Raw genomic sequence first — 117,176 nt, 5'->3', positions numbered from 1 at the left:
TTTGACTCTCTGATAATATCCCAGTAAGGCCGCAAAGCTCAAAATTTAAAAGAAATTAAAGAAATCTGAAGAGTTTACCGCTGACCACAGGGTCCCAGGACTCAGAGTATATTGAGGACATATTAGCGGAGCTCCACAGCGGCCCGAAGGGCCGCAGAGCGGAGCCCCATACCCATAGAAAATTCACAGAAATAAGAAAACCATGAACTTGAGTTTTCATGGTCACAATGGCTAGCGGCATGGCTCGCGGGCGCGTACGTACGGCGTACGGTGTTGCGCACTTCAGAAATAGATAAACACTCATCTATTTGTTACTGGGCATCCAAGTTATGGTCAATTGACAGCTGTCAATACAAGGTATCCGCTGACCAGTATCACGTGATCATATCGCGGGCTCAGGTGCATAACTCATCGAGGTAACGCGTTTTTATAAAGTTGACCGCTGACCGAAAATGATTTTTCTATTGGATTGCGGGCTCATTAACTATTTTTTATGCCTACGGTCAGTGAATTCAGATATTTTAATAAAGGGCAAAGTAAATTACCGGGGAGCTCCGCTTTTAGGCTTGGCTAAATCTATTTAAGAGGAAATCCGCCAGGACTTCGAGTAGTTATTGGACAAAATTATGTACCAAAACTATTTACACTTGATTGCAAGCTTTTGTGTTACTGCTTCAAATATCTTATCGAAAGAAATCTTTTCTAACAACACCACACATCGAAAACACATTTTGAAGTTCCGCTGAATTCCACTGAATCGCTTAAAAGATGTAAGCTTTTGCCCATAGCTTGTGAACTTTAAATATCATTTTCTCAGACTCTGATGAGAAATTGTTGTACCAGAATTATTTCCACCTTATTGCAAACGTTTTTGTTACTGCTTCAAATATCTTATCAAAAGAAATCTTTTCTAACAACACCACACATCGAAAACACATTTTGAAGTTCCGCTGAATTCCACTGAATCGCTTAAGAAGAATTTAAAAAATGGCTACACGTGAGATTTTGCCTATACCTTGTGAACTTTGAAATTCATTTTCTCAGACTCTGATAAGAAATTGTTGTTGGTGTTATCACGGATAAAAACTTACATCTTTACCTTTTATTAAGGGTAGGAAATAACGCAATAGGATTTAAATTATTATTTTAATTATTATTATTTTTGTCCAACTTTAATAAATATTACTCGACTTCATAGTGGATTCCGTCTTAATAGTTCCTATACATAACGTACTTACCGGACTCATAGATTTTACCGCTGACAATATTATGTAGTCGGCCATGTTGTATTTCTACGAACACTGAAGCTCCCTTACATCGTCGCTCGTTATTTTATGTAAGTTTATTCGTCTATTATTTGTGTGTATAGGAATTAGGAGCTTATTGTTTTGTTTATTATCTTATTGTAATAGGACTCGTTCATCGTTAAGGTTAAACAAACTGATCATCATCGAGGAGTCCTGTTTCTTCAAAATCAGTTATAATATTACAAATAATACTTCTGCTGGATTTTTTTTCATTTGAATGGCCATACACTGGGGCTTCATCCTCCAAATTGAAAGTTAGAATAACCCTGCACGACATAATAAACAGTACTACATGAAAGTACTACTCAATAGCTTTCAATTGAATGGTCACACACTATAACGGTCTTCATTGTATCCTCCAAATTAAATATTAGAACCACCGTGTACAGCACAATAAACAGTACAACATGAAAGTACTGCTCAATACGTTTCTCTTGAATGGGCGAACTAGGGCTCCATTCACCAACTGAAAGTTATGATTAACAGAAATTTGGCCTGAACACCGGTAGTTCTAATACGATTTCACTTTTATCTAAATAAATTAAATAGCCAGAGCTCAAGTCAAGTTTCGTTCTTTTAATACACCGTACAGCTTGTGCCAATATTCAAATATTGATAAATGTGTGCAAAGAACATCTCGAGGCTTTTAATTAGGCATTAAAATTCACAACTTTTTAATTAAAACTAAAAATATAAAAGAAACAAAAAACGTTTATTCATCACATTTCACATTACAATGTGGTGAAAATAATTACTTTTTTCGAAGTACAGAAGAGAAGTAGGGAATTCAATGGAAAATATTACTGTGCTTAACTCTTGGCGGGGTTTCACGCATGCAAAAAAAAACTCGCTTCACCGCGCCCGCGAATTGCATGCGAAAAATCGTACCGTGTAAATCGGCCTTTAGAATCGTGATGATTCACGTGCGTATCTAACTAATTCGCCAACAATATAATAAAGGGTTAAGAGAAGAACTGAGAATTCTAGTCTAAGGCCCCATCCACATTTATCCGGATATAAATTTGATAACGGAGAAATTTGAAAACGCATCTGTTTTGGTCAAGAACGGATAAAATGCTTTTTCAAATACCCTCCTTTGAAAGCGTTTCGAATAGTTCCGTTTTTTAAGTATTTTCCTTCCACACAAAAACGCAAAGCCGGCGTTTTTAAAATTAATACAGTTTGAAGAGCGCTTTTGAAAAGTTCCGTTAAGGTTGACATTTTATTCAGATTACTGTGGACGGTTGGCCAAACCGGAGAAAAATAGATGCGTTTTCAAATTCATCCGGATAAGTGTGGACGGGACCTAACACTTAAGATATAAACATCTGCAGATAACAACGAGATGTCCCCACCTTCAAATGAGATATAAAATACCTTTATATAATAGCTTGGTCGAAGGACTAAGCCAAGGTGGAAAGGGGGCTCGGAATGCATATATACGGTTTTTATGTACAGTAGGGCTAGCTATAGGTAAATGGCAATCGGTATTTCTATAATGTTCATGCATGCTTAAATAATAAGCGAAAAAACTAAGGAAAAAGATATCATTCATAAACCTTCAAGTATAACGTTAGAAAACAGCACTGTCTGATCAACAATTAAAAAGTTGTTTCATGGCAGTTCTAATCTCACGAATTCGCCAACAATACAATAAAGGATTTAGAGAAGAATTAAGTAAAGCCATTAAAACACTTGCAAAATAAGCACTTTCCGATAAGCTAGCACCTCGCATTTGAGCTGTGCCCACAAAACAGTAAGGCATATAACAGCAAACAAGTAGAATGTACACTAGGAAAGTGTTCACAGCTGATTTCTTAAATCTTTCCACGCTAAAAATTGTTCCATTATTTGTTTCTTGTTGTTTGTTAACCTGTGCTTGATGACGTCGAACAATAAGGTAGATCTTCGAATAAACAACAAAGTTGCCAACAAGCAAGGTGTAAAATATTGCAGTCAGAGAAAGGTAGAATTCGTTATGAATCCAAAGTGGGAAGCTCAAGTTGCGGCAAATATACTTGGAAATACCCAAAGAGCAGTTATTACACAGGTCACACGAAACGATGTCACAACAGCTTTATATCTCAAATGTAACTGAAGGGCGAGCAAGCGGTCCACTCCAATTGCTGTTGTCGTGAGGAAAGAAGTCATGCACAGGACCGTTGTCAGAATTGAAAACATTACATTCACAGCCGCTATTTGCGTCAAAATGTTTCCTACAAATAAAGGATGAACAACTAAGCCAACAGCAAGATCCGAAACGGCAAGGCTTGCAAGTAGTATGTACGAAGCAGAATAATGTAAAGAAGGTGTCTTCCAAATTGTTATTAGTATTGCAGCGTTTCCAAAAACCGCCGTCAAGGACAAAATAACATTAATTACACACAAAGTAATCTTGTAATAAACATCTACATCTAACTCAGAACTGTTGTTACGGTGAAGAAAGTCTTTACTAGCGTTGTTCTTGTCAACTGAACTTGCAAGAGGATCCAGTAAAATTCATCTTCGTGACTGCTTCAGGTTTTGTGCCAGTTGGGGTGCTATACAGAAGATAAAAACCTACAGCTTTTGTTATTTGACTTCTTGGTCTGTTGAAGAAACAAATTACTTTGAGATAAAATATTAATTAATGTTGAACGTTATTAAATATTAATGTAATTTCCTCCAGCATAGGTTAAGTCAATAAAAGGGAAAGTCCTCAAACTTCAGTAGTAAAAGCTCTTTTGTGAAGATTTGGTGTTTGAAAATATAAAAATACCAGCACCTGTTTTTTATTATTATTATAATTTTTTTCTTTTTTTGGGCAAGTAAGCCAGGACTTTTTTCCCTCCAAAATCTCTTTTCTGCTTAGTTCTTAAAAAAGGGGTATATCATAACTTTTATTTTACGATATTAAATTGATTGATTCCGTTATGGGGGAGATATTTGTTCGCGATATTTTTTGTTATTAAAAATTTGCCGACCGGTCAATATATATAGGTATTGTACTGCTCCGTGATAGCGTTCATTTATTGACCTATATGTTATGAAGGAACCCATTCTGCTCGATGGCTTTCATTTGACTTAATTAAAAGTCAGGACAGCCTTGTACCGGCATTATACAGTCAACTCTCGACTTGTGGACACCCCGCTATTGCGGACACGCTCTATTACGGACAACATCAAGATCCCCGGTGAAATTTAAATAAACGCTATCACGGAGCAGTACGTTCATGAGATTCTGTTTAAAGTCAACTCTCGAGAAATGGTAACTGAATATGGGTGCAAAGGCATCGGCGGGGGGGGGGGGGGGAGTCACTTCATGGAATAACGTTTAAAGGGGATATCACCTAAATTTCACCATGTTTATCCCAAAATCCTCCGCTGCCCCGCCCAGGCGGTAAATAATGACCGGTCCCTAACGCACATCAAATTAATTTTTTAATTCACCTCTAACCCATGCCAAGACGACATATTGACAACCTGAGCAAAACTGAGCATCTCAATGCTAAATTCACATTCGTTTTATTAAATTTAAAAATATAATAATTCCTTTAGAACGGAGGAATTTGTTCAAGATTTTACTGACCTTAATTTATAAATCCGTTGTTCTGTTAGCTTGTATTTGAATCGCCACATATTGGGGTTTCATCCACTCAATTAAACGTTAGAACAATCTTGTGCAACATAATAGACAATGCCACAACGGTTATTAGAATCATAATAATCCTTGACTCCAGCCAGACTTGTTGACTCGCTGTAGGATAAAAGTAAAGTTGCTCTTGCTACCCAGGAAGTTGTATACGATTCCAAATTTGCGTTCTTTTGTCTACGGCACATCTAATTATGTTTTTAATTCACCTCTAACCCATGCCAGGACGAAATATTGACAACGGTGTGCAAAACTGAGTAACTCAAGCTAAATTCACATATTTTTAATTAAATTAAATAAACAATAAAAAAAAAGGAACAAAACGCACTTGACAGCACGGTTTACTTTTTGTCTTATCAAATATCATACCATGGCAAGGAACATAAAAATTACTTTATGTAGATGAGAAATATAGAGAGATCCCGTGGTGGGAAAGAGGGCTGGGATACCGTATTGTTTATAGCTCATCATAGGCTCTATCATTATGTAGCGTTTGGTCTTATATTAAATGAGTATTCTTGCATTTCATTTCGTGATTGCACTTTAAAGTTAGATTAATATTGCGGCCATTCACACTTGATATCAGTGGCTAATAAAAATTAACAGCAAAAATATTGCTTCATAGCTGTGCGTATTTCCCGAATTCGCCAGCAATATAACAAGGGGTTTATAGAAGAATTCAAATAAACTATTGTAAAAATTATGATTTGGGCATATGCAACTGACAACGAAAAGCTGCCGTATTTAAATAAGAAAATAATCGCTAATGCGTGAGGCGTGTAACAGACAAGAAGTACAATATATACAAGAAACGTGTTTACAGCAGATTTCTTCAATCTCAAGAAAATGTTTCCATTGTTACCATGGTGTTGTTGTTGTTGATGTGCAATCTGTGCTTGATGCCGCCGAACGATGAAGTAGATTTTTAAATATACACCAAAATTTACAACTAGAAAGGCGAAACTTAAAGGGGACGTGACATTATAAAATAAGTTTGAAATCCAAAACTGCGCGCTTGAAAATAAACCAGAAAATACCCAGATTAAAGTTACAATTCCGGTAACCCGAGGCGGTGTCACTACAGCTTGATACCTCAAATGTAGCTGAAGGGCGAGCAAGCGGTCCACTCCAATTGCTGTTGTGGTGTAAAATGAAACGCTGCACAAAAACACACTCAAAGATGTCAAAATAACAAGAAATGTATCATCCCCTTTTAAAATAGATGTTATAAAGAGGGGCTGAACAACTAAGCCAACAGCAAGGTCCGACACTGCAAGACTTGCCAGTAAAATGTTCGCCGGCGAATGCAAAGAAGGTGTCTTCCAAAGTGTTATTAAAATCGCAGCATTTCCGAACAGTGCAGTAAAACAGAGCAAAACATTCACTGCTACACACACTATGATGGTGTAATACAGCCTTTGGTCATAGTATTCCCTGTTTTCATTAACGTTTTCCACAAAACTGTTGTTGTCAGCATCGTTGAAAAGTCGAGAAATGTTTATGAGTTCCATTGCTGGTCGAAGGTTTTTCCTTTTTTTTCGAGTGCTGTATCTGAATCACTGTCAATCTGAATCTGTTATTTGCAGTTAAAAATGGATTCGACTTAATTCTGATTTGTATTGAGGTTGATTTATTATTAATGTTTTTACCCCCAGCGAAGTTAATATTAATAGCAAAAGTTCTTTTATGGGGGATTGGGTAGATAGCGCAATCTTCAATTCAGTTATGACGTGTAATGATTGATGCTCTAAGTAATGTTGAAATTCAAGCTGTGATTCGTCATACAACAATACTATATCTCAAATTATGTTATTCTCCGGATTTTTGTTGCAGCCTTTCATCGTACAGTTGGTATGTTTAACAAGTTTCTGTTTATTTGCAATGTTTGTTTGCTTGTTTGTTGATTGAAGGGCACAATGTAAACTACGTACTGTGACACTTGTACTGATTGTGTTTACCCCATCATTCCCCTTTTGTTATATTTGAAACTTCAAATTCTCTCATTAGCTATAATATTAAGCCTACAGGCTTTCATTATAATATACTTTTATTAAATTCGACTACTTTGTAGAAATCATAGTAGTACCCGTGCATATCAGTGCCATCCGATCTACCAGAGAAGAAGTAAGGGCCACTTTTTTTAATCCAGAAATATTATGTTTATAAATGATTGGCCATTAACCTTCGATGGACCGCGATGGACTAGCATCCATCCAGGGTGGATTAGGAATTTCTTAGCCGCTTAATGCTACAGGAACTAGACATTTTAAGTGCCAGCACTGAAAAGCCAGACGGATCCCTTGCATTAAAACATATAACTCCAGGACCACTCAAAAGAATCACGTTTGACTATGTTGGTTGTAATTGTTACAAAAACGTTCTTCTCACATAACTTTCTCTTTCCCACCCTCGTTCTACGTTGACAAAACTCTTTCCAACCAAACCGTATTTGCAGGTACCCACTTCGATAGGTGGAAAGGGGGCATTAATGATCGCACATGTATAACTTAAAGGTATTACAATTTTCCACCGTAGGAGGGGGTCAATGTCAATCTGTATGTCTTTGCCATATTCGTCACACTAAGTACGTAGTTATAACACTAATGAAAGAATTCAAATGTCATTTCATACACTCTTTCATATATCGTCATAAAACAGCACTCTGTACAGCAGATCAATAATTAAAAAGTTGTTTCATGGCTGTTCTTATCTCACGAACTCGCCAACAATACAATAAAGGATTTAGAGAAGAATTAAGTAAAGCCATTAAAACACTTGCAATATAAGCACTTTTCGATAAGCTAGCACCTCGCATTTGAGCTGTGCCCACAAAACAGTAAGGCATATAACAGCAAACAAGTAAAATGTACACTAGGAAAGTGTTTACAGCAGATTTCTTAAATCTTTCCACGCTAAAAATTGTTCCATTATTTGTTTCTTGATGTTGTTGTTGAATTTGTGCTTGGTGACGTCGAACAATAAGGTAGATCTTCGAATAAACAGCAAAGTTGCCAACAAGCAAGGTGTAAAATATTGCAGTCAGAGAAAGGTAGAATTCGTTATGAATCCAAAGCGAGAAGCTTGCGGCAAAGATACTTGAGAATACCCAAAGAGCAGTTATTACACAGGTCACACGAAACGATGTCACAACAGCTTTATATCTCAAATGTAACTGAAGGGCGAGCAAGCGGTCTACTCCAATTGCTGTTGTCGTTAGGAAAGAAGTAACGCACAGGAACGTTGTCATTATTGAAGAGATAACACTCACAAGAACTATTTGCGTCAAAAGGGTTGCTACAAATAAAGGAATAGCAACCAAGCCAACAGCAAGGTCTGATATAGCAAGACTTGCTAGTAGCATGTAACCAGCAGAATGCAAAGAAGGCGTCTTCCAAATTGTTATTAGTATCGCAGCGTTTCCAAAAACCGCCGTCAAGGACAAAATAACATCAATTACACACAAAGTAATCTTGTAATAAACATCTACATCTAACTCAGAACTGTTGTTACGGTGAAGAAAGTCTTTACTAGCGTTGTTCTTGTCAAACCTGCAAGAGGATCCAGTAAAATTCATCTCCATGACTGCTTCAGGTTTTGTGCCAGTTGGGGTACCATACAGAAGATAAAAACCTACAGCTTTTGTTATTTGACTTCTTGGTCTGTTGAAGAAACAAATCACTTTGAGATAAAATATTAATTAATGTTGAACGTTATTAAATATTAATGTAATTTCCTCCAGCATAGGTTAAGTCAATAAAAGGGAAAGTCCTAAAACTTCAGTAGAAAAAGCTCTTTTGTGAAGATTTGGTGTTTGAAAATATAAAAATATCAGCACCCATTTTTTTTTTGGGCAAGTAAGCCAGGACTTTTTTCCCTCCAAAATCTCTTTTCTGCTTAGTTCTTTTAAAAAGGGGTATATCATAACTTTTATTTTACGATATTAAATTGATTGATTCCGTTATGGGGGAGATATTTGTTCGCGATATTTTTTGTTATTGAAATTTGCCGACCAATCAATATATATAGGTATTGTACTGCTCCGTGATAGCGTTCATTTATTGACCTATATGTTATGAAGGAACCCATTCTGCTCGATGGCTTTCATTTGACTTAATTAAAAGTCAGGACAGCCTTGTACCGGCATTATACAGTCAACTCTCGACTTGTGGACACCCCGCTATTGCGGACACTCTCTATTACGGACAACATCAAGATCCCCGGTGAAATTTAAATAAACGCTATCACGGAGCAGTACGTTCATGAGATTCTGTTTACAGTCAACTCTCGAGAAATGGTAACTGAATATGGGTGCAAAGGCATCGGCGGGGGGGGGGGGGGGGGGGAGTCACTTCATGGAATAACGTTTAAAGGGGATATCACCTAAATTTCACCATGTTTATCCCAAAATCCTCTGCTGCCCCGCCCAGGCGGTAAATAATGACCGGTCCCTAACGCACATCAAATTAATTTTTTAATTCACCTCTAACCCATGCCAAGACGACATATTGACAACCTGAGCAAAACTGAGCATCTCAATGCTAAATTCACATTCTTTTTATTAAATTTAAAAATATTATAATTCCTTTAGAACGGAGGAATTTGTTCAAGATTTTACTGACCTTAATTTATAAATCCGTTGTTCTGTTAGCTTGTATTTGAATCGCCACATATTGGGGTTTCATCCACTCAATTAAACGTTAGAACAATCTTGTGCAACATAATAGACAATGCCACAACGGTTATTAGAATCATAATAATCCTTGACTCCAGCCAGACTTGTTGACTCGCTGTAGGATAAAAGTAAAGTTGCTCTTGCTACCCAGGAAGTTGTATACGATTCCAAATTTGCGTTCTTTTGTCTACGGCACATCTAATTATGTTTTTAATTCACCTCTAACCCATGCCAGGACGAAATACTGACAACGGTGTGCAAAACTGAGTAACTCAAGCTAAATTCACATATTTTTAATTAAATTAAATAAACAATAAAAAAAAAGGAACAAAACGCACTTGACAGCACGGTTTACTTTTTGTCTTATCAAATATCATACCATGGCAAGGAACATAAAAATTACTTTATGTAGATGAGAAATATAGAGAGATCCCGTGGTGGGAATGAGGGCTGGGATACCGTATTGTTTATAGCTCATCATAGGCTCTATCATTATGTAGCGTTTGGTCTTATATTAAATGAGTATTCTTGCATTTCATTTCGTGATTTCACTTTAAAGTTAGATTAATATTGCGGCCATTCACACTTGATATCAGTGGCTAATAAAAATTAACAGCAAAAATATTGCTTCATAGCTGTGCGTATTTCCCGAATTCGCCAGCAATATAACAAGGGGTTTAGAGAAGAATTCAAATAAACTATTGTAAAAATTATGATTTGGGCATATGCAACTGACAACGAAAAGCTGCCGTATTTAAATAAGAAAATAATCGCTAATGCGTGAGGCGTGTAACAGACAAGAAGTACAATATATACAAGAAACGTGTTTACAGCAGATTTCTTCAATCTCCAGAAAATGTTTCCATTGTTACCATGGTGTTGTTGTTGTTGATGTGCAATCTGTGCTTGATGCCGCCGAACGATGAAGTAGATTTTTAAATATACACCAAAATTTACAACTAGAAAGGCGAAACTTAAAGGGGACGTGACATTATAAAATAAGTTTGAAATCCAAAACTGCGCGCTTGAAAATAAACCAGAAAATACCCAGATTAAAGTTACAATTCCGGTAACCCGAGGCGGTGTCACTACAGCTTGATACCTCAAATGTAGCTGAAGGGCGAGCAAGCGGTCCACTCTAATTGCTGTTGTGGTGTAAAATGAAACGCTGCACAAAAACACACTCAAAGATGTCAAAATAACAAGAAATGTATCATCCCCTTTTAAAATAGATGTTATAAAGAGGGGCTGAACAACTAAGCCAACAGCAAGGTCCGACACTGCAAGACTTGCCAGTAAAATGTTCGCCGGCGAATGCAAAGAAGGTGTCTTCCAAAGTGTTATTAAAATCGCAGCATTTCCGAACAGTGCAGTAAAACAGAGCAAAACATTCACTGCTACACACACTATGATGGTGTAATACAGCCTTTGGTCATAGTATTCCCTGTTTTCATTAACGTTTTCCACAAAACTGTTGTTGTCAGCATCGTTGAAAAGTCGAGAAATGTTTATGAGTTCCATTGCTGGTCGAAGGTTTTTCCTTTTTTTTTCGAGTGCTGTATCTGAATCCCTGTCAATCTGAATCTGTTATTTGCAGTTAAAAATGGATTCGACTTAATTCTGATTTGTATTGAGGTTGATTTATTATTAATGTTTTTACCCCCCTGCGAAGTTAATATTAATAGCAAAAGTTGTTTTATGGGGGGATTGGGTAGATGCCCGCAATCTTCAATTCATTTATGACGTGCAATGATTGATGCTCTAAGTAATGTTGAAATTCAAGCTGTGATTCGTCATACAACAATACTATATCTCAAATTATGTCATTCTGCGGATTTCTGTTCAGCCTTTCATCATACAGTTGGTATGTTTAACAAGTTTCTGTTTATTTGCAATGTTTGTTTGCTTGTTTGTTGATTGAAGGGCACAATGTAAACTACTGTGACACTTGTAATTGTGTTTACCCCATCATTCATCTTTGTATTTGAAACTTCAAATTCTCTCATTAGCTATAATATTAAGCCTACAGGCTTTCATTATAATATACTTTTATTAAATTTGACTACTTTGTAGAAATCATAGTAGTACCCGTGCATATCAGTGCCATCCGATCTACCAGAGAAGAAGTAAGGGCAACTTTTTCAAACCAAAAGTATTATGTTTATAAATGATTGGCCATTTAACCTTCGATGGACCGCGATAGACTAGCATCCACCCAGGGTGGATTAGGAATTTCTTAGCCGCTTTATGCTACAGAAACTAGAAATTTTAAGTGCCAGCACTGAAAAGCCATCTGAATCCAGACAGATCCCTTGGATTAAAACATATAACAATTATAGGACCACTCAAAATAATCACGTTTGACTATGTTGGTTGTAATTGTTACAAGAACGTTCTTTTCACACAACGTTTCCTTTCCCACCCTTGTTCCACGTTGACAAAACACTTTCCAACCAAACCGTGCTTGCAGGTACCCGCTTCGATAGATGGACAGGGGGCATTAATGATCACACATGTATAACTTAAAGTTATTACAATTTTTACCGTAGTTTTGGGTCAATGTCAATCTGTATGTCTTTGCCATATTCGTCACACACTAAGTACGAAGTTGCTCATATAAACACTAATGAAAGAATTCAAGTGTCATTTTATACACTCTTTCATATATCGTCAATATTCGTCATCAAACAGCACTCTGTACATGTACATGAAAGTTGTACATGTACATCAGATAGAAAGATAAATTGTTTTAATAATTAATAATTTAGGTATATCAGTTCAAGGGTCAATACACTTATTAAGTAATTTATTTTCAATCCCGTTTAAACGGTCCGATCAAAATAGCAAATTAGGACTTCGGGACGGACAAAAAGTGTAATTCCTTAGGTATTCAGTAATTGTTATACACATGCGCAATGGAGCTAAAGAATTATCAAGGGACACCCTGTACTACCTGGTATCTAAGCAACTAAATGCGGAACTTGCCAAGCAAGCATCCAGTTTTAAACTTGTTTTAAATAACTTTGTGCCGCTCTGCCTCACGTTTCATAAACGTTGCAAAACGTTTCGATAACTTTATGACTAACACTACAATATTGCACGGGTCCTGACGAAAGATTAATATCTCTATACTCTCGTAATATCCTGTTTTGATTTCACTTCTTACATCTTATAGAAGCAGAGGTACTACTCTTGCCGTGAGACAAAAACCGGTGAAAGAAACATTTTTAATTACGCTCGTGACTGCGCTTATTTATTCAGTAGAATTGCCTTCGCTTGCCTAACAAACATTCTATCACACATTGAACATTCCAACGAGTATTTGCCCATCGTAACTACGTACAGGGCCTTTCACCACTTATACTAACTCTTTGTATCGTGGAAGCAGAGGTATTATTCTTGTCGTGACGCTAGCGCTTTTCATACATCGAAATATGAAATCACGTATTTCGGAGCGTGTTTTAATTAAAATTATCAACAGACAATCACTTTTGCTCGCGTGATTATCTTTCGGCTCACATTAAAATTTGCAGGAATTCTCGGCGCGTCATTTTGTTAGATATCATGATTGTTTCTTTGACTACAGAGTTTTTTGCTGTTGTAAACACCTTCGACAGCCTTGTAGGAGCGGTGATTTATTTCCTGTCATGACAAAAACATTCGCTTGCACAAAAAGAAGCAAGCGTACTCGGCGCATCATTTAAAATCATTTTCTTTCCTTGACTACAGAGTTTTTCGCTGTTACAAAAGGCTTTGTAAAACTTTGTAGAAGCGGAGATTTAATTCTTGCTGCGAAGTTAATGAATCATCGAATGATAAAATCTGGTCGGCGCGTGTTGACACTCGCTAGATCAAAAAATAGGTCACCAAGGGTGACATGAGTCTAATGCCGTATGGCATAGTGATACAGATTGCGTGGTTTTCGTAAGCCGGTTAAAATTGGTTAGAGGTTTGTGTTCGGGAGTTTAATTTAAAATGCTTATAGCAAGCTAGGGGCATCGTGGATGATTATGGATGAAAACGAAACAGTCATAAATGTTATATGCTTCACAAAATTTAAAGTATGAACAGGAGTTGATGTTACTTCTTCCGTATTGTCCGTAAAAGCAGAAACGATTAAACATTTGGACAAGATTGCGTGACGATTTACAAAAAGCATGTTCATTACAACAAGGGTTGAAGAACTTCACATCGTTTTCTTTCAGATTTTTCACCATTTTGATGATGACTCTTGAATCAGATTTTGCAATAAAAGCACTTGAAATAGTGACTGTTACTCCATTGTACTGTAAGCACTTAGTGACAGATTTTCCTAAAAACGGGTGTAAATGCTCACGTCAATATAATGATGACCTTTTGAACGCTGGAAACTAGGCAATTATTATCGAGCTACCATACACAGGAGCGAAGACTGTTTATCATGATGTTACATGTAACTTTTCAAGATTTTAACGCATGATACTCATCGTACACCGTATGATGTACAAATTTCGCGAATCATCACTTCCATATCAATGTAACCATTTTATGATTTTTCTAGCTGTAAGAAGAACTTAAGTGTCATGGTCAGAAAAAATCAAAGAAATCAAAGAAATTTTGGCCACAGCCAAAAACTCATACTTTGTCAGTTTGAGGGCCTAGGTATGTAACTGAAAGATATGAAGTTAGTTTTTCGAAATATTCAAATTTACGGCAGAAAACCACAAATAACGGTAATCGTATCGGAAGCTCAAATTTCACTTCTCGACAATCCGAAATTTCACGCTTTTCAGCTTCTTGCTACCCAGACGTTTCAACCGCTGTAAACCTTTCCTTACCTTAGTTGCATAGATTGACTCTTCCTTTATTGAAATATAGTTAGTATTTTTATCTCTGATTATTTCTGAGCCAGCTGAGCCTCGATTAAGTAGACACATTTTTCTCATTTAGGAAAAAGGCTAAAATAATCCAAATTCAGTGAGGAAAAAAGCTGACCGGTAGTGCTTCAAATCTTCTGATATTTTAGCCAAAGAGAGTCCAGTCGTTGAATTTTAGGTTTATGGTTTCAAAAGTGTAGGATCTAGTAGCAGTTTTTAACAAAGGTCGATCAAAGGTCGACAAAATTACAATTCCGCGGCTTTGAAAAGAACAACTGAAACACGTGACACGAAACACGCAATAGAGTAATTTGTATATTTTTTGGGCAAAGACAACACGGTAAAATTAGCCTTGAAGTTTTATACGTTTGAGACTTTAGAAAAATAGTATTTATCCTAAAGATTGCCTACAATAGAAGAAATACCAAAAATAACAGCACTTGAACTCTCCCTGATGTTCGTCACGCACGAGCGACTTGGAGCGGCGAATGACAAAAATATTTTCCATTGATTCAAAGTAAGCCATATTCTGAAAAAAGAAAAATCTATTTTCTTTAAACTTTGCCCACAAATCTGTCTTAACTAAAAAACGAAACAGCTTTCATATTTGCAAGTATCGTAAGATATATGTTTTAATATTTTATTCATTTAGACCACAACCGGCCTATTTTTAGCAATGGCGACAACTGAAAATCGAGTCACCGCTTCAAAAATTTATGCTCCAATTTTAGGAATTGTCTTAACTCTCCTGGAATAAATTGGACCTTTATCTGTATAAAGCACGCAATTTTGGTTCGTTAAAAAGAAACAAACAATACGGAATATTTTTGATTTGAAGTGTACTTGGCCATCTGACGCCAACGGCTCGAAAAAATTGCACATTTTCAACGGGTCATTGCGCAAAAGTCCAACTACTTCCGCATTACATTTGTTTCCATACCAACTAAGAAGAAGTCAAAGAGTATGGAAATGGAAAAATATGTTGTGGTTTAAGCGAGCTTTTAGTGCAACCAGGCGGCAACTTGGCTTATGTTGCGAACATGTTTTGTTTACATTGCAACAGCGGGCAGTTGCTCAAGCGAAAAGAATTTAGCATAAACAACACAATATTTCGTAAACATTGTAACTTTACAAAACTTTATATCCGCTCACACAATAAAACATCATTTAAAACTCGAAAACCTTAGCAGCTAGCGAGTCAGCAAAAAAAAAATACTGTCGCCTACCTGCAAGCCGGTGAGACAACAAAATTCATTGTCAGGTCCGCCATGGCCATGTTATTGGATTCCACATTTCTTTCTGGTTTTCGTCAACCATAGTATCCGCAGAAAGATTCAAACGGTAAACATAACACACATAACATAACATTGAACATACCACATGATTGTGATAACTGAAACAAATGAAAGAAAGTTGCGGGCAACACATCCCAAGAAATCAATCGATCACAACAGATCGGCTTGAACAGTTGATTGAAAGTTGCGTCACGCAATCTAACCTGAATCCAACTGCCTTATGGGCGAACTGAATAATTATTGTCCAAGAATCGGACTGTCCAAAATATCGGCTCTAAATATTTTTAACAGATGTATAAGTCCTCGTGTGCACCATTTTGGTATGTTTATTAGAAATGAAGCTTACGTATTAAGCTGAAAACGTATTTAGCTAAAAGAAAACTCAAACAGTCCTATTCGCGGACGGGTTTTTTCATTCCCTGGTTGGGCGGGTTCGTTAAGGGGGGGGGGGGGTGTAATAGAGCTCAATTGACCTCATCATCTATTCCTTCTTACGGAGAAAGAAGTAGGGTGGAAATTATCAGAAGGATAGAAAAACCTTGCACATTTTCTGGCCACACTAAAAATATAGCCAACGAAAAAGTGAACAAGACATTTTTGCCTAGAAAAATTTTCCACTCAGCCATTAAAGGAAATCTATAAGCTTATACTACCGTAATGTGAGATACGTTTACAAACCTGATCTTGTCGGCCATGTGCACATTTAGCACATCTCTGCTTCTAATGTTTTTTTTATCACCACGGTGAGTGGGATATTAGAAAGGCCCGTGCTGTTTTGAATATTTCCTATGAAAAACTAGAATGGCGATGCTTGGGACTTATATAATTTCGCCTTTCTTTGATGAAGACAATCCAAATACACCTGCTCTTGCAAAAACTAGTTCGTGCTCTAACAGAAATGCCACGAAATTAAATGGTTTGCTATAAGATCATTGCAGTCTCCAAGACGAACGAGCTCCGCCGGTTATCCCCCTCGATTGCCGCAACTTCCTCTATACTTTGAAGTGTGAAACAAAAAGCGCAACTCCTCCATTTGTTTTGTAAGTTGATAATGCTTCGCGAGAACAACAACAAAGTATGAATGACAAGTGCGTGGCGGCGTGGTTTGTAAAGACTTATTTTTGTTCCACTTTTTATTTATTTCTTACTTACCTTTATCGTTTACTAGAACAATTTATTATTTTGAAAAAGCGGGTTTTTTTGTATTTGAAAAGCGAGCCTAAAATTTCAAATTTGGAAGCATCCAGATGTAGATGTACAGGAAGTGGTCGAAAACAAGAAATCAAACAAATACGTCGGTCAAAAATATTTACAGCCCATATTTTGGACAGTCCGATTCTTGGACAATAATTATTCAGTTCGCCCATAAGGCAGTTGGATTCAGGTTAGATTGCGTGACGCAACTTTCAATCAACTGTTCAAGCCGATCTGTTGTGATCGATTGATTTCTTGGGATGTGTTGCCCGCAACTTTCTTTCATTTGTTTCAGTTATCACAATCATGTGGTATGTTCAATGTTATGTTATGTGTGTTATGTTTACCGTTTGAATCTTTCTGCGGATACTATGGTTGACGAAAACCAGAAAGAAATGTGGAATCCAATAACATGGCCATGGCGGACCTGACAATGAATTTTGTTGTCTCACCGGCTTGCAGGTAGGCGACAGTATGTTTTTTGCTGACTCGCTAGCTGCTAAGGTTTTCGAGTTTTAAATGATGTTTTATTGTGTGAGCGGATATAAAGTTTTGTAAGGTTACAATGTTTACGAAATATTGTGTTGTTTATGCTAAATTGGTTTCGCGTGAGCAACTGCCCGCTGTTGCAATGTAAACAAAACATGTTCGCAACATAAGCCAAGTTGCCGCCTGGTTGCACTAAAAGCTCGCTTAAACCACAACATATTTTTCCATTTCCATACTCTTTGACTTCTTCTTAGTTGGTATGGAAACAAATGTAATGCGGAAGTAGTTGGACTTTTGCGCAATGACCCGTTGAAAATGTGCAATTTTTTTGAGCCGTTGGCGTCAGATGGCCAAGTACACTTCAAATCAAAAATATTCCGTATTGTTTGTTTCTTTTTGACGAACCAAAATTGCGTGCTTTATACAGATAAAGGTCCAATTTATTCCAGGAGAGTTAAGACAATTCCTAAAATTGGAGCATAAATTTTCGAAGCGGTGACTCGACGTTTTTTCCTATTTTCAGTTGTCGCCATTGCTAAAAATAGGCCGCCGGTCGTGGTCCAATTGAATGTAATTCTTAAAAAAATATTTCTTGCGATATTTGCAAATATGAAAGCTGTTTCGTTTTTTAGTTAAGACAGATTGGTGGGCAAAGTTTAAAGAAAATAGATTTTTCTTATTTCAGAATATGACTTACTTTGAATCAATGGAAAATATTTTTGTCATTCGCCGCTCCAAGTCGCTCGTGCGTGACGAACATCAGGGAGAGTTCAAGTGCTGTTATTTTTTGTATTTCTTCTATTGTAGGCAATCTTTAGGATAAATACTATTTTTCTAAAGTCTCAAACGTATAAAACTTCAAAGCTAATTTTACCGTGTTGTCTTTGCCCAAAAAATATACAAATTACTCTATTGCGTGTTTCGTGTCACGTGTTTCAGTTGTTCTTTTCAAAGCCGCGGAATTGTAATTTTGTCGACCTTTGATCGACCTTTGTTAAAAACTGCTACTAGATCCTACACGTTTGAAACCATAAACCTAAAATTCAACGACTGGACTCTCTTTAGCTAAAATATCAGAAGATTTGAAGCACTACCGGTCAGCTTTTTTCCTCACTAAATTTGGATTATTTTAGCCTTTTTCCTAAATGAGAAAAATGTGTCTACTTAATCGAGGCTCAGCTGGCTCAGAAATAATCAGAGATAAAAATACTAACTATATTTCAATAAAGGAAGAGTCAATCTATGCAACTAAGGTAAGGAAAGGTTTACAGCGGTTGAAACGTCTGGGTAGTAAGAAGCTGAAAAGCGTGAAATTTCGGATTGTCGAGAAGTGAAATTTGAGCTTCCGGTACGATTACTGTTATTCGTGGTTTTCTGCCGTAAATTTGAATATTTCGAAAAACTAACTTCATATCTTTCAGTTACATACCTAGGCCCTCAAACTGACAAAGTATGAGTTTTTGGCTGTGGCCAAAATTTCTTTGATTTTTTCTGACCATGACACTTAAGATCTCTGAGAGTCGTAAAAGCATGAAATTCGATTTCAGTGTATGGCAAAGGCCGGGACAGTGTAATACTGCAAAGCGGCCAAACAAACGCATTTTGATTTAGTCGCGTAACTTGATTTACATTTATCCATGTACATCTTTTATTTTTGAAGGTTTTTGTTTGCACTGTAAAGAAAAAATTGGTCAAAATTCGAATGACTTAAATACAAAAACCGAGGTAAAGTTTTCTATTTTTTAAAACAAAATAAATATTTGGTCGCATTGTGTAAATAAACGCGAGTCGCCGTCGAAATATTTTTTCTCAAAGACGTCTTGCTTTTTAAGCAAGACGAAAACACAAGTGCTTAACTGAACTGAAAACGAAGATTTATTTTCACAAAAAGCTTACAAATGTCTTAACTGGAAAATTATTTCGTCCTGTTCAAGTGTTGAATAATCGTGACTTGAGAAAGAACTTTTAATTATGCGTGGGAACACGTGTCGCTGATTGGCTGTTTTTAATTGAAACTAATCGTGCGTGTCCGTACGGAGTCCGTTCTTGCAGCTGATCATTGTTTTCTACATTACAGCGAACGATTATCGATCCCGAACCATTCCCTTGGGATTGCTAACAGCTTTTTTCATATAACAAAGAGTCTAATGCGCATGCGCAAAGCGCACGCAAGCATTAGACTCAACAAAAACAATCGCTCGCAAAAATGTAGCAAGCATACTCGGTGCATCATTTTAAAATCATTTTCTTTTTTTTGACTACAGAGTTTTTCACTGTTATAAACGGCTTTGTAAACTTTGTTTAAGTGAGATTTAATTCTTGCTGCGACTTTTTAGTGAGAGATCGGAAGATAAAATCTGGTCGGCGCGTGTTGATTCGACCAGCTGAATTGGACCGGCTGGATTAAACAAAAAATTCCGCTCACAAAAATATTGCAAGCATATTATTATAAACTGGCGCATCGATTCAATCTAAATCGTGAATTGTTTTATTAACTATAGAGGTTTTACTGTTTTTAACGTCTTCGTAAACTAAGGAGGGGAGAGATGTAGTGTTGTGACATCTGTCAATCATACGAGCACGCGGTCGAAAGGAACTCCCGCTTCCCTTGTAGTCGTCGCGAGCATGAGGCAATAAATCAGACTTGTGTTCAACTTGCGGTGGTTTTATTTAAACGGTACAACACCACAGTACCCTCGTATTAATAAGCATAGATCGCTATGTTTCTATCAAGCATCCCTTGAGGTACCGGACTATTGTCACCAAACAACGGATGAAAACTGGTCTTCTTTTAGCCTGGACCATCGGACTTCTTGTGACCATTCACGAACTTGTCTTGGCTGTTATCGACATTGGAACAGAACTTTACTTACAATTTTTGAAAGTAAAGGACGTTGTACTGATCATTCTCGGCTTATTTGACATTGCTGTTATCACCTACACTTATTGCTATGTTTTCTCAGAATCTCGACGTCAGAAAAAACGTCTCCAAACCGAACAGCTGTCCTGAGAAGAAGAAGCTAAAAGGTTGAAGAAAGACAACAAAGCGGCCAACACTCTAACTATTATTCTGGCTGCTTTAGTATTAACTAATATTCCAGCAATAATTTTAGGTGTAGTCATAACTTCTACGGATAATATCATACAACCACATACTATAAGCGTTTTGTGGAGCTGGATTTCTACTTTTGGTCAATTAGGAAATCTGTTTGATCCTATTATTTTCTTTTGGCGCGTGAAGAAGCTGCGCCGCGCTATGCTCGAGATTGTACATTATAGACAGCCAGAAAACAGCCCGCCACCAATAGAGATGATAGAAATTAAACGCTATCGACCTGAAATTAAGGCTACCAGTTGTGAAGCTTTCTCGACGGCCATACAAAGACAAGAACCAGTTTTAGTTTCATTCCGTGATATGCAACCCGAAGAAATTGTTCATATCGAGGAAACCGAAGTATAAATCGTCTACGTAGTATAATATTTGTGCACAGCCTGTATGTAAAAAAAAATATATATATTATTTTTAAATAAAGCTTGAAGTCGTCATTTTGTAACAACATATACAACCAGCTCGTTAAAACCGTCGAGTTTTTTTTTTTACCCAAGCTTTCTTTGAACTAGGAGGCACGAAGGCCAAGCCAATTTGGTGTGCAATCTCAAATGTTTTTTTTTCCACACGTGTTATGATCAGGCTTAAATTGAAAAGTGTTTCAGAAATTTTTCTTCTCTTTTCCGGGGATCTGGATTTTGTCCGTAATAGCGAGTGTCCGCAATTGCGGGGTGTCTGCAAGGCGAGAGTTGACTGTACAGTCAACTGTCGTTATAGCGGACACGCTCGGGGCGTCGTTTAGTGTCCGTTATAGCGAAAGTCCGTAATAGCGGGAGTCATTTCCAGTCAAACCTCTTTCACCGGGGATCTGGATTTTGTTCGTAATAGCGAGTGTCCGCAATAGCGGGGTGTCCGCAAGGCAAGAATTGACTGTATTGAGTTCTTTTGTCTAAGGGACCGGTCATTATTTATCGCCTAGGGGGGGGAGCGGAGGATTTTTTTGGGGGGGTGGGGGTGGTCACTTGAATTATTGATGAACAGAAGGGGGGATCAGTCGTAACTGAGAGCCCAAAAAGGGGGATCACTGAAGATTTTGGAAGGATTCAGATGCAGGACCACTCAAATCTGTTTGGATGATGCACGTTTAAGAGCATACAAAATTAACGCGCCTTTTCTACTGGGAGATGATTGCATTTGCAGTATCAATTTGTTCTAACACAACTTTTTTTATAAAGCAGAAACTTTCATACTGGGGAATGTGCACATTTTAATTTATATCCAGAACGTTTTGTGCTAACACGTGTATATATCCTTTAAAACGTTCTTAGCTTATTTTCATCTTTGAACCATAACTCCTGAAGACTGAAACATTGTGAAATAGCATGTTTGTTTAACGTGAAGCATTGGTCGCCTCTCCTGGGGGTCGATCAGCACATTTGTAAACCTGTAGGAGCGGACTTAGGTTCCGTCTGCAGCGCAGTGATTCGTCTTTGTGTTTTTTCGAAATAGGCGAACTCGTCGCCTTCGAATGCAACTCTTTATTATATCTGAAATGAACTTATTAACGTTCTCACTCTTTAGAAAAGTATTCTCTTTGTTTGTTTTTCTATCTTATCACGTTTAGCGCCAATCGCATTTTTTATTGTTCAAGCAGCTAATTCCTGAACCCAGATTACTTGCGACGCAACATAGACTCGTAAATCTGTTGGCAATGCTGTTAAAAAACTTCAATTCCGTGAAGTGTTGGTTTGGCAGAAGATATTTTTTCCAGGGCTCCAGAAATGGTAACCGAATTTGGGTGCAAAGGCATCGGCGGTGGGGGTGGGGGGTTGGAATCACGAAAGTTATCAATAGTAATGAGGGGGGATCACTTCGTGGAATAACGTTTAAAGGGGATATCAGCTAAATTTCACCATAATAATCCTTGACTCCAGCCAGACTTGTTGACTCGCTGTTGGATAAAAGTAAAGTTGCTCTTGCTACCCAGGAAGTTGTATACGTTCTTTTGTCTACGGCACATCTAATTAATTTTTTAATTCACCTCTAACCCATGCCAGGACGAAATATTGACAACGGTGTGCAAAACTGAGCAACTCAAGCTAAATTCACATATTTTTAATTAAATTAAATAAACAATAAAAAAGGGAACAAAACGCACTTGACAGCACGGTTTACTTTTTGTCTTATCAAATATCATACCATGGCAAGGAACATAAAAATTACTTTATGTAGATGAGAAATATAGAGAGATCCCGTGGTGGGAAATAGGGCTGGGCAAGAAAGAGGGCAAGAAAGAGGGTACTTATTTTCCTGTAAGATTTCTTGTATGCTTACTTCTTGGTCAAAATATATTTTATAACTTTCATTACATGTTTTTAAATTGATTGATTCCGTTATAGCGAAGATATTTGCTTGCGATATCCATTTTTGTTATTGAAACTTGCCGACCAGCCAACAGATCTATTGACTTATATGTTATGAATGTACCCATTCTGCTCAATAGCTTTCATTTGAATGGTCAAACATTGGGGTTTCATCGACAAAATTAAAAGTTAGGACAACCTTGTGTGGCATAATAAACAGAACCTGACATGAAAGTACTGCTCGACAGCGTTCATTTAAATGGTCATACAATAGGGTTTCTTGGACTAAATTAAAACTTAGAACAACTTTTTCAGTACAACAAAATAGACAAAAGCTCCCTTAATTAAATTAATATATTTTACTTCAGCAAGACTTGTTGACTCACTGGGACATAAGCAAAGTTATACTCTTGCTATCTACAACCATCGTCAGAAGTGTTGGCACGATTACCAAATAATTCCTTCTCTCCCCCCTCCCCTTCTCAATGTTGAGCTCCCGAACATATTGCACAGACAATCCTTAGCCACAATGGGTTTTACATTGAAAGGGGGAAGGGGGGCTCTTAAAATGTTTGTGTGCACCATTGAGAAAGTTTAAGCGTCAAGTATACGCATATTTTATCTTCTTAGCGTACGCGTTCCAACTACTTCTGACTAGGGTTGTAGGTGGTTATAATACAGTACGCTACCGACATTGCTGATCCTTGCAGTATACAGGATGCGTATTACATATGAACCTGGTAAATGGACCTGTTGGTCACCAAAATTCTCTCTGTAGCCCAGTGGTTAGAGCGCCCGCCCGGTGTTAGGAAAGTCGTGAGTTAGATTCCCATCGCAGACTCAGATATTTTCTTTGTCCCAGACTTGTTCACGATTTTATTGACTTATTCTTATGAATCCGTCTTTCTGTTCAATAGGTTTTATTTGCTTGGCGACATATTGGGGCTTCATCCACTAAATTAAACGTTAGAACTATCTTTACACATAATGAGCAATACCACAACGGTAATTAGAATCATAATAATATTTGACTCCAGCAAGATTTGTTGACTTACTGTATGGATAAAAGTAAAGTTGCCCTTGCTACCCAGGCAGTCCTATACAATCCCAATATTGCGTTCTTTTGTCTACAGCACATCTAATTAATTTTTAAACTCGCCTCTAACGCATGCCAGGACGAAATATTGACCGGTGTGCAAAACTGAGCAACTCAAGCTAAATTCACATATTTTTAATTAAATTAAAAAAAATACAATAAAAAAAAGGAACAAAACGCATTTGACAGCACAGTTTATTTTTTGTCTTATCAAATATCATACCATGGCAAGGAACATAAAAATTACTTTATGTAGATGAGAAATATAGAGAGATCCCGTGGTGGGAATGAGGGCTGGGATAACGTATTGTTTATAGCTCATAGGCTCTATCATTATGTATCGCATGGTCTTATATTAAATGAGTATTCTTCTTTTCATTTCCTGATTGCACTTTAAAGTTAGATTAATATTGCGGCCATTCACACTTGATATCAGTGGCTAATAAAAATTAACAGCAAAAATATTGCTTCAAAGCTGTGCGTATCTCCCGAATTCGCCAGCAATATAACAAGGGGTTAAGGGAAGAATTTAAATAAACTATTGTAGAAATTATGATATAAACATATGCAACTGACAACGAAAAGCTGCCGTATTTAAATAAGAAAATGATAATCGCTAATGCGTGAGGCGTGTAACAAACAAGAAGTACAATATATACAAGAAACGTGTTTACAGCAGATTTCTTCAATCTCCAGAAAATGTTTCCATCGTTTCTAGGTTGATGGTGGTGTTGATGTGTAATCTGTGTTTGATGCCGCCGAACAATGAGGTAGATTTTCAAATAAACACCAAAATTTACAACTAGAAAGGCGAAACTTAACGGGGACGTGACATTATAAAATACGTTTGAAATCCAAAACTGCGCGCTTGAAAATAAACCAGAAAACACCCAGATAAAAGTTACAATTCCGGTAACCCGAGGCGGTGTCACTACAGCTTCATACCTCAAATGTAGCTGAAGGGCGAGCAAGCGGTCCACTCCAATTGCTGTTGTGGTGAGGAAGGAAACGCTGCACAAAAACACGCTCAAAGGTGTCAAAATAACAAGAAATGTAGCATCCTGTATTAAAATAGTTGTTATAAAGATAGGCTGAACAACTAAGCCAACAGCAAGATCCGACACTGCAAGACTTGCCAGTAAAATGTTTGGCGGCGAATGCAAAGAAGGTGTCTTCCAAAGTGTTATTAAAATCGCACCGTTTCCGAACAGCGCAGTAAAACAGAGCAAGGCATTCACTGCTACACACACTACGATCGTGTAATAAAGCCTTTGATCATAGTATTCGCTGTTTTTAGTAACGTTTTTCACAGAACTGTTGTTGACAGCATCGTTGAAATATCGAGAAATGTTTATGAGTTCCATTGTTGTTAGAAGGTTTTTTTTCCTTTTTTCTGAGTGCTGTATCTGAGTCACATTTACACTCAGTTTTGCTACTTTCAGTTAAAAATGGATTCAACTCAATTCTAATTTGTTTTGAGGATGAATTGATTTATTATTCATGTTTTTGCCCCCAGCGAAGTAAATGTCAATAGCAGGGAAAATAATTAAACTTTTACAAAAGAGTTCTTTAATGGAGGATTGGGTAGATGCACGTAATCTCCAATTTAGTTATGAGATGTAATGATGGTTTCTTTAAGTAATGTTGAAATTCAAGCTGTGATTCGTTATACAACAATTCTATATGTAGTAGATAAAATATGAGCGGGAGATCTGTATGGGCAGTTACAATGGCGAGCCGATGGGCGAGCCAGTGTAAACGTCCATACAGATCGGACGCGAATATTTTATTCTACTTTTGAAATGAAAACAATAAATTGAATGCAAAGTATTGTTATGCGAATCAGTAGAGATCTGTATCAAGAGTTAATACATGACGATCTTAGCCCTAAAAAAAATTCTGTCCAGGAGGTCTTTTAATCTTGTACATAACTTGTCACCGCATGCCAGGAAATGTGAAATGAAACCGGTCCTAGTTGTGTGTACGTGATCTGTTTCTTGTGTCACGCAGTTTCTGCTTTCGCGGTTTCGAAACGTGCCGGTGAATCTTCTTTAAGGATATTATTTGCTAAATTGTCGATATCGGCATCATTTGCGACCTTAAATCGATGATAAATGTTTCATAAGTTTTTCGGGCAACGCGGTCAAGTTTGAGTCGGCGTTTTGGTGTTTTTGTATCAGCTATACGACATTGGATATCCGACGGACAGCCGAAAGTATAAGTGGACTGTGGTAAGTTACAAATGTAAAAGCGAGTCAACGAAAATAATATCGGTAAAAGCGAGATCAACAGTAATTTCCGCCGCGGAAACAAGTTGAATGTATGAAGATTGGGGCTTTCACGGAGTCGATTGTTGTAGTCTTCACGACATGAATTGAGTAGCATTGTTACCAATTTTAAAAGTGTTTTTATCGCATTTTTGTGACATGTTCCTCGCTACACTGCAAAACTCGTATGGGTGAATGCGAAACAGGAAAGTCATGCAAGATTGTGCAAGGGTTTTGTCTAATAAACGAAAAGAGATTCGGCATTTTCGTCTAATGGTTACTGTTGCCGGGTTAATTTATTCTGGCGGGAAATACGAGGTAACGCAATTCGCAAGCAGCGCGGCTCGCCGCCGATCATCCAAGATAGAAGCAAGACAAACACCGCAGCACAATGGTAAGTTGTATTTTTTTTATTTGTGGAATACAAACTTGAGCTTGGGTTTTCAGTTTCACTATAGCCTGTTCCAGGCGTTCGGTTAGTTAGGAAGCGCGATAAACGGCGTGCGAAAAAAAATTAGGGGTGGGTGGCGCCCGGGGGGGGGACTCCCATATTAAAGGGACGGGGATGCTCGTCGGAAATTTTGAAAAGAACCCCTAAAAGAGACCAATCTGGGCGTGGCTCGCTATTTTAGACCCCTAAAAGATACCAAAATTCTGAGAAAAAAAACTTATATTGGTATATTTCTTCGTGTGTAACCCTAAACGAGACCCTGACGGCTAAAAATATTGTCATTTTCTTGCATTTTCCCCAGAACACCCTAAGCGAGACCCAAATCCGAAATTTATACCCCTAAGCGAGACGACGAGCATCCCCGTCACTCTCATATGGGAGTCCCCCCCGGGGGGTGGCGGGGAGAAGAACGAGCGAGGGAACGCCTGTGAGCATTCATAACAAAAGGTCTTTCCGCCCACTTTTAGATCTCCGACAGGGCCCGCGTAACATGAGCGCAGACATTTGCAGCTTGTGGTTTTCAGTTGTCAGTTTTAATTAGATTTCTGACAGATTTCCCGGGAAATATGATCTCTAAAGTTCTTCCACGTTGGGAAATCCGCGCTATGTCTGCGTTTCGATGTCTGTGTACTCGGAGTTTTCTGCAAGTGATTTGTCAGTTCACCCTTCAACGTTTTGTAGGTTTTGTCAAAAAAATGTGAAGTGCCAAGGGAACAAGCTACCGAGAGTTTCTTTATTTAGTTCTGTTTCAAACAAGGATTTAGTTGGGTTTTCTGGAGCCGATAGTTTGGTGTTGGCCGACCTCGCAATTTCTTTTGGACATGAACTGAAGCCCGACCCAAGTTTTTCTGAAATTTGCTGTTTAACCTGTGCAAGAACACTTGCACGAACGCATGCAAGCGTTCAAAAATTATTCTCGGGGATTGTTGAACGAGAAACGTCTAAAAAGCGCCGACGGGAGAAACTCCCTCCGCGAAGCGCACACACACGTCAGGAAATGGATTTGTAAATAAAGGTGACGGGCCTACACGACTCCTACTCCTATGTTCGTGACATTTGTACCTTTGCCGTTCAATGTTAAATTTGGTCTTTCGACCTTATTTGCTTCTGACTTCTTTCTGAGGGCACTGTTTTTATTTGTAGGCGGTATGTATTGAATAGAGCCGTAAGATTGTGGCCAAGGAAGGGTCTAGAGGTCATAGGCCGCGCTGCGTGGTTTGCCGTTTGTAGAGTTCCATGACACCTCTGAATCTGTATTCTGCCACATGTTGTGCTAGTTCAGTTTGTTTTGGCTCAATTCTATTTGCAAGATATGCTTTAAAGCTCTCAAAATGTTCGACCTGGAAGGACAAGATCTGAAATGTACCGGTATGCAACTACTTGCATTTTAAACTACTTGCATTTTATTGACGCCGGGCCCGGCATTTTTGAAAAAGCTGAAAGTTGGTTATTGTATAGGTTATGTTTCTTGGTTTCTTGCATTATTTTAATCGAGCGCTCTGTCTTTTAAGCTCGATGTTTAGGATTTTTTTATCTCCCTTGTTTGTTGCGTTACGTTGGCACAGCATGATTCAAATATAAATTTGAAATCTTTCACACGCAAGTCTGTTGACTATTTTGCGTTTTGTATATAGTGTCATCGTCGATTCCTATAGCCGTTGCAACAAACTCCGACATTTATTTCAACTGTTCCACTTGATCTTTCATGATGGCTACTGGTGGAGTAACGACAATTATTGTAGAAACTGTGTCATTTTGATTTAGCGTCGACATAACACGTGGAAACAGTTTAAATATTAGACTCTTTCCAAATCCGGTTGAAAGTATACCGAAAACATCTTTTCCATCTTTGAGAAAGCTTTCGAATTTCCACCGGAAAATTCTTCAGCGCTTTGTTTACTGCTGAGTTGAACTCTGCGTGACCGTGACTCGCCGCAGCCATATCTCATTTCACGTCAAGATGAAGGATGCTTGAGTGTTGACAAAAGGTGTCAAAACTGACCAATCAGAGGGTATACCAGAATCTGGTATACCGGAGCTAACTATTGTTAAAAATGCTCACAGGCGTTCTCTCGCCCCCCTCGCCCTTTTTTCGCTCGCCGTTCCTCGCACCGCTTCCCAACTAACCGAACGCCTGGAACAGGCTAGTTTCACTACGGTCGCTTATGTCAAGCGCTGTAATAATAATCAGCTTGCGGTGCTTAAACCTGGCTAATCGCGCGCTGACTTATTTCGCTCTACTAACCTCGCGCTAATTTTTTCTGTCTTACTTGGGTGGTGAGTTCTTTACTGAGCTAAAATCCCACCGGTAGTGAGCTGAGTTCTTTACTGAGCCTTGTTATCTGTGGGCAGAATATAACCTCGCGCTAAATTATTCTGTCTTACTGGGGTAGTGAGCTGAGTTCTTTACTGAGCTCATGTTATCTGTGGGCAGAATATAACCTCGCGCTAAATTATTCTGTCTTACTGGGGCAGTGAGCTGAGTTCTTTACTGAGCTCTTGTTATCTGTGGGCAGAATATAACCTCGCGCTAAATTATTCTGTCTTACTGGGGTAGTGAGCTGAGTTCTTTACTGAGCTCATGTTATCTGTGGGCAGAATATAACCTCGCGCTAAATTATTCTGTCTTACTGGGGCAGTGAGCTGAGTTCTTTACTGAGCTCTTGTTATCTGTGGGCAGAATATTAACCTTGCGCTAAATTATTTTTGTCTTACTGGGGTAGTGAGTTCTTTACTGAGCTCTTGTTATCTGTGGGCAGAATATAACCTCGCGCTAAATTATTCTGTCTTACTGGGGTAGTGAGCTGAGTTCTTTACTGAGCTCTTGTTATCTGTGGGCAGAATATTAACCTCACGCTAATTTTTTCTTTCTTGCTTCGTTGGTTAGTTCAATATTTATCTGGCGATTGAAATTTTATTGAGCTGTTTTAAGACATGAACATCAAAACCTAAATCCGGCTAATCCGGCTAATATCTGCTTTTTCTTTCTCCACAGAGAAGCCGCGGCTATTATGACTGACACCTCACTGTATATTGCGGCAGTTCAACGTGCGAACTACGATCTTATGTTACCGATCTTAATCCCCTTATTGGAGAAATATTCTCCACTAAGGGGATTAAGATCTAATCTAAATTTTTTTTTTGAGGACTAAGCTCGTCATGACGAATTAGCTGAGCAGGAGTCTGTATCAAAAGTTAATTCTATTGGTTGATTTGTATTGGGGTTTACAGTTGTGTACATGTGATCTGAATAGTGTGCTGGGATTGGTTTGCACCCTCATGAATAATTAATGAATTTTACAACTCAAAATGTCATTCAGCGGATTATACTCTGATATCACGATCCGCCATCTTGGATCGCGTGCAGTACGAAAACGAGGCTGGACGGGCATCTCGTTTCTCACTGTCACTCTGTTTAGGCTTATTTCATTGAGGACCTGATCTACTTTTGCATCCTGTCCTCCTAATCGCCTGGTACAACATTCATTTTTTCACTGTTGCCTTCGACACGAATATCAGATCAAACTCCTGCAATTGTTCGATGGTCCCGAATTCAACTCCTCCACGCTGTGTATATGGCCAGTATTGCCTCACATCATCTGGTATCTATAGCAAGTTTCTGTTTTTTAGCAATGCATGTTTGTTTATTTATTCAAGGGCACAATGTGAACTACTGTCACACAGGTAATTGTGTATACCCTATCATTCATCTCGCAATCGCTATAATATAACCAGTTAAAGTATTCTTTCCAATGCAGCCTGATCGCTTTGTCATACTAACTGGTGTCCTCGACTGAAATATCAAACTTTAATTACTGCAGTTTTTAAATGATGTTTGCCACATTTAGAATTACATTACGTCACTTCAATAGCTAAACAACTATGGTATCTTTTTCTTTTCATTCGGCCATATTGACTATGATTAAACCCCGTTTAGACCGGGCTTTATTAGATGTTTTTAACCCCCCCCCCCCCACCCCCTCCGTTACAATGAAACTTGGAGGATATATATTATGTCCGAAAAGCTCCATTTTGATACACGTACATGCCATTACGACGTCACATCACGGGGCAATTACACCATAATGCGAAAACAGCTGCCATCTCAGATCTGCTATAGGCATTGTTCCTGTTGTTTTTTCTATTGTTTTCTCGAAGGGTAGCGAGCCATTCGTGTGAGATCTTGCGGCAGTGCCACATAACTTAAAATAAATGGCCAAACTCGCGAAAAGTCTTTCTGTAGATCAGTGGTTAGAACATCCGACTTATGTGGAAGGTCATCGATTCGATTTCTGTCGGGTACTCGAACTACATCTTTCTCATTTTTGTGCTTTGTTACTAATTTTTACCGTTGCCGTTTCAAGTTACATACATAATTCGTTTCACCAGCCAATAGATAGATCTCTCCTTTTTGGATTTATGACAATAGGTGGCACCTGATAATCTGGTAATTAAAGATCTACATTTTGAGGTTACAATAGTTTTAATTAGTCTAATTTGTCTTGGCAAAAAAAAAATTCTTTGACAATTAATTATTTATTCAATGTGACAAATGGTGGTGTGAAGTGAAATGAAGAACTTTGTTTTATGCCTGCCTCAAAAAAGTCAAAAACTACCTATACATAGTACGCAAACATAATACACACTAGACAATGGCTTCCATTTGAGCATACAGGGAGTCATTCTCTGACTAGTATGAAATTTGAGCCTCCTAGACAACTTAAACCATATGAACTTACTTGAAAAACCTTCAAAGAAATCAGCAACAAAAATGATACCTCATGGCTGTGCGTATCTCACGAATTCGCCAGCAAAACAACAATGGGTTGAGAGAAGAATTAAGAAAAAGTATTGTAGCAGTTATGATATTGACATTTGAGGACGAAAACCCGCCGCCTTTAGATGCAACTATCGCTAAAGAACGAGGCATGTAACAAAAGAGAAGTACTATAAATACAAGAAACGTGTTTATGGCAGATTTCTTCAGTGTCGAGAAAACGTTTCTATCCTGCCCTTGGTGCTGTTGTTGTTGATTTGCAATCTGCACTTGATGGCGCCGAACAATGAGGAAGATTTTAAAATAAACACCAAAGTTAACAGCGAGCAAGGAAAAAAGTATCGGAGAAAGGGAGTTGTAAAATAATGTTAAAAACCAAAGTCGTGTGCTTGAAAATAATGCAGAGAACACCCAGATGATAATTACAACCCAGGTAATCCGAAACGGTGTCACTTCAGCTTCATACCTCATATGTAGCTGAAGAGCGAGCAAGCGGTCCACTCCAATTGCTGTTGTGGTGAGAAAAGACGCATTGCACAAAATAAAAGTCAACATATCAAAAATCATTTGAAATCTAGTATTTAAGTTCCCCGTCAAAAGAACTGTTATAAACAGGGGTTGAACAACCAAGCCAGCTGCAAGGTCCGACACTGCAAGACTTCCCAGCAAGATATTCTTGGCTGAGTGCAAGGAAGGTGTCTTCCAAAGTGTTATTAAGATCGCAGAGTTTCCCAACAGTGCGGTTAAACAGGGCAAGCCGTTCACTGCTACATACATGGCAATCGTGTAATAATGCCTCACATCATAATTTTCATTCTGGTCTGTGACCTCTTTGCCACCCCTGCTGTAGTTTTTGGAATTGTCGTAAGGTTCAGAAATGTTAATTTCCATTGTTGGCCGAAGTGATCTTACTTCAGAGTGCCTTATTACTGAGTCGCTTTTGCGTTTGTAGAGAATATTGTTTACAATGAATTTTAATTTGCTTTGTAGCTGATTAATTATTGATGTATTACCCGCCCTTACATAATGCCAATAGCAGATGACATGTTTAATTATTTCTTTTTATTTAATTATCTAATAGTATTTTTTATAAGATTTAGTTGTTATTGATAGGCGAGATTGTTGCCGCCAATTCACTTAAAACCACTGTTATACCAGCAAGAATGGTCCGCTTGCCAAAAGGAACTGGAATCTAGCCGAAATATCAGTAACACGGTTCTAGTGACTTTTCATGGCCCAACCCACCTCCATTCAGCTACACCTGTTTGGTGGTGCAAGTGAGAGTGTTCTGCGCGGCAGACCTCTCACAGAAGTGACCAGAGAAAGTGGTTTGAATGCGATCACTTCAAATCACTTCCTTATTTCTCGTTCTAATAAATAAAAGTGCTACCCTGTGGTTTATTTTCTGACATGGAAATATCTAGCAAGAAACGTTGGGGGTAAACACATCATGATGTTGTCGTCATTCAAGTCTGGAGCAGGTTACGAGTATTTGCCTGTTCTGATTAAAAGGAAAAGTTGAATTTGCCATCGTGCAATCTCAGTGTTGGTGAATTGATCTCGGTCGTCAATGAGAAAACCCAAAGAGGGATTGGCCCCACGCTCGGGTTACAGCGATCTTTTCTAGAAGATGACACAATCGGTGTTTGCGATGTGCAGACAAAGTGTGCTTTGTACAAGAAGCCTGCAGTCCCGAAGGCAACACCGTTGAAGAAATGCTCTCCCTAATGAATGACATCAACAATTAAATGGCGAAAGAATGTAATGAATAAAATGAAATCGATCATAGCATTGTTGATTTTAAATTCGTACTGACTTTGTTTTATTGTCACGTGGTTTGATTTGGTCGCCATGTTGCAAGTAAAGTGTTGAGTTTTATAGAAATTACAGCCCTTATTCGCGTTGTCATTGCTGTGGCCATCGCTTTAGGCAAAAAGGAGCTTATAAATTGCATACTGATTTAGATTTCCTTCCATGATTTTAGATAAATGTCGTTAAGAACAAATTTTAATTTGTATTAATGAAATTGAATATTTGTTATATGTGTTTTTATCGCCATCAAGATTATTGTCAAAGAAAAACTGAATAATAAATTAAATTTGGAGAACTGGGTTAATACAGCTGTTCTTCAGTTTACTCGATCATGCCCTGTGTAGATTAGAACTTTTAATAATGTCGAAAATCAGACAAACGTCTCACGCAAGAAAAAGATTATACTTTCATTTATCATGTTGTTGTAAAATACATATTTCCTTTCCTGTATGATCTTGTCTATTTACGCAGTAAAAGGTAATCGTTCCATCTTATTTAATTACTTGCTTCTCGCATCGATATCTTGTTCAGAAGTGATGTCTTCGTTATAAAAATTTGCTGCTCTTTTCGCAACCCAATCAATTTTGGGTTGGCACGTTAACATTAGGTGTCATTTTTACCGCCTTTATATAAGCGCCGAAATAAAATTTTCACCATATCTTCACTGGCTCGATAGTCACGATTCTTGCCGCGCTTTAATGTGATTATGTTTCTAGCGTTGTCACACGTTGGTGCCATTCACTCCAAATCCCCAGGGCACTCGATCTCCTATTTAATGGCCTGTTTCGTGCTGTTTCGGTCTCTTTTCGCCGTTGATGACGCTAAAGGTCAATGCCATGTTTGTTTTACCCACCCTCCTCCCCTTCGGCGACGAATTTCTCACTTTTATCATACCGCTCATCGCCCGGCAAAATTATTTCTCCCATAACTTAATCACATTCGGGCAATGAGTGGCTATTGTGCCAGTGAAGATGTGGAGCAACGCTTACTACTTAAATTAGGGTTCTATTGGAAATCCGTGAATATGATTGGATCTTTCACTGTCTTGTATTCGCTGATAAAAAACGATCACGCACCTTGGTCTTAAAGGAGAAATTATTCTTGACTTTGGCCTAAAAATAAGCTAAAATTCTAGGTTTTGGACTGCAATCCTTTAAAAGTGTGAAATAAAACAATAAGACTACCTGCCCTCGTTTTCTAAGAACGATAGCCAACTCGATTTCTCTCCGTTGACAATTCGCTCATAGAAAACTCAACCCCCCAGTGTTATTGATAATTAGTAATTGGTAATTATCACTTCGCTCTTCTTTTATCTTTCTTGTGCATTTGAAGATCTTCTTCACCCTCAAATTTGGTAAAAAAAGCGTACGATAATATACGTGTACTAAAATGGGAAAACTGTGAGGAGCGAGAAATAGCTTATTTTGCTGGAAAACAAAATGCATTTTTGCAACTTTTGAGGGTGTAAAAAACTCTTCCGATGTACAAATAAAACAAGACAGACAATGAAACAGTATCAAACAATAGACTTTAATTATAGGTAATAACTTTCAGGTCGAGAATTTAGCTTCATATGTGAAGTGAAATTTTCGACCTAAAATTCATTTCCTTTAATTAAAGTCTATTGTTTGATAAATGTCGATCGCTTTTTTTTTGTTTTTCCTTGTGCTGAAAACATGCACTTTAATAACGGTAACACCTGAGGTTATTAATGTTCCAACTGAATGTCTCCTGCCTAGTGCACCATACATATTTATGCATAGCTTACTAGACGGAAAATTCAAATAGCCATAAAAATAAATAAATTGAAGAGCAGATGAATAAACAAAATTTGCCTCAAATCAATTTTTGTCTGGAAATGTTTAAATATTTTCACTACTTTTTATGACATTTTCTGATGGCGGTAAATAAACTAAATTGCAATTTAATTTCAATACAAAATACAATTTGTTCTTAACAATATTTCTAAGAAATATATATGGAATAAAAACTAATAAAACATCAAGCCAGTTACAAGGTGGATCTGAACAAAAAAAAATCACGTTTAACGACAATGGAAATTAAAGACCTCACTGGCCAAAGCGGATATGAATATGTATTGGCCATCGATATAACACGATCACAGTGTATGCAGTGAATATTTTACTCGAAAAAATATATCGGCATAGAAGCCATTAAAGCCGTGAGTTAGTCAATTACAGTACTAGTGCTCTTGGTGATAAAAAAAAAACGCGTTGATTAGCGATGGAACAAGCTAACTTTTCCCGACCTTTCAACAATCCTGTCGACAACAGTTCTGGCAACGATTTCACTGACCACAGCAAATATTATGATCGAAGACTTCAATACACGATCGCAGTGTGTGTAGCTGTGAATGGTTTGCTCTGTTTAACTGCGCTGCTGGGAAACTTCGTGATTTTAATAACGCTTTGGAAGATGCCTTCTTTGCACTCGGCGGCGAATATCTTGCTGAGAAGTCTTGCAGTGTCGGACCTTGCAACTGGCTTAGTTGTCCAGCCCCTCTTTATAACAGTTCTTTTAAAGGGGAACTTAGATACTACATTTCAAATAGGTTTTGATATTTTGACTTTTATCTTGTGTAACGCGTCTTTCCTCACAACAACAGCAATTGGAGTGGACCGTTTGCTCGCCATTCAGTTACATTTGAGATATAAAGCTGTAGTGACATCGTCTCGCGTTACCTGGGTGGTGACTTTCATCTGGGTGCTCTCTGCAGTATTTTCAAGCACACGACTTTGGTTTTCAAAATTATTTTACAATTCCCTTTCTCCGATTCTATTTTCCTTGCTTGCTGTTAACTTTGGTGTTTATTCAAAAATCTACCTCATTGTTCGGCGTCATCAAGTACAGATTGCACATCAACAACAACAGCATCGAGAGCAGGAAAGAAACGTTTTCTCGACACTAAAGAAATCTGCCACAAACACGTTTCTTGTATTTATAGTACTTCTTATTTGTTACATGCCTCGTTCTTTAGCGATAGTTGCGTTAGAAGGCGGCGTTTTTTCGTCTTCAATTGTCAATATCATAACTGCTACAATACTTTTTCTTAATTCTTCTCTTAATCCATTGTTGTTTTGCTGGCGAATTTGTGAGATACGCACAGCTATGAAGTATCATTTTTGTTGCTAATTCTTTCCGAATTTTGTTTTGTTATCTGTGGGTTTTCAAATGTTTTAGCAAGTGGATGACTCCCTTGTGTGTTTATTTTTTAATTGGAACCTAATCCGCAGAATCTTTATTGTGTTGCATTGTACAAGGTGGTTCTGACTTTTATGAAAATAGATAAAAGCCTAGTGTATAAACATTCAAATAAAAGTTATCAATAAGTACTTTTCTGTGGAACTGTTTATTGTTCTGCACAAGCTAGGTGGTTCAAACTTCAAGAAACCCCAGTGCATGACCATTCACATGAAACATTTTTAAAGCAATAACTTCAATTCATTTCGCCGGCAACACCACTTATCAATTTAAAAAAAAAAGTAATAATCTTCATCTTTTATTAAGGAGGTTTTCAGGTGTAACTCATTGCCATGAATCTACAAGATAGGGATCTAGTTATTGACTGGTGAAACAAAGTGCGTGGTAACTTGTCGGCAAATTCAGTAACAAAAACACAAAGATGAAGAAGGAGCTAGGATGAAATTCCTGTCCCCGACAGGAATCGACACATGACCTTCAAAACTGGTCGGGTGTTCTAGCCGCGGAGCTACAGGGAGATTCATGGCGAGTTTCGCCATTTATTCTGGTTCATTCAGGTACAGTATAACTCGAACTCTGAAAGGAAATGAAAAACAGTTCGAGTTAGCGGGGCTCGAGTTATCAGGGTTCGGGTTTAATAACCGAATAAAAATGACTAAAAAGTAACTGTGGTCAAATCTTAGGGAAATGGTACTTAGTTCACTGCATATTACGTACATACGATACTACATTACAAAAATTCTGTATTCACAATACCCAGCCTAGTCCCTAGGCATTCTCACTTGTTTTGGTGACTGCAAAAAGCCTCTTGGCGCGTGCTTTTCGGAGACGTCACCACTCACGATGGAGCCCAGACTCGTTGAGATTAGAACGCCTAGGGACTATACTTACATAAATTTGATCCGATCGGCAGAGAGTGAAGAATAAAAAAAAAAAACAGAACAAATCTAAAAAATCCAATAATAAACAAAAATGAAGACTCCTCAACCGCGTGCATCTCTCAGTTCACGTCGACCTGGCGATGAGTGGGAAGAGATGCAAAACTAGATCGTGCTCCAGTTTATTAAATTAACGAATCCTAAACAGAGTGACAGAAAAATAATACGCTGATTAAAAACACTGAGATAAAGAATGGTTTTTTACAAAATGTTATTAAACGAATTACAGCTTGAATTTGAACATTAAATAAAGAATCAATCATGAATCAATCATCACACGTCATAACTGAAATGAAGGTCATGTGTCTCTGCCAAATTATTATAAAAGTTTTAACATTTCTCTTGCTTTTGACAATATCTTCACTGGGGGTAAAACCATAAATAATAGATAAACCTCAATACAATTTTAAATTGAGTTGAAACCATTTTTATCTGCAAATAAAGAATTGAGTGCAATGCGAGTCAGATGTAATAGTGAAAAAGAAAGCCACTTCGATCAGCAATGGAACTAATAAACATTTCTCGACATTTCAACAACAACAGCTCTGTGAAAAACACTACTGAAAACAGAGAAGACTATGATCAAAGGCCTTATTACACCATCGTAGTGTATGCAGCTGTTAATGTTTTCCTCTGTTTTATTGCACTGTTCGGAAATGGTGCGATTTTAATAACACTTTGGAAGACACCTTCTTTGCATTCGCCGGGGAACATTTTGCTGGCAAGTCTTGCAGTGTCGGATCTTGCGGTTGGCTTAGTTGTTCAGCCTCTCTTCATGACAATTATTATAAAATGGGATACTAATTTTTTAGTCATTTTTGTAGCATGGAGTGTGTTTTTGTGCAGCGTTTCATTTTACACCACAACAGCAATTGGAGTGGACCGCTTGCTCGCTCTTCAGCTGCATTTGAGGTATCAAGGTGTAGTGACACCCTTTCGCGTTACAGGAATTGTAACATTCATCTGGTTGTTTGCTGGTTTATATTCAAGCGCGCTGTTTTGGATTTCAAATCTATTTTATAATGTCGTGCCTCCTATAGCTTTCACGTTTTTAGTTGTAAATTTTGGAGTTTATTTGAAAATCTACCTCATTGTTCGGCGGCATCAGGCACAGATTGCACATCAACAACAACAACACCATGGCAACAATGGAAACATTTTCTGGAAATTGAAGAAATCTGCTGTAACACGTTTCTTGTATATATTGTACTTTTTGTTTGTTACACACCTCAATGTTTAGCGATTATTCTTTTATTTAAAGACGACGGCAGCTATTGGCCGTCAAATGTACATGTCAATATCATAACTAATACAGTAATGTTTCTGAATTCTTCTCTGAACCCCTTGTTATATTGCTGGCGAATTCGTGAGATACGCACTGCCATGAAGCATTATTTTTGCTGTTGATTTCAATTTGCCACTAATTTGAAGTGTGAAGGGCCGCAATATTAATCCACCTTTAGAGTGTAATCACGAAATGGTAATTAAGCAAGAATACTCATTTTATGAAAGGGCCAAACTCTGTACATAATGTTAGAGTCTATAAGCTATAAACAACATGTATGTCAGCCTTCCTCCCACCACTGAAACTCTCTATACTTCCCATGTACATAAAGTTATGTTTATGTTCTATGGCATAGAATAATGTTTGACATGACAAATAGATAAAACTGTGGTGTCAAGAGTGTTTTGTTCCTTATTTTCATTTTTTTTTTTTTTTAAATTCAAGGATGTGAATTCAGCCTCGAGATGTTCAGGTTTGCACACCGTTGTCAATATTTCGTCCTGGCATGGGTTAAAGGTGAATTTAAAAAAAAAGGAGATTTAGATGTGCTCTTAACAAGAGAACACCGGGAGTCAACAAGTCTTGCTGGAGTGAAATTTTAATTTGATCCTAGGAACTTTTGTGGTATTGTTTATTATGTTGTACAAGGTTGTTTTAGAGTCTGCCTTGGCCTTAAACAAGCGGAACGCAATATTAATGTTGGGATCGAATGTAACTGTCTGAATAGCAAGAGTAAAACTTTACATATATCCCTACAGACCGCCTGTAAGGGGTTGAAGTCTAATATTAATTTGATTCTAGTAATCTTTGTGATATTGTTTATTATACTGTTCAAGGTTGTTCTAACTTTTAATTAAGTCGATGAAACCCCAATGTGTGACCATTCAAATGAAAGCTATTGAACAGTTAGAAATTCATAACGAATAGACTAATTGGAGGTCTATTGATTACAGAAACGAAGGTGTATTTAACTTTTCGGCAAATTTAAATAACAAAAAAAAAAAGGTGAACAAATATCTCCCCTATAAAGAAATCAATTCTAAATCATGAAATGTAAGTTATGAATAGATTTTGACTGATAGACTACTTTTTCAAAAACTAAGCAGACTGGAAGTCTTGCAGGAAGAAACTACTCTTTTTCTTGACCAATAAAAATGCAAAAAAGAAATGGGAATGGATATTTTTATCAGAACGAATCTTCAAAAAGAAGCTTTTTCTCTGAAACTTTGAGAACCTTTCTTTTTATTGACATAAAATACGCTTTCGGAAATGAAATAAATAATTAAAAACCTTCAGCACAAATTTATATTTTATCTCAAACTGATTTGTGTCTGCACTATGTTCAGCGAACGTTGCCCAGTATTTTTACTGAGGAAAGTACCTGTTACACGACAAGTGCTTAGTACGTTAGGCAGATTGAAATTAAAAGATTGAGTTATCAAGTTACTTGTTCTGTGTTAATTCGCAGTCTGCGGTTTAGCAAGGCCCAGGATATTACAATTTCTTCAACAGACCAAGAAGGGGAAAAGCAAAAGCTGAAGTTTGTGTCTTTTGTATGGTACCTCAACTGAATGACACAAAACCTGAAGCACTCACGGAGATAAACTGTACTCAATTTTCAAACAAATGTAATGTTCATCATCTCACGAGCTTGGGGCAAAGAAACAAATCTGAGTCCTTAACGGCAATCAAACCCATTCCCTCCCCAACAGCAGGCGGGAGCTCTATATATCCACTGAGAAAGGAAAGACTCACGGTTTGCAAGGCGTAAATTGGTAACCCGGCATTTTAAACCCAATGGTTATTTCGTGTTGCCAGCACCCTTGTTTTTCCTTTTCTAAGTTCTGCTACTTCATGTAAGCAGCTACAAAAAGGTGTTGTTAGTGTTGTTGTTACGGTTATCCTGTCGATATGCTACTGTATGAAAATAAGTAATGAAAAATGGTAAATTTTTAGCTCGGAAGGTAAATGAGAAAGATTCGATATTCATCGTGTCACTAGAGTACGACAAAGAAAAAAGAAGAAAAACAATACATTTTATTACAAGTTTGGCAAGAACAACACTAGTAAGGTCTCTTTTTACCGTAACAGTTGCCTGAGGTAGATGAAAATGTTACTACAACATTGCAATTATAAGGAATTAATCTTGTTCTGTGCTTCGCGGCGACATGACTGAATTCAAGGTCACTTGCATCTACCCAATCCCCCACAAAGAACAATTTCTGGAAAGTTTTAAAATTTTCCGGCTGCTATTGCTATTGTGGTAGAAAACATAAATAATAAATCAACCTCAATACAAATTAAAATTAAGTTGAGCCATTTAAATATGTATATAATTAAACAAATTGAGTGCAATGTGAGTCAGATCTCTTAGTTAGAAAGGGAAACCCATCGACCAGAAATGGAACTGATAAACATTTCTCAACATTTCATCAACGATGCTGACAACAACAGTTCTGTGAAAAATGTTACTGAAAACAGGGAATACTATGATCAAAGGCTTTATTACACCATCGTAGTAAATGCAGCTGTGAATATTTTGCTCTGTCTTAATGCGCTGTTCGGAAATGGTGCGATTTTAATAACACTTTGGAAGACACCTTCTTTGCATTCGCCGGCGAACATTTTTCTGGCAAGTCTTGCAGTGTCAGACCTTGCTGTTGGCTTGGTTGTTCAGCCCCTGTTTATAACATATATTTTAACACAGGATACTTTACTTCAAGTCATTGTTGTAACGTTCAGTGTGTTTTTGTGCAGCGTTTCTTTTTACACCACAACAGCAATTGGAGTGGACCGCTTGCTCGCCCTTCAGCTGCACTTGAGGTATCAAGGTGTAGTGACACCCTTTCGCGTTACAGGAATTGTAACGTTCATCTGGGTGTTTTCTGGTTTGTATTCAAGTGCGCAGTTTTGGATTTCAAACCTTATTTACAATGCCTTGGCTTTTGTAACTTTCTCGTTTTTAGTTGTAAATTTTGGAGTTTATTTGAAAATCTACCTCATTGTTCGGCGGCATCAGGCACAGATTGCACATCAACAACACGATGGAAACATTTTCTGGAGACTGAAGAAATCTGCTGTAAACACGTTTCTTGTGTGTATTGTTCTTCTTGTTTGCTACACGCCTCAAAATTTAACGCTAATTTTTCTTTTTAAAGGCGGCAGCTATTCGCCGTCAGATGCAGAGGTTGTTATCATAACTTCTACAATAATGTATCTGAATTCTTCTTTGAACCCAATGATATATTGCTGGCGAATTCGTGAGATACGCACAGCTATAAAGCATCAATTTTGCTGTTGATTTTAATTTAGCACTGATTTAAAGTGTGAAGTGCACCAATATAAGTGTCACTTTAAAACCGTGTCTGGTAAATGATAAGAAAAAATCCTCATGTTTACGTAATAAATGGGGCAAAGTCTACATAATAGCAGAGCCTGTAAGCTATAACAACGTACATGGTACGTCGGTCCTCATAGTACCCTCCACATCAACTCTACAAGTCTTCGTTCCTCAGAACGAAATTTTCTGTTAACGCGTTTTGTTCCTTGTTTTCATTGGGTTGTTTAAATTAATTTAAATGATGTGAACTTAGCCTTGAGATATTCAGTTTTTTCACGCCGTTGTCCATTTTTGGTCTTGGCATGGGTTAGACGCCAATTTAAAAATTAATTGTTTGTGCTTTAGGCGAAATATTGGGATAGTATATAACTGCCTATGGGAGGCGCGGTGGCCTAATGGTTAGAGCGCCGGACTCCGGATCGAGCGGTCCGAGTTCGAGCCCCGGCCGGGGTCACTTGTGTTGTGTTCTTGGGCAAGACACTTTACTCTTATAGTGCCTCTCTCAACCCAGGTGTATAAATGGGTACCGGCGACATAATGCTGGGGGGGGGAACCCTGCAATGGACTAGCATCCCATTCAGGGGCGAGTAGAAATATTCCTAGCCGCGTAATGCTACGGAAACCGGGATAAGCTCCGGCAGTGTGGGCCGCTTGGCTCGTGGCTTCTCCATATAACTGCCTGGGTACGTAGCGAGTGCAACTTAACTTATATCGCAACAGTGAGTCAACAAGTCTTGCTGGAGTCAAATATTAACTTGATTTTAATATACTTTGTGCTATTATTTATTATACTGTACAAGGTTGTTCTAACTTTTAATTTAGTCGAGGAAACCCTATATGTGTCACCCTTTAAATAAAAGCTATTGAGCAGGACTTTGTACACTGTTCATTATACTGTACAAGTACGTTTTTTTAACTTGTGGGTTAATTAAGTAGGTGAAACCCTGGTGTGTGACCATTCAAAAGAAAGCTATTGAGGAGAAGGAGTACGTTCATAACAAATAGGTCAATAGATCTATTGGTTTGTTGGCAAATTTCAACTATAAAAAAATGGCGATCTTCCTTATAACGAAATCTAAAATCTTTTTATGAAAGTTATGAAATGAATTTTAACTGAAAAATGGTACCTGTTTTGCTCTGCAACAGAAAATAGCGTAAGTAAATATATTTATTAGGACAGACGTGTGGAACGAATCTTCACAAAGGAGCATTTTATTCTGAATGTTTGTGGATTTTCCCTTCTATCGACATAGAGTTAGATAGAATGGCGATATCGATGTTATTTACTACTTCGAATCACAACTTTTTTGACAGTGCTTAAAGTAAACCCCATCTCACAAAATAAGTATTATAAGATGGTCGCATGTATCTACCCAATCCCTCATAATATATTAAAAAATCAAACAAAAAATAAATATTAAAAACTTTATCTGATATTGACATTATTTTAAGGGCAGGAAATACATCAATAATTAATCAGCTTCAAAGCAAATTTTAATTCATTCTAAAAACTGTTTCTCTACAAACGCCGACGAGAAACTAAAACAGCAAGTCAAGCTGAAATAAAAGCACTTCGGTCATCAATGGAAGTAAACATTTCTGGACCTTTTGACAATTCCATAAACCACAGCAGTTCTGGCAAAGACCTCACAGATCAGAGTGAAGACTATGATGGAAGGCAGTATTACACAATCGTAGTGTGTGTAGTAGTGAATATCTTTCTCTGTGTCACAGCGCTCTGTGGAAACTCTGCGATTATATTAATTTCACAACTGCAACAATACTTTTCTTAATTCTTCTCTAAACCGTTGTTGTACAACTTGCGAATTCGTGAGAAACGCACAGCCATGGAGCATAAGTTTTGTTAATGACATAAATTATTTTTCTGTACGATATTGCATGTTAAATTTGTTCGGTTTGTTCCAACACAAATTTCTGGCTCAGTTTGAAAATTGTCCCACTTCACTTGTAGCTACTTGTCGAGTAGAGGTTGAAATGAAGAATGAAATCAGTTTTTAATAAATTCACCACCCTCAGTTATACGAGAAAAGATTGATCTGTTTTCATTACAAATTTATTAAAGCTGCCTGCAGGCTCTATGAAAGTGTCGATGTAAGATCACTGATTATCACACTGAAAGATAATGTAGAACTTTTAAATTAAAATAGTCAAGAAAGTCGGCATTTTAAAAAATAGCAAAATTAAAATGATTGATTTTTAGTCTTGAAAGTGAAAATAATTTCTCAGGTAGGCAAGCAACTAGTCTTTTTATTTAAATTGTAAAGCAAAGAGCGAGGAGGCAAGTCATGAAACCTGGTTTTCGAAGATGGTCACTCGTGGCTTGTTCACCTACACTCTTGCATGCCTCTTTACTGTAACAAGGACTGAAAGTGAATTCGGCAACAAAACCTCTTTTTAACATTGATTATAAAGTTAAACTGACAATGGCTATATCGTGTTATTGTACCGGCTTACTCACAGCTTGAGTTTTGACATTACTAAAAAGAAACAACCCAACCCTCCATTGTTTCAAAAAATTTCTCCGATTTTTACATTTACTTTGATGTTATATGGCGGACAAACACATAAATATTTTATCACTTTCAATACAAATTTAAATTTACCGAACCAATATATATACTACAGAAAGAGGAGAACTGAAGCAACGAGTGAGTTATTAGGTACTGCTAATAAAAAAGCGCTTCGACCAGCGATGAAAATTAACCTTTCTCGACCATTTAACAATTATGAAAACGATACTTCTGACAGAAATTTAACAGACTACAGTGAATATAAGCAGTGGCTACATTACAGGATCGCAGTTTGTGTATTAAATATCTTTCTCTGTGTCACAGCGCTCTGTGGAAACACTGCAATTCTTATAACCCTTTGGAAGACACCTTCGTTGCATTTGGCGTCGAACATCTTGCTTGCGAGTCTTGCAGTGTCGGACCTTGCTGTTGGCTTAGTTGTTCAGCCTTTCTCTTTGACAGCAATTTTTAGGTGGAATTCTACATTCGAAGTACTTTTTATTACTTTGAGTGTATTTTTGTGCAGCGTTTCCTTTCTCACCACAACAGCAATTGCAGTCGACCGCTTGCTGGCCCTTCAGTTACATCTGAGGTATGAAGCTGTAGTGACACCGTCTCGTGTGACCGGAGTGGTAATTTTTATCTGGGTATTTTCTGGTTTATTCTCAAGCACATGGCTGTGGATACCAAGACTATTCCATAATGCCTTGTTTCCTTTAGCATTTGTGTCACTAGTTGTAAACTTTGGGGTTTATTTGAAAATTTACCTCATTGTTCGACGTCATCAGGCACAGATTGCACATCAACAACAACACCAACATCAAAACCACGATGGAAATATTGTCCGGAGATTGAAGAAATCTGTTGTAAACACATTTCTCGTTTATATTGTTCTTCTATTTTGCTACATGCCTCACTCTTTAGCCATAGTTTTCGATATAAACGACAGCTTTTCGTCTTCAGGTTTTACCAATAGCATAACTGGTACAATACTTTTCGTCAATTCATCTCTTAACCCACTGTTGTATTGCTGGCGAATTCGAGAGATACGCACAGCCATGAAACAATATTTCTGTTGCTGAATTTGCCAGTGATATTGTCAGGGAAGCATAGCTATCGTGATTTTGATAGAGGATCTGTCAAGATTTAAAGCGGGAATCGTCATTTTAATCAAATTAGCAAACCCGATAAAAATGCCAAAGCCTACGCGCTTTACTAGTCCTCATCCTTGCCACATAATCTTCCTACTTCCCTTGCTTTTAAAAACAAGAAAATATTCCTTTTTAATTTATAATATTATAATGTTTGACAAGATAAATAAACCGAGATGTAAACTCCTCTTGTTCATCATATTTTATTGTTCCTTTTGTCATTATTTTTTAATTAAAAAGTTGTTCATTAAACCTGCAGTTGCCCTTTGTAAACATTCTGAATATTTGGAACTGGCATCAGTGGGTTGGAGGTGAATTAAAATTTATAAGATGTGTTTTAAAATGAGAACGCATCTTGCTTCTGAATTGAAATAAATTTGGCTACTATTGGCTTAGAGTAAGATTTTGTGCGTTGCATCGTATAAAATAACATGTCCGACCAATATAGCAGAAACTTTGTTGTGACTTTCACTGCTAGACCCAGTCAGTCTTGCTTGAGTCAATCAATTTGATTCGATCAAATAACTTGTATGTGATGCTAGTGATGTTGCTGTTCAAAAACATTGGTGTTATCTTTCATTGTTTTGCCAAATTAAATTTTGGTTTCCTTTTCAATATGAAATGTTGAGGCCTACTTTTAAAAGTTGCAAATTTAATAAGAGATGCAAAATCGTTTAACGTACATAGTCCAAAGACTAACAGCTGCTTTAACAAAAAACATGGAAATCCACTGAAATTAATTTACAAGGCATAGAAATGATAAGAAGTAAAAATTTAAAACAAACAGTCTTGAATTACATTATCTCATGAAAAACGGATCTTGACCAATCAGAGCGGACCTTAGATTATCACAATGTCATAAAGTGTATACCTAATGTAAGTAATTTAACTAGTAACGTAATGTATTTTTGCGTTATGTAAGTAAAGTGATAGAAGTAATAAATGCTAACATTAGTTGCCCCACGTGACTTGTTGTGAGGTAGGGACGCTTATTAAAAGGAGGACGCCATATGATTTGAATTTAACCAAAAAAATTATGTTCCATAAAGTAGAGAAAAAAGGGACTGTGATCAAATACGGGATACTATTATGCATTTGTAATTAAATTTAGCGCTTATTTGCTTGTTTTATGACCTTGATTGTTAGTTTGCTTCCCTTGTGCGCTTTCATTTATGATTGTATTAACTCCCGCACTGAATAGTTTAAGATGACACATTACCAAAAAAAAAAACAGTTAAACAATATTTTTAATTTCCTGCCTTGGGTGTCAAGAACCTTTATCGTAGTCTTAAAAATTACTGCTCACTTCTACTTTAACTTAAACAAACAGGATTATTTTGTAAAACACGCAAAGTCTAATGACAAATCCATTCAGTTTCTAATTAAACACACCGTAGGTAAATACAAACCTTTCAACAATGGGATAGATTAATTTAAACTTTGTAAAAGCCCTTTTGACTATTTCGGCAAAACACTCAGGCTAGATTTTTTTTTAATATGACGCTCAACCTTACCGAAATTTCGGAAAATTCAAGCGCCTTGCCAACCAACTGTAGTGCAAGCGAAAACATTCTCGGAAATAAGCGAGCCATTGACTCTAACACTGTAATTGCAATTTGTGCGGCTAACGCTCCCTTCAGCCTGGCGGCCTTTCTTGGAAACGCTGTCGTTCTCACAGCTTTGTACAAGACCTCGACTCTGCATTCACCGACCAATATCTTGCTGGCCAGCTCTGGCTGCCTCGGATCTCGCTGTAGGTTCTATTGCCCAACCACTGTTTATGCTATATCACCTGGCAAAAGTTGGTGACTCTCAGACCTTCTTGGACATTGCAACGATATTTTTTAGCATCTTATCTTACTGGCTTTGCAGTGTTTCCTTTGCTTCGGTGACAGCTGTTGGGATCGATAGATTACTCGCCCTCGAGTTACATTTAAGATACAAAGATGTCGTAACATGCTCAAGAACTTGGTATCTCGTAGTGTCAATCTGGATTGCTTGTGGGCTTCTAGCAGGCACAAGACAGTGGAATGAAAAGATCTTTTTTAACGTTTTAGCGCTTCTGATTTTTGTATGTCTTTTTGGGACGTTTTTTGTGTATTTTCGAATTTATCGCATTGTCCGCCGCCATCGAGTACAAATTCATGCGCAAGAATTATCTACCTGTGTCGAAAGCCTCGTCACCATGGAGAGGCTGAAAAAATCCTCTCTGAACATATTTTACGTCTACTGCCTGTTCCTGGTGTGCTACGCACCTTATCTCTGTTCTGTGATTTCCCTTTTTGTAATAGGAGAACGACTACCCGTTCTTTTTAACATAACAGTTACCATAGTTTATATTAATTCAACCCTTAATCCATTGTTATATTGTTGGAGAATTCGCGACATTCGCAAAGCTGTTAGACAAACCCTTTCTCGTTTGTTTTGTAATCTGTAGCTATAGTAACAATCAATTAAACTTTTCTTATTAAGTGTTCATGTGTACATGTCAATAAGTTTGTCTAGAACAGCGCCTTTAAATTTGACGATTCCGTAATTGCGGATTAGATTTTTTACCTCCTTCAAGTATTCGGTCAGGTCCACTTGACCATTCCCAGATCCCAGGCACTCATGCGGTAATAAATGTTTTTGCCATAAACACAACGCGATAACAAGCACAAGAGCAAGGCATGCGCGTGTAAACCGAGGGGCACAAAACACAAGCGTAAGTATAAACGCAAGTAGAAGAAAAGGAAATTTGTCATTTTTGTGCTTGTGCTTATACTTGTGTCATTGCGTCAACGTGCAAACCGGCACAGCACAAGTACGAAGATTTCTTTATCAAGCCTTTCGGAGGTTCGAAATGAGGCTGGTTTACATGTACGAGACAAGCATGCGCATAAGCGCCAATGCTCAGCGCAAATACAAACACCCTGGACTACAGACGGTTTTAACTCCGATCGATTTTCGCAGCCTGAAACCACTTATTATAACTGCATTGCTTATCCCCCACCCCACCCTCCCCGCCCTAATTACAGATGTAGGTAATCGCCGGTAAGCTTAACATTCGGTCAAATGGCCTCACTGTTTTGCCAGTACCCAATGTTATCCCTGAGTGAATTAAGAGAGACAACGTGAGAGTAAATTAGAAATTATGTTACCCTTGTACACAGCACAAAGTGCTTCAATAATAAAAGGATCGGGAGCGATAATTTCCACTCCAATTTCAAAACCGTGCAAACTTCAACAGCACTGCTGAATTACCAGTAAAGTAAATATTCAAATAAAACGGAAGTTCCTTACATTTTTTTGGATTTTCTTCAACAGAATACTGACAGCCTCGCCATTCTTCCCTTCCCCTCTCTCAGCCATTTGCCCAACGTAACCTTAATTTAAATTTCAAATTTTAGTCGTAAACCCAAGAGAGTCACCATTGTCAGACCGGTTTCTTTGTAATAAAAAAAGAAAACTCAGGATGAAAGTATTGGATCGGTGGCAGCTCTTGCACGTGAATGGCTTGTTACCCTTCGAGAGAATAACAGGCAAACAAGCGGAACAATACCCCTATCCCAAAACATCCCTTGGGTGGGGGGGGGGGGCGACATGTATGTGTTGTTTACTCGCGCGCGCGAGATAAGGGGGATTCATTTCTAATCCGATGTCAGCTAGGGTACACATAAAACAAATGAAGTGTGCGTTTCAATGATACAGTTGTTTAATAACACATTTAGTTGTTTTCCTGTGTTAATTTAAAGGGCCGGGGAGGCTTATTAGAGATGGGGGTGGGGGCGACTTACTGAGAGTTAACGGAGCATTCACGATATCATAAAACCATAAACTTTTTGACTCTTTATTCAGTGGTTGCTACACTCGGTTCGTACGTCAAGACCTCAAGCCAAATATCTTTCTAGTCCGGCTTCCCCAGTCAGTCGATAAGTTGGTAATAAAATATAATTAAAACAACAAAATAAATAAACATGAAGAAAGAACAACCTTTTCCACAGTGACTTATAAATATTTTAATTAATCTCTGCTTCTTTACAAAGTGTTAAATTATTCTTCAATAATAAACTGAAGTGTCCTAAATACAGACAAACTATCATTCTTGTAAATAAATTCCAATTTTTTTCTCCTTCATTAAATTTTTCATTGTTTACAAATTAGAAATATTCCATTTCTTTAGTGAACTTGACGTTCAACACAAATATCTGTACATCTTATATTTTCACATCTTTTGGATAAATTACAACTCAAATTTAATATGGACACTAGTCCCCAGTGGTATGTGATAATGAGTTTAAGTTGCATAATGAAAGTGATAAACTAATACAAAAGTATTTTAAGACAGGGATATAGCCTGCAACTGTAATATGAAGTGAAAACTTTAATAATTTTTGCTATTATCTGGCCACAGCTGATAACCCGAAGCAATCGAGGAAAACAAATACTCTTTCGGGGCGAGCCTCGCTGAGAAACTATACTCAAAGAGAGCTAGCGATCGTTGCACACCTGGTATGCAAAACAATTTCCTGTTACAACTTCTGTAACAGTTGAGATTTTCAGTTTGCTATCTCCTATAACTTAAATTTTGGAGTTTTTGTCTAATTTCATGCTGCACCTTTTAGCAGTGACGAAGGCAAATATCAAAACTTTGCAAAAACATTAAGGTAATCTATCTAGGAAATGGCTGTTTCTAAAAGACTAAAGCTACCCGTCGCTGGCTATTTTGTAGAGTGTACTGCAAACTAGATTCGTGGTTCTCCAACACTAAATAGATCGGAGTACGAATACGAGATTGAGAATAACAAAACTAGTGCTTATGCTTTTGATTATCATATTTCACAACAATCTCGTACTAATAGTATTATTTTCAACTGGTCAGCAACAGGGAGGAGTAAGGGCTCAAGGAACGTAACTGGATTGCATTTCGAAAGTCGTACTCGTGCTTATTTGTGGAGGTTTCATCTAAACACGTGCAATAGCTTAAAATTTTGAAGCACATTTTCATGTAACGATTTAACAAATAAATTCAGAATTTTACTTGTGCAATATTAAAATTGCTATCTCAGAAACTAATCAAAATCTTCAATATATTATTAATTTTAATGACATTTTTTAGTTCAAAAAAATATCATGTATATGCAAGTGTTATGTTGGAAAAAAGGGTGACAAATGGTGACAAAATAAATCGTTTGAAATACTTCGATCTATATCGATTGTCAAGAACGTTTGTTTCATCACATGGCGTGAGGAGTGACCCGTTTCATATTTGGTGCACCAGAGTTTCATCCACCGATTAAAAAGTTAGAACCATCATTTACAGCAAAACATAAAAGAACTGCTCAATATGTTTCATTTGAATGGTCACAAACAAGGGTTTCCATCCCAAGTACTTAAAGTTAGAGCCACATTGTACAGCATAATAAACAGCACCACATGGAAGTACTGCTCAATAGCTTTCATTTGAATGGGCGAACGCTTGGGTTTCCCCAGATTCAAATATACAACCCCATTACATGACGAGTTTTACCCTAGGAGAGAGAATAAACGGGCAGCCAAATTGGAAAACAGCATCACTCCTCTACCTACTGTGATGTTTATTTGTAACGATTTAACAAAATGCGGTGTTTAAGTTAGTGTAAAGTTTTCTTTTGTGTTTGATTGTCCAGCTGTCATCTTGAATGTTGTGAAAAGTGAAATAGGGGAGAACATACAAACGCCAGCAGAGTACTGCTACGAAGGCGCGGTGGATCTTCTCCGGTAATGCTTAAACAACGACGAAATTCAAGATAGCAGCTGGACAACCCAATAAGAAAAGTGCGTTCGTGAGTTTTAAGATTCACATTAACATTTCTTACTCAAAATCTTTGCACTTGCTTCCTTTTCTTCTTAGAAACCAGAATGGCGACTTCCTATTCTTGATTTTTCTCGTTTCATCGTGTACGTCAGGCGGTGAATGAACAGCATTGTTCATTTCACATTCTCTGTGAGACGCGGTGCGTCTCGATAACTGCCCAGGACTCAAGTCATTACACACGGGTGTCGACTTACATCGCGTTCTGTTTGAATTATCTGACAGTTTAGACACCGGCGTGTCGGACTCGCCGAGATTTTGTGGACTGTGACACGACTGAGATACATCAAGCAACTTCGGAGATGTGGCTTGGTCAGGTGTTGAGGGCAAAGTTTGAGAAAGAGGACTTCCAGAGTGGGGGCTCAGAGGGGTAATGCTGCCGTCTACGGAATCTTCTTGTGACCCCGCATCTGATGGAAGATCCCGTTCCGAGCTTTTCCTTCGAAGAAATCCACGTAAATCTGTGGAGCTTGGATTCGGTGCACCAGAACCTGCCTCTTCCCGATTCTCAACAAAAGTCACAACATCCCCCTCGTCTTGGGAGGTGATCACACTATAGCTTTTCAGCTGCGAAGCTGATCTACTATGTTTACCACTGTCTCTGAGCTTCTTCTGCTTTGACGGGTCAAAGTGAGTTTGTACACGAAGAACCCGATGAAAGAAACTTTTCAATTTACTCGGAGTATTGCTGAGCAAATCATCGGTCGCCGTGTTAAACAGTTTATATCGTCCTGCTATCCAAGACTGGCGTCTCTTCTCGGCTGATCGAACCATCCCAGGGGACGCATCCGTACTTACAATAATGGCCGGAGGTACCAGCGTAGGTGAGGTTTTAATGTCCTTTGCACTTTCAATGGTGTCTTGTTCAGGGTCTATTTCATGTTTATTGTTCTTGGTGAGTTGACATATGCTCTGTTCTGTTGATTGTGGCGTTTTGGGAGGCAGTGCGTGTATCGCTTGATCTACGTCAGGTCTAAAAGGTTTAGTTCCTACAAGAATGTATTCCAAGTGTTTGGCGGTTTCAACAAATGTTGGTCGGGAGGACGGCTCCATCTAAAGAGAGAGAGGATAAATTTTTCAAATGTGTACAACATAATACATGTATTATTATTTAAATTTGAAACTAGACGTGACCTATTCCAAATACGCGAATCTGATTGGCTGTTTCATCGTTGTAACAATTATCCTGCGAAATTGCCCAGAATATGATACACTGTACTGCCTGATACACTGTACTTATTTGGCTAAAGTGAGACGATTTTCTGCAAGATTTAGCAGGATAATTGTTTTGTTATTCAACAAATCGTCAACAAAATACATTTTGCAGCTAGAAAAACCGTGGTTGTGCAGTGTTTACAAGATTTCAGACAAACCTTGACAACCTGCGTCTTGTGATAACGGTGTGGGGGCTTTTTGTGACTTTTTGGGCCGGTTTTTTTTTTCTTGGAGGGGGGGGGGGGGTGATGATGGTACAGTACTGCTCAAAAGTAAGTTGACAGTCCCTTGCAACTCGATCATTGCGTCTCGGAACTCAAAAGTAGAGTCACGAGTCGAGAAATTTGAGTTTTGAACGTAAAAACTGATTAGCCTCTGTCTTGACTGGTAGTGTTTCAAGAAAGTAGATCATTAGTGTACTTGGAAAGACTGAAAGAACTGGAAACCTAAAGGGAGATGGAGGGAGGTGGAGACAAACAATAGTCAAATTCTCACTTTGTAAGGTATCATTGTTACCTGGCAACAACACAGTGCGGTCTGAAGAAACTCGTATGGACAGTCTCCTGTCATGTGCTGAAACTTCTCCACATCCAGACCAAATGACTGAGCAGGAAGGAAGGAAAGAAAAAAATGAAAAGAAAACATTGAAAGGAACTCACTCAAAATCCGTCTATAACAGCACTATTTTTGTCTTGTAAAATTCATTAACTATTCATGAGGGTGCAAACCAATCCCAGCGCAGTATTCAGATCACATGTACACAACTGTAAACCCCAATACAAATCAAACAATAGGATTAACTTTTGATAAAAACTCCTGCTCAGCTAATTAGTATTCATCAACTTTTGATACAGATCGCATAACAATACTTTGCATTCAATTTATTGTTTTCATTTCATAAGTAGAATTAAATATTCGCGTCCGATCTGTATGGCCGTTAACAATCGCTCGCCTATCGGCTCGCCATTGTAAACACCCATACAGATCTTCTGCTCATATTTCATCTACTACATAAAACACATCAAACTAATTTGCATAACTTGTGGGCTAAATAAAACATTCATAGACTTTGCCAATCACTCATTCGGCCAGCCAGAGTTGCGAACAAAATATTCCTTTCTGCTTTACAAAAAGGATTTAAGACAAATCCGTCATATAATTAAAATCCTGTGTGTTATTTTCTACTTTTTTTAAAGCTAAAGATGCAAGTAATTGTCCGTGAGAACACCAACAACAATTTCTTATCAGTGCCTGAGAAAACGAATTTAAAAGTTCACAAGAACCATGTAACCTATAGGAAAAATCTCACGTGTAGCTATTAATTTTGTAAAATCTTCTTTCAAGTGATTCAGTGTTTTTTCGATCTCTTGCTTCTATTAATAAGATGTTTGAAAGTAACACAGAAGTTTGCAATAAGATGTGAATCATTTTGGTACATAATTTTGTCCAATTAATATTTGAAGTCCTGGCAGATTCCTTCTTAATCTAGTTTACTGCCCAGGTAGCTTCACTTATGTCCAGGAATGAATGCAAGTATTGTTTAATGAGTACTTCATGTTTGACTTTTCCATATTACTTCATATTTGACAGATTTTGGTGTGTTTTGGCGAGCTTTATTAATGAGGACACTTTGTGATGCCTGTCATGAGGAACATGCATCTCAATAGCATTCAATCCTGGACAATTATCTCGGTAGCGTCAACTGACATTATTTAAAAAAAGGTTGAAAGTTGTCTACAAGCCCAGGTGTTAAATTCTGGTTTCCATGGCATGAAGTGACTAGGTGTATCGTCAGGTCCCTGGATGGGACGATAAGGTGATAACACAGGTATCACAGGTAACCACCTAACATTTTTGTCCGGTTGCCATGGCAATTTGCCACTGCCCTTGTAGTTTATACTCCTGGGCAGACAGGACACTGTAAGGTAAGGTAAGTGTCTTGCAAATGACAACACACAAGGGATTTCGTTGGACATGAACAAATTTTGGTCGGCCAATGTCCGATGATCGACTGTTATTTGCAGCCCTGTTATAGTTCATTTTTGATTGAATTTGCTGGAAAACTCATCTGGATACTGGTAGGCAAGACCAGGACTTAGAGCGAATTTACCACAACCCATGTTGTTGTTTTTACACTTCCCTACAATAAATTAAAACATACGTTTGTCCGAGGCAACTCATCTGGGTCAGCTGGAACCCTGCCAATGATTTCACATAAAATTATTCCATAAGAAAATACATCAGCCTGGAAAAGACAAAAAAGTGCAAATAATAAGAGAGAGAGAAAAGCAAGCGCACTGGGTTATTGTGTTTGGGTTTTGTTGTTGTAATTCAGTAAAATTTCACTTGAGTTGTCTTTTAAAGTAAGGTAAGGTAAAGTCTGCATTCAAGCCTAGTGGAGGATCTTGTTTCACTGGGAACAAGATCCTCCAGTCTTCCAGTAAGGCACAGAATTCATAAGTACTATCAATAATAATTATTGATAACACAAAAATTTCAACCTTTTTTAATTTCTGCTTTTGCTTTGCAGCATAAATCTTTCATTTCCTTCCATCTCTGTTGCTTCAGGCCAACTTTGCCCTATAGCACTTCTTTTATAAATTGCCGGCCACCATATATGAAAAGGCTTAAAGTCTTTTAGAATTACAGTTAGTAGACACTCAGTATGTTCCACTGGAAATATTGGCATCAGGAATCTGATTGGTTGTCATATCGTTGTCTACTCGCTGATACATGTAGAACAGTATTGGGCGCAAGTGGATCTTGAAAGGGAATATTATTCTTAATTTTTGGCTTTAAAAAATACATTAAATTGTAGGTTAAGGACTGCAAGTATCTATAAAAACAAATAGACTACTCATCTTGATTTTCTATGAGGGATAGTTAACTTAGCTAGTACATCTGTTGACTATTCTATCACAAAAAACTCAGGCTTATTTCTAATTAGAATCCAAAGTTTTTAAGTGTTAGGCAGTCAAGGCATTGAACCATTCGATCAGTATCGAGTTTAATTTGACATCAGAAGATCGCATCCAGTTGCTGTGACTTTGAGCAAAACAAACTGGTGACACAGGCAGTGCTATTCAGATACTTATTAAGGTACCACTTTATTGACATCAGCAGGGAACATAGCACATGTCCAAGGGCATTTAAAATACACAGAGTTTCTCTCACACTGAAATGCATTTTTGTCTGCCACACAACAATGCAACAGCACTTTATTTATAAGAACGAAAAAGCTGTTGCACCAAAGACAAGAACAAAAAACTGAATCACATGACCGAGCATGAAAACTGATATCCTGACTAGGACCCAGGGTTCCCCATTCAGTGTGAGAGAACTTCATTTCCTGCCTCTTACGCAAGCTCAGCCGGCAAGAAAACCACTTTTTAATTAGTTTTCTCTGCAATGCTAAAGGTTTACCATGAATGCAAATAACTCTTCTTTTGCAGTTTTTTACCAGATCCATGCAACATTTCCAAACTTATGCACAGTATTATTTATACTTGAAGGTCAATGTCAACACCCACTCACATAATGAGTTTTCTACATGTACCAGGTACAGAGAAAATATTATTTAGATTTTTTTCTGAATAATACACAGTGTGTTATCACAGTTAAATCAATCAGGACTATAAGCTTTATCATAAATTTGTAATACTTTTTTCATACCAGCAGTGTGGGATTACAGTTTCTCAGTTAGCACCTCTTCAAGCTGATATCTCAAAGCTGATTGGCTGAAACTTAAACAATTATAATTCCCATATCACCTGCTTACCTTCTCATCATAATTCTCTCCTCGTAGCAGTTCTGGGGCCATGTTATATGGAGACCCCACAATTGACTGTTCCCTGCAATAAAGCAAAAAAATCGCTAAGCATTAATTCAACCATACAGACTAAAATAAATGTTTGCATGACTTGTACGAAATTTCAGTTCAAAAGACAACTACCCAGGAGAATTCTATCACATAAGCACCTGTTATAAACAAAATTAAACTCTTAGACTAATTTTTATGTCTTGCGTAATCTTTAAATGCAGTGTAACATTTTATTCTTCCACTTTTTTCCTGGCTAACTCTCAAAAGTGTTATATAACTTTAATATCATGCTACAGAAAATCAACTAACAACTCAGTTAAAAAAAACTGTCTTTTCAGATATCCGTTAACGTTCGTGTTAAGTTAACTTTTGTTTTAAAATTAAACAAATTCATGATCGTAATTAGCTGCTACAGAGGTTGGTATTATGTGTTGTGACTAAAATTTATCCCATTTTTTAACTTCAGTCTTAACACCCCAAAAATTACCAACTCCACTTTGAATCCTAAATTTATGAGAAAGAGATATTATTTTGCAAGACGGTTTTCCTTTTGGGACAAAATATTTAAATTAGCAGCTATTTTTGTCTTTAACAAGATACAGGTTAATTTATTACAATATATGTCAGTGCTAAAACACTTTTGCTATAATTAGAAGGGGTGATAAATGCACTTCTAAAAGTGGCAAGATTTTAAAATTCAGTATCACTCAAGACTCAATATTAGCACTTCAAGAGAATATAAATGTATAATATCACAACAAAAATATAAATATAGTGTCCTAAACAAGTTTGGAAAAAATGTAAGCTTGGGCTTCGAACAATTTTAATAAAAAAGTTTTCAATTTGGAACTAGGAACGGTTTACGATTTAATATGATTATCATCAAAACCTTGAATTATCCTGGGTTTCTACGTAAGTACAAAAATAAATACACTTCACTAAGGATTAAAGGTTTTGCTGGGCAATATCTCGAGTGTATTAACGTCGAGTTAATAAAACTATTTACAAAGTGAAACTGACAGCGCTCTCCAAAATAAAACAAAAGAAAAATGTGCTGACTTATAAAATTCGGGTCTTGAATTTTAAATTTTTCTTTTGCTTTCTTTTTCTTCTGATTTGCATGAATAATGACAGATTTTCCCTCTTGCTGTGCAATCGCCGATCTTAGCAACGATTTTAAATTCCGCTACTAAAGATCTTGAAACTAATGTAAATCTTCGATTATTTGTTGACCTCGGTGTTAAAGGTTCCGCTTTCGAAATGAGAGCAAACTTGGTTTAGCATAAGTTTAGCGTTATTTTATTTCCTGGAGGAAATATACTAGATATTATGAGAGTGGAAGTCGATCTTTTATCTGCAGATTGCAAACTTGGTCGGCGGAAATTTTTTCCCTCCCAGCAAAACACGGCGCGAAATCTACTTACTTGATTTCCGTCGCTAAGCCCAAATCTGCAACGACTCCATAACGCCAGCCGTTTCTTTCCTTTATCAAACAATTCTGCAGGAAAATAAAAATAAATAAAATAATGAAAAAATAATATCATGAGGATATTGCAGTTTGCTGGCGTCGAATTGCCCAACAGTCAAACAATCGGCGTATAAAAATAATCAAGTTTTAATTTTATAGTATTTTTACTCACTTTCGATGTAAGATCTCGGTGAATAACGCCATTTTTGTGAAGATACCTCATTCCCTCGGCGATATCCCGTGCAAGATAAAGTCGCGTTGTCCAATCTAGTTGCACCGAATGTTTTAATAAAAGACTTTCAAGGTCCCCTCCATTGACGAACTAAAAGAAAACATCAAGCAAAGTATTATATTACCATGGAAAAACTGTACGGAGCACGCCAGTACGACAAGTGTACTAGCTTTCGTGAGCTCTCAAGCTCCCGCGTAAGGAAATAAAGTTTAGTTGGTAAATCAAGGGTTGTAAAAACGAAAAAGAAAGCAAAAATAAAATACCTCGCACAGAAGATGAACTCTGCTGTCATCTACGCAAATCCCAAGAAATCTGTAAGGGAAAATATAAGTTTTAAAACCTTGGAAAAAATCAAATCCCACACAGTGAGTACCGTGAGCATGTAAAAATATGATCGAAAAATTGGACTTGGCGATCACCTTATCACATTCTCGTGTGAAAGATGACTCATTAACTTGATTTCGTCCAGCATTGTACACGTATCTCTTTCCACATCAGGTTTGTTCATTTTTAAAACCATAACTTCCTTCGTTTCGCGATGTTGAACCTAATTCAAAACAAAACAACACAACAGAAATTAGCACATCTTGCAATTCTAGTCACGATTGTAAAGGCGATTAAAAACACTTGACGAATTAAGCAACCTCAATTATAACTTCACTGAACCTTATAAACATTCCCATAAAACCCGTCAGCAAGTTGAGTGCATGTAAAATCCTGGTAGCGGTAAATACACGATGTGGGAATCGACGAAGGTATGCCCTCCAACAAGCTGGGATCAATTCTTATCGACTCCTCTTCTCCGGACCCGGGGTCATTACAAATACGACCCTCGTCGCCATCCCCTTTAGCTGGAAAATCCATGAGGACCACCATAGGTGTAATGTCGATAAGACAATAATATCAGCTAGGTTTTTCAGCCAAGAACTGCGTTATAATCCCACGTTTTACTGCGCTCCGACCATGCATCTTCCTGTACAAGGCCTGTATGCATTGTGTTACTTTCGAGTTGTAAACTTTAGCCCGCGGCCTCATGGGAATGATCATGAATTCTCGCTTGTGATTGGTTGACCTCAGGAACCCCTTGCGTGTTCTTGCCGATGGCTGCTGTCAATCAATTGTCTGTTCATTGTTGCCGGTAAACGGTCTGTTTAGCGTGATCACTGGAGTATGACTTGTAAACAACTCACTTGTGGGAAAAAAGACAAAGTTTGTTTTGGTTTGGTTTTCAGGAACGTTCTTTTCTAATCGCATTATGGTTTTAAAGATAACCGCAATACACATTCAGAGTATAAAGACGACACGTTTAAGCATACCAGGCTGATATGTAACTGAAGTTGTGCGTGTCGTCCTAACACCCCCGGAAACTTTCGTGCTTTTATTCATGAGGGCTCGCATGAATGTCTACTTGGGAACGATGTTTCTTCGGACAACAAATACAGATACAAACACTTTTCACCGGTTTCCTGTGTTTGAAGATTATAGAAAATATATTCCTTTGCTTTGTGACGGAACGAACCATTAAAAATAACCGGAGGGGAGGGGAAGGGGGTCTTTTTTTCCAAAAAATTCCTGTACGGGAACCTTGTCTGAATATCTAAAAAAAAGTGAACGTTTTCAGATTAGCACTAAAACAAACCGGATGGTGTCAGGTATCATAGGTTTTAAAATTAATTAACAATTCCCTGTGGTGTATTTTCTAGGAGCTAAAAGGTCTAAAATGAGCCGACTCGTCTAAAATCGAACGTACACGAGTCAGCTCCTTTTTATAGCTCCTAGAAAAGACAGTTTGCTTATTGCTTAAATTGGAAATTCACTGCGACGATCATTTATCACTCTCATATACATCCGCAGTTCATATATGAATCATTTCATATACATTACATCATTTCACTCCTCTCACGGGAAAATATGAACTCACAATTGACCTCGCTCCCAATGTGTGGCTTCAATAGCTCAGTTGGTAGAGCATCGCACCGGTAACGCGGAGGTCACGGGTTCGAATCCCGTTGAAGCCCTGAATTTTTTTTCAGGCTTCTTTATTCCATTGCTTAAATTGGAAATTCACTGCGACGATCATTTATCACTCTCAGAAAATACATCGCTGGAAATTATCTGGCCGGCGGCGTCATAACAGGGGTTTCTTGTCATTTCTTGTGTTTTTTGGCGAGGAGAGACTGGTTACGAGTAAAGTGGAGCCTTTGTACACGTCTCTTCTTTCCATTACCGTTTCATATATTGCAACCGTCTATTTTTACTCAGTTTTTTTTTTCAGCCCCTGAAGATATTACTTTTGTTTAGCCGAAAAATTGGGCAATAAAATTTATTTAGCCTTTTGCTGTCCGATCGGTTATCATTATCTTTCCCGCCTTTTCAGGTACCTTAGGTTTACCCAATGTACCGAATGGATAAATGCGCTGTAGTTTTGGCTTTTCTGATCTGTTTCAAATTTTCAGTGCAATAAAAAGAGGTCTGCTTTCTTTGGCCATCTGCAGGTTTAAAGGGAAATGAAAGTTTGCGGAAGTCTGAAGTTATAATGCAATAACCAGCCCACGTATACGTGTAACTGATAATCGTACCACATGGTATAAATGAAGTGTGCAATAAACATCGAATTAAAAAATATCGAAAAGAAACCGTTTTTATTTGACCATTTCAGTACCGATGTCTTAGATCCTAGCAGACTAGACTTCAGCGTTTTAGTAAAATGGCAAGAATTATTTTTTTTCTTAAAGTAAGAAATATTGTCCTAGAGATTTTGTAATTATTTAACGAAAATAACACCTGTTCACAAAAAAATTCCAAAATTAGAAGCCAGTCATAATTTTAGCACTGTATTAAATATTGTAAGAGCGCTTTATATGCCTTGGGGGAAAGAATTGCCTAAGGCCAAATCATGGTCGAATCATCTGGTCCATCTGGAATATCAGTCATAAGATAATTTAACTCGAGGGTGCACGCACAGTACGTATTTCAAGGAAATTGTCCTTTAAATCACTAAGAGCTCAAACAAGAGAAAATAAGGGCTCAACCTCGTGCCCAGGAAGCAAGCGCGGCGACTTTAATATTGGAAGTCAGATGTTTTCGGACTATTTGCGCATGCTCAGCTTTCAAAAGCATGCTTAACAGACACGATGGTGCTTTGATTCAGGTTTTTTTTTCAAAACCAATCAAAATCGACTCTACAACCAAACTTGAAAGTTTCTCGTTACGTCAACCCTGAGCAGAAAGAAGGAAAGATTTGAGGTACGAGATTGCCAAGAGCTCATTTTAGGACGCAACCTCGTACCCCGGGTCTTCGTTCCCCTTGACCGGCGGTGGGGAAACGAGTGACCCAGGAAAGTTCTGATTAGAAGTTGAAAATATCAGACTTCCGGTTGAATTGCGCATGCCTGGTTTTCAAAAATACAGTTGACTCCCGATAACTCGAACCTTCAAGGGAAATTGAAAATAGTTCGAGTTATCGGGAGTTCGAGTTATTGAGAGTTGAAAACAAATGACCGGAAATAAGGAAAAAATGATGTTTACTGATTCTCTATTCATACAATGTACCAGTGTACATTTAAAACAAGTTTAATCAGAGTATAGAGAAGCCAAAAGAAAAAGGAACAATATATTTCTAAGTCACTGTATAAATCAGAACGTAACGCAAAGTAAAACAAAGAGAATCAGCTTTTAATGTTGATGGTTTCAAAGAGAACAACTCTCTATACCCGGATCTATAGGCTACTGCTGCAGAGTTTATGCGATTTACTTCTTCGAGAAAAGTCAGTTAATTCGTTCTGGCGATAATCCTTAAACGTTTTCTAAGGTTGGATTGAAAGAATCGGTATCAACCTTCTCCACAAACAAACTGAACGTCTGCAGCACGTCAATGGCGTAGCACATTTCGTGTTTTGAGGGGCGTTTCGGGGACGGCTCAGACTCGTGACGATTTTATTTCAAAATAAATTCAACGTTTTGGACTAAAGTACACTGTTTGCTTTGACTTGTCACGTATTGCCAGACATGGTTCGAGTTATCGAGGGTAAAATTATATAGAAAATGACCTGAATGGAAACGAAAATTGGTTCGAGTTAGCGGGAGATTCGAGTTATCGAGGATCGAGTTACCGAGGGTAAAATTACAGTAAATGTATAACGGAAATCCAGGGGAAATCGATTTTGGTTCGTGTTAGCGCGAGGTTCGAGTTAGCGAGGGTTCGAGTTATCGGGAGTCGACTGTATGTCTCAATGAACTTCTTGGGGTTTTACTTCCAGCCTATCAAAATCGATCCTGCATCGAAACGTTCGAGAGTCGCTCGTTTCGTCAAGCTTGCGCAGTAAGGAACGAAGACTCGAGGTACGAGATTGTTTCAGACGGAATAGGCGTTGCTAACTGATCAACCATTCATTTTTCTTTTCTTTTTTGGAGGGGGAAGGGGTGTTGGTCAATCGCATAAGAATCAGTTGAAGGGGATACGTCAAGGGAATTTCACAGATTTTTGTTTTTTATATATACTGTTCTGAAATTTGCGGTGGGAAACATAACCCATCAAAATCATTTTCTTTGGACATGTTAAGAAGCTACGGATATAAATATCAATTTTCTGACGATGCATGGAAATAACTTGAAAAGTTAAGCCTTAATTTTTCAAGTTGCAATCCATTCAGGCACCAGAGCCATCCGCCGCCAATGCGCAAAGACACTTGTTAACAGTTTCAGTGATCTAATATAGCAATTTTTAATAAAAACGGACCATTAATTTTAGGTTTCCTATGACAAAAATATAAAGTTTGGCTGTACAGAAATCTGAGAAAATCCGTGCCAAAGCCCCTCCAAAACTGAGTAAGGAATCATCCAAAGTGAGCCACAGAAAAAAAAGGGAGTTATTTTTAATTAATTCGTTGTACATATATTTGGACCCGCGCGGTTCCTTGAAGCAAGCAGGGCGTTAATGTTAGAACCAATAATTTTTGCTTGCTTTCGCTTTTTTGTTTGTTTTCAAATTTTATTTAATCTGGGTTAACTTTTTTAACCTTGGGTTAGGGTTAATCAGCTTACAAGCAACCGGGACCAAAGGTAATTTAGACTTATTTTACATGGAAAACGAAAATCCGTCCTTGTTGGAATGTTTTGTTTAATATGCTCTTGGAGCTTATCTCATAGATCTACTCTTTATTTAATTGGAAAGAAATATTTATTTCATGTAAATGTTTCTTTCTTATATTTCTTTCTTTCTGGAAAAATCTGTAAGACAAAAAGAAGATCACTTTCCTGGCGCTGTTCTTGCAGGCTAATCATCTGCCCGAGACCAGTGGATGAAGACCAAATTTTCTTTCTTAAGTTAGAAAAATTACCGCTATTTGACTAAGAAACCTGTATCTGCAAAAAATGTTTCTAAAATTAAAGCCAAAGAAAAAAGTTGATTTTTTTAAACAGTAGTTCATCTCACCTTACACAAGCGAAAAGATACTGGCGGCTTTCGTAGGCTGTTACCTTATTATTATAAACTACATACTATCGGCCACTATCTGTGTATAACTCTTTCACAAGGCTCCGTGTTGTGCGGTACTTGTCTCGTACTTCCCGCACTTATTAACAAAAAATTGCGCTTTGTCGTGCTCTAGGACCTTTTACAGAAATAGAATGAGCTCATGAATTCCACTAAAATGCTCAGTGCTCGCCAAGCAGGTTGATGGTTTTTGCTGTATCTACAAGAACTGTAATAAATCAAAATTCATTGATCTTTTTGGTTTCGACCAGCGAACAACCACTAAAAGAGGTTTCATGTTTGCCGTTGGGCATAAAAACTCTCATTATTACACAATCACGTCTTGCAGATCTAATAATAGTATTTATAAAAAATGTACAACATAAATTGAAGTTCCGATTTTTACTTAAGTAAAGCACTCTAAGCTAAGTATATGTGCATGTCTTAAGAATATAGAAAACACTTCTTCTTTTTGTTACTTTCAATTGGCTAGATAGCTGTTGGTGATAGTTTAATGTTTGTTTTTTGTTCTATCACATCAATCTCATGGGCATTCCTCCGGAGACTTCTGATGTCGGCTGAGCTGCGTCGATTGCGAAAACGTTTTATGACACTTCTCGCACTTAAAAGGCTTCTCTCCCGTGTGTGTTCGAATGTGATTGTTCAGTGTCGTGGCGCCGGCGAATGAACGCCCGCAGAAACCGCATTTAAATGGTTTCTCGTTGATGTGGATCACTACATGTTCTCGCAGCTCGGCTGGGCCTGGAAACGACGAAGGACAGTGCCCGCACTGATATGGTCGATCAGGGGACTGAGGAAAGAGAAAAGAATTCAGTTTGTTAAGGTTGTTAATGTGTGCGGGCAACGGGTAATAAATACAAACTCGGTCAAACACGGACGGGATCTACCGTACAAGTGCTATTAAGCCCCCCCCCCCTACCCTGCCCACGTCTCTTTGTAGCACCCGTATCTATTATCCCCCCCCCCCCTTCTTTTCCTCCTGGATGTTAAAGTTTTTAGTGAGCGCCCCCTCCCTAGATGGTAGATCATGATAATTTGTAAAAAAGAGAAGAAGGAATTGTGGGGTGGGGTGTGGTGTCATGTGGTAGGGTCAGGTGGGGTGGGGTGGGGTGGGGTGTGGTGTGGGGTGGTGTGGGGTGGTGAGTAGTGTGGTGCGGTGCGGTGGGGGGGGGGGGGGGGGGGGGGGGGGGGGGGGGGGGGGGGGGGGGGGGGGGGGGGGGGGGGGGGGGGGGGGGGGGGGGGGGGGGGGGGAGTGGGGTGTGGGGGTGGTGTGGTGTGATGTGATGTGATGTGGTGTGGTGTGGTGTGGTGCAGTTACCTTAAGCTTACCTGTGGGCACACATGCATCTGAAGAAGAACCCTTTGAGAAAACGTCTGTGTGCACTGACCACATCTCCAAATATGGGGCTCTCCGTGATCCTTCAGCCCCAATCCAAAAGGGTCCATTGGCCTGTCAGGGTCATCAAAGTCCTACAGAACGGGCAGAACGTTAAAAACACATGTAAACATAACACGTGAACAGATAACGTGTAAACAACTAAAACGTAAATTAACAATTTGTTAGTAATTGCTAAAAGTGGTATTGGGTTTTTCTTATGGTTGAGCTCTAACCAATCAGACCAAAGAATCAAGCGCACGTGACTTCTCTTGTACTTGCCACCGACTTGATATGGCAGTGTCTTTTTTTCGTACCTGATCTTGTGAATCTTCGAAAAGAAGTTCTTCATCGACTCCTGGGGGCTTCCATTGTACTGTGTGTTCTGAGAAAGTGACAAGCAAAAAAGACGCTCAACTTTGAGAAAACGCAAGATCTCACCCTAGTACGCTTGGAGACTGTTTAATGGGGTAAGGGTTAAAAGACAAGCAGGCAGGCAGACAGAAAGGAAGGAAGACTGGAGGGAGGGAGGGAGGGAGGGAGGGAGGGAGGGAGGGAGGGAGGGAGGGAGGGAGGGAGGGAGGGAGGGAGGGAGGGAGGGAGGGAGAGAGGAGGGGGGGAGAGAGGTAGAGAGGGAGGGAGAGAGGGAAAAGGAAGGAGGGAAGGAAGGCAGGCAGGCAGGTAGGCAGCGAGAGACGGAGGGAGGAAGAAAGAAGGAGATATAGGACGGGAGGCAATGAGAGAAGAAAAGGAGAGAGGGAGGAAGGGAGGCAGGGAGAGAGGAAGGGAGGAAGGAGAACTAAACAAACAACTTGTCAATTGGAGTAAAAATAAAAGTGCAAAGTGAATGAACAAATTGCAAAACAAATCAAGCTCATCAATCCTACCCTTGACAATCCTAGCTTTCATCAATGCCGGGACATCAATAAATTCTGAGTACTTTTCATCGTACCACACCAGGAGCTCTCGGCCCGCCGGGATGTGCCTAAAGGCCCGGTAATAAATGTTCCCACAATACTGAAACACTGTCATATTCTGTTCCTCTTTGTAGCGAGCACACTGTATAAACCTCATCCAGCTTGACATATATTCTTCACTACCGTCAATAAAATGGCTGAACTTTCCGTCTTTGTAAATCTACCATAGTGGAGAAAAAAGGTACACGCCTTTAACAATAAGTGCTGAATCTTAAAGGGACTGTGTCACGGCTGAGTTGATTTTATGATATAAAATTTTGTCAAATATTCGCTATTCTCTATTTTCTAATTGCCCATAATACACTTTGTTTGCCCCCCAAATTTTGCATAAACTATTGTTTTCAAATTCTTTTGGGAGGACTGCATATTTCCAAAACAATAGTTTATGCAAAATTTGGGGGGCAAACAAAGTGCATTACGGCAATTGGAAAATTGAGAATGAAACTAAACGTTTGCAAAGAAATTAATTCTACGAATCTTAATGACAAAACTATAGCTTCACTGCAGCCAAATGTGTCTCCCGGGCGTTATTATTTAAAGTAACAAGCAAGCAAGACTATCTTTTAAAACTTTTCAGCCCAACAATATTTCCAAAACCCATTCTGCAATCCATTTCAATCTTTGTCACTTTTGGCCATCCGTACCTTTTTTAGAATTTACTGTGTTATTGAAACGTTCCTTTAATGTTTTAAGATGTTATTTTTATATTTCACCGGATTTGATAGAAGTCATTTTCCATGCCTAAATTTTGCTAAAATCCGAGACACAGTCTTTTTAACCAACATGGTATCTTTTTGGTTTATTACTGAACACATTAAAACTGATAAATTTTGGACCATTGGGGTGGATTTATACACGCTCGATGTGTGCTCCAAGTTATAGCCAGATGAAAAAGCCAAATAGCTAATCGATTTGTACTATCAGTTTTTGAAATACGCAAAACGGGCAACTGAAGACGATAAAGAAACGGTTTGAGTTTGGAGGAATGAAAGGAGCACTCAATAAAGACCTTCAGCTAAAGAATCTCTTTGCAGAGACACATTTATAAAAAGTAACAATAACATCATCTGTTAATTTTTTTATCTTTTCGACCTTTAAAGAGTTGTCTTTCTATGTCAGAAATCACAAAAAATGATCAAGCGTCTAGACGTTTTTGTTCCTAATTACTATTCTTCGTTTTACGGTTTTGTTTGGTTTGCCGATTTTGTACGACGAAAAAAATTCAAAATGACTTCAGCATTTAATATCTAACAGTATCTCGGTCTCAACTCAATCAATTCTCAAGGTATCTTTGTCTCTGTTGCTATAAAGAGGTTAGGTCACGGTATTTCGGATAACTCTTTTTATTTTCGTTAATTAAGAGCTATAAACTTAAAATTGGCAGAGCAAAAGTCATTTATTGGTGAAATCACGGCCACAAAACAAACAAGGATGATTTTCGAGCATTGTAAATGACACTTTCATACAAATTGAGATAAACTTGAAAAAATTCGGAACGACGTTTTTCCAAGTTTACACGAACGCAATCCGTTTTAATCTTCTCGAAGTTTGCCCATCCATGCCCTTTTTGGCCTTTCTGTGTTCCTTTTGAGTTACTCTACAGTTTTAAGCTGTTATTGTGATATTTCAGTTAATTCTATGACCAGTTGGTCATTGCCGGAATTGATAAAATTGTGTGACATAGTCTCTTTTTATGAGTGAATTTATTTTCATTATTCTTGCCTATCAATTGTATACGAACTGCAGACATTTTCCCTACCTCCCACATGTAGTTATTGTGTGCTCCCTCTCGTAATTCATCTCGTCCTACAACCTGGCCTTCATACGGACCGATCCACGTCCCGGGAGGAATGGGGTGAGCCGCACACACTCCAAATTCTGCCCCAGGGACACTCGACCTACAGAGTTTCACCTCATCCGGGAACACCAACGATGGACTTGGCTGCGAGCACCGCTTTTTCTTGCGTTCTTTTAAAACAAAAAAATTTTGTTTAACTTTGATTGTAAAAGCAAGTCTTCTTCGAACGCTACTCGCAAACGGGCAGGGGCTTCATTAACAGTAAGACTCATTGTCGTCCCCAGAGCAGCTTGTCCCTCTTAGCCGGCAGAGCCTTGGGCACGAGGGACAAGCTCTGGGAACACGATCATTCTCGTCCCCATAGCCCTTTCGTTTCTCTTAGCCGGCTGGGCCTTGGCAGGAGGAAACGAAGGGCTCTGGGGACACAGAATTTCCAGTCCTAGATTCTAGGACTTCCGGTCTTCATGTATGCAGTCATGACGTTTCAAAAGAATGTATGAGAGAGTCGTTCAGCGTTTTTGACTTCCGTTTAGGAATTCTTTGTTCCAAACAGCCAATCAAAAAAATTCGAATTAATTCAAAAATCCTATGCCCCCAGAGCCCTCCGTTTTCTCGTGCCAAGTCGGTTAAGAGAAACGAAAGGGCTATGGGGACGAGAATGGGAACACGATGTGATTAGCCGGATTTGAAAAAAGGGAACAGCCAATGAAATGAAACGTTTTTAAATCCCTTTGTTATACGAGAGTTTGAGAAGGTTGATTTGATATGCTAGATTTGAAACTGTCTTTGGGGACAAGCGAGGCAAGCTGCACTGGGGACGAGAATACAATAAGACTACCACCGCGAATTTTATATGAGCAAATAAAGAACGAAGCGCAGTCGACAAGATAAGTAAAATAATAAGGGATAAGGCCTGCCTCAACTTTGAAAACTGTGTAACTTAAAAAAATTTAAAGGTACAACTGCCAAACTTGGTGACTTTATCTTAAATTGTCCTAACAACATTTTGACACTAGTTGCCATAGCAACTGATTTTTGATAGCTAGGTTTCACAAAATTTAAATTTTGGGGTTTTCAATCAATATTATTTCTATGTTTTATAATGGCATTTGTATTTTTACGCTTAATTTAGAGATAGTGTAGAACACTAGAGAACATAAATCATATTTATTACTTGTTTGAGTTAGTTATTTATTATAAAATCTGAAAATCCAAGATGGTGGACTAAATTTGTAACTAGACCATTTCTCTTTGTAATTTCTTTATTGCCTTAAATTTTGTCTAGCTTTAAGCATTATTAGGTGCCCGTTACCTGGAGCATGCAACTTCCATACTGCTTCTGCGAATTGATTTTGGATAGCCAATCACAAGCGATTTCGCAATAGACTTTTGATACGTGACTACAGCACCTCGCCCACAAGGGAAGTTAACATAGTGTATACATGCGAGGAATTGTAGCTTCTTCAGAGTGTTCTGACAGCATTTCAAGCGATGATTTTGGTGTTTCCTCGCTGCAAGTTCCGGGTAATGGGCTCCTGGCATTATTTTATAGGGGACTAAAGTTTTACAGTCAACCACCATAATTTTTAGGATATTCTATGAAATAAATCAATTTAAAGAAACTCAAAATGGCGTTTACAAGATGGCGGATTTAAGATAATTAAAAACGTCAAAATGAGGTTATAATGACAACCAGAGTTTTATCGGAAACAAAAATGACATCAGACTTGTTGTTTGAAAGAGTTTGTGGTTTCCACAGCAATTGTGACGGAAATATTAATATTTCCATCGCAGTTGCTTTGATAACCCCAAATTCATTAATAAAAATACTATTTCAGCAAATAAAATCATAGAAATGACGCCACAATTACGTCACATTACGTCAAAATGAGACCAAAGCAACTGCAGTTACTAAAAATACTGTCTACTTCATCTTGTATTAATTTAATGACCATTCGCTGTTTTCACCGTTCCCATAATACACCTTGTTATACCCCAATTTCTCTTGGGATTTACAAAGACGTACAATCGTCTCCTGAGAAATTGAAAACAATGCTTATGCAAAAAATTTTGGGGGGGTAAACAAGGTGTATTATGGGATCGCGAGGAATCTTTGTTTCTTCAGCGTGTTTTGACAGCATTTCAAGCAATGATTATAGTGTTTTCTCGTTGCACGCTCCGGGAAATGACATCAGACTTGTTGTCTTGAAAGAGTTTGTGGTTATCACAGCAACTGCGATAGAAAAATATTAATATTTCCATCAAAGTTGCATTGATAACCACAAACCATTAATAAAAATACTATTCCAACTAGTAAAATCGTACAAATGACGTCACAACGACGTCACATTACGCCAAAATGATGTCAGCAAGTATAGTTACTAGAAATACTGACTACTTTATCTTGTGTTAATTTAATGATCAAAGGACAATTGGCTTAAAAGTTACATAGGGGGCTTCCCTCGGGTTTGTATTCTCATTATTTTAAGCACGAATGCTAAATAAATGAGTACCTGGACCATTTTCCTCTTGCTTGATGTGTTTACGCTGATCATCAAGGACTGCGGGCTCCACTGGTGTGTGTCCGTACAGATACATGCAAATCTCCTCCCAGGAGAATGGCGGCCTCTTGGGCCCAGGCCCTGGCATTCTAAGCTCAGCTATTGGTGGGGCTTTGTTCATTCCCCCTCTGTAATAAAGAAAGTCAATTTAACAATTCGAAATTGTCGTAGTTGAACCAGCAATAATGACCACCACTCTATAACCAGGCTTGCGTTTCTTAAATTCAGTTTTTGTCTATTTAAAAACTTAGCAATGAAACCTTACATTGATTAAACGTAAAGGGCTGGTTTTGGGCCTAAAACTACACCGCTATTTGATATAAATTGAAGTTATAAAAACAGCTTTCGGGCCCGAAACGGCTTCGCCACGTTTGAGATCAAAACGCACGCCTGGGGATTTCGTCTCGATACAATCCAAACGCTTTACTCCTCTTCAAACCTCCCAAAATCAGACACTCCGGTACAACAGCAAGTTCATTTTGCCCCTCTAACTCTGTATTACTTGCATTTGGCGATTATACACTCTTTGATTTCTCACAAAGGGAGCAATGTGACATGTGTTGCTGTAATGACGCTACAGTACAGCAAAAGGAGATGTCATAATACAACTCAAAAGCTGCATTTTATTTTCAAGTATGTTATGCTTTAATTAATTGCTTCCTCGACCCAAAACCTAACCACATTAAAGACTTTAACTTATATAGAAAAATATAAAGTCGTCTTCGGTGTGGAGTTGAAGTATTATTTGTAATGTTATTTATTTAAAGGAGCTGTGTCATGGTGTACCTTGAAAAGTTAAGCCTAAAATTTTCAAGTTTGTAATTTGTAATTCAAAACTTTCATTTTGATGTTTCCGTCGATTGAAAGAAAACTTTGCCCATCGCAAAAAAATTGCATGGCAATAGCCCCTTCGCGGATTCTTACATAATACTAAGATAAGTGGTAATTTTTGTTTCTTTACAAAAATAAGCCAGTTTATAAAAACTGAAAAATGTATATATATGTTGTGCTTTTTCAGTTAATGTCACCACAGATGTATGAACGGATGCCTTATAAATTCTGATATAAGACAGAAGTCCACATGAATTTTCCTATCAAGGTGGTAGTAAGTTAATGATTTTGATCCTTCAAGCAGTTTTGTTGTCGTTTTGTAATTCAGGGCTATTAAGATAAAAACCGATAAGACATACGTAATTAAACACTTAAACATAATCATCTCTACGAAGGTAAATCAATACCGAAAACACCGAATGAGTAAAATCCGAATCAAATACTAACACAAATTTATTTTCAAATGTTTAGGACCCTCTCGACATATTATGCAATAAATTCAATTTTCATACCACTAATAACACAAACTGATGAAAAATTGACGCTTTTCGTTTTAGTTATGGTTTACTTGGGGGTTTCTTACAACAATTAAGGAAAATCGCTCACTAAAAAGAGCAAATAAAACCTAAACTTCAAAACCCGATATCTTTTATTTTCCTTGATTACAATTCTTAAATCCACCATAACCACACGACCACCCTTCTTTATTAACGCCACGTTAAAACAAACTACCTGAATGTCTACACATAAAGTATAATGAACTTGACACAATTCTCACTGCCCTCATGAATCTAATTAACGCAGTTTGCAACACCGTTGTTGATTTCTAGGGTGTTCGTTTCCAATACATTCAGCGGGCTACTAATTAAATTATTCAGTAAGAGGTATACGTTTTACCGCACGGTTTGTTAAGAAATATTATTCTACAAAACATGAGTATTCCTTGAAAAAGTTTCGTCCTTGAATGTTACTTCATTAATTAGACGCAATTTTGGTCTCATTACCCTTTACATTTTGCAAGATTTCGTTCAAACGAAGCAGTTAATACCGTTGAATTATCTATATTGTTTAGTATAAACTTGTCTTATAGCCTGCATATCCAATTAATTCCTTTGTGTTAAGAGAGCTTAAACTGACTTGCAGAACTTTTATTTCTTGCTTCCTTTTCATCATCTATTTGATATCAAAGAACTTGGAACAGAAGCTACCTCAATTTTTGTAAGTACGTTGGTAAAACTTCATGGCTATAGACATTCTAAAGAACCACTGTTTCAAATTTTCTGCTCGACCGTCAACAAAAGTACTTCGATTCCTATCGCGATATAAAGAAAAATTACACAGTTTACATACCTACAAATGCGACAGTTCCAACTTTACTTTCTTCCGCGAAAGTTTCGTCCTGAATTTACCATCATAACACTTCCTTGTGCACAAGTTTGTGCATAATTGAATTATCTTAAGTCGAGCTGTCATAAAATCCACACTTTTTGACAGATATGTTTAATTTGTTAAGCAGGTAGTTTAACTTGGTTTGTTATCAATATTTATGATGAGAATATCACTTATACGGACCACCAAGGGAAGGGAAATAAATCGAATAACAGCATGGCCGTGCAATCTGGACGGTAAAAAATACTAATTATAGAAATACGTCCTCCAATATCTAGATAAAGTCGAGAAATAAACCTGAAGGTGATAATTATGTAAGCAACATCATCATGATTGTAAACTATTGACAATACTTATGTCTCAGTTAGAGATAAATACTGCAACACACTTAGATAGGACAAGCGAAATTCTACAAGTTATTAAAACATTCGCCTGTTAAATGACAAAAACTCCATAGAGAATGAAACAGCTCTTCAAAAAGCCTAGTGCTTTGACCGAAACTAATTGTAATTGACTAATGAGGTGCGATAACTTAAATTTGAACATTTCGAATAACTAAACCCTTATCTGTATTATTTTAAGCCTTTACACATAAAATACCAAGCTGCCTTTTACAATGTCGGTTAGTTCCAAAAAGAAATCAACTCTTAGAGATTCCAAATTCCAAAACCTAACTAAGTTTGCACCAAGCTGTGTAATTTGCCAAATTTAAATGATAGAAGCAGCACTCTAAAACCAGTTATTACAAGCCTGCCGGTTTCTGTCAATTCCCGTCGTTATAATACTAATTGGGCGATGATAAAATACTACACAACCGGATTTTCTGCAGCATGCTTTATAAACATGATATCAACTCGAATTTTAGCCTAGAATACATTTTAACGAACACTTGCTTCAGGCGCACATGCAAACTTCGATCCGTGCCATCTTTCAAATAAAACAAATCTACCTGTTAGATTACTTTCTAATGGCTACAACTCTTCCAAATTTTTTGGAAGAGATAAAACAAATGGTCATAATAACATTATACTTGAAAACGACTCGAAAAAAAACTGATGTAATTTATTCAAGAAAAACGCTATGGAAAAATCATTGGGGTGGCAGAAAAGCTACAAGAATATCTTGTTTCCCTTAAAGTAAAATTTCTTTACAAATCCGCCCGCTAGTCGTATGTTAGAAAATAATAGACGGCTTACTGGATACAATCTTCATAATCAGTTTTCCCACCAAGGTGCGGAAAACAATGAAAATAACAAAAACTCTGACTCACCACAATAAAAAGTCGTCACTGTCAGATTGCTAAGAGTTATACAACGTTTACAATGCAAGTGTCAATGTTTCCGACAGCCCATATAAACCAGACAACGATTCTGAGCAATATTTTGCATCCAGGCCAAAATTTGACCACTAACAACATGAGCTTATTATTAAATAAAGCGCCTTGTTTTCGGTTTGGGTTTATTTGGGGCTTTGTTGCAATAATTAATACTAATCAATCACTTATCACCTGGCGAAAGCTACGATAAGCTGAGAAAAAGTGCAAGTCTTCGCGTCTTTGGCGGGTGGAATTAATCCAGTTTACATAACTAAGCATTATAGGCGTAATTTGTCAATTTGGTTTGAAATACCTGACCACATTACCGAATAAAACCTTATTTTGTTTAGTAAAATCCCAAAAGAACTCCCCATTAACTCATTTTAACCGTTTGCAATTTCTAAGGTTTTGCTTACGTACGACACACAGCGAGCCATTTATCAACTGATAAATCATTCAGAAACGAGGTGCGACTTTAAAATACACGATTGTTAACAATTCTTATTCTGTCAAATGTTTTTCTTTTCGCACTTGAAAACTAACACAAGCTTCACGCAGGTCATTTTGTTCAAAAATATGCAAAGTTATGTCTTCTTTGAAGCGAAAAGTTGCCAAAATTTTGTTTAATTTAGCAATTTCTTGTAGATAAAATACTGCGCCATTTTTAGGCAAGGTGGAAACACGTGTTCTCAAGTAAGTAAAATAAATGCTCGGTTGAGCAATAATTCGCATTTGGCCCGATTGTGCAATATCGGATCGTCTATTTGTGGCTTTACAATGTTTTCTTTTTCGCTTAACTATCAACAAGATAAATACATCATATACCATCAAGGAATTCACACAAATTCCATAACCACAACCACCTCAAATCACAATTTTTCTTACTTTTGAACTTGCTTTGTCGCCAATTCGTCTTGATTAGGTCTCCAAAACGCTGTCTTGTGCATAATTGGATAATATCCCTTCGAACTGTCGTGAATTCCGCACTTTTTGACAGAAATGTTTAATTTGTTAAGCAGGTAGTTTAACTTATACAGTTATCAATATTCATGATGAGAATTTTAGGTTATCGACCGCCAAAGGCAGGGAAATAAAAACCGATAACAACATAGTCGGGAGATATAGGTGTGCAAAGATAATTCTTTCTAGTCTACATAGAATTTGCGCTTTACATTTTATTGGTATAACATAATTAAAAAATGCTATCATTTTTTGGAAACGATATTTCATTTTTGAACTAAGGGAATTTATGCATAAGAAAAAATTGAATTGCGCAATTTAACTAGATAACTATCAACACTGGATTTAATAAAAACATATTTCTGAAATTTTGATGTTTGCTTGAATTCAAGAGAAAAGAAGAATGCTAACTTGCTTCTTTTCTGTGAATAAAAAAATAACTTTTAAAGGATGATGACAAAAAAATGGTTTCCATCGAAGCGAGAACAGCAGGGTTTTTTTTCCGAAGCAAATTTTGTTTCCCTCGTCGTTGCTATACAGGCGCATTCTTGTTGTAATATTTTTACAAAACTATTCAGAGTAAACATAATAAATTGTGGTGCAAGATAATTTGTCTAACGTATTCAATTTGTCGTCAAAAATAGATATCTTATGCAAGTCACGTAAGAAAATCGGCAACTTTATACAATATAAAAATGTTTAGGAAATCTGTTAAATGTTTTCTGTTTATTAACAGAGAGAAAATGGGGCGTCAAAGAACGACTGGTCCTTTTGTTCGAAATAAATGTTTGAAATAAATGTTCGTTCCTTCCAAAAATACTTGTCTGGAGTTTCAACAAAGAAAAAAAATAATGCATATATTATGATCGACAGTTTAGGATAGTTTATGATTGACATTTTGGACAAATAATCCCCCTTTTATTTTACCTTAACTTTTCTGGTAGAAATAAGAAATATAATACCTTTCAAAAAAATATTTGGAACAGTTTCTGTCGTTTCTGAACAAGCAATAAATTTTAACTAGGTTACCGTATAAAGTAAAAAGGTGCGTGTTTGGAATATATTTAATACCCTGAAAACAAATAATTTTAGTGTCAGGCAACACTTTTTTTGACACCCACGTCACGAATATTCCACGCAAGGCACGCAACGAAACGTTTCAGACAATTTAAAACACTAGAAAATTTTCGGATTTTTGTCAATAAAATATTGTTACAGCTAATTTTACTGCTACAACATAAAATAAATTTTTCGATTGTTAGAAAATTCTGTGCAATATTACAAAATTATTCTTCATAAAACTACATCAGTCCATTTTAAATTTTCATTGACGAACTGATAATTATCAGTTGATGTTAACATAAAGGTATCTATCATATGCTCAATCATTGGTGAACAAGTCATGATAAAAGTATCTAACAAGTTACCATAGCAACAACATTAACAAGGTATGGATAGGTAAGGAGAAAACTAACTGACATCTGAGATCAGAGATCTACAAAATTTGCTGATAGCCGAGAATTGGGCAAAAAATTGACTATTGCTGAGAAAGCGGCCGAAATATTTCATAACCGATAACTGAGATTTACGGCACCCCCATTTAGACAGTCAAAAAAATTATTGCACTTTCACTCATTTCCTAAAGTGAAACAATTCAAGGATGACATTTAAAGAGAAGGCTGGCATAAGTCTAAGCAGAAGAGAAGCTTTTATCCCCAAGCAATTGAAAAGTTGACATTTTAGCCTGAAGACAACCAATAATTTATACACAACAGTCAGCGCATCGACAGCAATATTGCATACTGCCTTGAATTCACTCCAAAACGTAATTCAATGTAAAATATCATTACACAAAGCACCTTGTTTTCGATGATGTTAGTTTTCTTCGGGCTTGTTGCAATAATTACGAAAACTCGTTAAGTGTCAGCTAGTGACAATCTTGAGTGTTCACGTTAAAACTCTATTAAGTCCATCACAGCCAAAATATATCAAAGATGGAACTTCCCTAACAACAAAAGAAAGGTCGCAAAGCTAACCATTATAAAGCTTTGGGGCATTAAAGTTAACACCTTTTCGCAAACCTAATTAAGTCCAATTCGACACCGTTGTAGATTTCTAGGGCTTTGTTTACAATAAATTCAGCGGGCTATTAATGAATTATTTACAGCTCGGGGCTACTTTTTACCACAGTTTTTAAAGCATTTTTTATTCTCAAGAAAACTATTTATAACACCAGTTTGTTCCAAAATAATTCTAATATGACGCTTTGAGAGTGACTCATTTTTTATCCACCAAATGTGCACATTTTACTCAACCGAACGGGCTTAAAATTGAGACAGAATTGGATTAATAAACACACAAATTTCAAATCTTTCTTCCACAAGCAAGATAAAAATAGCACATTCAGACAACGGATGTCCCTTGGCCAAAATGCACGTGTTTTTCAAAATTTCTAAGATCTAAATAACATAAAGAATTACTTCAAATTGATCCTAGTAAACTTCAACTGCCCTACAAAGTTATTTGTGGCTTGGTTATATTTTCCCCCAGTTTCTATAACAATACTACCTCATAGTTAGATATCATCAAGGGATTTACACCACTTAAATAAACACAAACCTTAAAACCACCACAATTTTCTTACTTGTGAGTTTCTTTTGTGACTGATCCTTCTTGATTTGGCCTCCAATACTCCGTCTTGTGCATAATTGAATTATCTTAAGTCGAACTGTCATAGAATCTACTTTTCTGGCAAAATTGTTTGACTTGTTAAGCAGGTAGTTTAACTTATACAGTTATTAATATTCATGGCGAGATATTGACCGCCAAGGGCAGCGAAATACTGCACAATGTCAGCACGGTGGGGCGAATAAGGTGAAAACCGTAAAAAAAGGTTTCAAATTGTTTCAGGTTTTATACAAACTTGAATTAAAACTTAAAGAGAACGGCCAAGTCGCTTTAAACAACTACACGAGATTGTTGTCAACATGTTATCTTTGGTGCTGTAATTGACTATAGTTGAATTATTTCGGTAGATATTATTGGTATGTACTTTTTCGAAGCATTTTTCCACCTAAGCAGGTGATAGTCAAGATATTAAAAGTTTTCTTAATTATTGCAATAAAATCCCGCATAATCCATAACTGAAAAACTGAAAACAAGAAAAACATATGCTAGAAATTCCCTCAGGGCAAATATAACTATTTTGTGTTTGACAAGACATATACATATTGGTTGTTTACTTTAAAAAGCTACAATCACATCTTAAAATTTCGTGTAAAATAATAATAAATTTTTCTGATCAAAATGATATATCTTTTAAAACAGTAAAACGTCATAATATTACTACTGCTATACTGAAATGCATCTTTAGCGGACAATCTCAACAATAAGAATGTATTTCGTTTGCTGATAAGTAGCTTGCAAAACGAGATAATAATATTTACTTAGTAAAAGTATTTTCAATTGCTGTAGTAGGTCTGGTTCCCTGTAATGAAACAGTGACAAAATAACCCATATTGATCATAAAACGTTCACAATTGCTGAAAAAGCCTTTTTGTAGTTCTTCGAGATAATATATCTTTGTGTCTTATATTAGAAATTCGTAATTTAATTGCATTTATATATCTACCCTTCAAAAGCATTAGTACCTTTTGGTCAATTTAAATTTGTATTTTAACAAACTTATTTCTCGCCGCTGTTAATTTTAAGGTGTTTATTTAGGTTACAACCATTTCAGAGATTTTTCTCCAAATTATTATTCTCCAAAGCCAGGGGCTATTCTAACCACGAGGTTTGTCTTCTAATCTTAATCTTCTCGCAGGACAAACTCCTTTGTCATTTCCGAATTTTAGGGTATTTTATTTGATAAAAAAAACTCCTTTCTAGAGCCAGAGGCTTTTTTACCGTTTGTTGTAAATTCTTAGAATCGCAAGACATAGTACTTCTTCGCCAACTTAAATGCATTTTCCCTTGAAGGGAAAATGCAATTTATTTTACAAGGTTTTTAAAATTTTCAATTTATTTACATAATTTGTTATTCCCGCCAAGTTATTAGTTTTATTTATTGACATAAGTAAACATAATAGAGAAGAATAACCAGATCTTTGTAAAAATATTTTACTAAAACTTGATTCCTTATAATTTCACCAAAATAGCATGTAGATCTTAAATCAAGGCACTGGAAAAAAATAAGTCCAATAACGAATGCAATAAATGATACTGGCGTTTTTTCGTTTACGACAAAATTAAAGTAAGGACAGCAGTTTTTAAAACATTTCTTGGAAACTAAATATTATTGCTTTTTCGAATGCTGTACTGGTACAAAACCACTCGTAAAAATTGTCTTGTAACGTTGTAACGCACTACTTCAATTTCGGTCGTTGCAAAACAAAAAAAGATAGAGTCTGTGCTAATTTTGTCGCCGAACATGTGTTTGGCAGCGTTTTCATTGCAGAGGTTCTGCGGAAAAGCTGTGACAAATTAATGTAATAAGCGTTGCATCTTTCGTTTACGTTGTCTCGCAAAGCAAACTCTACGAAACATTTCCGAGCATGTATGAGTGAGAGACAATTTGTTACTTTTCTCCATTTCATGATGATAGTACAGTTATTTTGTAAAAGCCTACGTGAATATTACAAGAACATTTTTCTACTTATCAATAAATTTCTTCCTGAAGCTCCGATAAAGGTATCAACACAACTGCTTTTTAATGCATTGCGAAAAATTCTCACACAAGCGTCCGCAAACAATGCGTTGTTTTTAATTAGAAGCAGCAAGATTTTTCACGACTAAGATTTGCTACATAACCCTTCACTTCCAAAAATGCTAGACATGTTGCAGATTTTATGGATTCTAAATGAAGATGAAATAAGATTTTATCAAGATCACTTTTCTATTAAATTCACACTGAGCAGGTAGGCTCGAGGAAACATGTTTTACAGGAATGGAAAAATTCGAAAATTGAGTAACAAGAGAAAACAAAGCACTGCTTGTACCTGAAACAAGAGATTCGCAGTGAATACTTTGTGTCAACAAAACCGTATTGAAAACTTGAATTTTATCCTTCAATGCAGGGAGAAATTAGAGATAATATACAGATTAAGACATAACGAGTCTCCTATCCAGATAATTTGCAAATTAGAATTTGGATTAACCGACTGGATTTGAATGAAGCAAAAACAAGCAAATTTAGTCAAAACATGGGGTTTTCACAGAGGTACTTTCTAGAAGAATTTATTTTGTAAGAATATCGAGGCTGAAATTTGCGAACTTTAAGGAATATTTTAAGAATAACCCCGAGGCTGAGATTTTAAAAAGAATATAATTTTTTGTGTTGAAAATACAATTCAGTATATGTTTTTAACTAAACCGTATAAAATTATTCCTTTCTCTAAACAGAAAAACTAGCCAATAAAACGATAAAAACCTGCATTAGCCAAAAGGCCATTTCCGATATATTAAAATCTAACTTGGCTCCGGGCTTGGGGGAATAAAACAAAAGATATCACGTCGAGGTTCAGAAATGAATAAATCATTTCTTTTGTTTTATTCCCCCAGCCTCGGAGCCAAGTTAGAATATTAATGTTCGGAATTGGCCTAATGTTCGATGCTAATGTCAGTTCGATGAATGGTACATGTAATACATTATTACGGTATACAGCACAAACGGGAATGTCATAGGCTACAATAATAAGAATATTCACAAGAATATTTTCAGCCTTACAGCGGCAGAAAAATAAGAATATTCAACTTGCCGAAACTTAGGTAGTTCTTAATCAAAAGAGCGAAAGTTGAGGAAGTTTGCTTCCGTAAGGTCGCAGTTTGATTTTCAAACTCAGCAACGTCATTGGCTATTTCGTAATGTGGTTCCCAATTTCCACTAGGGCAGCGAATTCTTTGGTTTTGGGGGCTAACGGCGTAATCCCTGTGTATAGTTATGTCTCCGAAAGTTGACTGTAGTTCGTATGAGGCCTTGCAAAAGCTTCAACCCGACCAAAACAAAGACATATTTTCTTCCTCCTCGAGAAAGTCTGTGTGGCAACGATTGTTAAAAATGCTATTTTTAATTGAAACTTAAAATCCAGGTCAAAATAAGGTTGGACGATGGCTTTGTTTTTAGCAGTACCTGTCATAATATTCATAACATATCAAAAACTCTCATCGATTCTAATTACTCAAAAAAGCGTGCTTATAACACACCAGAAGATTTATAGACTTATCAAAGTGTTTAACATATTAAGAAATCGCGAGGAAAACTTAATTAGTTTATACCAAGGAAAAGAAAGAAGAAAATGGTTTTGTGCTATAGAAGTTATTTTCACCACAGCTTATAAACAAATAAGACACTGAAATGATAAACAGTGGTTGTTGTTAGAAAGAACGCTTCTTACACGTCTATTTTTTTTTACAAATGAAAGATTAAAGAAATTCTTAATTTTTTTTAGACGGCGAAAAAAAAAAGCTAAATTGCAAGAAGGATAAAAAAGTCAAAGAAACCGACGTCTACAAAAGCCCTCTCACAAAATCTGGTCTACTATCGAGTATCAGTTGGCGGACTTTGATTTTCTTTTGTTTTATTTTGCACCATTTGTAGATTATATATTAACATTTTCCCACTTATCTACAATTCTAGAATAAAATTGATCTGACATCTAGCCGTATTCCACGGCAGAAGTTATAAGTTTTATTACCACTGAATTCTCTTACTGAAATGCACTTTGGTCAAGATGCAAAAAAGAGAAGTTAATGTCATTATACAACAAAATGCCGAACAAAACACTTGGCCAAATGAAGTGTTTTTCTTCTCTTTCTAATTACCTTCGGGTAGGGACAAAATGAACCGAAAAATGACTTCGACATATGGCAAATGTGAAATATCTGGTATTTTGTCAGCCAAATTCAACACCTAAAGATACTCAATCATATGTAAAGCAGATTGTTTTTAATTTGGTTTTATTTTGGGATTGGATGTAATAATTGGAAAAAACACTCTTTTGTCACCTGGTATTGAAATTATTAAACTGAAAATAAATGTGATTCTTTGCTTTTCTGCGAGTGGAATTTTTAGTATTCAGATCGGCATATAACGAAACAGTTACATATTTATCATCAACGTAGGCTCTGAAAAACGTTACCAGTTAGATACGACGAATATATTTTATGACAAAAGAGTCAATATCGTTTTACGTTATGAATCTAATTTACTCAATTTTCCACCGTTGTTGATTTCTTGGAGGTTGTTTCTGAGATATTCAGCAGGCTATCAATCAATTATTCATACCCGGAGCTACTTTTTACTAAACGGTTTATGAAGAATCCTAAAATGTGATTTCTGTATCAGAATTTTCATTGAAAAGTTCAATAAAATAACTTGAAAACCGACAAAACTTCTCATTAAACAATTTGCATTTCATATTTAACAGATAAAAAAAATTCAAATGCAATGTTAGTTTTTGTCTCAGTTAGACCTCAACTTATTTTGGGTTTTTTCTAAACGTAGCAAAAGTTGAGCACAAAATATCTAATTTCTTGTGATAATCACTCGGAGTTCGTCATCTTTGCGCCAAAATTAATGTGCGCCTAAAAATGCCTGCTAATGTAAGTAAATTCATTTTTATCGGGAAAATGTCGGAATTATAGACTTTGTAGTGTTTTCATATCGCCGTAACTATCAACAAGCATATCTTGTAGTTAGACACCGTCGTTTGCCCAAATTAGTTAAATTATAGTTTAACCTACTTGGCACCGTCTGTTGTGGTTGCTTTGTCCTGACCTTGCCTCAAAAATCCTGCCTTGTGCATAATTGAATTACCTTAAGTCGGACTGTGATAAAATCTACACTTTTTGACAGATATGTTTAATTTGTTAAGCAGGTAGTTTAACTTATACTGTTATCAATATTAATGATAAGAATATTTGGAAATCGACCGCCAAGGGCAGGAAAATAAATTACAAAAACAGCATGGTCGGATAATATCGACATAAAAATAGTTCCATAAAATGCTTTGATGAAATTTCTTTACAGACGCTGCAAAACGTTGCATCGTTTTTTAGGAATTCCATATAACAAACTTTTTACAGTTCAAAGCCAATAAAATAGTACCTCCAACAAATTGTTCAGTTCTGAACTCAAAATATTTATTCTTTTTACTTATTGTCATACATTTCTTGTAATGTTTGTTCGGAGAATTCGGTGGTTCATCAGCAGTTGATGAAGTTGTTTATTCTCATCACCAGTTTGCTTAACAATGCATTGTGATTGAAAGAAGAAGTTAGATTTTGAACAAACATGTTATCTTTAGGCAGCGAGACGTACACTTGTTGTGTATCTAGTCGCAGGAACACGTAATAAAGCCAGATGGATCGGTTCAGGATTGACAACCGATGGACGCCTGCTTTCGTTGTCCACAAATTGCACAAGCTCTTTTTTTTGTCCTGCTTTTCAGTCCTCAACTTTGATTCGTTCACCTTTAACCAGCTTTTGGACAAGCTTTGCAGGTCGTGGTAGATCGTTTCGTACGATTCGGCGATGCCAACAGTTCAAACTAAAATGAAAATGACAAAGACAAAGAAGCAAACGATGTACGAGGTATCAACGAGGTCAACTGATTGTCATTTTATCGAGCATGGAGCTCCACAGTATCTTCTAGGCATACGATGACCAGCCAATCCACGGAAAGATACACCAAAGTGACGCAAATCACCAGAGGAAAACCATGATCTTGAAGATCTGTTTGTGCATGACATCGACTGCGACTGCATGATGGGTCGTCATGCACTTCCCAACTGGGATGGCTGTCTGATGCAACATGGGTCGGAGGCCAAAGATGACGTTTCAACGCATGTGTACTGACGTCATCCGCTGACACTGAATGCTCTTTCGAGATCACAAACATGGCAGTACGACGTCTGTAGTTTGAATATCTTGCTCGAATAACAGGGTGCTATGATTTCACCGCAATACTGCGGAGATCAAGGTTCCAAAAACAATTTCAAGTCCCTACAAGCATGCAAACCTAGCACTGATAAATAAGCTTGTATGACAGACCGTTTAGAACTCAAGCCTTGAGCAGGTCTCGGAGCCTTTCTCTCCAGCACTCTCCAGTTTAGCAATGCGAGATCCAAACTGAATCGCTCGCTTAGGCAACCCCGATGATGACGTCAAGCCAAGCAACCTCGCCGCCTGGCGGAGCAACTGTTTCTCCCCAATCCCTCGCGGCAAGCCTGGGTCTGTCTGAAATTGAAGTTGTTTGCGTTTAAATAAATGTGATTTAATGATATTTATTTAAATGTAACTGGATCTTCACTTCATCATGTATTGGTTTCGGGAGAAGTACATACTGGACTCTGTGTTCTTTGGCAAGGCGCTTTACTCTCACATTGCCTCTTGCCACTCCATGACGATACCACTTTGATAACCATAATGACACCAATTAAATAAACGCCGTAGTTGCAGTAGCTCTTTCCAAAAGCAAGTTAAACAGCATGATAGGCATGCAATGCGTACAGAGAGTTACAAGTCACTCACCTTCAGCCATACTGGGAGAGAGTTTAAAAACGAAACAACCTCCTCATCAAGGAAAGGAAACCGCGCCTCTCGGCCGTGATCTGAAATACACCTGGAAACCAACCAATTAACCAATTTACTATTAATATGGAGAATCCGAGTTGTCGTTTATGAAAACGCCCTCAGGACCCTTAAAAACACCAGCCCTCCAAATGAATGCGTGATGCCCTATTTAAAAACAATGCTACCTTTAAATACATTTACAGTACTATTGCTATCTTACCAGCCAAGAGCACTATTAAGTTACGGAGTCGATTACAATGCCAATTATATTGCTAGTCAAAAGTGTAAAATTCCATTGCCAATCAAAATACGGTTGCTTTTCGTCCTAACTGTCCCCAATCCATACATTTTCATTCACGTACCATTGTAGGGAGGTTTTCAGAAGGGTAAATATTTGGTGGGCGATTGCAACAAAAAACCTTAGTCGTTGAAGAGGTAACCATTAGTGGAATTTGACGGTATTCCCCAAATTTGAAGGTGCGTGCACGAAGTCCTTTTACATGAACTAATTTATGTGCAACTTACAGCGTGCATTAATGGAAAACAAACCTAACCTGTCATCACGGCCAAGGTTTCGTTTTGATATTCGTTTCACTTCCATTTCCATCTCATCCATTAAACCTAACCAACCTTCGTTACTGAGAAAAAACAAAACAAAATGTGAATTACAAACTATCATATTCGCCGAAGAAAATGATGAAACATTTTATCATGAACATCACAAACGCTTAGTGTACCTTTTTAATACCATTTTTACTTATTTTTTTTAAAAATCGGGTGTTTTAGGACTCTTATATTTTATGTGCGTATGAATCAGGTAGCCAAGTCTGCAAGGGCTTAATTTCAATGAAAGAAAAGATAAAAAAAGGTTCAATTACATGAAGCGAGTTCTGTGCCTGGCATATCCTCCAAGCTGTTCGTCAGCTCCCATTCCAACAAGCAAAACCTGCAAGAAGACAAAGAGGAGCATGAACAGCCTGATACAATGAAATGCTTCGAAGGTGAAACCAGACCAGACACCAGACGACTGTTTCACTCTATGTTAGCTGTTGAACGGTTCACGTGTCTACCTCAATTACCGCAGGGACGTCATTGGTAATTATTTCATGTGATGCAATATGGAGACTATTTCATTTGACGTCATCGGGTGTCTATTTCACATTATACAATAACCGAGCTACGCCGCGCGCTGTGATTGGTTGATGCCTGTAATTATATAAGAGTACAGACGCACAGATGACGTCACTGTGTGGTGTGACTCGCGCACGTAATCAGAGTTCATAGTCCAAATCAGTGTTTTCGGCAATTTTTTTCAGGGCTACAAGAGAACGAAAAATTTTTGCTTAAATTTAAATCTACAGTAGGAAACAATACGCCAAGAATCGTTCACCGTTCGGAACATTTAACTGGGCTAAACAAGCTGATGTAGACAGTAAATGATTCGAGAAATTATCGAATCTGTAAGAGTTTGTACGATGTTGAACAGCTGAACGACGCCACGGCAAATCCATGAATAGCGGTTGAACGCTTCTTTTGAGACGCTAAGTGTAAAATTCACAGATTTAAACAACTTTTCAAATGGAATAAAGGTTAGTTTTTTCGTTGATGTTTTAATTTTCCATTGTTCTGTTTATTAAATCGGTTTACTTGTGCTTCGTGGTTACGGATAACTTAAGCGTAAAATGAAAACAACTTTTCACCACCGTTTGCATGCGGCTTTGCCTACACTGAAGTGTAATGAAATCTTCTGTTATTGTATAAAACAACTAGATTCCATTTTGCCGTGGGTCTGTTCAGTTATAGATCACAGAAGACGTCAAAATGTGGTAAGAACATCAGTGACCTCCTCGCCTAACGGCTCGTGAGCCACTTTTTTTGTTCTTACCACATTTTGACGTCATCTGTGATCTGTAACTGAACAGACGCACGGCAAAATGAAAACTATTTGTTAATCACATTATAAGGTGATTTTTACATGACGTAATCGCGTCAGTAAAAAGCTTACGTTCCCCAAAACTTCATTGTTATACCTTAGCTCTACTTGTATATGTCTTCTCTTCAACATATGCCTCTTTATCTTTGTTGAGGTCACTGTTCACGGAGGAGGAGCATAGACGTCCTACCCCCCGGGCAGCAAACCACAAAGCACAGCCAATACTATCATCCAGTACAGTGTTCAGGGGGGACACCAAATGACTGATATGGCGGGACCTAACACCAATGGAAAGGAGATGAAGGTTATGAAGGTTAAGATAAGCCGGTGACCTCATAGTTAGAATAGATGTGCGTTGCACTCTACAATCGGGTCGGGGTCATCCCCTTTCTTGTTTGAAAATGTTACAATCAAAGAGAGCCCTGGGAATGTCTGCAATGGAGGATACGATTGCGTGATTCAAAATTGGATCTTTGTAACTGTTCCCAGTGACGTATTGAGTCATAATGTCGCGTGTTGGCAATCGAAATGGAGTATCGTTTAAACGGAAAAACAAAAATTAATCTACTCAAGCTCTCCTACATATTTTCTCCTTCTTTGTCGTTGTTGTTTCACTCTGCTCTTGTTTTCAATTTTTCTTCGCCAACTCTATTTGAAAATCAAAACCCTGTTCTGGCAACAAAACGCCACAACAGATTAACGCACCACATTACAACAGGACTGAGTAATTGTGCAGTCTCTGTCTATTTTAAGAAGGAAACAGTTCCAAGAGGAAGTGGTTAGGAGTATCAGTCCCATTCCCTTCTCATTCCAGATTCTTTTCGTGCTCAGTCCTTTCCTTTCGGGTGCGGTTTAAAATTGTTAAATTTTAAAAAAGAAAATGCATAAATTGAACTTATTAGGGCGGATAGCTATTAACAAAAGTCATGTACTGTACCTCATTTCCTGCAGCTCATTTAGTGTCACATCAACCTTGAAGTAGAGAACAAAAAGGCGGTTAAAAGACAGAGCTGTACTGTAATTACTTTGGGTAACAGTAATTATAAAAATGCCTTACACCTATAGCCTGGGGATGTTTTCGTAGGCTAATACACGGGCCCATTACCTCAATAAAATTCCATTGTCGTGACGGGTTAATGCGCTGCAATTCCTCCAAGCCTGATATCCCAGTTATTCTGTCTGGGACGCTGAAATTTCTTGCGGGCGTTGTTGGTGTTGCACTCTTTAAACTCTTCTTCCCTTTCTTTGCGTTCTTGTTTTGCGGATGGCTGGATGGAATTTTTTGTTCAAATGCGACGTTGATAAGATCTATGGCTTCTTCCGTTGGCACGTATCTAAAGATAAAAGCACACGGTTATAACATAGTTAGAAAGCTGCTTTCCTTCATTCTTCATTCTTTTGATCATTGTTTAATCGGTTTTTCGTTAGGTAGCCTTCCGGTTGGTCATATGTTGTGTTTGAGTGTGTTATTGTGCGTGTTAATTTTTTTATACGTTCTTTCGTTCGTTCGTTGGGTGGGTTGGTTGGTTGGTAGTTCTTTCGTTCGCTCGTTCGTTCGGTCGTCCGTTCGTCCGTTCGTCCGTCCGTCCGTTCGTTCGTCCGTTCGTTCTGACATTACGTTGTTCATTCGTTCGTTACTTTTCTTCATTTGTTCGTCCGTTAGCCTTTCGTTCGTATAATTGGTGTAGTTGTTAGGTCTTCATTTCTTTTTTTCTTTTTCGTCGTCGTCGTCGTCGTTCGTTCGTTCGTTCGTTCGTTCGTTCGTTCGTTCGTTTTAGTTCCTTCGTTCATTCGCGCTTTTGTCTGCTACCTTCACCCTTTCTCTCTGTTCTCAGTCCATTTATCTGTTCGTTGGTTTGTCTGTTTAACTCGCGTTTGTTTACTGCAATGGCTCTTTAAGGTCCCCGGAGAGCTTATTTTGAGTAGAGCTTATTAGAGAGGGGCCTTACCTAGCTCAACAGTGATAATAATACTAAGCAAAACTGAGCTGCCTACCTGTCCGCCAAAGCTGCTATCATCATAGAATCAATTCCACCTGAAAACAAAATACCAACTCGAGCGTCTTTATGTTGTCGCTCTGAAGATGCAGAACTATTCGCTTCAGAAGTACTTAACACAGAATTGCTGCAAGTTCTTGGTAAGTTCCAAACTCTTTTTCGTACTGCATCACCAAGAACTGTAATAAACTTGTGTCTTGATTCTCTATAGGAGGAGTTCCATTGAATTCTAACCAAATTGCAGCGAGAGCAACCTTCTGCAGCCGTCCTAGTTGAAGACAAATTTGTATCTTCGCCAAGTTCATTAGTTTTTGTTAATTCGTTGCATGATGTTTCTAAACAAAAATGTCGTGAGAGTCCCGAAGCATCACTGTGCATTGGAGAAGAATTAGAGTTAAAACTTTCCGTAGCCCTTGCTTCAAAATTTTCTGCAGTAGAAACTTGTAAAGTTTGATTCCTTGATGAAAAATTTGTGTTTAAATGTAGACCACAAACCCGAGCTTCAAGCGATTTTTCACACCCAGAGAATTCTGAATCACAATTAAGACTGGTTTCGTCACGTCCTGAAATAGTTGGCTCGATGATATTTTCATTTTCCACAGTATCAAGATTTGACATAGCAATTTCGACATCACGTTTTTCACTAGCTCCTTTCACAGCGCTTTCACTTCCGACCGATTCCTCTACCATTTCAGCGCATTTTCATCGTGTGTATTCTCTTGCGGACTGAGACTTCGTCTGTTTTCTTCAATAACTTGAGTGTCTCGTTCTGTAGGCATTTGTCTGTTAAATGGCGTCTGCACCGGACAGCTCAAGAAAAGCGAGCTTTGTAACTCCTCGCTTGCAATCTTCCACTCAAATTTATTGATCCTAAAAGGACTTTCGCATCCTTGATCATTTCTGTTACTCACAAAATCTACACAGTAGAGACCATCGGCTGGAACTTCTTCAAAATGCTGAAACAAGAAAAAGAAAAACGACAATTCATTTATTTTTTGACGACATTTCTTTTCCCGTAAACAAAAAAGCACTTAGAAAACGGTCACGGCGGTTCCAGAAATACGAATAACGGATCGAAGTTAGTGAGAGCGAATCAAATTTTACAGCAAACTTGGTTGAATATTGAGGAAATATTTAAATAGCAATAATAACAGGGTTTTTAGCATCGTTAGATGTAAAAACTGATGACCAGCTGAATAAATGTCGTTTTTTGCCAACCGTCCCATCCAGGGTGGAAGAAGGATGGGCAAAGTGCATAGCACGCACTAAGTCGGAGAGGGTCTGGCACTAGCGCTGTTCTCGCTCTTTTAACCAATCCTATTATTGCAGTACATTTGCTCCGCGCGCGGAACAGAAAAATATGAAACCCGACAACGCATGCATGTCACGTAGGCGGCTTGCTTAAGCAAGCTTTAATGAATTCGAACCACGGGCTTACCATGCTCTATTTGTGTGGTCACTGCAGGCCACCAAGATATTCAATTCACTTTGTTATTGCTACATATATAATTATGAACATTTAAGCTACCTAAAATCGGTATTCATAGCTGTGTATATATTGCAAAATGGACAGAAGAAAAGCAGTTTTACGAGTTCACGTTTTTGACTCGCTTCTTGCATAGATCAATACCACAGGGTGTGCAACTCAAGAACAAACAATTAAGTAGATCCTCTCAAATTTAGCCAAACAAATTTTATCTAACTGCTTTCATTACAGGCTTTGGTACTCGAAAGAACAGTCCTCGAACTACAGTCTGGCCTAATTTATGTCCAAGAAGTGACCTGCTTACCAGATTTGTATCAGTAGCACCAGAGTTTCTTTCAGTTACAGAGGTTATTGCTAGAACATCATCTGGATTTGAGGGAAGATGCCACAGCAAGCTCCGACGTCCAAAATAATCTCTCCCAAACCACAGCTTCTGCTCACTCACCTATTAAGAAAAAAAAACTTGTTCAAAATTACACACAAAGAAAAATGGATTACCGGTATATTGAGCTATCAAATTTTATTGCTAACTTATGGCTGACTGTAAGAAAGGCAGATCTGCACTCAAGCCTAGTGCCCCATCAGGTTGGTGTTTATATCCAGTTTCAGTAGCATGAAAAAACTAGGAGACTGAGTATTTCTACTCCCCCTGGATGGGATGCTCGTCCATTGCAGGGTCATCACTTCATTTGGTAAATAAATACTAATATCTTCACCCAGGTGGAGGGATGCATTGTGAGAGTTGCAGTGTAAGTGTCTTGCCCGAGAATATGAAATACCACAATCCTGGCCACTTATGTGGCCCAGGTTTGATTCTCAGACCCAGTGTAATGTGTGGGTTGAGTTTGTTGTTGGTTCTTATCCTTGTCTCCAATGGTTCTCATGGATATCATGGATATTATTCCGGTTTTCTACCCTCCACAAAAACAACACTTCTAAATTCCAATTTGATTACGATTCAGAGAGTCCCAGGTTTGTCAGTCACAAGGCTGTTATTTGCAACCCTCATCAAATAATACCAATTTACAGTATTTATTTTATTTTTTTCCCTCTTGTTTCACATTTTGTAACTGTCTACAGTTTCTTGCTTGTACATGTACCTGCCAGTAAACAAATGCCCAAGGACCATGAACCTTAGCCATTGTTGAAAGGATGTGTAGAGAAGGAATCACTTCTGATGGAGGGTTGGACAAAGTATTCAGAAAAATCAAGGAATCATTTTCATTCTCCTTGACCTGCAAGAGTAGAATTTAGAGAACAAAACTATGATTATAGGAATTTACAACCTGTTTTGTAACTTTTTGCAACATTACCACATGGTACAGTACATGTTGACTGTGATTGCCCAAATGAAGTTGTAAAACGTTCCCTGTTTATCAAGTTGAACTTGATCAATTTACTCCCAGAATAATACTTTTACCATTCGAATATAGTTTGGAGATGTTGGTTTGCTAGCGAAAAAATGTGGTGTTTAATCTGGAAACAGTTAACACAAGTGCACACTTTCTTAGCAGATCTACTGTACATATGCCCAGAGTGTAGAAAACGCAGTTTAAAAATCTAAAGTAGTGGGGTAAAGGAGCCACTGAACAATCATTTTCAATGCCAGGTCAGAGCTGTGGATAGAATTTTCACACCCCAACTGTAATATTTAAGTCCCACTTCATCTAATAAAATACAATAATAGACAGAAGAAGATAGATTGATCCAAACAGAATATTCCTACATGTAGTTAAAACTTCTATTTTGTTGCTCAGTGTACCTCTATTCCACCAAATATTTCACCATTCCACAACAAGACATTTCCACACTCATCTTCTAAAGGCTGAGGAGTCTTGCTGCCTCTTAAATGAAGGACTGTACCAACAAGGCTCAAACAAAACTGTCCATTATCACTTTTTATGGAACAATCTTTTTTGTCAGTGTGATCTGGCCCTCTTCTTTGAAGAGGAGGAAGTATAGAATCTGAAATAACCTGTAAGAAAATTAAACAAAACATCAAGTGGATCTGACTACTACATGTATATATAAATTACATGTACATAGTGACTTAGTGCAATGGAACAATGTTATGTGGGGACACAGGGTGGAGGGGTTGTGGAGGTTTTGTAGAGAGAGGAAAACCGGAAAACCAAGAGAAAAACCCTCGGAGCAAGGACAAGAACCAACAACAAACTTCGATACTTCAATGCGGTTTAAAATTAGAAGAGAAGGTTGCTGCCAAAGTGTTAGGAAGCGTTCGAGAGGGCTACAATGTTTGGCATATAAAGGATTGGATTGAACTTTCACCTTTGTGAGAATGCCATAAAGGAGATGCAAGATGCAATCGACAACGCTCTGAGCACTGCCTGGGATGAATGAGCTAGTTATAATATTTTAAAACCCAAAACCAAGAGGATCTTGGTGAACATTCTGCCTGGACCCCAGGCTGGACTTTGGCAAGACTAGAGTAACACCATCTAATAGGTTTAAAACAAATACACCTCCAGGGGCTCCTTGGGATTAATAATTGTTACCGCTTACTGTTGATTGCTATCGATTATTATTGATTTTCTCTATCGATAACAATCGAAAATAATTTTTTCCGTGCGTTCGATTGTTATCGATAACCGATTTCAATCAATATCGAGGGGTGATTGATATCAATAGATATCGATTGTATCGATTGATTTCCAACATCGATTTCTATCGATTGACTACGCCTGGTGTGACACTGTGTTGGTCCACATAAGCGTCTTCCTTCATTAGTACCCACTATCAAATTAAATAATGTCCCGTTTGATGGGGTCATTATTAGTAATCTGTGCCTCCATTTCAACAATACAAAATAAAAACCTTATGGTAAATCATTAACTCAAGATCGAAACTTCAAATTCTCCATTTTGATTGGCATACGTTAATTTTGACATTAGTCCTGAGAATTTGTATGAGTATCATTTGATGCCTCTGTTTATTTTCGTCGCCTGTCTGGAGCCCTGGATGTTACGACGAGAAACTGATGATGAAGATCGATCGAAACTTCGAAAGATTAAATTCACTCTTCAAACCTGATAATGACTCCTTGATTTCTCATTATCAACAAAGAGGCAGCAGCAAATTCCACACATGGTATAAATGAACCTAAATCCCACAAAATAAGTGTTCTGCGTTGGGTTTTATGCGTTGAACCACGAGTTACACTTCATCCGCCATTTTGAAAATAATTTTTTGCGCCTTTAGTTTATATGGTCAGCGATCTTTTTAACTAGTTCCCAGTCCTTCCAAAAACGCGAACATACAAGATGGCGGCCGCTAACAAAGACGAAGAGGTGTATGAACCCCTCGAACCTACAGTTCAAAATCTCATTGATCAGAAAACATTGCGCTGGGTTTTTGTCGGGGGAAAAGGTGGTGTTGGTAAGACAACATGCAGGTAAGTGATCAGGTCAACTGTTTTTTACATTGTACATGTAGAAGGAAGGTTATCAGAGCCGGCTGGTCGATCGCCAAATCATGTGAATTCTTCAGGTACACCTACGTGGTGTAAATTTGAGGAATTTTCCAGGGGAGTCCGAATCAATCAGCAAATCAAAGGAATTTTTCTAGAAAGTTCAAATCAAGAATGGTTGAGAAGACAGAATTCTTTAGAGTTTATTACCCAGGCATATCCCCGGGATTAGTACATGTAAGTACAGAATTCTCTACCGAAATTCAGAATTCCAGGGGTTCGTTAGGGGTTAACCTCACTGTTGGTAAATAAAATTTTACTAACTGTCCTTTCGATTTAGTCGTTATGTTGTTGAAAATAGTTTTATCGAGTTATGAACAATAAATGCTATAGTCCATGCCTTTCTTAGATCAGGGATTTCAAAAACTGCCAGTTTTTTTATTTTGACAGAAGATTTTTTCAAACATCTTTTGAACTCAGATTTTTTTTAATAAGAATCACATTACTTTGTCAAATAAATCTTAGCCATCTCACCACAATGTACATGTATCTGCGACATCATTTATAAATCTTTAACATTTGAAAATGGAGTAAGCTTACATGCATATGAACCTGCCAATACAAATCATTTTATTTATGTTTAGTTGTTTATGTTAATTATTAACCGGGTGGCCAGAGGCTGGCTGGTTAATAATTTGCCTGGTATTTATTTTTTGGAGTACTGGTTGTCTTGGCAGTAAATCATTCCAGAACCACTTGGCGGACTCCTTGGCCAGACTTTAAAGATGAATTCCAGTCTGTACTGCGCAATCTCAGCTGCAATGTTTATGTGAGCCTCACACGAAGGAATGTTTACAAGCGAAACTAAAAATTCCGTGACAAACTTACCTTTTCCTTCATCATTGACGCCAGATATCCTTGCAGAACAAAAAATAACGAGTTGAAGAACCTTCACGCTATTTCAAACCGACGTTTCAGCCCATCGGGAATTCTTGAACGAACAAACTGTAATGACGGACTAAAAAACTTCATTTATGCTGTCACCGAAGTGTAAAGTTTCAACGAATTCAAAATAAAAACGAAAACAAACCCCGAGTCTGCGCAGTACGGACTGGAAATCAGCTTTAAATCATGCAACTTTTGATGTTTACTAACCAGGAACTCATTACATCTCCGCGCCGTTTAAATGTGTCTTTCTGAAATGGGCAATACCACTGGAAATTGTACCCTGAAGGCTCCATTTATTCCTTTGGGTATAAGTTTCGGCAGCCACCGAAAACGTGTCGCACAACTTCGGTTTTATTCGTCTCTAAAAAGGTGAGATATTTTGGAAGAAGCCGCCCAAGTGACTTCAAAAGACGGAACAATAGAGCAATTAACCTACCTTGAGCGAACGGAGTTGTGAACGTATCCTTTTGTTCTTGAAATGTGATTGAACGTCTGATAACCACTGCAGACATTTTGTAGATTTAAGTCTTTCGCACTGTATTTTTAGCTTTTATCTTTATATATTAGTAAAGAGCGTGTTGAGAGCTTTAAAAAGAGATCTTGAACGAGTTGTTTTGATCGTTGGAGGCGAAATTAGTTTTCTTTCCTCCGAGCGCGGAGCGGCGGTCTCAAATTCCGGCGCGTGTTTTATTTGTATAAATTTAAACTCTTCCTTTTGTTGCTGAAATTTTATTCCAGCTTTCTAAGTGCACATAAAGTGATATATTAATCGAGGATTCACTTTAATTTTGTCTAACAAAGCAATAAGCTACCGTAAGTGAGTGCTTTGTTTTAATTGTAACCCGCCATGTTTTATGTGTCAAAGCGTTGTCGTCTGTTCACCACAGAATAAAAACAAGGGATTTGATATTTTTGATTTTTCCGTACAACAAATCGAATGAAACCTTGATTTATAATATTGTGAACACGGGAAACTCTATAAGCTTTATTTACCTAGCCTTTGGTGACGATTTAAACGATGTTGAATGTGAAACCGTGCTACGGGCGAGTAAGCTTTTAGCCGAGCTTTTCTAATTTTCGCCAAGTTTACCAAATATAACCTTTGCTTAGCTTTATCGTGTGTCACGCCAAGCTTTTGATTTGCATTAAACAATTATTTTCTAATTGAAAAGAAATGCATTTGTTAAGGTTTTGATTCGACCGAGTGCGCTTAAATAAACTACAGTACTTGGCTACTGAAGGACCGGTTATCGACTTCGAAGTCGCGTTTCAACACTTTCCTGGCTTTGTTTATTAGCTTACACGTGTCATGGCGTATACAAACCCGGTCGGCACAATAACATCGCTTTTCAATTATTTCCTTGAAAAAAAAATATCTCAGAAACCAAGGCAAGTTTATAGTGATTAAAGAGTTCTGTTTTATTTCTAAGTGGTATTCCTTTTAAAACGATTTTTCGCTTTGGTTGCATCGAAGATATTTACATGCGGTTAACAGAAATTATACCGGAGCTTGCTTTACGCCCGTATGTCCACTCCCGGCACTGGCTTTAAAAAATTTTGCGGTTTTTAAGTTAATCAATCATTCCACGCATTAAAAGAGGCATAGAAAATAAAATCAGTGAAGCAGATTCCCAGGAGATTTTATTCTGTCTGGTAACAAAAGAAATACATCTCACCTTCATCAAAGACGTTGCGTTGCAAATAGATTGGAATGAATAAGCAATGAGTTAAAACAATAGCTTGAATATATGAATGCTTAATAACCTCAAAATTTGAGGTACACATTTAAACCGGCGCGGAGATGTAATGCTATTAAGTCACCTATTTAAAATTTTACAAATACTCGACTCTCTGTTTAGTGTGAAATATATAAACATTTTTGTGTTATTCAAGCATCAGTGACTCAGAGCAAGTACTGAATATTCATATACACTAATGTTGCAAAACAGAGGCTTGTTTTGCACATTCACCGGCTCTGATTTTCTTCTTGGTTTTTATAGTACATTGTTATTCTTGAAAGAGAAATTTGCTTTTTCATTTAATCTTTCGGTTTCTTTTAGTGAGATTGCAAGTGATGATGGCAGCTTATTAACTAACTGTTCAACATTTTTGCATCATCCGTCTGTTATTGAAAATCTTTTCTATCTTTTGCCATGAAAGAAAAAGTTCTTAACACGGCAAATATGTCAATTTATATAAGCAGCAAAAGTAACCAACTAAGTAAACTTTGTATAACCTTGAAAGTGAAAGTTGCTAAATTTAGATGACACAAGACAAGACTGTGGAACTTCTTTCTAAATCATGTAGCTGATAACCCTCTTTTTCAAACAAAATAGCAGTCAAACTGTAAGAATGGTTTTAAGCTTTTATTTTCCAAATACTTTTCTCTTTTTTGTGTAAAATGAATTACTTTTTAGTGTAAGCAGGAATTTGTCCAGGCATGTGCCGGATTAATTCAATACATGATGTAATGCAGGAAATTCCCGTTCATTACCAGTGGTGGATCCAGGGAGGCCCCCCCCCCTTATTTTTAAAACAAATAGAGGCCCAAAAAGCCAAGAAAATTTTTTTGAGAGCCGGACCCTCTTATTACTAAAGGTCTGGATCCGCCACTGATTACCACAGCCAGCCGTGACTCACGCCATCCTCAGACTTTTGTGTTACTCAAGTGACTACTTTTCTGAAAGGTTTTTCTTTGCTGGGCTGTGTCTTTAAAGCCAAAAAAATGGTTAAACATTAACTGCCCTGTTTTAAGCTTTCAAGCTTCTTGTTAGCTGTTGATAACATGTGTAAATCTTTAACATTTGAGAATGGAGTATGTGCATATGAACCTGGCAATACAATTTATAATTTTTTTATGTTTAGTTGCAGTATTGCCCTCCAACTTGCAAAAACCAGAGAAAGTGTGCTGATAATTTCAACAGATCCCGCTCACAACATATCAGATGCATTTAATCAAAAGTTTAGCAATATTCCAACAAAAGTGGAGGGTTGTGACAATCTTTCTGCAATGGTAAGTGAAAGCTAGTTTATGCTTTGCAAATGTTTTGTATTGACGTGACCAACGATCATGTGACAACAATTTTGGCCTAGTTTGACCTCGCAACACCAGTGAAACAGTTTCCATTGAGTCCTCTTATTTCTCCTGACTCAACCCTCCAAGTTTATTTTTAATCCTGAAGGCCACTTGGCCACCGACTGCTAAAGTTTGGTCGCCAGTGAAAACTTTTAGTCACCAAATAAAGCTCACGCTTTCAATCCTTCTTCTCTATTTTAGTCACCAGGCTGGCGACTTTGGTTTCAATGTAGTCCCCAGCTCCAAAATTTAGTCACCATGGCGACTAAAATGGCCATAACTTGGAGGGTTGTGACTGCGAGAAAAATTAAAAAATGTCAGAAAAATAAACAGTTAGGATAATAATTTAGTGACTGTGTAGTATCACAACAAGAGGAGCGTCAAGTGATGTCACTAAAAACGGCTGCGAGGGAGACTTCATTTAGCCCTGTTCAGTACTGTCATCCATCAGAGAAAGAAGCTTATGTTCACGGGGCTTGTAACCGGATGTATGTTTTTGTTCCAACTGAAGGTACATGTAGATGGGCTTATAACCAGAGGGGCTTAAAAGTGGAAGGGCCTATAGCTAAAATTTTACAGTATTCATTATTTTTACAAGACTTCAATTATTTATGTTCTATTTTTATAGGAAATAGATCCCAACATTGGATTTTCACATCTTCCAGAAGATATTTTCGATGAACCAGGTAAATTACTCTTATCTTTGAATAGAAGTGCATTTTATATGTAAACTATGCAGTATAATATGCAGAGCTCGAAAGAAAGAAAAAAACGAATTACTGCTTGCAAACTTTGGATCTTTTTGCCTGCCCGGAGCAGGTACGTTGTTGTCAAAGTTTATTTTATTTTTTGTCTTAAAATCATAATTTAGTCAGCATACGGCTTGTCTATGCCCTTGTTCATCTGGCAAGCAAGAAAAAAAGTTTCTCAGACAACCGGAGGTGCCTTTTTCCGAGCCCTGAATATGAAGAAATGAAATGTATAGCGACCCATAATAGAAGAAAAACGATATGCCACTATTGTTAGCGGCTACTAAATTTAGCGATCTTAGGGATTTGGACGAAAACTGCTTGAGGGAAGCGGTCATAACAAGTGTACTCGACGAGGACCCACCTTGTGTAGGGATAGGGGGGTTATGCACTTGATACCACCTGTCTGTTTAGCCACATGGACAAAATTTATTGGCTTCAAAATTTGAGTTTAGACTTTCATATTAGCTGTGCTTGAAGCTTGCATTGCTGGAGAAATGGCACAGGGATGTTTGAATCATTTTCTTAGTTTCTACTCCTGATAGAGTGGGGGCTATACAAACAAGACACCAGAAGGGGGAGGAGGGGTACATGAAAAGACCACCTGTCTTTTTGCAGAGTGGTGGGTTCTGTCCGAGTACAATAGTTTTGACCATTTCCCTAATATAGTGCTGGCTTAAATTTGTCTCGGTCAAATTTAATACTTGTTAAATTTAAGAACCCCCCACCCCCCACCCCAAAGCAAAACAAAATTGAATTTAGTCGACTCAAAAAATAAAATGGCTAAAATAAATAGTCGCTAAATGTTGCTAAAAAATCGAATAGTTTTCGCATTTTTTTTACGAAAACGATCATTCTTTAAAACTGACACAAAGGTTTCTTGAAGTAAGACCTACTTTTTTAAAATGTTCACAAATGTTTTCCCAGATCTATTGCTTCATTTTCCTCGTACGGCTGTACTTGCACTGTAGTTTCGTGTCCATTGTTCAATGTCTCATTTTCTTGTTGCGCGACTTCTTTTCGGCTAGCTCTTTGTTGTCCTTGTTCCCCGTCATTAGCTATGACTCCAATCTGTCTTGGTCCAAAGATTTTCCTCTCAAGTTCCTCAGCTTGTGTAATAGTTTTTCTTGAAAACAACTGAATGAAAGCTACGCGAAAAAGTCGCATTCTAACAGCATAAATCAACGGATTAAATAACGAATTAAGTACCGGCAATTGCCCTGCATTTTCAGAAATTCTGTTCTTAAAGGAAATAACGCACTGGGAAATAGCACAAGAAAAATGCAAGAAATACAACAATTGTGGTGTAAAAAGCTTTCTTATTGTTAATTATTTTCTCCTTGGTTTGCCGCAATTTGTTTCTCGCTGCGGCGGATTTCATTGTATACTGCAACATTAAAATAAATCATTACAGGGAAAACGAGAAAAAGGATAGCAGAACTTGCTAATATTGTAATGAGCTGTCTGCTTGCCATCAAAAGTTCTTCCATGGGAAGGATGGCCGCTGTAGCCCACGCCAGACCAGGGGCTATCATGATACGAACTGTAGTAACCTTGTTCTCGTATGCGAAGGGGTGTTTTATCGCGAGATAACGCTCTGTTGTTGTCAAAATTAAATGGCTAAATGACGCCATCACGCATTTTCCGGCAACAATTTTGAAACGTTGGTTAGAGAGCAAAACTTGTTATCTTCACCTTTGAAAAGATAACTTTCGCTTGCGATATGCAAGGGTTGAACAACTAATCCGACCACAAGGTCAGTTGTGGCTAAACAAGCGAGTGCTGTGTTAGATTTGGTGCGAAGTTGTCGTTTGGTTTTCACTGCCACCATCACCAGGACGTTCAGCAAAATGGCCAAAGCGAAGCGTTAACGTTCAGCAAAGCGTTAACGGCCATTCTGACGATAAATACAGCTTGAAGTTCGGACGAAATCTTTGCTGGGCTTAGAGGAAGAAATGCGAAACCGCAACTGAACAATGTCATGCAATGTGGTGTTTTCTGTGGTGTGATTCATCTTTGCTCGATTTACTGAGTCTGCGAGAGGTTGCGTCTGTGTTTTTGAAGTCCCCACTTAGTTGAATGAAGAAACGAAATAGGAAGCATTCATAATAGATGGTTTTAAGAAAAGAATGTGGAACAATGATTATTTTTTGAAAGAAACAAAACCAGCGAAAATTGGAACCGGAAAGTGCACTCCGATTGAGACAGTCAGACAGTCTTACAATTTTAACTTTCCTTAAATTGGTGTACTCACGGCGAAGATTGTGGGGGCACCACATTGCCTGCTTACGATTTTTTAACTTGTGAAGCATTTTTTCGGCTTCCCTCGCTGCTGTTTTAGATAAGAGCTGAATTAAAGCAAAGAAAACGTTGTGCAAGCGTTCTTTGAAGATTAGTCTGTTCGTAACGGGTTTTTTTTTTAGTCTCAGAAAATTACGCGTTAAATCTGTTATCTAACCGGAACATCAACACATGCGTTGTCTCCCACATTCCCACATTTGCATTTTCAAACGCATGGAACTTAAGTGGGGGGTGGGGGGGGGGGGGGGCAGGGGGCGGGAACTCTATGGAGGGCGGGTGAAGAGAGGGCGGGAAGCGAGATTACCAAGGTGGAGAGAACCAGAAGAAATCGGGGAAAATCTGCAAAATTAACAAGCGTGTAGCCGAAGTATAATTTCTATCCACAAATTTAGGTAGGACAATGTTTTTCATGGGTTGAGTTGCCTACCACTAATTTTAGAACAGTTTAGACTTAAAATCTATGACAGAGCTCTTTTAAACCGGGTTGTGTTATATCGTGGGCTCTACAGTACAAGATACTGTAAGTACCTTTGGTAACTTTAACCTGGCTGATAAATTCTGTTCGTTATGCCGGGGACTTCGTTATATGAAGGGCTTCAACTGCACTATCCGATGCTTTTTGTTATTAATATTATTTTCATTGTAGATATGATGTCCATGGGTAAAAATATGGTAAAAGAACTTTTAGGAGCTTTTCCTGGAATTGATGAAGCCATGAGTTTTGCTGAGGTCATGAGGTTTGTCAAGACTTAATGTTAGAACCACCGTATACAGCACAATTAACAGTACGAAATGAAAGAACTGCTCAATAGCTTTCATTTGAATGGTCACACATGGACTTGAAGTTAGAACAACCTTGTGCAGCATAGTAAACAGTACCACAAGAAAGTACTGCCGCTTAAGAGCCATTATTTGAATAGTCACACAACAGGGTTTTATTCACAGATTTAAAAGCTAGAACCACCTTTTACAGCATAATAAACCATACCACATGAAGGTACTGCTCAATAGCTTTCATCAGAAACTCATCTAACTCCTTATGATTCTTTTCGTACGTTTCATTAGCGTCACCTTGTTTTTGAACAAGCTAGGCTAATTACAGTAACATTGGCTAAATTCTTCTGTTTCATCGTCGTTCAGTACTTTAGAAACACTTAATGAACTTTTCTAGTTTTTGTAAGAAATTTACAGCATTAAGTTCGGAATTCAAGTAAATCACTGCAAAAGCGAACATGCTGTCGCGTTTGTCGTTACGTGTATACAGCATTCGTTTTCATGTATACAAACTCTTCTATTTTCCAAATATGGATTTTTGCAAAATAAATGTGCAAACGCTGAAAGCGCGTTACACTTCAACCCCTCATGTGTTTCTGCTTTCATTTGAGAGATCAAGGCTAATTTTTAAACCACAGACTAAAAAGTTAGAACTACCTTGTTCAGCATACTAAACAGTGCCACATGAAAATACTGCTCCATAGCTTTCATTTGAATGGCCACACACTAGGGTTTTATCCACAGACTTAGAAGTTACAACCACCTTGTACAGCATAATAAACAGTACCACATGAATGTACTGCTTACTTTGTAGCGTTCAACTGATATTAGGTTTCCTCCCGCAGTCGGACTAATAAACGTTAACCACAAACCACCGAGCTTTGACTCTTTCAGTAAAAGGCTCAAGGAGCTCTTTACATATTTGACAGATAGTTTTTGCTTTTCCTTTCCACTGTAGGTTGGTTAACACAATGGATTTTAGCGTGGTAGTATTTGATACAGCACCAACTGGCCACACGCTGAGACTACTGGCCTTTCCATCAATCATTGAGAAATCTCTCGGCAAAATTTTGACTCTGAAGAACAGTATAGGACCGTTCATTTCACAGGTACCATAAGATGCAATACAGTAGAATTCCGATAAGTCGAACCTTCAAGGGAAATCGAAAAAGGTTCATCAGACAAGTAATCGGGGGTTTAAATTATCGAGGTCAAAATTAATAAAAAAAAATGACCTGGAGGGGAATCGGAAAAGGTTCGAGTTAGCAGGAGGTTCGAGATACTGAGGGTTACGTTCGAGTTATCGGGATTCAACTGTAATACATTTAAAAAATTGTTTGAGTTCTAGTAAGCTAAAAAGAAGAGTGTAGCTTTCCAGTAACCCGAGTGTTAAGTTCTTATTCGAGTAGAAATTGCCACAAAGATTTTAGGCGTTATTACGAAGGAAAATCTCAAACACTGCACACGTACTTCTGTTAACGAACACCCCCCAAGGGCGGTGACGTAGGTATGGTGCCATGCAGTCAAATACAAACACTACATTTGAAACTTCCCATAAGGAGACAGACGCCTCTCTTAAGGGATCCCAGCTTCAGGTCCCAGCTACATACAAACAGTGCATTTTTAACCTTCTACAAGAAGACACCTCTCCTATTAAAGTGGACACTCTTTCAGATCCCAGCCATGAGCGGACACCTTTTGTTAGTGGACAATTCAGTTTTTCTGGTCTCAAAGGACGTCGGCTTGTGGCAGGTTCCACTGTATTTATCAAGAGTTTTGTGTTATTTATTAAATCTGAGCTAGGTATTACAGCGTAATTTCTGTTTTTATTCTCAATTTTGTTCAGTTTGGCGCAATGCTGGGTATGCAAGACATGAACGCAGACCACATGACCCAAAAGTTAGAAGATACGTTACCAATTATACGGCAAGTCAGCGAGCAGTTTAAGAACCCGGTACGTACAACACTTTTTCATTTAAAAATTGTTAGGCAAAGTCTGTAGTACGTTGCGAGCCAAGTGGCCCATCAGGCCGGAGCTTATCCCAGTTTCAGTAGTATGAAGTGACTAAGATTATTTCTACTCCCCCTTGGATGGGATGCTAATCCATCGCAGGGTTACCTCCGAGCAGTAAATTCGCCGATACCCCTCACTTTATCGACACCTGGGTGGACCCAATGAGGCACTATAAGAGTAAAGTAAAAGTCTTGCCCAAGAACACAACGCAATTACCCTGGCTAGGGCTCGAACCCGGACTGCTCGATTCGGAGTCGAACCCACTAACCATTTGGCGACTTCGCCTCCCACAAATTGTTAAATTTCATATTAATATTAACTTAATTAACTCTGCAGGCAGACTCGTTTGTATCGCCCTCGCTCAAATAAATGGTTCATTCCTTCGTTCATTTATTGGGTCCTTTTTTTTATCATTTGTTCGTTCGGTTGGATTGACGGACGGTCGGTCATTCGTGTGTTCGTGGGTTCGTTGGTGCGTTTGTTAGTTCGTTTAACTCCACCTCTAAACATTGTTGCGGATACATTTTGTCATGATGTGAGACACACATCAAACATGTGCGGACACAAACTGTTTCTGACTGAAATCAGAAACATTTTTTTTGTCTCGGTTACAATTTGTGTCCGAAGTTGTCGGGGACAAACGGGGAAACATTTGTGTCCCTGTTTCCCCGTTTGCGATAGACACAAAACATTTATTTTGTGTCTCACTCAGACAACAATTTCCGCAACATGTTTAGAGGTGGAGTTAAACGAACTAACAAACGCACCAACCAACCCACGAACAAATCATGTTGTTTTATTTTATTTTCAGGAGCATACAACGTTTGTATGTGTGTGTATAGCAGAATTTTTGTCGCTTTTCGAAACAGAAAGATTAGTACAAGAACTTACTAAGGCTGAAATCGACACGCATAACATAATTGTCAATCAACTGGTGTTTCCCGACAAGAAAAATGGTGAGTTGTCCACAATTAATCCTTAAAGTGCTAAGATTATGATATAAATTCTTCTTACCCATTGCTTTACATTTCTTGCCTTATCGGTTTGGAGAATTCAGTTCTGAATCCAGCCAATTTAGAAAATACCAAGTAAGGCTAAAAGCTGAAACTTTATAGAAACACAGAACTAGACAAGTTGTTGACATGCTAATCACGCGAGCAAGGAAAATTGACCTTTTGATAATCACAGTAAATGAGTGATTTTCCTTTCTTTTCTCCACAATATTTTCTAGAAGAGATACTAACATTTTCTCTGTGTTTCTGTCGAGTTATAGAAAACCTCTTGAAAGTTTGGGAGAACAATTCTTGTTCTCGCATACTTACATTTCAAAACATGAATTTTTTTCGAATTGATATTGAGAGCTTCAAAGGATAATCTTGTTGAAAATAAGTTGCATTACATCAAAACAGAGTAATATATGCCTTTTGAATAAGTTTTATTTTAAACAAATATCATATCATTTTGATACGGCTTGTTGTATCAATTACTAGTCTGCATTGTTTCTCGTAACAAGTCAAGTTCGTTTGTGGTCGTTACTTTGTTCGAGGCGTTGCTACTATCGGAAGTTCGTTACTTTCGTTACGTTACTTTCGGGATTTGCTAACAACCGTGAAATTTTATCGCTACTTTCGGAGGGTCGTTTCTTTCGAATTTTCTTGGCATTTGAGTCATTGCTTTTTCAATTCTAATCTACTCAGTTTTCTTTTTAGTACGGAAAATAATTTAAACCCGTCGACCGATATAAATAGCATTTCTATTATGTTAGCCTCCAGTTCTAGGCAACTTATTTAAAAGTGTACGGCATTGCTTATAAATAACAAATTTAAAATCGTTTATTCTCCTCTAACTTAGCCTCCCACGCAGTCGTTGAAACACGATCGTCCCTAAGAACGACTGCGTGGGAGGCTACCTCTATCTCGGAAACCGAAAAAGCTTTTCATTTCGATTTTTTTGCAAAGAAAGACCACAATATTTCCTAGCAAGTGATAAAAAAATGGAGAGAGAATTCGCAATTTTGTGTGAAATTAAAGAATACATCCTAAGTTAACTGTGGTATAATCCGGAAGCGCTACCCTTAAAGGTGCAGGAACGTAATTCTTCAAGACACGGAAACAAAATACGTTGAACCGTGGCTCTGCGAGTGTCGTATATTTCTGATTTATTTACTGTAGAACCATAGGACATAGGACACTTTATTAACGTGGAAATATACTTAGCCATACGGCTAGTTTACATTAAGATCAAAATAAATTAAAATATAAAAATGTATGGTACTAAGTACTGTATTAATCTAAGTTTTTCTTTCTACCTTTTATTATTGGCCATGTTGCCAAAATCTGTTGATACTGCCTGGAAAGAGATTTCAGATTTAGATTTTTATTATTTTACACTATTAGAGCGCTAGAGCACCTCGAAATTGGTAAAATGGCCAAGTTTGGGAGTCGTATCTTGTAAACTCGCAAAGTTATACCTTCATAAATTCGGGAAATCTTTCAGACGCTTGCATACTTGGAGGCAAGTTTGTGTCCCACCCCCAGCATTCAAACATCTGTTAATTTTCCGGAGTTTGTTGAACCATATTTTCGCTATTTTGCAAGATATGTCGATCAAAATTGGCCATTTTACTAATTTTAAAGTACAGTAGAACTCCGGTAACTCGAACTCTGACGGGAAATGAAAAACAGTACGAGTTTGCGGGGTTTCGAGTTTTCGGGGTCGATTGAATATTCAAGTTGCCAAGTTAATAATTGATAGTTCTAGATTTTTCAGCATTTCAGTATACAGTACAGTGCAAAACTAAACTTATCTCGTCAGAAACTCTAACACGATCATAAATTCTTATGATAAGAGTGGAAAAAGGCTGTAAAATACGTCATCTATTCGTTGCTAGAAATTTTGATCAAGAGAAACGAAATTTAGTTCAAGTTAGCGGGGTTTTCGAGTTATCCGAGTACGAGTTAACCGAGTAAAAATGACTGAAAAGTGAGTTCAAATCCAAGGGAAATGGAAATTAGTTCGAGTTAGCGGGGCTTTTCGAGTTATCGGGGTTCTACTGTACTCCTTCTATCAGTGTCCATAGAATTTCGCTGCTTGGCCTATGCCCAGAGCCGAAAAAAGAAACGGTTCTATTCTTAGCAACTGAGCTTATCATAGCTTCCCTTATTACCGATCGAAATGGAAATTACTGTTTCGTGGTACTTGTATTTCCTCTCATTGATGAGGAAGAGAATTTTTATCTCGCCTTAGTTAAGTTTTTAAGCAGGCTCATGTTTGGGAATCTACGCGCGAGTGGCAAAGACGCATGAACGAATCGGTGAGCGAAGCGGGCCGGCGAGCGAAGCATGTCGGCGAGCGAAGAGGGCAGGTGAACGAAGCGGGCCGGCGAACGAAGCGTGCCGGCGAACGAAGCGTGCCGGCGAGCGAAGCGTGCCGGCGAGGAGAAGTCCCTCGCCGACGCGTTCCCGCGGCTTTGTCACTTGTGTTGGTTTTCCCAAACGTGGGCCCGTTCGCCAAAGTTAACCTGTTAGCAGGCTAGCCTCAGTTTTTTTACCTAACATTTGCCTTGCTGTCTTTACAACTGCCGTTCGAAGTTCGCGAAGGCGCCAGCAATACAAAACTGGATTGATGGATGAGTTGCTGAACACCAAAGTGGCAGAAAAGTTCCATTCCTTTTGCCAGTTCATGTAGGAAAGCCCATCGAGAGTCAGAAAAATATACATTGGAAAGTAACATATAATTAAAGCGACGTAGAAGACAAAGGTGTTTACTGCACTGTTTTTCAAACTGACGATGTTTGTGTTTTCTTCCGTGTTTAACCTTTGCACTGCCTGTTGTTGGGCGCATATCTCTGACTGATGTCGTCGAAGAATTTGATAAATTCTGATGTAACAAAACGTGGAAATTAAAAAACAAATGGCAATTATAACGCCTATAAGAAAGCGAAATACGTGTATATTCCAAAAGTATAAACTTAGTAAAGCGAAGCAGAATAGCCATAGCATTATCAAGGTCAGTCTGACGCGAGATTTTGTCACAAACGAGGCGTACCTCATGTGAAAGTTAAGAGCGAGAAATCTATCCACAGTGATGGCTGTTATTGTCAAGAACGAAACTCCACAAACAGAATGACCAATGGTTCCTTCTAGAATTAGAAGATGTGATTCTTCCGTCAGTTGGTGAGCGATGTAAAAAGGTTGTACAATAAGTCCAACAAGAAGATCCGAAACGGCCAGACTGCAGAGCATGGTCATCGAAGTCGAGCGAATGGAAGGAGTTCGCATTATGGCGGCCAATACCAAAGCGTTGCCCAAAATGGCTGTTAGCATCAACGGAACGTTAAGAACACAGTTTATGATCACAATAGCTTCAGGACCATCGTGGTTTAGGTTTTTCGATCCGTTGTTTTCTTTGCTGGTGTTGTTCATCGTCAACTTTAAAAATATGGATATTTTTCTTTTTCTTCTTTCACGTAAAACTGCCAAATAATTGCCCACTTCTTTGAAGCGAAGAGCATATAATAAGCTTATCGCTTACATGCAAAACTACACACGGAAACTGATGCGTATGGAAAGCTGTTTCAGTTTCTAAAACAGTCCTTGATTTTTAATTAACCTGGTTATCAAATTTCTCCATTGCATACCCATTTTCCAAAGAAAAAATACAGAACCCTAGGAAAGGATTGAAACACGTCTACTTGTTAAGCTTAAAAAAAACAACTTTATTAAGTCTTATACTTAAAAATGGAAATTTACATACAATAGAAATTGAAGCTAAAAGGGTGCTGGCTTCTTAAAATAACTAAGGAGCTAACACGTCTAGGAAGCCAAATTACATAGAATAAATTACATTATTAGGGTCGGAAAACACAAAAACTCAAAACACAACACGAACATGCACTCATAACTAACTGAAAAAGGAAATAAATCAAATAAATTTTACAAATCAAGGGGAAAAGAACTACAAATTATACTAGGAATGAAGTCTTAAAAAAGATGAATAAATCAAGCTTAAAGTGGAAACATGCTTATAAGTTGAAGCTTATGATTTTTGCAGAAAGAAAGATGTAAATAAATTACAGAAGGCTTTCGACACACGTCTCTGAAATGAAAGAAAAATTACATGCCCCGAGCAGGATTCGAACCCGCGTCTCCCTGTTACTAGTCAGGCGTGATATCCACTACACCATCGGGTCACCACGCTGGATACGTGGCAACTTATAGGTGTGTATTGGATAGAACACGGTCAATCCACAGGGCATTTTTCTTTCGAGACATTTGTGTGTATGTGTGTGTAGTAACAGGGAGACGCGGGTTCGAATCCTGCTCGGGGCATGTAATTTTTCTTTCATTTCAGAGACGTGTGTGTCGAAAGCCTTCTGTAATTTATTTACATCTTTCTTTCTGTTTCTAAGGCTTTCATGGCTTCATAAAATTTCTGTCTGTACGATTTTTGCCAGTTGTAATAAATCTATTACCAATTACATCAATAAGTAATCGACGGGTAATATTAAAACTGATAAATTATTGATTATTGTTAGTAATCAACGAGTAATCGATGAATAATCGATTTCACTGGTCGCAAGCATAAGTAGAAGCACATAAAAAACGAACACGTTCCTCTTATGTTGTCCTCAGTAGAAATCGCCGAGGCGTAAAAGTATAAGCACAAGAACACAAAATTGTTCGTTCTTCTTGTGCTTACGCTTATGTTTATGTCTCGGTGATTCCTAGTGAAGACAGCATAACAAGAATGAGGGTGTTCGTTCTTCTAATGCGCTTATCTTTGCTTGTTTTTTTGCTTATACTTGTGTTTATATGCCCATTGAGAATCAGCCTTGACAATAAGACCAAGAGGAGATATAGTGTACAAATTGCTCGTGCAACTTGGAGTTATTTTTGCGTAACAAGTAATAATAAACCTTTATTTAACCACGATCTGTTTAAAGCAAATACATGCTTGAGGGGTCGTGTGTACGTGTGACTAACTACCTACCTAAGAGAAATTAATATTACATTGTAATAAACTAAAATAAACGATATTATATTTAAATAAGAATAAGATTTAAAATTGAAAATCACACATGTGTTTTGGAGTTGTCTGGATCTACAAACTGCCAAAATTAAGTTTTTTTAAATATGGTTCAATTCTCGCTTTTTTGCAAAACTGCTTGTGGTTGGAAGCGTTATTAAAGTAGCTTGACACAAAATTCCATAAGACTGCACCTCTGTGCTGGATTGAGTTCTTTAAAAAGGACGTTGAAAATCGTGGGACAACCGCTTTTTTGTGTCCTCTTAGGTTGTAGGGTCCGTGTCTCCACGTTACTAAATCTGAAATCGTTTAAGGAATCTTTTCGATTACAATATTGTAAAACAGCTTAATAAGACTGAGTTTGTATAAATCGAGTATTGAGTCCCACTTAGTGATTTCCATCACCATGTCCGAATATTGTTACGCGTGACAACGTCACAAACAACCTATCCGATGAATACTGATTCTGAACACAAAAGGTAAATTAGACTGACACGTTTTTCCTCTCTTGCAGCGTGTGGCCTGTGTAAATCCAGACACAAAGTACAAAACAAGTATCTTGAACAGGTAAGAATCGTCAATGTCGCCAAACACTGTATCCCCTGAGGGATGTAGGGGAGGGTGTACTCTCTATACAGTCATCTTCCTCTATAACGGGCACCTTCGGGACCACAATTTGATGTCCGCAACACAGGAAGTCCGTAGTAGCGGGAGTTATTTTCAGTAATTTTTGTTCGTCAGGACTTCAACTCCTGTCCTGAATAACGGAGTATCCGTAATAGCGAGGTTTCCCCAACGCGGAAGTTGACTGTAGTGTACTATGCGGGTAGGCTCTGCCGAAAAGAGTTAGGGGATTTCACGGGACGAGTAGGGAAAACTCTCATTTAGTTAATTAAAGAGCCATTCAAAATATCTAGAGCAGACGCACCTAATGGCCCATTAATCTAAGGGGCTAAATAAATAGTTTTCTAAAAGGGATGCAGTATTTCTAATGTAGGTTAGTGATGGGGTACCATATTTTATGGAAGGTTAATAGATGAGAAGTTTACCTATTCTGTCAAAAATGGTTATATATAGGGGTAAGGGTTTGGAATTGGACCTTGGGGCAGAGCATCCTTGTATAAAATTTAGTTGAGTAGCTTAATTTAGTTTAATTGTTGTTTGATGTTGAAATCTTTATTTGAACGTCTTCCAAAGTGTAATTTTTGCCTAAATCGTTACTAGACATTTACAGGAGTGAATAACTTATGGCTCCTGACATTTCTGTTTTGCAAGACAGATTTGTGGGAATTCGAACTGCCTTATTTTCAGAAACGGCCAAGAAAAAATTGAAACTTTTATTCTACAAAATGTTGGTTCAGTTCGCAGACATAGCTCTCTTAAGATTTGACCTTAAAAATTCCACATTGATGACGGAGCTCTTGCGAGATATGTTAAGTGTTTCTGATTGATTGTTTCCCGATTTTGAATTTTTGCGCGAAAGTGACAACCAATCCGAGACAATACATGGCTCTAAAACTACGTCATCAGAAAGGAATTTGTCAGCATGTATCTTGGACGTATCTCAAATGGGGATCGTCCTTCGTGAAATTTTATATTTTTTTCTTTTTTGTCGTAGATTCAAGATTTGTACGAAGACTTTCACGTTATATCATTGCCACTTTTACCCCATGAGGTGCGAGGCCAGCAGGATATTGAACAGTTCTCCAAACTTCTCGTCAAACCTTATTCGCAATAAAATGTAAAAAAGACAAACTTGGAATAAAATGTATAAAAAGGGAATCGAAATAAAATGTAAAGGGAAAACGACAAGTGTGCAATATAGATACATGTGTATAATGCTCGTCAAATATAGCACAACTCGTAAAAATAGGTACATAATGCATACATGTGGTTGGCTTATATTTAGACTTGCATTATTTATGGTACGATGATTTCTGTCAAAGAGTTGTAAACTCTAAAACGTTGCATCGCAATTGACAAATAAAATAAAAGCTTTATAACCTGGAGACTTGTCAGCAATCTGCTAAGATTAAATCCCTGATTATGGTTCTTGGTGTATAAGGAAATTTGTATGCACTTGCCTTTTGGCCAGTGAGTTTTTTTTTCTGTGGTGGGCTGGAGCTAATACCGAAACGCTGGGGTTGAGGGGGGAGTGAAGGTGAAAGTCTGCGATCGAGCCTAGTGGCTCATCAGGCCGGAGCTTATCCCGGTTTCCATAGCATTAAGCAACTAGGAGTATTTTCTTCTCCTCTCTGGATGGGATGCTAGTCCATCGCAGGGCTACGCCCAGCATTAATTGGCTGGTAGAGAGAGAGGCACCATGAGAGTAAAGTGTCTTGTCCAAACGGGGCATAACTGGATGGCATCCAGGGAGAAGTAGCTGCAATCATAGTCACTTCATGTTACTGAAACTGAGCCCTTCTGATCCTGGAACCGACTTATCCTTTTTTACCCTAATACTTTCAGGTCGCGGTTGTTCAAAGGATAAATCGCTATCCAGTAGATATGTGTTAACTCATATCTATCATATCTCACTCAGGACTCTGCGGAAATTCTCATTCATGCTTTTATTGGTTCCAAGCTCGACTATTGCAACTCAATTCTGTATGGTATTCCGAAAAAGTTAATTTGTAAATTACAGCGTGTTCAGAATACAGCTGCTCCATTGTCCGTAACAAAAATATGATTCTATACCCCAATAATTTTAAGCTACATTGCTACCTGTACAATTCCGTATTATTTTTAAACTACTGTTAATAGTCTACAAACACTCAACACAAAACACATCCTATTTTCTAGTATGCTAAGTTTTAGAATTCTCTCGTCACTACGTTCCGTGGCCAAACTGTACTGAGCCCATGGCTAAACTCAAGACCTACGGAGACCGGGCGTTCACACTCTCGCCAAGCTGTGGAACAACCTGCCACTAACATCCAAAATCGGCATAAAGAATTTTTAAAAGAATAAAATTATCTTTTTAAAGAAGCCTATGACATTTAATTTTTATTTTTATACATTTTATTATCCAGTTAAATAATATGATTTTTTAGTTTTTAAATTTTTAACTTTTAAAATTCACTCTCTGCTGTTAATTTGCTATTTATTATTAGGTATTTTTATATTTTATTTTTATTTTTTACGTATTCGCACTAACGCTAGCGATTTTTATTAACATAAAAAACTTCAACGTTAGAGTGTGAATTTTTTTAAAAATATTTCCCCTCCGTAGTTTTTCTTTCTAAAATTTAAGTCCACGTTCGGACTGGTAGGTCGCCGTCCGTGATCCCTCACTTCATTCTTTCGCTGGCCACTCTATACTAAGTGTTGTTCACGTCTGTTTGAAGTGTGATCGTTCTCATCATTACTCGTCGGCCCTTGTCATCTTCTTTTTATACCTGCACGAAGGATCTTCCTGTGAAATGAGAAATGGTTGAGTAATAGGCTTAGGGTACTGAGGTTCGAAACATACTTCAGCGATCACTTATCACAACTCCTTATAAGATGAAACCGTACTATGACGACTTACTTTTCGACTTTTGTGAGCAGCAGCCGATGCTTCGCTACTTACATGTTTCCCTCGGGTGAATATTGACTTCCTGCCACCCCTGAAAACTCTGGGGCCCCTATTCATTTCTGCTCGTTCGAAAACTGAGTTCTGTAACTGGCAGGTCACCTGACCCCTTACGTTGCTCCTCGATCTACGTTTCGCTGCGCAGAGCCTTTTAACACTTAAACTGTCACCCATCATACTTCTGGCTGCTTCTACAATATTTTTGGTTGGTACTAGGGTCACAACTGAAACATGTACCGAAGCACCGGCCTGCGCTCCTCCACTTCGACGGTACAAGAAGTCGCTCATAAACCATGGTCCGTGCTTTCATCTTCATCTCTGGGTCTTCGTCTGGTTCGCCTGGCTGTTCCTGCACTTCCTTCTTTCACCTCTTGACATCCTCTCGTGCCGCTGTCTAACAAGATAATTCCCGAGTGGTATACTTGCTCGCCCGAGTCACACATCTGACTGGCGACTCCCTTTCAACCAGTATTCAGAGTCGCATCGGTGAAGATCTCAGTCGTGAACAAAACACTTTAATAAATCAACATGCGTTGTGTACAAATTGATCTGTGCGTGCAGATTATGTCGCTCACCGGCACCCCAACGTATTGATGAACATAGGTTCTCCGCAATCGGGAAGCATTTAAAGAACGATCACGGCCTTAATAACATCGGCGACCTTACCAGTAATTTTTCCGTCCTAAAGAAATGCAGCGGAAACTGGACTGCTTGATTTACGAAATGTTGTTTATTAGAAAGAATAAACCTAGCCTGAACACGCAATCGGATTCTTCCGCGCGAAACTATTTGTTTAAAAAAAATGTTAATGAAAATACCTCTAACCGCATATATAACATTTGAACCGTTATTTTATTTGTCACTTGAAAATGATGTCAGGATGACATCGAAACGTTGTGTCTTACTGTCGCTTATTTTTATTGTCAAATGATTATTATTATTATTATTATTATTATTATTATTATTATTATTATTATTATTATTATTATTATTATTATTATTATTATTATTATTATTAACAAAACAAACTACGCTATCCACTGGACAGTGATTTATCCGTTATTGACCCTTTGAACAACCGACGCGAGTAGTGTAGCAGCTCTCGTAAGCTTTTGTTTTTTCTGGTTCTCAAGTGTAGCAGTTGCTATTGGCTAGGGGCATTGTTCCTTTCGTTTGTTCTATTGTTATCTCCAAGGGTAGCGAGCCATTCATGTGAGATCTCGCGAGAGCTGTTACCGGGCCCAGTACTTTCATCCTGAGTTTCTTTTTCTTGTGGGATTGAAATTAGTAAAAGGATTACAACGATACTGGTCTGGTACTGATGTAGCCTGTTTCCAGGCTCTCGATTGGTGGTGGCGAACGAAAACAGGGGAGCGAGCGATATCAAGCGAGAGAGTGGGAGCGAGGGTGGTCTGCGCCCTTCTCTCCCCAGCCCCCATTATATTTTTCTTGCGCGTCCGGTGCTACGGCCCCAACAACTGAGGGCCTGCATGGATTAGGGCAGCGCTGATATCCCACTTGTGTTTATTTTTGTTTACTTACCAACACAGCGTTTGTGAAAATTTTGGCTAAGAAAATAGTATTTTATTGCTACTACTGAATAAAGGTCATTTTCTAGGGACGATTGATAAAAAAAATGGTTGGGACAAGTCGTGCTTAAGAAGCACTTAAGGAAATTTTAATGCGCCTGGTTGGGTTTTCTTTTCAGTTCAGGAGCTCTTTCTTTGTTTTCGCGTTTATAAAGATTGTCTTTGTATTGCAGTCTTCGTGCTGCTGGTGTTTTTGGTGACTCCAAAACTGAAGTCCATGTAATTCCCCCCCCCCCCCCTGCCCCGACCCCTTTCTTAAAAAAGAGCACCCCACCCGATCCCTTTGAGCACTCTTCGTACGGACTATATATTGTCGTCAGCTTAAGCTTGTACTAGCACAGGCTCCGGTCGAGGATGGGCGAAAAGAAGTCGCTTCGCTCGCCGATCAGATTGGGAGCCTGCTCGCAGGCTAGCTTGTACAGATCGTTTTTCGCCTGATAAAGGAAAAATTCCACCGTTTTCAAAAGTCTAATGAAGCGTATTAGCTAAAGATTAATTACTAAGAAAACCTTTAAAATGCGACTGCATATGGCGGGAAACTGATCAATGTTGCAAATTTACATTGCAAATTATGTTCTAAGAGCGTGCTCAAAATCGGCTAATTATTCATCACAAGTTCAGTTCGTTATCACCTTCGTTGCTCATGTCTTGCTCCGTTTGTGTGGCTGCAAAAAAGGAAACCTTTGCTACAATAAGCATGTAAAACATAAGACTATGATGCTGAGACAAGGAGGAATATATACTTTAAATCCAGGAACCGATGACTGGACCGAAGCAACGATAGTTCAACCAAAACTGTTGGTTATGTACAAATACAAGATACACGTGCTCAGTTTTGGAGGTTCAGTGGAACTTGTGCCGTCCTAATTTGGCTGTTACGTTTTAGTGAAAATGCATTCAGGTTGGTATCATTATAGAAACGACTTTCAAAACGGCTGGAATTTATTCTTTTTAAGATTTTTTTATCATGTGTCCCAGTTGTACGTTTTTCGCGAGGGCATAGTTGCTGTAAAACTTGTATCCGCTCGCTAATTATCTTAAGCGCTTGTGTGACAAAATCAAATTGTTGTCGTGGACTCAACTGGCAATTATTTTATTTTCCAAAAGCGATATTGATTATATATTTTGAAAGACTTACTCTGTGTTCAGATTAAACTTACTGGTCGAGATACACAGTGGACATTTTTTCCACTGTTTATTATGACTGACTGGATCAGTTGATGTAATTATTTTCTAAAACTATAATGGGTGGGGCGAGAGAGGGAAAGATTTCCGCACAGGACCCTACATTAATAATGTATGCAACTATTTCATACTATCACTATACATAAACAGCAAACATGAAAAGAACGAATCAGTCAGAAAATTGTATGCATAATTAATGTAGGGTCCGGTGCGGAAATCTTGCCCGAGAGAGTCGTCGCGCTTCGATTAAATTGTCAAGTTTAAAATTTTAATTTGTTTTTGCATTTTAGGCTTTTTACGCAAAGGGACAAAAAGACTGGAGATCTTCTCTGGTACCAAACTAAAGGCTTTTCACGAAAAGGTAAGCATTAGTGAATGTATTGTATTGTATTGTTTGTTTGTTTATTGTGGCTTTTTCATAGTTTCTGTTGTTTCTATAGTCATCTTGTTAAGTTATGCCCTATTTTTTTTTTCATTTGGATAATCAAGGCAAGTTAAGTCTGCAAAGAAGTCTGCAACAACAACAACCACTGACCTTGCGCAGTTCATGGCTGTCGACGACCTTTAATGGTAAGTGTTAAAAGAAGTGTTTTTGTTTATAGCTCTTAGGTATCTGTAGCTTTATAAGGATTCCCGCTGGCGCAAACAAGTGGAAGGCCAAGCTATCAAATACGGCCGTTGGTAAAACCCGTAACAGTCAACCCGAGAAATTAAATTGTCCCTGGCAGGTGGGTCACCCTCCATACCGAGCCACCCCGGCGGGTGGGGTTAAAGGCCTCTTACCAGGGCCAACTTTTCTCCATATAAACAGACTCTTATAAGCATAAAGGGCCTATTTATTCAGTCAAATTACAACCTTAGAGCTAATCCAAGATCTGCAAGATATAGCTTGTCTTGTCATCCCCCCTGCATGTTTATTACTTTGTTAGCAGGAGGGTCTGGATGGTGTCTCAGTGATGTCTGAGAGTTCGGCAAACTTTTAACTTAACTGTCTGCTGAAAAATTTTTTAACGATTAGAGATCCGAGGTCTGCAAAATTTACTGATGTCTGAGAAATTGGTTAACATTTGAACTGATTGCTGAGCTAACTAACATTCAAGCACCTAACCCCTCCCCCCCCCCCACACCCCCATCCAGACCTTCTATCAGACAACGATAAAAAGACCTTGTTGACCTCTTTTATTCTTTCTGTAGTTACAAGGTACATGCCAGTGTCAGCTGAGGATCGATCCATTATCATCGTTACATCTTCATGATGGTAAGTTTACTAGCTTATTTTTTTGCATATATTTCTTAAACCTAATCTCCTCGATTTATCGCCGGAACGCCATTTTGAGTTTTAGACTTTCGCCTCATCCATCTCCATGACTAAACCGGCTTCAATAATAAATTTTATTTTAGGCAGAAAGAAATTCCGTGTTGTCTGAATTCTAACGTTCATTCTAAATGCTCTTAAGGTAGGGGTGGGCTTGGTTCATGTTTGAAATAATTTTTATGATTCTACAGGCAGGCCAAATCGTTTTCAGGCGCT

The 117,176-nt window shown here is 37.8% G+C and overlaps 7 protein-coding genes and 1 long non-coding RNA gene across 13 annotated transcripts; 2 read left to right on the top strand and 6 right to left on the bottom strand.

Annotated features, from left to right (window-relative positions):
- Positions 1–5,537: 5,537 nt before the first annotated feature.
- LOC144637548 (histamine H2 receptor-like) lies at positions 5,538–6,469 on the bottom strand. Its single transcript, XM_078496622.1, has one exon. The coding sequence runs from the start codon at positions 6,447–6,449 to the stop codon at positions 5,538–5,540; it is 912 nt and encodes a 303-aa protein (XP_078352748.1). The 5' UTR covers positions 6,450–6,469.
- A 1,143-nt stretch (positions 6,470–7,612) lies between these two features.
- On the bottom strand, positions 7,613–37,553 carry LOC144637547 (adenosine receptor A3-like). Its single transcript, XM_078496621.1, has 2 exons — positions 37,470–37,553; positions 7,613–8,597 (listed from the first exon to the last, which is right to left on the bottom strand). The coding sequence occupies exon 2, from the start codon at positions 8,516–8,518 to the stop codon at positions 7,613–7,615; it is 906 nt and encodes a 301-aa protein (XP_078352747.1). The 5' UTR covers positions 8,519–8,597; positions 37,470–37,553.
- Positions 10,220–11,154, bottom strand: LOC144637546 (histamine H2 receptor-like). Its single transcript, XM_078496620.1, has one exon. It carries the CDS (start codon positions 11,129–11,131, stop codon positions 10,220–10,222), a length of 912 nt encoding a protein of 303 aa, XP_078352746.1. The 5' UTR covers positions 11,132–11,154.
- An 11,988-nt stretch (positions 37,554–49,541) lies between the features above and the next one.
- Positions 49,542–59,285, bottom strand: LOC144637523 (LIM domain kinase 1-like). The gene is made up of 9 exons (XM_078496595.1): positions 58,961–59,285; positions 58,714–58,841; positions 58,558–58,606; positions 58,235–58,384; positions 58,019–58,092; positions 56,553–56,625; positions 54,936–55,019; positions 53,291–53,377; positions 49,542–52,612 (listed from the first exon to the last, which is right to left on the bottom strand). The coding sequence occupies exons 1-9, from the start codon at positions 59,168–59,170 to the stop codon at positions 51,560–51,562; spliced, it is 1,908 nt and encodes a 635-aa protein (XP_078352721.1). The 5' UTR covers positions 59,171–59,285; the 3' UTR covers positions 49,542–51,559.
- Positions 59,286–63,184: 3,899 nt separating this feature from the next.
- On the bottom strand, positions 63,185–83,893 carry LOC144637511 (putative histone-lysine N-methyltransferase PRDM6). Of its 6 annotated transcripts, none has more exons than XM_078496584.1 (7): positions 82,735–83,893; positions 70,452–70,627; positions 67,900–68,108; positions 66,051–66,300; positions 65,481–65,548; positions 65,118–65,258; positions 63,185–64,578 (listed from the first exon to the last, which is right to left on the bottom strand). In XM_078496584.1, the coding sequence occupies exons 1-7, from the start codon at positions 82,794–82,796 to the stop codon at positions 64,312–64,314; spliced, it is 1,173 nt and encodes a 390-aa protein (XP_078352710.1). In that variant the 5' UTR covers positions 82,797–83,893; the 3' UTR covers positions 63,185–64,311. The 6 variants fall into 6 exon arrangements, with proteins under 6 accessions (XP_078352710.1, XP_078352709.1, XP_078352713.1 ...); XM_078496583.1 differs by lacking the exon at positions 82,735–83,893 and adding an exon at positions 77,639–78,188; XM_078496587.1 differs by lacking the exon at positions 82,735–83,893 and adding an exon at positions 77,625–77,761.
- A 43-nt stretch (positions 83,894–83,936) lies between these two features.
- LOC144637770 (asparagine synthetase domain-containing protein 1-like) lies at positions 83,937–93,172 on the bottom strand. The gene is given in 13 exon segments (XM_078496846.1): positions 83,937–84,229; positions 84,524–84,614; positions 85,120–85,203; positions 85,444–85,511; positions 86,596–86,776; positions 87,436–87,470; positions 87,604–87,832; positions 88,494–89,196; positions 89,199–89,451; positions 90,286–90,426; positions 91,082–91,216; positions 91,744–91,956; positions 93,029–93,172. Coding segments are annotated over 13 exon segments (2,376 nt in total). The 5' UTR covers positions 93,089–93,172; the 3' UTR covers positions 83,937–84,046.
- Positions 93,173–93,249: 77 nt separating this feature from the next.
- LOC144637514 (ATPase ASNA1 homolog) lies at positions 93,250–111,306 on the top strand. Its single transcript, XM_078496589.1, has 9 exons — positions 93,250–93,393; positions 97,222–97,369; positions 98,061–98,118; positions 101,129–101,219; positions 102,215–102,365; positions 103,103–103,210; positions 104,082–104,226; positions 109,812–109,864; positions 110,916–111,306. Exons 1-9 carry the CDS (start codon positions 93,263–93,265, stop codon positions 111,033–111,035), a joined length of 1,005 nt encoding a protein of 334 aa, XP_078352715.1. The 5' UTR covers positions 93,250–93,262; the 3' UTR covers positions 111,036–111,306.
- Positions 111,307–115,898: 4,592 nt separating this feature from the next.
- Positions 115,899–116,903, top strand: LOC144639444 (uncharacterized). The gene is made up of 3 exons (XR_013568159.1): positions 115,899–116,006; positions 116,135–116,215; positions 116,840–116,903. It is a non-coding gene; the product is annotated as an uncharacterized LOC144639444 (long non-coding RNA).
- The last annotated feature ends 273 nt before the right edge of the window (positions 116,904–117,176 follow it).

The sequence above is a fragment of the Oculina patagonica genome, chromosome 14 (genome assembly GCF_052425735.1).
Source record: "Oculina patagonica isolate OP01 chromosome 14, crgOcupat, whole genome shotgun sequence".
Classification (NCBI taxonomy): Eukaryota; Metazoa; Cnidaria; class Anthozoa; order Scleractinia; family Oculinidae; genus Oculina; species Oculina patagonica.
Note: the sequence above shows the minus strand (reverse complement) of the source record. Positions and strands in the feature narration are given on the sequence as shown.

What these genes read in the sequence shown, in the direction of transcription:
- LOC144637548 (XM_078496622.1), bottom strand. Translation starts at nt 6,449, where the DNA reads ATGGAACTCATAAACATTTCTCGACTTTTCAACGATGCTGACAACAAC.
- LOC144637547 (XM_078496621.1), bottom strand. Translation starts at nt 8,518, where the DNA reads ATGGAGATGAATTTTACTGGATCCTCTTGCAGGTTTGACAAGAACAAC.
- LOC144637546 (XM_078496620.1), bottom strand. Translation starts at nt 11,131, where the DNA reads ATGGAACTCATAAACATTTCTCGACTTTTCAACGATGCTGACAACAAC.
- LOC144637523 (XM_078496595.1), bottom strand. Translation starts at nt 59,170, where the DNA reads ATGGTGGTCCTCATGGATTTTCCAGCTAAAGGGGATGGCGACGAGGGT. An exon ending in GAGTTCATCTTCTGTGCGAG is followed by an intron (nt 58,385 to 58,557) that starts GTATTTTATTTT and finishes GTTTTCTTTTAG; the next exon opens with TTCGTCAATGGAGGGGACCT. An exon ending in ACCGAGATCTTACATCGAAA is followed by an intron (nt 58,093 to 58,234) that starts GTGAGTAAAAAT and finishes ATTTTCCTGCAG; the next exon opens with AATTGTTTGATAAAGGAAAG.
- LOC144637511 (XM_078496584.1), bottom strand. Translation starts at nt 82,796, where the DNA reads ATGCACAAGGCAGGATTTTTGAGGCAAGGTCAGGACAAAGCAACCACA. An exon ending in ACAATAACTACATGTGGGAG is followed by an intron (nt 66,301 to 67,899) that starts GTAGGGAAAATG and finishes CCACTATGGTAG; the next exon opens with ATTTACAAAGACGGAAAGTT. An exon ending in TCGAAGATTCACAAGATCAG is followed by an intron (nt 65,259 to 65,480) that starts GTACGAAAAAAA and finishes CCCGTTCTGTAG; the next exon opens with GACTTTGATGACCCTGACAG.
- LOC144637514 (XM_078496589.1), top strand. Translation starts at nt 93,263, where the DNA reads ATGGCGGCCGCTAACAAAGACGAAGAGGTGTATGAACCCCTCGAACCT. An exon ending in GTGACAATCTTTCTGCAATG is followed by an intron (nt 97,370 to 98,060) that starts GTAAGTGAAAGC and finishes CTATTTTTATAG; the next exon opens with GAAATAGATCCCAACATTGG. An exon ending in AGTTTTGCTGAGGTCATGAG is followed by an intron (nt 101,220 to 102,214) that starts GTTTGTCAAGAC and finishes TTTCCACTGTAG; the next exon opens with GTTGGTTAACACAATGGATT.